Source organism: Dermacentor variabilis, unplaced genomic scaffold (genome assembly GCF_050947875.1).
Source record: "Dermacentor variabilis isolate Ectoservices unplaced genomic scaffold, ASM5094787v1 scaffold_13, whole genome shotgun sequence".
NCBI classification, from domain to species: Eukaryota; Metazoa; Arthropoda; class Arachnida; order Ixodida; family Ixodidae; genus Dermacentor; species Dermacentor variabilis.
In genome coordinates, this window is record NW_027460291.1 from 40,857,634 (window position 1) to 41,001,812 (window position 144,179).

Below are 144,179 nucleotides of genomic sequence, written 5' to 3' on the forward strand. Positions count from 1 at the left end.
ATAGCGTTTGTCGCCTTAAGTACGTTAAACGTAATCACCTTTGCGGAAAGTTACGGAGCGTGTCCTTTCAAGACTGTTAGTTTACCGTATACTGGAACGCAAGCGCAAGGAACACAAGGAAGACGTTATAAAACAGGGCGCCGTCCATTGCCTTGTGCCTAACGTATCCAAGCCAAGACAATCCATTCGCAACCATCCTGCTGTTGCTATGGCGACGTGCCTCGTAGGCCTAGGGGTGCCGGAATCGCCGAACTATCTAAGAAATTGGACGCGCTATGCGCTCCTAACATTTCATGTTAGTTAATTTAGAGAAAGCAAAAGCTCATTTCAATGTTTTGCGCCGATAAACGCGAGTCAGAGTGCAGCCGCCACGAGAATTCACGCTGAAGCGGGAGCCATGGATGCCGCCCCATGTTCGACAACGCTATTTCTTAGCATTCGAACGTTAAACTCGCCAAATAACGTACGTTATCATGGCGGGCGTAAACCGCAGAAACCGATTTCCTAGGTATACTTTGTGGCGCAAAATACATTTCTTGAAAAGACACAGAAGAAAGGAAGACAGTGAAGCGCCAAACTACGAACTGTTTAATGACAGCCTTAACAAACGTATCGCAGAAAAGACAACTTCCGCTCACGCGCAGGGAGCCAAGGTGTGAAAGAACAACATGGTCATGATAACATACTTTGGATAGAGCCCATTTCTGCGGAATATAATACGATAGATGTATCGCTTACACAATCAGACCCTTTCTTTTTACTAGAAAACGCTTCCAACAACTCCCTTGCAGTTCGGTCCCTACTTTTGCCAAGAATCGAAACTTGTTCAAAGCATGGCGTACAACGACAGGCTTTACAGTGCGCAGGAAGATGCGCCTTGTCCCATTTACCGATACTATTAGCGTGCTCCCTCAGTCTGTCATTAATACAACGTCCCGTTTGTCCAACGTATGACTTGCCGCAATCAAGGGGTATCTCGTACACTGTAAAAAAAATTTGCCTTACTTTGCAGAAAATCTGCTGGTAATTTGTGACCGAACACTTTTCCGGAAATAAAGAACGGTCATTTCCGTAGAACGGACAACGGTAAAAGAGAGACGGTTATACAAGATATGAGTGCTTCTGTATCTAGAAAACGGAAAATTCTGTATTCTGAATTTGTACTATAACCGTTAAGGTACAGTGCTTCTCGTATTCAGAAAACGGAACACACTGGTATGCTGAATCTGTATTATAACCGTTAAAATACAGGTGCTTGCCGTATTCAGAAAACGAAAGACTCCGTATGATAAAACTGTACTATATCCGTTAAGTACAGGTGCTTCCCGTAGTTCGTCTTGCAGAGCACATCCATTGTTCGGAGAACGTACCATCGGGGACAAAATTGCCCAGGACGCGCGAGAGTCGACCGATTTTTATTGGTGCACTATTTGCTGGGATCAGCCGTGCTAACATCTGCGTTCGGAATGTGCATACGTGACCCGCTGTTTTCAACGGTCTTGAACAGAAATGCAATTTGGTCGATGCTCACACTTCCAGGGTACTTTTGTCCACGATAGTACATCTCCTTTAATGCAAATGTCATGAAGGCAGCTCACAGTCGAAGCAGCAGGTAACCATTGATGAAATTGTCTTGCCAACACACTGACATGGCTGCAGAGATAAAACACTTTGCACTTTGTGATACGAATGCATTGCATATCATTTATACAATAAGGTGCAAAATTTCAGTACTCAAGTTCTTAGATCACAGAAGCAACTTTATTTTCTTCAATCACTTGTCTTGCACTTTTTCCTGGTGAAAGTTGTTCTGGACCCCAAACGCCTTGCAAGGATAAACTTGCTGCTGTTAGGAGAAACAAATATTATTCATAAATTTCCATCTAAAGAAAGCGGCAAAAAAGTATAATCACAGAACACAACAAAGCAGTAACTTCTGCGTTAGAAAAACATGTAAGTAGACCAACATTGTTGGAACAAGGGATGTTGCTGTAGCCAACATTTCGACATAGGTGCTTGTCATCAGCGTAGCAAATGTTTTCCTTGGCTGTGTTGTTTTGGATTGTGCATAGCTCACTGGCCCCTAGCCTTATTGGGGGAGAAGAAGCTGGTGCATATAATAGGTCAAGAAAGCCCAAAGTGTTAAAATAAAGGCAGGAAGGGTGCGCTTAGCAGTGGTGATTGTGATGGAGCGGGTATGAGCACTGCTGTCTGTTCTTGCTAAGATTATGGGTGACCAAAACAGAAAACGATGTACACATGTAAGCAGTCATTCATCGAGTAGACCTAATCTTACCATAACTCAAAATAGGTATCAAGATAAACAGTTTGCAAATTTGGAAAAAGGAAACGAAGCATTAAGGACAATACATTTTCTATCAAGATGCATCTGTTTAAGATCAGTGTAAATTGTAAATGAAGGCATAATATGAATACACATTTTGTTGAAAGCCGATGAAGAAAAGATATATTGACCAAATATTAAAAAATAGGGACATTACCATTAAACTCGGTATGACCACAAAACAGTAAAGAACAGCCTGTGGAAAAAAATGGGATGGCCAATATAATAACGAGGTGCAAGATTGCAAAACTTCAAGCGCTGTTTATATTCATGCTGCTGTTGACGGCTTCAAGTTTCTGTCTTCCTGTGGAACCTTTGTCTTACTTCAACAAGGAAATGGGTCATTTTGAAAAAGTTTAAGTTCAAATGCTGTTCAAAGCTTCAGCGTTATTATAATGAAAGAAAATATCATGGGCAGTTATCATGGGTGGACTTTCATTCACCAGTAATTTCCATAGGTGTAAGCTCAAAATTTAGTGGTGTAAATGGACCTTAGCTCCTAGCAAACCATTAGCTGGTCTTTTTTTTCAACACAGATGCCTGCCCATTATATGTGTTGGCAGGAGCACTAGCGAACTACATTGTACTTGTTGCCACAACCAAAGTGAAACTTGGTAACAGTGAGTGAAAAAAAACCAGCATTCCACAATACTGATTAAAGTCATCTGGAAAAGTTGCTTAAGTTATTGTACACCCCCACCCCACCATAGACACAATTATACACCACACTGACTCTCATGGTGTCAACCATGCTATTATAACCCTAGGCATCAAGTGAGGAGAATTAGGGGATAAGAGGGCACAATTATTTTTGTTAGAACATCAAATATGCTTCACATTATTGCTACAGTCCAGCTAACAAAGGAGCAGCCGGTTTGTGAGATATTGACCAATGCATACGAAAGCTCATGACATTTTGTGCAGCAGAATGTTGCCGATGAGGTGTTATGCCCACAAGTGCGCTCTTTCACACAAAATGACATCCTGCAGTCAAACCTTGTGCCAACATTAGAGTTTGAAAAACACCACACTGGAAGGCAAAGAGTGCTAAATTTGTTGAAAATTACTAAAAGTTATTCGATCATTCATTATACATACTGTTCGTTAAAGATTCACAGACTGTTCTCTACGGGTGCTGTAAACAGGCACCCTGCTTTTACAGTAGTAGCAACAATGATCTGTGGCACAGAGAAGGAGAAACGCTTATTAAGTTTATGCAAGAGTACAAATTACACCCCATTTCACATTCCAATGTGGTATAAGAGGAAGACGAAAAACACTATTTTCTGGTCGAGGATGCATACCCCAGAGCAGAAGAGACAAGTGTACCCTAATCATTGCTGTTGCCGATGCCTGTGCACTAGCAGTTACATATAATATGGCAGTTACAATTGTTTTTCCACAAGCACTGCAAGCTGCTGCCAGTTTACCAGCACACAGCTGTAATACATTTAGGGCAAGTTGAAGCTCTCTAATACATTTATCTCATATGACACAATTGGATGTAATATTCTGCAAATAAGTGACGCGCGATGTGCCATCCCATACAATGAAACACCTTTGAAGAATCTGAATCACCACCTGGGCCGTGACGAGGTAAAGAGTGTGTTCTGTGTAAAGTAGTGCACCTGTATAGCCTAAAGCTGTGGATAATACATTTAGTATCAGCTGTGAAGGTTTCTAATTTTAATTGCACACAGTAAAAACCTCCATGCAGTTTTGCAAAACGCAAACCCCCTACCTTTTTGCTGTTTAAAGTTAATGACACGTAGGGCCATAACATGTACATTATGGGCTTCGTTCCCAAACAATCAAAGTGAATAGCACCACCCTAAGTCTTATGTGCCTTCTGTCTCACATTTGCTGTCAAAAATTGTTAGTGTCGGATGCTGCGATCGGCAGAGAAACTGATTTCTGGAGGAATATAATGTATTAAGTACTGTGATCTCAGTTCTTTCACTGCTGTTCAAGCATTATCGGGTCTTAAAGTAAAAAAAAATGAGGAATAAATACAACATGTATATTTCACGTCACAACCCTCATGAGGTATTTAGTAGTCTGGATTATAAAGGATTCCATATTTACAAAGGACATATTTTATTCCACTGAAAGAATGGCACCATGCCAATGATTCTTGCATTTGGTGCTATATTTATTTGTATTTAGTTCAGTTGGAATGTGTGTGCATTGTCAGCGATATCGCTTGACATGTTTATATTGACTGTTTTCCCAATTTAGGCAAATTCGTATTCACAAATAACCTTGTATGACACCAAGAACTTACTTAGCAGGAGTATTTCTAACATTTGCAAGATATGAGGCTCTTGAATGCATAACTAAGCCTGGGGTGCATGCTGCGCTCTAATCTCATCAGCAAGTTTCTGGAACTCATCTACAAAGTTTCTTATGATGAATCTAAAGTTGCTTGAACGGGAGAAACAGGGAATTTAAACAGGTGAAATATGCAGCATAAGAATGATGTCAGCAAGAAGCAAGCATCAAGAAGCACTGTCACTCGATGTGCATAAACTATCAAACACAAGAATTATTTGGGATGATTTAAAATTCTGGCACTGGAACGAAATGTCTTTTAATCTATATATAAACTATGATTATTCACTCTGCTACCACTACCTTCACCAGAAACGTTCATAATCATTATCCTATCTATGCCACATCATCCTGGCCAATATTCAAGCCTTCATAAGCTGCTTTCTTTTGCTGCTAATTCTCTGCAGGAAAGAGGTGTCCGTATGGAGACCATATCATATACATACTACCCGTTTTTTTTATAACTGATAAGGGAAAAACTTCTCACCAAATATGCATTGAGCTTGAGCAAGTTCTATGTTTGAAGCTGTTAATTCTTTTTCCCTTTGCCATCTTTGACCCACCTGGTTAGCTAAGTATACAGAAAAGCTGCAGGAGAAAGGTGGGCGTGCCAAATTAGACTTGTGCCCCAGGGGACCTTTTCACGGTCACTGGAGGAAGTGCCTGTGGCCTCGGCATCTTCCATGAGGGCCATGGCCATTCTAATGAACCTTGTCTCACAGGCTGCAAAAGAAGGATTATTTTCTGAGCTAAGTCGTTTTTCTTAAAAGAACCCATTTAGTTTGTATTCGTGGCTTTGCACCACAAAATTGCCACTAGACTGGCTACTCAAGACACTTGTATTCGCAGGCTTATTCCTTGGAAAAACACTTTTATGTAGCACGCAATGAGTAACAGAAAAGTGTATCGGGAGGTTTTCATATTGCTCTACAACTTTTCATTGACACTTTTCATTTAATTGCTTGAGATATTTATTAACTAACTAAGAATTATTAAGTAATTAGGCAGAATGCAAAAAATAATCCGAGTATCTCCAAGCGATGGCAAACAACATTACCTTCGTTCTGTTTTGTTACATCGCATTTACATATTTCTAAATCTTGGTGCACGATAGTTAGGACACCCTGTAGATCAAAAAAACAATATTACAATTTTCATTATCATCTCCTGCGTGTTATTGGTGGCTATGTCTGCTTCACGTTATTCTTTCAGTAAGGTACAAGCAGTTTTGAAGAAAACTGTTTTGCATCAAGGGCGTGTAATCTAGAAAATCAAGCAAAATCAAGTTGTGTTCACTATTCATATGTTTAACTAAGAAGCTGCAGGAAAAGGAAACAGGACACAACACCTAATAAACAATGCAAATTTTAAAATCTCAACTGAATAAGAAACCAATTTTTGAAAATGCAGAAAAAAGCCACCAGCTTACGTCGAGTACACCCTTGCTATGTACTCCAAGTGAAGTTACCGCAATGCTTGGGCACCATATGAACGTAACAATCAACAACTTTGAGCAGAATATTAACACCACTAAATGAACTGGCCTTTGAAGATTCTTGAACTGAAATCCTCAACAACTTGTTCTGGCGTTTAATCTGTCGAGCTCAGTCTGCATTCTCAAAAACTGGCTCTCGGCCATAATTTCTCTAAACGCAACATCAGCTTCAGACTCAAGATAGGGTTGACCTGTAGATAAAGTGGATGATGCATGGCAAACATCATGAACACTCTTACATGTTAACCAGAGGGTTCACTTATGCAGCCATGAAATTATCTGATGCAGGCACATGATATATTGAAGCTGGTTTTGTGAAGTGTTTGATGCTTCCAAGGCTTCTTCTCCAGTTGTCAAAGCTGTCTCCACGAGCTAAATAAGCGATGAGAATAAAAAGAACTTCACCATGCTAACAATACGTTGGCCATTTTCATGTAACCAGCAGTCTTTTTGGGCTCCCAGGTTGCCTGGTGCAAATCTACTATGCCACAGTACTTGCGTTACCCAGTACCAGCCACTTTAAAATGCAATGTGTGCAGGGCCTTTTCCCTCTGTTTTTCTGCTTTGGAAACAGTTTGCCATGTGTTCAGTAGGCGTCGAGAAAGGGGACAGAAAACATTGTGCACCACTGATTTCTAATATGTTTTGCTGGATGCAGCACACCGTACCGGATGCAGGTGAAGCCAGTGGAAAAGCGATGTCATGCAGTCGCTTGTCCTGGAAGCAGGGCGTATGGTGGACTAACTAGTGCGTGCAATCAGATAATATTGCTGCCGTAAAAAATTTTCTTTGCGGTTTTTCACATTTTAGGAGGTGTCTCTACATGTCTGGTAAGCGTTTTTATGACAATCTGAACCCGTATACGATGGTGTTCTCCCACATCATTTTTTTTCTCATTTACCAGTGTTTCCATTGCATGCCACTTATGTTAGCGACACTGTGGACACTGCAATGGAAAAATTCTGAACACCTCGAAACACTGCTTGTCTAGTTTATGGCACATCAGGCATGCATGTTAGGGGAAGAAATGCCACACACCCGTGCAGACGAAGTGCTGCTGCAAAGTTGTGAAGCGCCAACTTCCGGGACAAGGTTGGCTTCAGTCGAGGGCGCTCGATGTGCTGTCCATCTCCTGTAGTAGAGATCAGTCGAGTGGACCCTTTTATACTGGCTTTCTTTTCTGGTCGGAACCTTGGCAACAGCTTCTACCATACTTTTTTGAACCTGCAACATGTGCAGAGAGTCACATCACTGTGCGTTGATTGTATGGCTTTATTTTTCTGCACATTCTATCAAATCATTAAAAATACAGTTCGTACATTTTACTACTCTATATAGACAGCCTAGTTGCTAGACATGCAAAACGTTACCATCTCTCTGACAGAATGCAACAATAGAAGCATACACTGGAAAGCTACACTAAAATTTAAATTTTTGTGACACCGTATGAGCATACAGTATGCTTACTGTATGCTCTAGCCCTGTGTCAAGTAAAAGTTAATTGTCAATCGTTTATGGTGTATTTACACTTATTCTGAGTCATCAAACTGTACAATCAATGTTGCAAGTTAACACATTGTTGGCTTTTGATTGCCTATGTTATCCGTTTCCTGCTTACACATGCAGTAATCCCACTGTAATAAGGAGATGAATTAGAAAAAGAAGTGCCGTGAGAATCTTCCACATTTACTGAGGGCAGGAGAAATGGCCAATAACATAAATATTCAGTTTTCGCACAGCTTAATTGTTCAGCAAGTAATAAAGGGGTACGCTGTGCGCCTCTGCATGACCAATAAATAATATCTGACTACTTGACACTGCACTAAGGCTGCTGCTTGGTACTGTTCGGCAGTTCGGCTTTGGTTTTCTGATATACAGAACTGTTTAGGTAGCAGTAGTTTACTTTGCGATAAATTGGAACTTGGAGCACTGGTCATTTGCACATAAATAATGCAACAGCAAATATAAGACAAGGATAGGAATACGGGTCTCTTACCAAAGTACATACACATTAGGATTATAATGTGATGTGATGCCACAATGAAACAGAAAGCAACGCATAGAAGTGGACGGCACTTCCATGCCACCAAGGTTATTGGACAGACAGTACTTCAGAAGTGCCCGCAACACAGTCAAACAAGGCAAAGCCGCATTTAGCGAAATGCGTTGGCGGGCTAGCTGGTGCGAATCCATAATTTGCTTAGCGCAAAACAACGGACCCAAGAAAGACGACCCCCCCCCAGCACAAGGCGCTACTCTCAACTGACATCACTTTATTGCTTCACTCCTTTATAGATAGCAAAATCTAGAAGAACATGCGCAGCGAGCACGATGTGCGGCAACCACCAACATCCGATCACAAGAGGGCACTCACGCGACGGAATCCAAAAAACCATGTCGAGCACTGCACAAGGTTAAAGAAGGCATACTATAATGTACTGTGACCCCAATGACTGTATGAAGAAAGCTTCCGATAACTGTCGGGCAGTGGTATCACATCACTTTTTCAAAATCGTAGTATCACGACACATGGCTTTGCACTTCCATATTTTACAATGTTCAGCCAAATGGGAACCTGTGCCTGTTGGTATGGATCGCTCATGCTCCCCATGTTTCGTGATGCTACGATTTTGAAAAGAGCCGTGATACCACCGCCCGAGAGTTATCGGAAGCTTTCGTCATACAGTCATTGGGGTCACAGTGCATTAGTGTGCCTTCTTTAACCTTGTACAGTGCTCAATATGGTTTTTTGGATTCTGTCGCATGAGTGCGCTCCTGTGATCGGATGTCGGTGGTTCCTGCACATGGTGCTCACAGCGCATGTTCTTCTAGATTCTGCTGTCTATAAAGGAGTGACGCAATAAAATGATGACAGTTGGGAGTAGTGCCTTGTCCTGTCGTCTGTTTTGTGTCCGTTGCTTTGCGCTAAAAAGTAATTATGTATTTCTTGTGTGTGTTTGAAGACAGCTCCACACGCTGTAGCGATTCCAGTATTGCTGCCCAGTGTTTTAGCTCGCCGCAGTTTGAAGTGCCACAAATATAAGGAGAGAAAACTGCATTACAATCTTGTTGCAAACAAGAATATAACGTGAAGTGCATTCTGAGGCCAGAAACTATCGAAAAAAAGTTTCATGACGCACCCACTGTGCAGGGTTTTATAGCAAAGTCAAATAAATTTAGTGCAAATATCACATTATGATGGTACACAATGATGGTAATCTGTAATAATATAAAAGGTGCCTTAATGTTAGAACATAAGTTGACATTAATTAATAATAGCCCTGTAAATATTATCATGCAGGGGCCCCACTTGGTTAAACAATAGTGATGTAATGTCTATGTGTACGAGTATTGCCCATGCATTTCTGCCATTGTCCAAATGGCAGAAATGAATGGGTAATACTTGTATACATAGATATTACATCACTATTGTTTAACCAAGTGGTTAAACTATGTCTGCCTCATACAAGATTAGAACTAAAGTATAAATTATATATAGTCACCCTAACAGTAACACCTCATTTGTGCTTCACAGTAAGTAGACGTCTGCTGATGCCAGCCTCCCCCAATGCTAAACCGTGCTGCATGCTTTACAGAGAAATTATAGTGGTATCACTTAACTCTCAAGCTATTCAGTACTGCAGCGTTGTAGAAGATATCTACAAATGTCCAATTTCATGTATAACAGCCTGAATTGCTTGCACATCTTACCAAGTGCTAATTAGGATTACTTCTCCTTGTTTAGCATTTTTGCCTGCTAGACCACAATCCAATGACATCAATATATTAACATATTAACTCAAAGAACCTAATTTGGCTAATAGATTAACACGTTCGTATACTGCCACAGCTGCACTCTGTCATATGCGTTGCAATAATAAAGGAGTGCTTGTCCACCAGCACTCCAGTGTCACTAAGAGTGATCACCTACACAGCTAAGTACATGGTCATGATTCAGGTAGCAAATAGCTAAGACAAACAAAAATCCACTCACTTTGAGAGCTACAATACTGCGATAACTTGAGAGAGATGGGCCCATTGCAGGCAGCAGACCTCTTCTCAGCTCCATCAGAACAACAGCAACTTGCCTTTCAGTCCTGTGTGAACGACTTTAACTGGAACGCCTTTTGTGCGTGTGTCTCCATGTGTGCGCGTGCGTTTTTTTTTCTTTTTTTTTGCGTTTTCCTCTCTGTCATCTTTCTAACCCCTATCCCCCATCCCCAGTGTAGGGTAGCAAACCGGAGACTCATATCTGGTTAACCTCCCTGCCTTTCCTCTTCATTCTCTCTCTCTCTCTCTCTGCCTTTCAGTAAAAGAAAAGGATTAATTAGTAATGATAAGTTACTTTGTTTTTTCTGAGTATCAATACAATCTGACTTTCATGCATATCCACTCTCCGCTTTAGTAAAACAACTGAATTATTCGTAAAATAGAGTCTATGATGGTACCATTCGCTTCTCGTATATGTCAAAATTCTTTCACACTGACACACCATTTACTGCTTGCTAACTGACACGAATGCCTTGACTGCCCAGACATCATTCGAAGCAACACGTCTTGCTGCACCGCAAAAAGTTGCACCAAGGAAACACAGCAGAGCAGCCGGAACGAAGAACTTTTTTTCTGGTCACGATTAAAACGTGCACCCAAGCAAGAAAGTAACGATCACAGGTAGTGAGCCACTGCTATTGCCTCGAACGTTTATTTCCGTATTCTAACAGAAGTTCTTGTATCGGATACAGTATCCTCTCAAGCCAATACAAGCGTCAATACATTAAGTGCGCAACTGAACGCAGTTTTATTCCACGCTTTTAACGCGAGTGAGCAAGAGGTTAGAAGTGCCACACGGAAATTGCGATCGATTCGATCGCGCTACTCTGGAATCGATCTGAAAAGATAGGGTGATCCTTTTCCCTATTCATGCGTCATTTTTGCCCTAAGACGTTGCATGGTCGTCTTTTGAAACAATATTTCTGTTCACGACACCGGCTTACCACGCAACATTTTAACACTAACGTTATGCAAACCAAATAAGATTAAAATGGGCTTACCTCATGAGCAAGTCACGAGCACGCGTAGACTGTGGAAAACCCATTGAGAGCACGCAGGCTATCGCGTGTCCAAGCGCATACGTGCACCCAAACACAGGACAACTTCTTCGATTACGCAACGTGCAGTTTTGTACACGAGGTGAAAGACGTTGAGCGCAAATATCCCCGCGCGATGACAGCAAATGACGAGCGCACAAGCATACACCACACGGCGACAAATTCGGAACTTTGCCAATTCGAACGTGCCGAGACCCAAGCAGCGTAACCATCCATCGTTTCTGTTCTTCGCTCCCGATGCGTCAACCTCTCTTCCTTGGGGTCTTGCTCCACTTTTGAGTACAAATCAAAATATATTTACGGCAAATTAACAGCTTTTACAACACGACACGATAAATGCCGGCTGACTACACATCTGCAGGTTCGTCCACCACTCCTAACGGAAGCGCAGCGCGTGCTGCTCCCTGGTGCCGCACTCTGTGACCGCGGAGAACAGAACATCAACGGTTTCGTTTTCGCATTTGTCCTTTAGTTACTGGAACTGCAAAATAATTGCTTGACAAATAATTGAATTCTAAAAGAGGAGAATGCTTTCTCTCTCACAAGTTAGTGCGTTTTATACAAAGGGAGAGAGAAGGAAAGAAGTAAGGCAGGGAGGTCAACCAAACCGTTCGCTACTGGGGATAGCAAACCCCTGTGCTATAATGAAGTGCAAAGCAGTGCACTGCGATGCGTCAATAAGCTCTAGCATAGCGATAATTTGGGCTGGTTGGTGCACGTAATGAACGGGTAAATAATGAGTTGTGTCATAACATTTACCCATGTATAAAGCACATGGAACTAACGGTGTTGCCTTCTGGGTCAAAAAGAAATAAAGCTTGGATCGTTACATCTCGGCACTGGGCATTCTTTCTTTCCGTCTTTCTTTTCCTCCTTCTTTTTGACAGTAAACACAGTACTAGCACGGTACTAGGTCCTTCATCTTCAGTCACCATCCAGTAGTTTGCACACATGTCGGCGCATGTTCGCGATTTTCATTATGCCGTACAAGAACGAGCGCACTTACCGGTCTTGTTTCAAGATGAAGCGCCAAATGTTTGCGATTACATCTTACCGCAAGAATTAACACATGAACAGTGAAGATTATGCGTAATCGCTTTTGTCTCAGTGAATGGGCAGTTATTGACAGAGACGAGATATTTTGTAAATGTTATGTTATGGGAATGAGTTAAACCAACTACATTGCAGTTCAGCAAAGCCCTTTCACACTTGGGTTAATTGCTTGCCGTATTCGAAAATTTCATCCGACCGTTGTACTTGGATCTATAGGCGGCCAGTCCCCTTCGAGACAATTTGCTGCTAAATGTAAACGCAGTTATGGTCATTATACCACTTCCTGCGTTTCGGTACTGATTTATAGTGCGCACAATTTTTGGCGTACAGCACCAATGTCATTCCCAGTGCACCAGCACCTGAGTGCCGCAAGTTTATTTACGTATGCACGTATGCCCATGGCTCTTTGTTCACTTAAACATATATGCTGTATAATTAACCACAAAGCGCTTAATTTGAGAACATTGCAGGAACACGCATATATTTGCGCATATGATCAACGTTACAAGACCCGTATGCGCGGCAAACTGCGACCGGAATAGAAGATGCGTATATATTGTTACGTGTAGCTGAAGCCCAATGCTATATACAATTTATTTACAGGGAAGATAACGGAAGGCCAAATGCCGATGCTATAAAAATGCCGATGCTATATGCCGATGCCAAAATGCCAAAATATATATGCCAAAATGCCGATGCTATATGCGATATAGCGATATATGCGATATGCCAAAATGCCGATGCTATATCAAGCCGGCCCACGTCTTCTTCTTCCTTCTCAGTGCTGCCACACTGTGGCGGAAGTTCCGTAGCAATATATACGATCTGTTATCGAAGCTTTTGGTAGAAGGCTAGCTCTCACATTTTGTACGTATCTTCATAATGCGTAAAGTTTGCATGTTCAATAAAATATTGTAAGCTGAAACTTTGTGAGTACGAGCGCTCATTCAGACAGCTTAAATTTTCTCACAATAATACGGCTGTTCGCACAACAAAAATACGGAATTCTGTCTGTTTCGTCCGAAACAGTGTATACCCGCTATATGATTACGGTGAAATGTTCGTAAAGCTTAAAACGGAGAGCCTTTCGTATATTAACGGCAGATCTTGGGGTATTTTTGAAATATGACATACTTTCCGCATTTTTACTTGCAATTCTCTGTATAATGATGGAAATCCTCCGTATAATGACGGAAATTTTGTACAGTGATATAGACCACCCCTTCAACACAGCCCCTGAAATGTTTGGAGTGCTCCTTTTGGCAGCCTCGCGGCCCCTCGCCTGTGAACCGGGGGCACAATTGAGCTAACTTGCTGGGAGCCGAAAAGACAACCGCAATGTCATATCTGGTAGCTACCTTCTTGACGTTATGGCTCACACGTGCACATAAGGTACTACTTCTGGTTTTACTCGCTCCCTTTCCTTCGAGTGCGTTTTCCCACTCGCAGCGGTAGTTTTTAGCTTCTGTAGGAGAGACTCGACCACGGCATTTAAGACAGACTGAGGGTAGCCTGCTTTTAGAAGACTCTCAAGTTGATGGCAGAAACTCGCCTGCATCACATGCACACATGACTTGTGCAGAGCCGATTCCAGGCAAAGTAAGGCGATTCCACGCTTCACAGTCTTAGAGTGCGCTGAGTCATATTGTAGCAATTCTTTTTTACCTCGAGGGAGGTATGCACAGCAAACGTGATCACTCTTAAGTGTTAGGTTAAGGTCTAAAAATAGCAACGTACTGTCCTTCGGAAGCTCGCTAGTGAAAGTAAGTCCTTTTGCGTTTGCTCTAAAAACATCTAAAAACTGCTCAACCATTTCATGGCATGCCAAGGGGCATCTATTGTCAATAACAACTAAATATCATCAACTTATCTAAAAACTTTAAAAACATTAGGATGAGATGAAGTGAAAACACATTGTTGAGCGTGGTCAAAGTAGTTTAAAAAGATGTCACGTAAAATTGGTGCTACACGTGAACCAATGCAGATGCCCTCTTTCTGCAAGAACATGCCATGCTCAAAAGTTGCAAAGGTGCGGTTGAGATAAGCTTCCATGAGGGAAACAAAATTCGAAGCCGACATCTCCATTTTAGACACAAAATTAGCTTCGCCACTTTCATCAATGCATTCTTTAATGGCTTTTAGAAGCTCAGGATGCGCAACCGAATAAACAAGGTCATTTATATCAACTGAGAACACATAGCCAATTTCTTGGCTGCCACGGAAATATCCAATAAGCTCATCCGAGTTTCTAGTCAAGAAAGGGTCATTGTGTTGGAGAAGCTGCAGGGATTTTAGTAAAAAACTACTGACTTGATATTACCACGTGTCCCATTCACTAATAATCGTTCGAAACGGGATATCAACCTTATGGGTCTTGGCACTGAAGAAAGCTGTAAGAGAATCTTTTTTACTCTTTTTGATCTGTTTAGCGAGTCTTTCACAGCCAATTTCTTCACAGAACGAAGTCATGGTTTTCTTAATTTTTGATACGCTGACTTTTACAGGCTTAAAATTCTTTTTGATTGCCTCTAATGCTTTTTCGTTAAAGGCTTGCCTAGGAAGAGCTACAACAGCGCCTTCCTTATCGGACTGCATTAGACAGAGTTCATTTTCTTTGAAAAAAGACACCACACGTTGCAACATTCGCAACTGGCGACCAGTTCCGGCCTTGGGAGCAGCTCTCTGTAGGATGTCTACACCATGCAGCAGGCAACGCTCGCGCTGTTCCTGGGGTGCTCTTCTTGCGACTTGCCGATTCCATGCCAGAAGCTCTTGTGCCGAACCTGGAGCTCAAGTCCGTGGCCTGATCCCGGTGACCAGAGCCGGTAACGCACTCCCTCACTAGAGCAGGATTGGCCACCCTGGTGCAGTACTTGGCCACAACCTCCTATATGAACACAAAAATCAAACCCCGGCCGTCAGTCCCCAGCAGCTGCGAAGCAACTGACCACGGCGGCGGTCATACCTGCGACGGAGCAGAGGGTGCTAAGAATCCCTGGCTCCGGACAGGCCGCCATTGGAATATGAACCTGGCAACGTTTAACCCTAGAACGTTATCTAGTGAGGCGAGTCTAGCAGTGCTATTGGAGGAAGTAGAGGGCATTAAATGTGATATAATAGGATTCAGTGAAGTTAGGAGGCCAAAATAAGCACATAGATTGCTAAAAAGCGGGCACGTCCTGTGCTAACGGGGCTTAGCACAGAGACAAGAACTAGGAGTCGGATTCCTGATTATTAAGAATATAGCTGGTAACATACAGGAATTCTATAGCATTAACGAGAGGGTGGCAGGTCTTGTTGTGAAACTTAATAAGAGGTACAAAATGAAGGTTGTACAGGTCTACGTCCCTACATCCAGTCATGATGACCAGGAAGTCGAAAGCTTCTATGAAGACGTGGAATCGCCGATGGCTAGAGTGAAAACAAAATACACTATACTAATGGGCGACTTTAATGCCAAGGTAGGCAAGAAGCAGGCTGGAGACAAGGCAGTGGGGGAATATGGCATAGGCACTAGGAATAGCAGGGGAGAGTTATTAGTAGAGTTTGCGGAACAGAATAATATGCGGATAATGAATACCTTCTTCCGCAAGCGGTATAGCCGAAAGTGGACGTGGAGGAGCCTGAACGGCGAGACTAGAAGTGAAACAGACTTCATACTCTGCGCTAACCCTGGCATCATACAAGATGTGGACGTGCTCAGCAAGGTGCGCTGCAGTGACCATAGGATGGTAAAAAGTCAAATTAACCTAGACCTGAGGAGGGAACGGAAGAAACTGGCACATAAGAAGCCGATCAATGAGTTAGCGGTAAGAGGGAAAATAGAGGAGTACCAGATCAAGCTGCAGAACAGGTATTCGCCTTTAACTCACGAAGAGGACCTTACTGTTGAAGCAATGAACGACAATCTTGTGGGCATCATTAAGGAGTGTGCAATGGAAGTCGGCGGTAACTCCGTTAGGCAGGATACCAGTAAAATATCGCAGGAGACGAAAGATCTGATCAAGAAACGCCAATGTATGAAAGCCTCTAAGCCTACAGCTAGAATAGAACTGGCCGAGCTTTCGAAGTTAATCAACAAGCGTAAGACAGCTGACATAAGGAAGTATCATATGACAAGAATTGAACTTGCTCTCAGGAACGGAGGAAGCCTAAAAGCAGTGAAGAAGAAACTAGGAATTGGCAAGAATCAGATGTATGCGTTAAGAGACAAAGCCGGCAATACCATTACTAGTATGGATGAGATAGTTCAAGTGGCTGAGGAGTTCGATAGAGATTTATACAGTACCAGTGGCACCCACGACGATAATGGAGGAGAAAATAGTCTAGAGGAATTCGAAATCCCACAGGTAACGCCGGAAGAAGTAAAGAAAGCCTTGGGAGATATGCAAAGGGGGAAGGCAGCTGGGGAGGATCAGGTAACAGCAGATTTGTTGAAGGATGGTGGGCAGATTGTTCTAGAGAAACTGGCCACCCTGTATATGCAATGCCTCATGACCTCGAGCGTACGGGAAGCTTGGAAGAACGCTAACATAATCCTAATACATAAGAAAGGCAACACCAAAGAATTGAAAAATTATAGACCGATCAGCTTACTGTAAGTTGCCTACAAAATATTTACTAAGGTAATCGAAAATAGAATCAGGAACGCCTTGGACTTCTGTCAAGCAAAGGACCAGGCAGGATTCTGTAAAGGCTACTCTACAATAGACCATATTCACACTATCAATCAGGTGTTAGAGAAATGTGCGGAATATAACAAACCCTTATATATAGCTTTCATTGATTACGAGAAAGCGTTTGATTCTGTCGAAACGTCAGCAGTCATGGAGGCATTACGGAATCAGGGTGTAGACGAGCCGTATGTAAAAATACTGAAAGATATATATAGCGGCTCCACAGCCACCGTAGTCCTCCATAAGGAAAGCAACAAAATCCCAATAAAGAAAGGCGTCAGGCAGGGAGATACGATCTCTCCAATGCTATTCACAGCGTGTTTACAGTAGGTATTCAGAGACCTGAATTGGGAAGAATTGGGGATAAAAGTTAATGGAGAATACCATAGTAACTTGCGATTCGCTGATGATATTGCCTTGCTTAGTAACTCAGGGGACCAATTGCAATGCATGCTCACTGACCTGGAGAGGCAAAGCGGAAGAGTGGGTCTAAAAATTAATCTGCCGAAAACTAAAGTAATGTTTAACAGTCTCGGAAGAGAACAGCAGTTTACGATAGGTAACGAGACACTGGAAGTGGTAAGGGAATACATCTACTTAGGGCAGGTAGTGAGGCGGATCGGGATCATGAGACGGAAATAATCAGAAGAATAAGAATGGGCTGGGGTGTGTTTGGCAGGCATTCTCAGATCGTGAATAGCAGGTTGCCATTATCCCTCAAGAGAAAAGTGTATAATAGCTGTGTCTTACCAGTACTCACCTACGGGGCAGAAACCTGGAGCCTTACGAAAAGGGTTCTACTCAAATTGACGAGAACGCGACGAACTATGGAAAGAAGAATGATGGGTGTAACGTTAAGGGATAAGAAAAGAGCAGATTGGATGAGGGAACAAACGCGAGTTAATGACATCTTCGTTGAACTCAATAAAAAGAAATGCGCATGGGCAGGACATGTAATGAGGAGGGAAGATAACCGATGGTCATTAAGGGTTACGGACTTGATTCCAAGGGAAGGGGAGCGTAGCAGGGTGCGGCAGAAAGTTAGGTGGGTGGATGAGATTAAGAAGTTTGCAGGGACGACATGGCCACAATTAGTACATGACCGGGGTTGTTGGAGAAGTATGGGAGAGGCCTTTTTCCCTGCAGTAGACGTAACAAGGCTGATGATGATGATGATATTCTTGCAGAAAGAGGGCATCTGTATTGGTTCACGTGTAGCACCCATTTTATGTGACATCTTTTTGTGCTACTTTGACCACGCACAACAATGTGTTTTCACTTCATCTCATCCTAATGTTTTTAAAATTTTTATATGAGTTGATGATTTTTAGTTGTTATTCGCAATAGATGCCCCTTGTCATGCCATGGAATGGTTGAGCAGTTTTTGATGTTTTTAGAGCAAACGCGAAAGGACTTACTTTTACTAACAAGCTTCCGAAGTTCGCTGCTGTTTTTAGACCTTAACCTAACACTTAAGAGTGATCACGTATGCTGTGCAGACCTCCCTCGAGGTAAGAAGTATTGCTACAATATGACTCAGCGCACTCTAAGACTGTGTAGTGTGGAATCGCCTTACTTTGCCTGGAATCGGCTCTGCGCAAGTCATGTGTGCATGTGATGCAGGCGAGTTTCTGCCATCAACTTGAGAGTCTTCTAAAAGCAGGCTACCCTCAGTCTGTCTTAAATGCCGTGGTCGAGTCTCTCCTACAGAAGCTAAAAACTACCGCTGCGAGTGGAAAAACGCACTCGAAGGAAAGGGAGCGAGTAAAACCAGAAGTAGTACCTTATGTGCACGTGTGAGCCATAACGTCAAGAAGGTAGCTACCAGATATGACATTCCGGTTGTCTTTTCGGCTCCCAGCAAGTTAGCTCAATTGTGCCCCCGGATCACAGGCGTGGGGCCGCGGGGCTGCCAGAAGCAGCGCGCCAAACATTTCAGGGGCTGTGTTGAAGGGGTGGTCTACGAGATACCCCTAGATTGCGGCAAGTCATACATCGGACAAACGGGACGTTGTAATAATGACAGACTGAGGGAGCACGCTAATAGTATCGGTAAGTGTGAGAAGGTGCATCATGCTGCGCACTGTAAAGCCTGTCGTTGTACGGTATGCTCTAACAAGTTTTGATTCTTGGCAAAAGTAGGGACCAAACTGCAAGGGAGTTGTTGGAAGCGTTTTATATTAAAAAGAGAGAGTCTGATTGTGTAAGCGATACATCTATCGTATTATATTCCACAGAAATGTGCTTTATCCAAAGTATGTTATCATTACCATGGTGTTCTGTCACACCTTGGCTCCCTGCGCATGAGTGGAAGTTGTCTTTTGTTCGATACGTTTGTTTAGGCTGTCATCAAACAGTTGGTAGTTTGGTGCTTCACTGTCTTCCTTTCTTTTGTGCCTTTTCATGAAATGTATTTTGCGCCACAAAGTATACCTAGGAAATCTAAGCACCAACTTGCCCAAGAAGTCCTTTTGGAATATATTTCTCGCAGAAACCGAATAACGTTCAGAGCATGCACAGTGATGACAACGCTGTTTCTTTATGTACGTAATGCGTTTACGTTTCATTGCAAACGCTAAACTAAACATGTCTGATAATTCTCGAAGAGCAGTCCAGTGTTGGCGGCCGAATAGCTGTCAAGTCTCGAGATTGATTTCGCGGCGCTTTAGGAATATGGTTGAGGAGTGGTGGCGTGGGCGTGGGGAGGGGGGCTATGCCGCCTAATTTTGGGGGGCGGGGCTGGGTACCCCCGCCCCCCCTGAGTACGTGCCTGGTGTACAGTGTAAGCTTAAAGTAAACGCCAAGTGAATAAACCTAGTTCTTTCAAATGATGCCTCTCGTCGTCTTCGTACCTGCGGATCTGCACTTGCCCCTGCCGGAGCTCATCCCCCTTCATCGTCGTCTCCCTGGTGAGCTGATGCGCCAGAACACTAACAGTTGCGTGACTTCGCTACAAAGTGGTGGGGGTTGCTGGGTGGCAAAGTCCATGTTCTAATATCATGGGCCGTGGCAACAAACGTCAGGAACCTAGCTCTAACAGCTCGACTATGACCGAACCCCCTACTGTTCTCGCTACCATGTCCACCCCTCAAGCTAAACTTTTCGTCGGACCGCCAGTATTTAGAGGCACGTCAGAAGAATCAATCTCCGAGAGGTTGCTTTGCTACGCACACGTAGCCTCCCTCAACAACTGGGATGAAGGGACGAAAGTAAATTCTTTTTATTTCGCATTGGATGGGAACGCAAAAAAGTGTCACACAACTAAAATCTTAGACGTGCTTAGGCAGCATGAAGTTGATGTTGGTGCAGTGCAAGAGACAAAGATATCGTCTGCTGGTGATGTCAACCTTGCGCTGCAAACTTTTCAACCGGATTACGAGGTGTGTATTAGCCAAGCATGTGGTGCTTCCGCTGGATGCTTTTTGTTAGTCAGAAAGCAGTTAAATCATTCTTCATTGTCGCTGCGTGTTGATGGGGAAGGCCGCCTTATATGCTGTGACCTCTCTTTTCATTCCCGTAATTGGCGATTTATTTGCGTTTATGCTGCCTCAAAAGTGAGTGACAGGAAGGCTTTCTTCCTCTCACTTGCTCCGCTCCTAGATACTGACAGAGATTTGGTACTGTTGGGAGACTTCAACTGTGTTTGTCATTCCAGAGACCACTCATACCTAACTAATCGTTATGATGCAAGTGCTGCTTTCCTGCATCAGTTAACGGAAGATCACAATCTAATAGACGTGGGCGCCTACACACCACCTTGGGTGCGGTTCACGCACTTTCAAGGCGTCTCCCATGCTCGACTCGATCGTGTGTATGTTTCGACGAGTCTCTGGTCTAACATTCACAACTACGCCGTGAAGCCTGTATTTTTCACAGACCCCTGTTTAGTAGCTGTTTCATGGGGTCCCCGAAAATTCCGCAGGTTTGCTCCAAACTGGGAACTGTGGAAACTTAATACACAACTTTTGCGAGAGGAAAGTTTTGTAAACAAAGTGAAAGAATTATGGCTAGAAATATCACAATGTCAACAGCTTCCTTTGTTTGCTCGATGGGAAATGTTCAAAAATAGAATAAAAAATGCGGCGATTGCCATCTCATGTGAGCTGTCTCAAAGAAAAAAAGCTGAAAAGCATTACCTTCATGATCTACTTCACAAGCTGCACGCTTTCGAAAGCCAGGAACCAGGGTTGTATAGCGATGAAATAAACACAGTTCGCGCACAAATACAGAAATATGAGACGGAAGTGTACAAAGGAGCGATGGTTCGTTCACGCACAACTCGCTTCACAGAGGAACAGCCCACAAAAAGGGCTCTCGGTGATGAGAAGCGATACGCGCTTTCCAAGCAAATATTAGAAATTGAGTCTGGTGGATCTATATACGCAGACACGTCCCAAATAATAGGCCTATTTGAAGCTCACTATAAAGATCTTTTCGCTGCAGTTAAGCCTCAGAATGGTTACGAAGAAAACGCTGATCAGTTTATTTCGATTATGCCACACTTAGAAGAAGATGATCGACTCAGCGTTGATGGGCCAATAACCCGAGAAGAAATTAATTTTGCCGTCGAAACGCTGCAGAAGAACAAGACGCCTGGTCCTGATGGCCTTAGTGCTGAATTTTATATAAAATTTCAGGAATTCCTGTGTCCTTTTCTGCAGCAGCTTTTCGAGGCCGCCTATCAATATGGTGAGCTTCCTCCATCTTTCTATCAGGGCCACACAACCTTAATACCAAAAAGCACTGATGATGAAACAATAAAGAGAGTAAACGGATATAGGCCGATATCATTATGTAACGTGGATTACAAAATATTTGCAAAAATACTGACAAATAGATTGCAGACAGTCATTACTAAATTAGTAGGTGATCATCAAACATGCGGAATTCGAGGCCGCTCTATACAGACAAATGTTCATATCGCACGTTCAGTCCTTGAGTGCATAGAGGGTAGTACGGATCAAGTAGCTCTTCTCCAGATTGACCTCGCCAAAGCCTTTGATAAGGTTCAACACGAATTTTTATTCCAACTACTGCGACATCTTCGGTTAGGGGATGTATTATACAATGGTATAACACTTTGTTATAAACACTGCACTACAAAGTTAATTGTGAACCGTACCCTCTCAGATATAATACAAGTACAGTCATCCGTTCGTCAAGGTTGTCCGCTCTCGCCTTTACTCTTCACCATATACTTAGAACCGCTTTGCTTAAGCGTGCTTTGCGACTCGAGCATTAAAGGATATATGTATGCCGATGAGGAAATTAAAGTGCTAGCTTATGCAGATGACATTGCCTTCTTTTGCGTCGATAAGCCAAGCATTACCAAGGCAATTAACGCTACCCTGCGTTTCTGTGAGACTGCAGGAGCTACTGTAGATTTTGATAAAAGTAGAGGCTTCTGGCTAGGCATGTGGGCGCTCACTCCCTCTGCATTCGCGAATATTCATTGGAATCAGTCTCCGTTGCGATATCTTGGAGTACCTCTCGATAACTTCCGTAATAGTGGACCCCATTGGGCGTCCACGATAACCACTATCCGTCGAAAGGTGACAACCTGGCAAGGACGTGATCTCTCCATTTTTGCGAGAGCTAAGGCATGCAATACATTTCTCGCTTCTAAGCTTCTTTATGTTCTGCAGGTCTTGCACTGCTCACGTGTCCATGTCCAGGCATTTCATAGAATATTTGCATGTTTTATTTGGCATTCATCATGGGAAGCCATGAGAAGCGACAACCTTTTTCTCCCGCTTGAAAAGGGAGGCCTGGGTCTTGTGCATTTGTTTGTGCGACAATTGGTCATGCGCTTATTTTACCTTAAAAATGTCCGTCATCCATTCATTCTCGCAGTTAATCGAGCACGTCTTGCGTCACACGTCCCTTTTCTTTTTGTCACGACAAACTTTGCTCAAGAACTACCGTTATGGGGCTTCTTAAAGGAACTTGTCGACACTATTTCATTCTTAAAAGCCAGATTCAACCTTGAATATTTGTTTACCGTTAATCGCACGTCGCTAAATGCAGCACTTATAGATAACCTTTTCCCTAAACCTCTGTACCGAAAGCCGTATCTGTCTCTATTTGGTCAAGATGTTCTTTGCCGTGTCCGTAGAATGTGCATTGCGCCAGCAGCGAAAACGTTTTTCTTTAAGCTGCACACCTCCACACTGCCAGTTAAAACGTGGCTTCAGGAAAAAGGACTGTATGTACCCTGGAATATAAATTGTAGGCTTTGCAATCAACCCGAGACAATAGAACATTGCTTTATACTTTGTCGTGACGCATTTCTTTTTTAGGACATTTTACAAAGAACTATCAAAAAAGACTTTCCTCTCACATGTTATGGTATCCGGTTCCTTCCTTTCAAAAAGACAGCCAGTAATACACCATATGATTTGTTTATGTTATTAGGACTTTATTCATTATGGAGAAGTCGAATGATCGACAGACATGCCGAGCCACCTCGCTCGACAAGGTCGACAATGGATTTCGCGTCTGGACGCTTGTGTTTGTTTACCAGAATTTTGAACTGTCATTGGACTGTATACTTTCTGTGAATTTGTTTCTCTTGTATGATCATATGTAATGTAACTGCATCGGTTTGACAGTAACGATAATTCCATGCAATAAAGAAAAAAAAAGAGCCCCCGTAGCCCAATGGACAAGACATCGGTATTCTAAACCGAGGATTGCGGGTTCGAGTCCCGCCGAGGTTGCACTTATTTTGCGTTCGGGCTTCTCGTTTTTTTTTTAACTTTAATCGTCATCTTCGCCACTTAAAATTTTCAGTGAAGCAAAGCACGAGTGGAGCACATGCCGTCTCTTAGTTTTGCTACAGTCGAAATGTTGATGAAGCCTTGTACATGGCTTCTTCGATTCTTATCTGTTCTTTGTTCAGGAAGTCACAGATTCTAAAGCTTATTTTTGTACACAATTTTATCATCTGCGTCGCCATGTATATTGTTGAGAGGGGTAAAGTAAGCAGCATTCGCATTTTTATGAGACAACACAGTCAATGATTGAACTGTCTCGTAAAGAAACTTCTATGTAGTTCGCCTTCGGGGAGCCAGTTTTGACCTCAAACATAGATGACGATTCCCGCTTCTTAAAATCTCAGAACCACTCCTCCTGTTCGCCGATTCTTGTTGTTGTCGTCGTTGACCTGAGTTTTTGTAGCCCATATCCAAAGCTGACGATTGGCGATGAGAGAGAGAGAGAAGTTTAATGATACGAAATGCTGAGAGGTCGGCCTGAGGTATATTCCTCTAGCCAGCTACTCGGCATTGGGGGAAGGGGAAGAGGGAAAGAAAGAGCGAAGAAAGAGGTGCATGGGTGACGATGACGATAGAAGGAAGATGTAGAACATATGGCAAGCAATTTGGCATGCTCAAAGTCTGCAATCCAGGCGCGTAATTTTTAAAAAGTTCAGTAATGCCTGGATGGCTGTATTTCGGTGTATAAACACTACGGAAATAATGATTTGAACATCGCAACTTTAGAAATTACATTTCTATGAAAGCAAAAAGAGAGCTGCGAAACACAACGCAGGCATAGCTTTTTTCATTTTCTTTTTTTCTGAATACATGTTCGATGTGCACCCCGAAAAGAATCGATATGAGGCCTGTCGAAAACGCGCTGTGGAAGTTATTTGCAAAGAAAAAGCCCTGAAATTCACCTCACTATATACTTAGGCTGCAGAAGAATGCGCTGTTCGTAAATACATCTTTGTTAGCCTTTTGTAGTTTTTTGACATTCTTTTTCCCCGGCATTTCGGCGTGTTTAAGCAACTCTTCAAACAATATATTCACCGGCGGTGGACTAGTCGCAATACTAGACGGTGATTACCCACACTGGCTGCTCAACACCAATAGTCCTCTGAATGGCTGCTCAGTATCAATGTAAATCTTGATGCATTTTCATTGTTACGTACATCAACTATGACGCTCAAATCAACAGTCCTGATTGATCGCTTCCCGTAAAACATTCCCTATAATGGAAGCGAGAAAGAGAGCGCGTTATCAAATAATGTAAACGACAAATCTACGCTATGGTCGAGTCACCTACACTACATGCAGCCGGTTCACTCTACGAAACGCGCTCACCTAATCATGAGCTATTGACGGAAAACATCCTTGCTGAAACTTAACGTTGAGTGTAGTTGTCGTGTAGTTGACGTGTGACAGACACCAAGGTACGGGGAGACACCGCACACCGCAGAAACAAGCGTTACGTGCCTGGCGCTGCCGTTGAGAATTGAAAATGACGTGGAAACATGGCGCGCCGCCGTTGCGTGGCACTAAAATCTCGCAAGCTGCCACCCAGGGTGACGAGGGTGCGAGTGCCATTTTCCGAAAAGTCCGAGTGCCCTTTTCCTTTTCATTACAGGGGCTCTCTCTCTCTCTCTGCGCGCCATGAGCGCGAAATGGGTTGCTTTTCTTTTCCATTTTTTCTGTTTATTTTTCATGGATAAAGGAAAGGCATTGCTGCGTTGTATTACAAACGCTGTGGGCTATCGTATGGAAATGAAACGCACACTTTGATGAGTTCAGTGTTTCCCAAAGCCGTTACAAGGCCCGTCAGTGGCTTGCGTCATTGCCAACGACGATGAGTAATACAATGCATTTCTGGCATATCTTCCAGCGTACTGCCAAGTGGGATACCTGCACACATGTTGGTGCAAGTTTTCTGTTCCAATCATAGCTCAAATAAACCTATACAGTAATTGCGTACGCTTATGCTCGGCCCACAGGAATACCTCCTGCGAAGCACTGGGTGGGTTCAGATGATTTGGCACTTAATTAAATGAGTGAGAAACTGATGACATTATTTAGCCGGATATCAGTCTACGAAAAACCACCCGATATTGCTGACGCAGCAGAGATATGAGGGCAACGTGAAAAGTATCTGAGTATCGGAAGACACACAAGGCGCACAGGACATGTGCGACATCGGTTCATCGCACACTCACAAAGTCTGTGTTGTCAGCTACAAACATTACGAGTCTCTGTGCTGTTAGCTTGATGCCTGTTTGCAATTCGCTTGTAGCTAGAATTGGTGTTCATAACATGCGTTACAAGGATTGGATCGGCGTTTTGTTTTCTTTATTCTACTGCCGCAAAGGTCATGCTTTGACAACTGTGAAGACTGTCTTGGGATTGCCGAGAGCGACTACGTGGCTCATGTCATATGATCAATAAATGCGGAGATATGCACAATGTGTATGCTAAAATCTACGCATAGGCTCAAAAGCAATCTCACCAGTATACAACTCCAGTGGCTAATATCTACCGTATCTCCGTATTATCCACCGGTATGTGCGCTTGTCTACAGCGTACACGGGTTGTGCCGCCGATGAACGACTTTTGTCTGTAGTGAATCTATAGACGGCATGTAAACCTAAAGCAATAGGACTTTTAAACTATCGGCTATCTTCTTGTTCATCTCACGCCTTACCACCGTTGGTATATGGGATGTTCGCTCATGTTGAGTAAAACCTTTGGTGACGTGCCGCTCTATGGCCTTCATCGGTGGTGATATAGGAAACCGTGGAGAATAATTCGGATTGCAAAGAAGTATGCAGGGTGCTTCACCTAAATTGAGCCGAACATTAAAATATACAGACGCTACGTAGCTGGAGAGAACAAAGGTAATGTTTGCCGTCGGTTTCAAGCACTCAGTTTATTTCTTGCTTTCCCCTAATTAGGTCATTTGTCTTAATTGAAAAGTCAGAAGGAGAAAATTATAGAGCAATGCGAGAGACTCCCGCTCTTTGTGGCTCAAAATGTGCTACATAAAAGTGTTTTTCTGGGCGTAAAACAAGCTCGCGAATAGGCGCAATGTGCGTGCTCGAGCGGCAGTCCCGTGGCAATATATATACATGCAGTGTGTTTCATGGAATACTTTGAAATTCTTTTTATTTTGTAAAGGTCTGTTCTTGTTGAGGAGCTGGTCTACTCGCAGGGGCGGATACCACTTGCACTAAAATCTGAAACACAAAATCGACTAATTATCAAGAATCCGGTACTAAACTTTTTAGCTAACTATCTTATGGCCCATATTGCAATTTACAAATTCAAGCAGTGGATTTCGCAAGGCGGATCCACTTGGAACGCATTCTCAGGATGACACCAGTTTCGAAATGTAAAATCCCGAACTTTGCGAAAAAATGCATTGGCGTTCCAGTTACCCCTGTGCTTGAGTGCATGTAATGACGTTTTGTTAACAATTAAATGGTAGTCCTACGTAAAGTGCGGGAGTTTATATATCGAAACTTGTGTCAGCTTGAAAATTCGTTCCAAGTGGTTCCGCCTTGCGAAATCTACTGTTTGCATTTGTAAATTGCAATATGGGCAATCAGATATTTAGCCTAGCCTTAGGAGCTCCACGGCTGGAATTTGCAAATTGCAATATGTGCCATAATGTAAATACATAAAAACTTAATACGTAATTTCTTATTCGTTATTCGATCTTGAATCTCAATTTTTGGCGCAAGTATTGTCCGCCGCTTCGAGTAGACCAGCTCATGAACTAGGATTGTGATATCTGCAACAGGCAGCTTTTAAACATATTCGAAAGTCTTCGCTGACACACCATGTATGTGGTGTGTGGCGGCGGCGGCGAACAAAGCACGTTGGCTGCGTTGGTGCAGCACAAGAGAATAAACAGCACCTAAGTGAAAACATGTTCTTTCTTAGTGTCAAACTGCTCGGCTGATGTACCGTGTTTTCCCGTACGTCGAGTTCATTTCTCTGTGCTATATTGATATATATATATATATATATATATATATATATATATATATATATATATATATATATATATATATATGTATATATGTATATATATATATATATGTCTATGTGCGTGTGTGTGTGTGTGTGTGTGTGCACGCGAACAAGGTATAGACTCGGGATGGACAAAAAATATACACCTTATCGACTCTTGTCCATAGACACTCTATAGACTAAGAAACAATAAGGAAAAACCGAAACTGCATCGAATTTTTTCTTCAGGTAATCAGTGGGGCGGAGGCATACAAAAGGAAAAAGGATGACAACAATTTTTTCGCTAGGCTGGCTTTAGACTGGGAGTAGACAGAAATGGAAAGCTTATGAACGTTCGTCTATAGACAATTTATAAGCTTGGAGAAGTGAAAAATATTCCAGACAGTCTGTAGACAAATAATGGAAACAATAAAGACGGTGTCAACATTTGTACATAGGGAGTCTATAGAGCAGTACCGGACAAATAGAACAAACAGCTTATCAACGTTCGTCTATAGACAATTTATAAGCTTGGAGGAGTGAAAAATATTCGAGACAGTCTACATAGAAACATTGGAAAGAATAACTAAATACTGCTTCAACATTTGCCCTAAGGGAGTCTATAGAGCATCATCATCATCATCATCATCATCCTAGTTATGCCCACTGCAGGGCAAAGGCCTCTCCCATACTTCTCCAACTACCCCGGTCATGTACTAATTGTGGCCATGTTGTCCCTGCAAACTTCATTTTATCCGCCCACCTAACTTTCTGCCCCTCTCTGCTACGATTCCCTTCCCTTGGGATCCATTCCGTAACTCTTCATGACCATCGGTTATCTTCCCTCCTCATTACGTGTCCTGCCCATGCCCCCATTTCTTTTTCTTGATTTCAACTAAGATATCATTAACTCGCGTTTGTTCCCTCACCCTATCTGCTCTTTTCTTATCCCTTAACGTTAAACCTATCATTCTTCTTTCCAAAGCTCGTTGCGTCGCCCTCAATTTAAGTAGAACCCTTTTCGTAAGCATCCAGGTTGCTGCCCCGTACGTGAGTACTGGTAAGACACAGCTCTTATAAACTTTTCTCTTGAGGGATAATGGCAACCTGGTGTTCAAGATCTGAGAATGCCTGCCAAACGCACCCCAGCCCATTCTTATTCTTCTGATTATTTCAGTCTCATGACCCGGATCCGCAGTCACTACCTGTCCTACGTAGATGTATTCCCTTACCACTTCCTGTGCCTGACTACCTATTGTAAACTGCAATAAGTAGTCTATAGAGCAGAAGCGGACAAATAGAACAAACTGCTTATGAACTTTGGCTATATGCGATCCATAAAGCGGGAGTAGGTAAAAAGAAAAAGAAAGCTTATCGACTTAAGCCTACAGTCTACGAACACAGAATTGCCAAAAATATAGACTGTATCGACATTCGTCCATGGGATATCTATAGAGCCGAAGTAGACAAAAAGAAACAAACACCTAAGCGACTGTTTCTACAGACCCTCTACAGTGGAGGGGGCAATGCAGCAGCAGCAGCTTGAACATATTACCTAAACGCTTCTTCTTGTTTGCACAGCTTCTGGATTTCTCGGCTGGCCATGCCGTTCGTCACAGGCGCATGGCGTGCCCTGCACCGCTCGAACATGTGGTGATTACCGTCAATTCTTCATGGTTCAGCCCTATGGTCCAGGCGTATGGTGGGCGTGAATTTCCTGCGCACGTTCTTCCTTCTCTGATGATTCTGCGCACTCCCGTGGATGCTCCTAGCCCGGCAACTATTAAAGCAACTCCTAGCGCGGCAACAGTATTAAAGCTCCGTCGTTCCAGCGCCGCGGCAGTGGGCAATGCAGCAGCAGCAGCAGCTTCAGCATGTTGCTCGAACGCTTCTTCTTGCTTGCACAGGTACATTACGTGAACGACTAGTTCTGTATCCGATCCGATAATCGATTCCTGCTGATGCTTTGTTGCCAAGAGAGTTATTTGCGTAGTAGACTATAGACTGTAAGCAGTGGTGTGACAGCTTTGTAACCTTTCAAAACGAATCTTCTGGCATGTGCCGTTATTGAGTAGGGGTTGTCGCAGCTTTTATCTGTCCAAAGTAACATAAGTGCCTGTATCAATTATGTACTGTCTAAACGGAGTACATTTGAAACAGATATCGCTTATTTAAAAGAGCGCATGCTCATCTTCGAAACTCAACCGAGTACTTTAATGTTATTGCAAAGTGATGTAACTAATCTCAAGAAAGCAGCAACCGATTTGGAATATACGTCTCCGTTTTGGTATGTAAGGCAGATGAAATAGTAAACAGAGGTAGAAGAAACGATGAGATCGTGTACGGCCCAAATGAAGAAGGCGGGGGAATAAACGACAGTCTCTTGAATGTGATCAAGAAAAGGTGTTTTCAAGGAAACACATGGACTTACTATCAATAATATGGAAAGATGTCAACGGCTAGGAAAGAAAAATAAAAGCACGCCCCGTGGTCTTAAGGTTCTCGGACTATCGCGACAAAAGTTCAATGCTGAAAGAGCACAAGAAAGCTGGGAGAACACTTTACATAACAGAGGACATTTCTTTCAAAGTTCGTGAGATAAGAAAAAAATTATGGCAATGCTCACAAGAAGGATGTGATGAAGGCTCCAAAGTTAAAATAGTTTTCTATAAATGCAGCATAGATGGTGAAATGTTTGTCAGTGTTATCTGGAAAACGCAAATGCTGTAAGCTGAAACGATGGAGCAAAGAATGTGATAACCGTTGCCAATCGCCATTCACCATCTTAATCCTTAACTGCTGCAGCGTTGTCAACAAAGTCGAACAGCTTGAAGTTATCCTTCGCTCGCTGGACCCCGATATTTCAGTGTTGACTGAAACCTGGTTATATTATGATATGTATGATAGCCAATTTGTCCCGATAAACTACAGAATATTGGGCAAAGACTAAATATTGCGCAAAGGAGGAGGCGTAGCCATTCTTTTTAAACATGCCCTTCAAATGTTAAGAATGCCCGACACTTCGGGAGTAAAACGCTTTTTCTGCAACTTTTGTATTAACAATGTCAAATACATTCTTGGTGCCGTATACAGGCCCCTAACTCGTCGGTTAGGTACATGTACCCTCACTAAAAAAAGCAGATGGATAAAGCAATGTTAACCCGTGATAGTAACCTGCCGAATGTCGACTGGAGCACATTCCTGTAACGCTCCACCACAAATATTCTTCGTGAAATCATTGATATTGCTATAGTTTTTGGTGGATTACAGGTAGGTAAGCATTTCACTAGAAGCGACAAAGATTCCTATGCAGTTATCTGTCCATTTATTGTAGGTGCAAATATACAAGATGACGTCTCATGTATGGTCACAGACGGCATTTAAGTTCAACAAGCAGTAGTATTGTCGTTGGAATGTTCCCCTCGCAGTAAAAATGATAAGATTCAGTGTTACCCGAATTTTTCGCCTGCAGATGACGCGTCTGTAATTGATACGCGAGCATTTCATCTGGATAACTTTAAATAAAACACTGCCAGCATGTACGATGTGTTGCTTTTATTTAAAGGCATTATATTCAACTGTCTGCCACAGTTTGTTCTAAAGGTTGTGAAGATTGTGGCAGGTCGGAATCCCTGGAACTCTCGCGAGGCGTTGCTCAAGCAACCCAAGCTTAAGCGGATTCAAACTTGCGCAAACCTGAAAACTTGAACAAATAATGAAAGGGTCATTGAGGAAGCGTCAAATAATTTAAAAGAAGTGATAATAAATGACAAACGGAATTGCTTTATTGGACATCTTCCTAGTTTTATGAAAACGTCTCCATGGAGTTTCTGGAGGACGATGACTCATGCTTCTTCCCTTTCCGATATGTCCATAATAGGCGGTAATAAGGTCCACGATGAGCAGGTTGTATGTGCTGCATTTAACAATCATTTTAGTTTTCTATTCACAAAGGATGAAGGTTGTCTGCCTTGTTTTTACATGGATGGGCCTTCAATTCCTGATTGTTATTTCTGAGCATGGTATATGTCACTTGCTGTTAAAAATTGCCAAAAAGAAAACCCCTGTTCAGGTGGTATGCCAAATGCGTTCTTAAAACGCTTGGCCAAGCGATATCCTTGAAAATATTGTTTAGTAAATTGCTTCAGGATGGCACGCTTCCGGATGACTCGAAAACAGCACTAATAAAACTCTTACATAAATAAGGAAACAAGAATTGCATAAAAAATATCGACCAATTTCTCTGACTTGGACAACATACAATATTTTTGAACACCTAATCTATAAGCATGTAATCGTTTTTTTTTTTGATGAGCATTGCGTCTTGACGAACGCTCAACATGAATTTCTGCAGGGCTTTACCACAGACACTCAATTACTAGAATATATTCAAGATTTTGCAAAACAATAAATAGTACAAAAGAAAGCGACGCTATGTTCATGGATTTAAGTAAAGTATTCGACAATGTAACCCACTGCTAATTACCTTACAAATTAAGTTTTTTACTCACAAAAATAAGCTACTAAAATGAATACAAGCATGCCCAACCAACAGCTCTCCATAAGTTAGGATAAACGACACTTCCTCCAACTTATTACCTGTCGCTTGTGGCGTTCCCCAGGGATCCGTGCTGGGTCCTCTGTTATTCTTGCTTTATATAAATGATATTGGCAGTAATGTATCTGGCAAAATTAAAGTTTACATGGGTGACTGCACACTATACGATGAAATTGCCTTACCGGAAGATCAAGTCATGCTAAATAGCGACTTTGGCAAAATAATTCGAAGGTGCCATCAATGGTAAATGTCTGTTAACTATGAAAAGACCGTCTGTGTGATAATAACACGAACGGAAAAGCCCCTTCTCTTTTACTATTTTCCCCGGAACACTTATATTTCTGAGGTATCTCACTATACATATCTCGGCCATACACATATCTCACAATCTCCCCTGCTGAAAGCATATCATACAATAGTTCGTCCTACTTTAAAATATGCAATGATCATTCGGGACACCTACACAAAAATAAATATAGGAAAATTAGAAAGAATTCAAATGAAAGCTTTCCGATTTATCTACAATTCTTACGGTCCAATTTGTATAACAGTTCTCCTTAAACGTTGTGCCTTCTCTTCGATTAGAGAACGAATCGTGCTTCCCGATTAAAATTCTTTCTTCAGCTAATGAGTGGCCACTATTATACTGATACCTCGCACATCTTAACACCCTTAACTGGTTAAGCTACTCGTCATAAACAGTCTCGAACAGGAAACCCATTAACACTGCATAGCAATTGCTTCAAATGTTCTTATCTTACAAGAACAATAGTTGATTGAAATAAACGTCCTGATGAAGTCATTACACTAAATTCTTTATCCAGTTTTCAGGCGCACAAACATTCTTGGCTCAATCGCACATCTTTTTTTTGTTCCTTTTTTCATGCAATCTGTCCTTTTTGCATGTTGAATTGAAGCATCGGCATCATTGCTTGAATAGTATGTTTGTATGAATGTACTTGCATTTTCCCACCCTGCTAAGATCTTGTAAAAGATCCCAGTATCTATGAATAAATTGTCTGAAGAAATAAATAAGATGGGAGGAGGCAAAAAGAAATAGAAACCTATCGACTCGCGTCTATAGACAGACTCTAGACTATGTATCAACAGAAGAACAAATCTATAGAAAGGCAGAGTCGTCTATAGAGAGACTCTAGACTTTGTGTTAATAGAAGAACAAATCTATAGAAAGGCAGAGTCGTCTATAAGAAGTGTGTTGATTTCTATAGAGAGAACTCTTTTTTTTAAGGGATGGTAGTAACGGGAGTAAGGATTTTTTTACGGCACGCCGGCCCCTTCTGTAGTGCTGCAACAACATTGAAATCAGTTGATAGGCTGCTTCTTTTATGCGAAAGGCTGGGGACGTCCCTTCACGCGTCGAAAGCTGCCGTCTGCGTGGCAGCTTGCGAAACAGTAATCTTTACCGGGAAACGTATGCGGGGGGCTCTACGTGCTTGGTATTGTTGTCAGGAGTGCCTTATACTCAATTAAGTGGTTCGGATGATGTTTGTATACTTGTTCTTTATTGAAACGTTCGCTGTTTGATTTGTTGTGTGCTTGATTTCAAATTATGCATTTACGGTTCGTTTTACTTAGCTGACTAATTAAAGATTCTGCCTTAAGGGGGCACGAAGCATTGCTCCCGGCCCTACACCGCCGCCGCGATCGGCCAACATTTTTGCTGCCGGATGCGGACACAGAAAATGCAGACGAATTAGAGTTTACCAGATTCGCTGTAATTATGTACGACGATTACGATATTCTCTAATGCGAAATTTGAGCTCAGCAGTATACGAGTTTTCGATTCGCGATATGCTGAGACAAAGAACTTGAGACCGAAATCACCTCACCAAGTGACAGTGGGCCAGCGCCGTCAGCGCCTTCGCAGAGGGAGGGGCAGTATGGGAACGGTGCCATGACGAGCCGCATCGGAATCAGCTGCGGAAGAAGACGACGAAGGAGGCAGCAGTGGCACGAGCACGTTCACGCGGTTGCGCCGAGGGGCGGCGACGCTCTGGCCAGGATTGGCCAACTAAGTGCTGCAGGCTCAGCGTGAGAGCCGCCGTAGCCCAATGGACAAGGCATCGGTATTCTAAACCGAGGATTGCGGGTTCGAGTCCCGCCGGCGTTGCACTTCTTTTGCGTTCGGGCTTCTCGTTTTTTTTCATCTTTAATCGTCATCTGCGCCACTTAAAATTTTTAGTGAAGCAAAGCACAAATAAGAGCAGATGCCGTCTCTTACTTTTGCTACAGCCGAAATGTTGATGAAGCCTTCTACATGGCTCCTTCGGTTCTTATGTGTCCTTTGTACTGGAAGTCTCACATTTTAAAGCTTATTTTTGTACTGAATTTTTGTCATCTGCGTCGCCATGCATATTGTTGAGAGGGATAAAGTAAGCAGCATTCGCATTTTTATGAGACAACAGAGTCAATGATTGAACTGTCTCGTAAAGAAACTTCTATGTAGTTCGCCTTCGGGGAGCTAGCTTTGTTCACCTCAAACATACATGACGATTCCCGCTTCTTGCAATCTCAGAACCACTCATCTTGTTCGCCGATTCTTGTTGTCGTCGTCGTAGACCTGTGTTTTTGTAGCCCATATCCAAAGCTGAAGATTGGCGATGAATTGCGTGTTTAATTTGGGTGTATAAAAACTAGGGAAATAATAATTTGAACATCGCTACTTTTCTGAAACATTTCTCTGAAAGCGAAAAGAGAGTTGCGAAACACAACGCAGGCATAGCTTTTTTTCATTCTCATTTTTTTCTGAATACATGTTCGATGTGCACCCCGAAAAGAAACGAGATGAGGCCTGTCGGAAATGCGCTGTGGAAGTTATTTGCAAAGAAAAAGCCCTGAAATTCACCTCACTATATAATTAGGCTGCAGACGAATGCGCTGTTCGTAAATGCTTTTTTGTTAGCCTTTTGTAGTTTTGTGACATTCTTTTTCCCCGGCATTTCGGCGTGTTTAAGGAACTCTTCAAACAAAATATTCACCGGCGGTGGACTAGTTGCAATACTAGACGGTGATTACCCACACTGGCTGCTCAACACCAATAGTCCTCTTTATGGCTGCTCAGTATCAACGTAAATCATGGTGCATTTTCATTGTTACCTACATCAACTATGACGCTAAAATCAACAGTCCTGATTGATCGCTTCCCGTAAAACATTCCCTATAGTGGAAGCGATAAAGAGAGCGCGTTATCAAATCATGTAAACGACAAATCTAGACTATGCCCGAGTCGCCTACACTACATGCAGCCGGTTCGCTCTACGAAACGCGCTCACCTAATCATGAGCTATTGACGGAAAACATCCTTGCTAAAACTTAACGTTCAGTGTAGTTGTCGTGTAGTTGACGTGTGACAGACACCAAGGTAGGGGGAGACACCGCACACCGCAGAAACAAGCGTTACCCACCTGGCGCTGCCGTTGAGAATTGAAAATGACGTGGAAACATGGCGCGCCGCCGTTGCTTGCCACTAAAATCCCGCAAGCTGCCACCCAGGGCGACGAGGGTGCGAGTGCCATTTTCCGAAAAGTCCGAGTAGCCCTTTCCCCTTTCATTACTGGGTCTCTCTCTCTCTCTCTCTCTCTCTGCGCGCCATGAGCGCGAAACGGGTTGCTTTTCTTTTCCATTTTTCTGTTTATTTTTCATGGATAAAGGAAAGGCATTGCTGCGTTGTATTACAAACAATGTGGGCTATCGTATGGAAATGAAACGCACACTTTGATGAGTTCAGTGTTTCCCAAAGCCGTTACAAGGCCCGTCAGGCGCTTGCGTCATTGCCAACGACGATGAGTAATACAATGCATTTCTGGCATATCTTCCAGCGTACTGCCAAGTGGGATACCTGCACACATGTTGGTGCAAGTTTTCTGTTCCAATCATAGGTCAAATAAACCTATACAGTAATTGCGTACGCATATGCCCGGCCCACAGGAATACCTCCTGCGAAGCACTGGGTGGGTTCAGATGATTTGGCACTTAATTAAGTGAGTGAGAAACTTTGGTGAAAATCCTTAACCTTAATCCTTAACCTTAACTGCTGCAGCGTTGTCAACAAAGTCGAACAGCTTGAAGGTATCCTTCGCTCGCTGGACCCCGATATTTCAGTGTTGACTGAAACCTGGTTATATGATGATATGTATGATAGCCAATTTGTCCTGATGAACTACAGAATATTGCGCAAAGACTGTGACAGAAAAGGAGTAGGTGTAGCCATTCTTTTCAAACATTCCCTTCAAATGTTAAGAATGCCGGCACCTCGGGAGTACAAAGCTTTTTCTGCAACTTTTTTATTAACAATGTCAAATACATTCTAGGTGCCGCATACAGGCCCCTAACTCGTCGGTTGCAGACTTGGTATACTTAAGAAAAAACATGTACACTCACTAAAAAAAGCAGATGGATAAAGAAATCTTAATCCGTGATTATAACCTGCCGAATGTCGACTGGAGCACATTCCTGTCCCGCTCCACCACAAATATTCGTAGTGAAATCGTTGATATTGCTTTTATTTTATGCGCATTACTGGTAGGTAAGCATTTCACTAGAAGCGAGAAAGATTCGAATGGAGTTATCTATCCATTTTTTGTAGGTGCAAATATACAAGATGACGTCTCCTGTATGGTTACAGACGGCATTTCAGATCACCAAGCAGTAGTATTGTCGCTGTGATGTTCCCCTCGCAGTAAAAATGATAAATTTCAGCGTTAGCCGGATTTTTCTCCTAGAGATGACGCGTCTGTAATTGGTACGTGAGCATTTCATCTGGATAACCTTAAAAATAATACTGCTAGCATGTACGATGTGTTGCTTTTGTTTAAAGGCATTATATTCAACTGTCTACCACCGTTTGTTCTAAAGGTTGTGAAGAATGCTGCCAGTCGGAATCCCTGGATCTCTCGCGACTCGTTGCTCAAGCAACGCAAGCTTAAATGGCTTAAAAGTTGCGCAAACCTGAAAATTTGAAGAAATAATGAAAGGGTCATTGAGGAAGAGTCAAATAATTTAAAAGAAGTGATAATAAATGAGAAACGGAATTACTTTAATGTACATACTTCTAGTTTTATGAAAACATTTCCACGAAGATTCTCGAGGACGATGACTCATTCTTCTTCCCTTTCCGATATGTCCATAATAGGCGGTAGTAAGATCCCTAATGAGCAGGTTGCATGTTGTGCATTTACCAATTTAACAAACGCGTTCACCACGCACAGTTTTCACGAACACCCGGTCCCCCACCACGAAGCTGCGCTCCTGCTCACGAAACAAATCGCGCTGCTCTGTTAGTTTTTCCTCTTTGTCTCGCATGGATTTTGCAAAATCAGGTTTGAGCAGTGAAAGCTTTATGCGTGGCTGGCGCCGCAAAAATAATTCTCCTGGTGACTTGCTTGTCACACTGCTCGGTGTGTTCCGGAAGGCCATGAGAAAACTATCAATATTTTCCTGTACTGTCGGCTGCTTACCCGAGGGCTCACGCTCGAGCCCCTGTTTCAGTAAGGCTTTTTTCACGGTTTGTACTGTTCCTTCTGCAGCACCATTGGACGCTACGTGATAAGGAGGAATACGAACGCGCTTTACACCGTTGGTGCTCATAAATTCTGTAAACTCCTCTGAGGTGAACTGTGGCCCGTTGTCACTCACCAATATTTCGTGCAAGCCATAAGCGGCAAAAGCACCCCAAAGTTTTTCCAATGTTTTTTGTGCAGAGGTTGACGACATCGGCCATACTTCTATCGATTTCGAGAATGAGTCGACCAATACCAGAAACACGTTCGTACCCTTCTCTGCAAAATCTACATGGACGCGTGACCAACACTGGACGGGGTATTGCCAAGGGTGAAGAGGAACCGGCCGAGAAGCTGGCTGAAGTGCTTGGCAAATTTTGCACCTCTAAACGTACTGTTCAATGGCCAAATCGATTCCTGGCCACCATACAAAACTCCTCGCTAGCATTTTCATATGGCGGGTGCCAGGGTGCTCCTCGTGCAGCATGTTTTGCACGCGGTCCCTCAGCAGCTCCGCAATTACGACTCTTACGCCCCACGTCACGCAGCCCTGCTCTAGTGACAGCTGATCGCGGCGAACATAGATTTCAATTCATCTGCCTGCTGTCTAGGCCACCCGTTTAGCGTATATTGTGCCACGTGGCATAGAGTTAAGCTTCGCTTCGAGACCCTTGCAATCTCCTCAGCTGTCAGCGGGAGACACTGAAAGACTGAAATGCAATTTGATGTCTCGTCGTTCACCGGTCCTGGTTCGGGCAGCCTAGAAAACGCGTCTGCGACTTCAACATTTTCTCCTTTCCTAAATTTCAGCCGGTACCTGTAAGCTGCGAGGCTTAAAGCCCAGCGTTGCATACACGCGGCAGCGGTAGTCGGGATACGCTTATCGATCCCTAGTATAACGAGCAGTGGCTGGTTGTCTGCATATATAGTGAATTCTCGGCCGTACAGGCACCGCTGAAATTTCTTTAGGCCAAAGATTTACGCCAGGGCCTCGCGTTCGCACTGCGCGCATTTTTTTTCTGCTTCCGACAGTGCACGCGAAGCAAGAGCAATTGGCTTTTCTTCACCTTCAGCAGTTTTGTGAAAGATAACGGCTCCTAAGCCATATGACGATGCATCGCAAGGCATTGCGAGCGGTTTCTTGACGTCATAGATTGCGAGCACCTTGCTGCTTGTTAGCAAGTGCTTCGTATTTTTAAACGCGGTGCTGCACTCTTTTGTCCAGGACCATTTTTGTTCTTTTCTAAGTAGCCGCTAAAGCGGCTATGCTACTGTCGAAGCGTTCTTGAGAAGCTGACTAAAAATTCCACATTCCCAAGTACGCCTTAAGCTCTGTAACTGTAGTGGGCTCGGGAGCTTGTAAGATTGCGCTCTTCTTTGTGTCGGTAGGGTAAATGCCTTGCTCAGTCACTGTGTGACCCCAAATATGTAACCGCTTTTCTGAAAAAGCGGCATTTATCCAGGTTAAGCATGATGTTCTATTCACTGAGGCGTTGCAAGACACGTTCTAGTGTCTCCTGGCAGTCACCGATATCTGTCTCTGTGACGATAACGTCGTCAATATAACACCCTACGTGTGGGATGCCATGAACTACCTCGTCCATCATTGTCTGAAAGACAGCGGGTGCAGTTGCCACCCCGTAAGCAAGGCGCCGAAATTCGAACAACCCAAGACTAGTGTTTACTGTCAAAAATGGTCGTGACTCCGGAGTGATTGGCAGCTACTTGTACGCCGAAGAAAGGTCTAGTACACTGAAGAACTTTCCTCCTGCTAAGGCAGTGTACAAGTACTCTGGTCTGGGTAGGGGGTAATGATCTGTTTTGAGAGAGGGGTTTACTGTAGTCTTGTAATCCCCGCATAACCGGACACTGCCGTTTTCCTTCACAACTGTGACAAGTGGCGTAGCCCAGTCACTTCGCATTACAGGACGCAGCACGCCCGTTTCCACATGTTCTCGCAGCTGCCGCTCAACTTTTTCCTCCAACGTAAAAGGAACTGGTCTAGCGCGGCAAAATACAGGAACTGTACCCGGTTTCATAACAATCTTTGCTTCAAAGTTTTGAATTGTACCAAGCTTTTTATAAAACACGGATGGGTACTTCTGTTTTAGCACCGATGCTGTTTTCAACTGCAATCTGGCATATTTCTACCCAGTCAAGCTTCAAACGTTGTCGCCCGTTGTCTTTTACAACAATCACTGGTAGAGTCATGCACTGATTGTTGTACTTAACCACCACGTCACACTGGCCTTTTAGCGGTATTTGCTCCCCAGTATACGTGCGAAGCGACATTTTGCATGGTTCACATTTGACGTGCGGAAATTCACACAGGTACACTTGCTCCGGGACAATTGTGACAGCCGCTCCCATGTCACTTTGCATATTCAGTGTACGCCCTTCTATTTCCACACTTACTCCATAAGATGATTGGTTGGTGTTCATGACATGGTACAGTTCCTGCTCCGAGTCCTCGTCAGAACACTCGAGCGCATGCATGTTTTTCGGCTTCGCTCTAGCAACTGGGCACATGCTTTTCAAATGACCTACAGCCGAACACTTGCGACAAATAAAGTTTTTGTGCCAACATTCTTCCGACGAGTGTCCCCTGCCGCATCTTGAGTATTTTTCCTTTTTGAGGGCTTCAATATGCTTAGGATTAGGTGGTATCTGATACTGATGTCGTCGGCTTTTCACGACCAGCACGGGTGCCTCTCGTTCTCTTGACCGCAGTTGTTCAGTGTCTCGCGCCGCTAGTTCTTTATCCAGGGCGATTTTGCAAGCGCCAACAAATGTCAGCTCTCCTTCAGCAAACAGAGCACGCTGGGTCTCTTCGTTCCGTATGCCAGCAACCAGCCTATCTCGGAGGGCGCCTTGCAAAAAGTCACCGTAGTCACACTTCCTGACTAAATGTTTAAGGTCCACGATGAACCCCTCCGCGCTTTCGCCCTGCTGTTGTACGCGCCGGTCGAACTTGCATCGTTCTGCTATTACGGAACTCCTGGGGCTGTAGTGCTCCTTCAGGAGGCGTTTAACTTCTGCGTACGATTCTTCTCCCGGGGCTGCCGACACAACCAGACTTCTCAGTACTTCGTAAGCCTCTGGTCCTGTGACTGTCAAAAAGACGAGAAGGCGCTTTGCGTACGTCGACGATATCATTAGCCGTTAAGAAATGTTCAAAACGCTCTAAGTACGACTCGAAGTTTTGCGTTTTCGGGTCGAACTCGGACATCTTTCCCAGTGGCGGCATTTCGACAGAAGTAGATATATCCGTTACTCATCAGTTTGGCGTTCACTTGCTTGGACGTGCTGCCAGCTCCAAGCCCCGTTGTCGTTCCTTGTGGCCCAGTACTTCCTCAGCAGGGGTGTTCGGTGGGCGGTGCCGTACTTCGGGAGCACGTGCAGCGCCTTGAAGCTGGACGAAAACTCTGCTCGCTTGCTTCCGTTCGTGTCTGTCCACCCGTGTAGGCCCAAGGCCGTCGCTTACGTGGGTATTGCAAGATCCTTGTTGTCAGTTGTTTTAACGTCATCACGCAGCCAAACGGGGGATGCAATCAAATTATTCAGTGCCGGCGTACACATGCATATATAAATATATTGTCACAGTCGGTAATGTGGAAAGAAGACAACGCTGATGGTGGTCTTAGAGACGACGAAGAAGCGTTTAGCAGTATCGATGCTCTACGTTTGTTGGCTCAGCCATTAAAAGCCACTTGCAAACAGACGAACGCTTCTTCCTTCCCGTAACATCATTGGTGGATGTGCGGGGTAATCACTTGACCAAGACGGAGCTCCGCAGCGGACGTAACCTGGCCGCCATGTCATCCGAAGGAGAGAGTTCAACCGCGGCCCCGGCGTCGCCACCGACGGTCATCCTGGCCCAGCCTCGCGACCCTGGCATGTTTTCCGGGATTGACAACGTTGACGTCAACGACTGGTTACAGAATTATGAACGGGTCAGCGCACACAACAGGTGGGATAACACACTTATGCTGGCTAATATAATATTCTACCTCAAGAAAACAGCACGGGTCTGGTTCGAAACACATGAAGAAGAGATTACGAGTTGGGACCAGTGTAAACAGAAGCTTAGAGATTGGTTAGGCAAACCCGTTGGCCGCCAACGTGCTGCGAAGAAGGACCTTGGGACCCGTGTACAGACGTCCACTGAATCTTATGTGGCGTATATCCAGGACTGTGGTTTACACTGTGGTCTACAAGTTGGGTCGCCTACATCAGGACGCCTACAGCCTGTCTCGTCATCCCGTCGATGTACCGGACGGTTTAGTGGATGTCGCACCGATCTGCGTTCTTTCGCTCTCAGCCTTGCAAGACATTGGCGCTGAACAACGACGAGATGAGTCGTTACGCCCCATTATCGAACGCCTGTTCTCTGCTCCGTCTGACCCATCCCTTCACATGTTCGTACTACAATATGGCATCCTGTATCGCCGCAACATATACCCCGACGGGCCCGAGCTCCTAACCGTCATTCCGTCTCATCTGCAACAGATTATACTGCAGTAACTGCACGACGTTCTCACCGCTGGACACCGTAGCGTCACGCGGACCTATGACCGAATTCAGCGACGGTTTTTCTGGCCCCGTCTCAACCGCTCCGTCCGGCGCTATGTTGCCGCGTGTGAGTCATGTCAATACCGAAAAAGACCAGCTGTGCCTCCTGCCGGACTGCTGGATCCCTTGGGTATACCGGCCGACCCTCTTTTCGCGTTGGCCTTGATCTCCTCGGACCATTCCCTATATCCAAGGACGGAAATAGATGGATTGCCGTCGCTACGGACTATACAACTCGCTATGCCATTACTAGAGCCCTACCGACCAGCTGCGCTACAGACGTCGCTGATTTCTTGCTTCACAACGTTATCTTGCACCACGGTGGACCTCGTCAACTTCTCACCAATCGTGGCAGATACTTTCTTGCCAAAGTCATAGATGGCCTACTTCGATCTTGTGCTACTAAACACAAACTTACTACCGCTTACCATCCTCAAACTAACGGTCTTACCGAACGCCTGAACCGCACAATAACTGAGATGCTAGCTATGTATGTTTGCTCCGATCATCGCGACTGGGACATTGCTCTACCATTTGTCACGTTCGCCTACAATTCCTCGCGCCACGACACAGCTGGCTATTCCCCCTTCTATCTTCTCTTCGGCCGTGAGCCAACTTTGCCTTTCGAGACACTCCTCTCGACCACGCTCGATTCGCCGACAGAGTACACTCGGCATGTCATAACCACAGCGACACAAGCACGCCAGATTGCCCGCATTCGTCTTTCTGCTTCACAGACACGCCAGAAGTGCCGTTACGACCAGCGCCATCACGACGTGCATTATGAACCAGGTGCTCTTGTGCTAGTCTGGTATCCAACTCGGCGTGTTGGTCTTTCGGAGAAATTCCTCTCGCGATACTATGGCCCTTTCCGCATCCTTCGCCAGGTGACCCCTGTCACATATGAAGTGTCTCCGCTGGATGCCACGGTGCCTTCACCTCTCTCTGACATCATCCACGTCAGCCGTCTCAAACCTTACCTTTCTCGGACAGATGAGCCGCACCAATCAGGTGCTTTTTCCGACGGGGGTGATGTCACAGTCGGTAATGTGGAAAGAAGACGACGCTGATGGAGGTCTTAGAGACGACGAAGAAGTGTTAAGCAGTATCGATGCTCTACGCTTGCTGGCTCAGCCATTAAAAGCCACTTGTAAATAGACGAACGCTTCTTCTTTCCCGTAACAATACATATATGTATATATCGCTATGTGACGTCACATGGATCATGGCAGTTAGCCCGCCCAGTGCACATGCGGCATGACGTGCTGCGCAATCACACTGAGGCAAAGACCTTCAGACAGAAATCACCTCACCAACTGACAGTGGGCCAGCGCCGTCAGCGCATTCACAGACGGACGGGCAGTATGGGATCGCTGGCATGACGAGCCGCATTGGAACCAGCTGTGGACGAAGACGACGACGAAGGCAGCGGTGGCACGAGTGCGTTCACGCGGTTGCGCCGAGGGTCGGCGACACTCCGGCCAGGATTTCCCAATTAAGAGCTGCGGTCTGAGCGTGAGAGCCCCCTTAGACTAATACGCGTATATATAACATACTTTCAATGAAATATTCATGTGCTGGGGCCTGAACAATGCTCTCATGTCTAATATCCATACGCGTTCGCCACACACTGTGCATGCACAGAAGCATTAACAGATCGACAGGCACTCCCTCAGGTTCCGCGCATGGCAGGAAGCGTATTCCAAAAGCACATAACGGCAATTCCTTTTTAAGGCTACGTTTTAGAATATACCACAAAAACACTGCGTCATGACAGTCCAAAAAGATATGCTCAATCGTCTCCGGTTTTTTGCATATAAAGCAATTCACAGACCATGGTACAAAAATGCCTTTGCTTTGCAGCCACGGTTTCACTGGGAGAGTGCCTGTATGTAGTTGAAAAATGAAAAATTTTTCTGTGCACAGAGTGATCCTCCTGATTGGCTAAGGGCTTTGGACAAAGTGACCAGCCTACATCGTTCTTATCACACCACACTCATCCGGCATTGACTAGTTGTTTTTATGGTCATGTAATACTCACATTGTATTTTCTTTTGCCAAGCCGGTAATAAAAAAAGAAGGCCCCGTAGCCTCATGGACAAGGCATCGGTATTCTAAACCGAGGATTGCGGGTTCGAGTCCCGCAGGGGTTGCACAAATTTTGTGCTTCTTGTTATTTTTTCTTTAATCATCATCTACGCCAGTTAAAATTTTCAGTTAAGCAAAGCACGAATAGAGCACATGCCGTCTCTTACTTTTGCTACAGCTGATATGTTGATGAAGCCTTGTACATGGCTTCTTCGGTTCTTATCTGTTCTTTGTGCAGGAGGTCTCAGATTCTAAAGCTTATTGTTGTACACAACTTTTTTTCATCTGCGTCGCCATTCATATTGTTGAGAGAGTTAAAGTCTACAGCATTCGTATTTTAATGAGACAACGCAGTCAATGATTGAACTGTCTCGTAAAGAAAGTTTAATGTAGCTCGCATTCGGGGAGCTAGCTTTGTTCACCTTAAATATAAATGACAATTCCCGCTTCTTCGAAGCTCAGAACCAGTCATCTTTTTCGCTGATTCTTGTCCTTGTTGTCATTGACCTGAGTTTTTGTAGCTAATAACCAAAGTTGACGATTGGCGATGAATCTCGTGTTTAATTTGGGTGTATAGACTAGGGAAATAATAATTTGAACACTGACGCTTTAGAAATTACATTTCTCTGAAAGCGAAAACGATATTGCGTAACATAACGCAGGCATAGCTTTTCGTTTGCTTTTTGTCTGGGAAAATGTTCCATGGTGCACCCCGAAAATAAACGAGATCAGACCAGTCGGCCACGCGCTGTGGAAGTTATTTACACAGAAAAACCCCTCAAATTCACCTGAGTGTATACTTAGGCTGCGGACGAATGCGCTGTTCGGAAATACTTTTTTGTTAGTCTTTTGTAGTTTTTTTACATTACACAGCTTTAGTATAGCGTAACGCAGCAAACGCAAAGAGTTCACGCTAGCGTTAGCGTTGCGTGAACCACACTGCGCATGCGCTGTACGTAAACGCTGCTGGAGCTCTTAGGTACGTACGCTATTTTCAGGATTTAGCGGTGAACGCTAACGCACGCAAAGGGAGCCTTACGTACGGCAACGTGGCGGTGCCAGTCGAAGTGAGAGCGGCCCGCTTCGGATCTATCGAGTCGTCGGCCTGCACTGTTCGGCTCATTCATTCCCAACTAATTCTCGTGTTCGCTTTAGATTTGTGCGAAGATGATTCGACAGCGGCGTACAGGTGACAAATGGACGCTGTTTACGATAAACGCTCTCGTTTACCGACGCAGTAGGCTAAAGGGTAGGTTTGCTCATGTTGCTTATGTTTGCTGTATCCGCCTCGAGATGGCGCCCAATTATATTGCGTTCGTTCGCTAGTTGTAAAGCCGCATGTAAGGCCGATGCATGTCACATTTTCCGCGGCAAAACAAAGTAGTGTGGTCGGTGCAGTGGTCACAATGCGTGCGCGCTTTACTAACGACGACGACATGAACCTCCAGAACGAGGTTTTCGCCTTGAACCCATTCGGACAGACGTCAAGATGGGCGTCTGTTGCAAAAAAAGTGCAAAGACGTGGGAAATCCACTATCCGGAAGCGAAATTGCGGGCGAAACGTCCCCACCGGCAGACACCTCGATATTGAGCAGGCCGCCTCTTGAGAACACGTACAACCTGCGCGGTCGTTCTCGTTCCCGAAGCATGAGGGCGTCTATGTCATCCCAACTTAGAAAGTACAGGCAATATGGGTCCCACAGAACACTCGATCGCGGCATGCTAACAATAATCGGTGTGTTTCGCGACTCTCTACAAAACAACACTGAAACCAAACACCTACATGCGTAATTAACGCAGCGACTGTGGCTTTGGACAAGCTTGACTTAGGGACACACTTGCGGATTCGGCATTGGATAAGCTCGACATTTCTTGTGGATTCGACTTGCCAGTATTTCGTGTTTTCACATCTAGATGCCGTATATGTTTGCGTTAACGTTAACGCTTTTCTCTGTTCCGCTATTCTAAAACACTACCTTGTGCCGCGCAGTGCAGCCTTTCTTTGCGTTTGCGTTGCCTCGCACGCTAACGCTAACGCAAGCGTTTTACGCTGTACTAAAACTGTCTATTCTTTTTCCCCGGCATGTCGGCATGTTTAGGTGGCTCTTCAAACAATATATTCAACTGAAGCCTTCGAAACGCATTAAGGTACGCTATAGTATCAAAAGCAGGTTTCTGATTGTGACATTATGGATGTCGACTAATTTGCCAGCTGTTCTTGTCGTTGACACGAGTGTGTCTTCCTGGTGCATTCGAAGAAAAAGCATGTTTTTTGCGACGTCATGGCGATCGCGTTTTCTTAGCCTGTGTTATAGTTCCGTGCACTTAACAACGGTAGCGCCCGAAAACGAAATCGATGAAGTGATTGGTAACAATTTGACTGCTCGAGATACTTCAGAGCGTTGACGATCTTGAAATACAATTGCTATAGAAGTGTCTTTCTGCATATTTCTGTTAGCAGAATTTGTCACAAAAATAAGAACATTCCTGCACAGTGAGAAACATTTATTTCCGTTAGCTCGAGGCATCTTACTCCTAGGGTGAAGTGCCTAGTTCAGCGCCCCATTGGGTCACCCTGCTCCTGCTGGATAACTCGTCGCTGCTTCTGCGCCTCTGACGTGGCCAACGCAGCCTAAAAGGAGGAATGTGAAATTAGAGGGGGGGAGGGGAGTTATGCGGATGGTGTGGGCATTCACAGGATAAAAGATACACTGCGGGTTTGCAGCACCAAAGCGACTATATGAAAAAATAAATTGTCTAGTCTAGAAGATTGGAAGGGCAAACGGGTAGCGTAATCAGTTAGTTTGTACCCGTCGCTGAGCGTATGTGCTTAGAGCATATGCGCTTTGAGCTCATCGGCCCTTGCAGTGCTTCGGGAAACATTGACGACGCCTGGAGGATTGTTACTCTAGCCACTGCCATACTCCGTCACATTGTAAAAGTTCCAATTTTCTTTTCTATCAGGCGCACAGACTATCTAGCTCGTTTGTAGGAGGTGTTACGTTTCGCCTACGACGCGCGGTAAAGCCGGCGCGGATGCAACGGACGCCGGGGCTTCGTTCAAAGCGGCAGACATTTTGGCCCGTTCGGCGCCGCCGATACGCCTCCCCGCCAAGCGCGTCCAGGCATGTTCCAATGCCACATGTCTTCCTGTGCGTGTGTGTGTGTATGTGCATGTTGGTGCCCACGCTTGTCGAAGCGCGGCAGCCTGGGAGAGGAACTCCCAACAACTGTGAAGCCAGGGGGTCTGACAGGCGCCGACACGACGTATGCGCCAGCTTCTCTTCCCATTGTGCCCGAACGGCGCCGGCACGATGGCTGCGCCACCTTATCCCATTGTGGCCGAGCGGCACAGTCACGTGCTCGTCTATAGAGGGGTTCCTTCTTGCCCTCAACTGCGAGAGTATAAAAGCAGCTGCCCCCGGACGCCAAGGAGAGGCTCCGATTTCTTCTGTTGAGTAACGTGCACTCCCGTCTCTCTACTTCGGTCGACCTGACCGCCAACTCTTTGCGATGTTAGAATAAACAAGTTGTTTTGTTGTTACCAGTCGACTCATGCTTTGCCGGGACCTTCGGATGCTTCCAGTTGTGCCCCAGGCCGCCAGGCCAACGCTACCCTTGGGGCTTGCGACCCAGGTGCAACAACGGGCGTCAGCGCCGAGTTCCCAACAACTCGTGCCAGCGGTGCGATTACAACAACTGGTGGCAGCGGTGGGATCGCGACAACGGAGGCCAGCAGCGAAGATATGCAGTCGACTGTATGCTGAGCAGCTCAACGACGATCCGGGAGCAGTGCAACGAGCCCTGTGTGATGACTGGTTGCCTGCAGCGGAACGACTGCGCGGAATTCTTGGCTGCGAGGTTTGGTGAGTGCGGGACGTTCTTCTTCTGAGCTTTGCCAGGCTTTTGTTAGTGTCAGAAACTGAGCTGGTAATTGTGGTTGTCGTTGCTGCCGGGTTAGTTTGCGGCAAGACAATAGTAGGCAGTAGAGAAAGCAGCATTCAGAGCAGCCATGGATTTGAAGTCGTTGCGCAAACCGAAATTGTTGGAGCTTGCAAGAGAGTTGGGTCTGGATGTCTCGGACAAACTCAGAAAACCAGAACTGCTAAAGGCTATTCTTGAGTTAGAGGCTGAGGATGACGAGCTGTCGGAATGCCTTGAGACTATTGAGGAGAGGTCAAAAAGACAGGAGCGCGAACTTAAAGAGCAAAAAGAGAAACAGGAGCGCGAACTTAAAGAACAGAAAGAGAAAGAAGAGCGTGAACGTAAAGAAGAGAAAGAAAAAGAAGAGCGTCAACACGCTTTGGAAATGAAGCGTCTCGAGGTAGAGATGGAACGCGCTCGTAATGGAAGTCAGGCACACGGTGCAGGAGAACGCGTATTGTTCAAAATGACTGACCTGATGCGGCCGTTTAAGCTTGGAGAGGACATTGGTTTGTTCCTGGTTAACTTTGAGCGAAAGTGCGAGAAGCAGGGGTTATCTCGGGAAACGTGGCCACAGCGCTTGCTCACTTTGTTACCCGGCGAGGCGGCCGACGTAGTCGCTCGCTTGGATAGAGAGGAGGCAGAGGATTTCGACAAAGTGAAATCGAGTCTGCTAAAAAAGTACAGGCTGTCAGCGGAGGCGTTCCGTCGGAAGTTTCGGGAAGATGAGAAAGGCAGAAGTGAGTCATACACAGAGTTTGCGTACAGGCTTATGTCAAACATGCAGGAGTGGCTCAAAGAAGAGAAAGCGTTTGGTGACCACGAGAAAGTTCTGCAGTTTTTCGGGCTAGAACAGTTTTATAGTCGGTTACCTGAGAACGCGTGGTACTGGGTCTTGGATAGGCCAGACGTTTGTACGGTGGCTAAAGCCGCTGAGCTAGCCGAAGAGTTTGTGACGCGTCGGGCTCGCGGAGCTAAGGACGGTCAGAAGGGTGAATTTGGCTCGAAGTTTGAGAGGCCGAAGTTCACGCCCATGAGATTAAAGGGGGACACACGTAGTGCGGATGCGAGTGAAAGCAGTCCGACAAAACGTAAGGAGACGGCGGCAGCCGAAGCCAAACGCAGAAAGCGGTTCGAGATGAGGCAAGCGCGCTTGTGTTATACGTGCCAGAAGCCGGGTCACTTTTCGGCGCAGTGTCCGGAAACAAAACCAAAAGTTGTGTTTTTGTCAATATGCAGCACTGACGAGAACATGAAGCTTCTCGAGCCTTACATGCGAGACCTCTTCGTGAACGGGAAAGAGTGCCGAGTGCTTCGCGATTCCGCAGCTACGATGGATGTAGTTCACCCCTCCTACGTAGAACCCGATATGTTCACAGGCGAGTGCGCACGGATCAAGCAAGCCGTGGAAGCTCATAGCGTGTGTCTGCCCGTAGCGAAAGTGCTTATTGAAGGACCATTCGGAGCGCTTGAGACGGAGGCCGCAGTGTCATCTATGCTGCCCCCCCAGTACCCGTACCTATTTTCGAACAGGTCCGATCACCTCCTGCGCGAGAAGGGGCTTTTGTTTGGTGAGGCTAGCGTTCAGGCCTTAACCAGATCGAAGGTTCGGGAGCTCGCTGCAAAGGCGGTAGTTGCGGCGCCGACGTTGTCAAACAATGAAAAAGGGTCAGAGGCGCAGCAAGCTGATATTCAGAGCACGCCTGAACTGAATAAAATTGAGTCTGTAACGTTAAAGGCACCAGATACTGGAGAGGAAAATCCCGATACGGGAAAGTTAGAAGAGCTATCTGCAGATTTGCTCATCGCGCCTACGTCAGACGGACTTAATAGGTTGCTAAAAGTCAGCCGGTCGGCTTTGATAGCCGAGCAAAAGAAGGATGGCAGCCTAGAAAACGTGCGCTGCATTGTCAAGGAAGGTATCGCCAAGAAAAATGCACGTTTTGTGGAAAGAGGTGGAGTCCTGTACCGGAAGTATCTAGACCGCAGGGGAGTGGAGTTCGATCAGCTGATCGTGCCTCAGTGCTACCGTCAGGACCTATTGCGCTGGTCGCACGGGGGTTCGTGGTCCGGACACCTAGGAGTTAAGAAAACTAAGGACCGTCTCTTGCAAGAGTACTATTGGCCAGGGTGTTTTCGGGACGCAGACCATTTCGTGAGGACATGTGACACCTGTCAGCGGGTGGGCAAACCAGGGGACAAATCGAGGGCGCCGTTGAAGTTGGTACCTATCATTACGGAGCCTTTTAGACGGCTCGTTATTGATACAGTGGGACCTCTGCCGGTAACAGCCACGAGGTACAGACACATTTTGACTGTGATCTGCCCAGCGACAAAGTTCCCTGAAGCAGTGCCGCTTAAAGAACTCAGCTCAGTTGAGATAGTCAATGCACTACTGTCCATATTTGCGCGAGTTGGTTTTCCTGCGGAAATCCAATCAGATCAGGGCACAGTGTTTACTAGCGCTTTGACGACAACTTTTCTCGAAAGGTGTGGGGTAAAGCTGTTACACAGCTCAGTGTACCACCCACAATCGAATTCCGTTGAGAAGCTCCACTCCGTCATGAAGCGCGTGTTGAGAGCATTATGTTTTGAACATCAAACTGACTGGGAGCTGTGTCTGCCTGGGGTGATGTTTGCATTACGGACCGCGCCGCATGCGGCTACGGGGTTTTCGCCAGCTGAGCTGGTGTTCTGGTGTTCAGCTGGTGTTCGCCAGCTGATACTGGGATTCCAGTCGTTAGTCGACTGGAATCCCAGTATCTATAAATAAAATTGTCTGAAAAAATAAATAAGACTCAGATCAAAAAGAAATAGAAACCTTATCGACTCTCGTCTATAGACAGACTCTAGACTTTGTATCAACAAAAGAACAAATCTATAGAAAGGCAAAGTCGTCTATAAGAAGTCTGTAGATTTCTATAGATAGTATCAACTTTCTTAAGGTATGGTAGTAACGGGCGTAATCCTATTTTACAGCACGCCGGCGCCTTTAATAGTACTGCAACAACATTGAAATCAGTTGGTAGGCTGCTTCTCTTATACGAAAGGCTGGGGACATCCCTCCACACGTCGAAAGCTGCCGTCTGCGTGGCAGCTTGCGAAACAGTAATCTTTACGCGGAAACGTATGTGGGGAGCTCTACGTGCTTGGTATTGTTGTCAGGAGTGCCTTATAGTCAATTAAGTGGTTCGGATGATGTTTGTATACTTGTTCTTTATTGAAACGTGCGCTGTTCGGTATGTCGTGTGCTTGATTCCAAAGAATGCATGTACGGTTCCTTTTACTTAGCTGACTAATTAAATATTCTACCTTAAGGGGGCACGAAGCACTGCTCCTGGCCCTACACCGCCGCCGCGATCGGCCAACATTTTTGCTGCCGGATGCGGGCGCAGAAAATGCAGTCGAAATAGAGGCGACCAGATTCGCTGTAATTATGTACGACGATTACGATATTCTCGAATGCGAAATTTGAGTTCAGCTGTAAACGAGTTTTCGATTCGCGATATGCTCAGACAAAGAACTTGCAACCGAAATCACCTCACCAAGTGACAGTGGGTCCGCGCCGTCAGCGCCTTCGCAGACGGAGGGGCAGTATGGGAACGCTGCCATGACGAGCCGCATCGGAATGAGCTGCGGAAGAAGACGACGACGACGACGAAGGAGGCAGCAGTGGCACAAGCGCGTTCACGCGGTTGGGCCGACGGTCGCCGACTCCCTGGCCAGGATTGGCCAACTAAGAGCTGCAGTCTCAGCCTGAGAAGAAGAAGAAGCCGTGTGGAACGGCTGTGCTCTAAAATGTTCTCTGCTGGAAACAGCGTATCGGCCCCAGGCCGAGGATCGTCGACCCCGTTTTTGAACGAAGATGCAAGCTACAATGTTGTCCTCCCGCGTCTACCAACCGGTAACGATGTTTTGAATTCTTTTTTCCTTCATGCGGACTTGAGTGGCAGACCATACCGTGCTCCCGACTTCCGAGACGCTCTTCTTGAGGTAGTGAATACTTCAGATATTGTAGGCGTCGGACAGTATCAAATGAGCCATGTATGGATGGTTACTTGCGCTAGTAGTGCGGCAAAACAGACTCTCGTCGCCTGTGGTGAGCTCCGTGTCAAAGGGCTGAAGTGCATGGTGATAGATCCGGAGACTAAAAACATCAAGCTTAAATTCCTATGGCTTCCACCTCACCTTGAACCACGACGCGTTGAAGAGGCGTTCCAGGCCTATGGTCAGGTGAAGTCGGTGGAGAGAGAAGCATGGAGATGCACTGGCATGGAAAAGTGGGTGACAACAAACCGGGAGGTTTCCTTGGTGCTCAAGGACACTATCACCGTAACTTCAATACCGCACATTATGTCCATTTATGGACACCAGTGCCTCGTACTTATCCCCGGTAGGCCTCCTCTGTGCCTTCGGTGCAAGCGCGTGGGACACGTTCGACGACAATGCAGAACACCGAGATGGTTACAGTGCCATCGATTTGGTCACTCAGCGGACGCCTGCGTGTCCACCTACGCCCATAAGCTTCGTTCTGGGCAATATAGCGCAGACGAGCCACAACTGGACCACCTCATGGATTCTACAGAGGTAGTAGATGCCACTGGAGAAACTACAGGTGGCATTAGGGACGAGGACCAAGAGTCCTTGAAGCCAATGCCAACCAGTCATAACAGCTCAAGTAATACTAGCGAAGCTTCCGGCGAGGATGACTCAGTTTGCCTACCTGGCCTAGCAAGCCTTAAAGAAAAGCCCCCTGATGACAACGAAGAAGAGGAAGAGGCGATGGACATCAGTAAGGCCAGGAAACGTCCGGCACCATGCAACGACGAAGCAACAGAATGTGCACTACAGGCGCCTGAGAAAGTATCTCCTAGTGCTCAGTAAACTCCCTCTCCTGGTGATAATGTGCCCCACCGGTTATATCAGCGTAGTCAGGAGAGTGGCACAAAGAAGTCCAAAGGGAGCAAGACCACAGATTTACCTGTGGCCAAGGGCAATGAAATACAAAAGCTTTAGGTGAGCAAAATGGCTACCGCCTTCACCCTCCCCTTATGTGTAGCGACACTCAACGTACGTGGGCTGAGGAATATAAGTCGTCAGCAGCAGTTACTACACGTGCTTAGGCAGCATGAAGTTGATGTTGGTGCAGTGCAAGAGACAAAGATATCGTCTGCTGGTGATGTCAACCTTGCGCTGCAAACTTTTCAACCTGATTACGAGGTGTGTATTAGCAAAGCATGTGGTGCTTCCGCTGATGCTTTTTGTTAGTCAGAAAGCAGTTAAATCATTCTTCATTGTCGCTGCGTGTTGATGGGGAAGGCCGCCTTATATGCTGTGACCTCTCTTTTCATTCCCGTAATTGGCGATTTATTTGCGTTTATGCTCCCTCAAAAGTGAGTGACAGGAAGGCTTTCTTCCTCTCACTTGCTCCGCTCCTAGATACTGACAGAGATTTGGTACTGTTGGGAGATTTCAACTGTGTTTGTCATTCCAGAGACCACTCATACCTAACTAATCGTTATGATGCAAGTGCTGCTTTCCTGCATCAGTTAACGGAAGATCACAATCTAATAGACGTGGGCGCCTACACACCACCTTGGGTGCGGTTCACGCACTTTCAAGGCGTCTCCCATGCTCGACTCGATCGTGTGTATGTTTCGACGAGTCTCTGGTCTAACATTCACAACTACGCCGTGAAGCCTGTATTTTTCACAGACCACTGTTTAGTAGCTGTTTCATGGGGTCCCCGAAAATTCCGCAGGTTTGCTCCAAACTGGGAACTGTGGAAACTTAATACACAACTTTTGCGAGAGGAAAGTTTTGTAAACAAAGTGAAAGAATTATGGCTAGAAATATCACAATGTCAACAGCTTCCTTTGTTTGCTCGATGGGAAATGTTCAAAAATAGAATAAAAAATGCGGCGATTGCCATCTCATGTGAGCTGTCTCAAAGAAAAAAAGCTGAAAAGCATTACCTTCATGATCTACTTCACAAGCTGCACGCTTTCGAAAGCCAGGAACCAGGGTTGTATAGCGATGAAATAAACACAGTTCGCGCACAAATACAGAAATACGAGACGGAAGTGTACAAAGGAGCGATGGTTCGTTCACGCACAACTCGCTTCACAGAGGAACAGCCCACAAAAAGGGCTCTCGGTGATGAGAAGCGATACGCGCTTTCCAAGCAAATATTAGAAATTGAGTCTGGTGGGTCTATATACGCAGACACGTCCCAAATAATAAGCCTATTTGAAGCTCACTATAAAGATCTTTTCGCTGCAGTTAAGCCTCAGAATGGTTACGAAGAAAACGCTGATCAGTTTATTTCGCTTATGCCACACTTAGAAGAAGATGATCGACTCAGCGTTGATGGGCCAATAACCCGAGAAGAAATTAATTTTGCCGTCGAAACGCTTCAGAAGAACAAGACGCCTGGTCCTGATGGCCTTAGTGCTGAATTTTATATAAAATTTCAGGAATTCCTGTGTCCGTTTCTGCAGCAGCTTTTCGAGGCCGCCTATCAATATGGTGAGCTTCCTCCATCTTTCTATCAGGGCCACACAACCTTAATACCAAAAAGCACTGATGATGAAACAATAAAGAGAGTAAACGGAGATAGGCCGATATCATTATGTAACGTGGATTACAAAATATTTGCAAAAATACTGACAAATAGATTGCAGACAGTCATTACTAAATTAGTAGGTGATCATCAAACATGCGGAATTCGAGGCCGCTCTATACAGACAAATGTTCATATCGCACGTTCAGTCCTTGAGTGCATAGAGGGTAGTACGGATCAAGTAGCTCTTCTCCAGATTGACCTCGCCAAAGCCTTTGATAAGGTTCAACACAAATTTTTATTCCAACTACTGCGACATCTTCGGTTAGGGGATGTATTATACAATGGTATAACACTTTGTTATAAACACTGCACTACAAAGTTAATTGTGGACCGTACCCTCTCAGATATAATACAAGTACAGTCATCCGTTCGTCAAGGTTGTCCGCTCTCGCCTTTACTCTTCACCATATACTTAGAACCGCTTTGCTTAAGCGTGCTTTGCGACTCGAGCATTAAAGGATATATGTATGCCGATGAGGAAATTAAAGTGCTAGCTTATGCAGATGACATTGCCTTCTTTTGCGTCGATAAGCCAAGCATTACCAAGGCAATTAACGCTACCCTGCGTTTCTGTGAGACTGCAGGAGCTACTGTAGATTTTGATAAAGGTAGAGGCTTCTGGCTAGGCATGTGGGCGCTCACTCGCTCTGCATTCGCGAATATTCATTGGAATCAGTCTCCGTTGCGATATCTTGGAGTACCTCTCGATAACTTCCGTAATAGTGGACCCCATTGGGCGTCCACGATAACCACTATCCGTCGAAAGGTGACAACCTGGCAAGGACGTGATCTCTCCATTTTTGCGAGAGCTAAGGCATGCAATACATTTCTCGCTTCTAAGCTTCTTTATGTTCTGCAGGTCTTGCACTGCTCACGCGTCCATGTCCAGGCATTTCATAGAATATTTGCATGTTTTATTTGGCATTCATCATGGGAAGCCATGAGAAGCGACAACCTTTTTCTCCCGCTTGAAAAGGGAGGCCTGGGTCTTGTGCATTTGTTTGTGCGACAATTGGTCATGCGCTTATTTTACCTTAAAAATGTCCGTCATCCATTCCTTCTCGCAGTTAATCGAGCACGTCTTGCGTCACACGTCCCTTTTCTTTTTGTCACGACAAACTTTGCTCAAGAACTACCGTTATGGGGCTTCTTAAAGGAACTTGTCGACACTATTTTATTCTTAAAAGCCAGATTCAACCTTGAATATTTGTTTACCGTTAATCGCACGTCGCTAAATGTAGCACTTATAGATAACCTTTTCCCTGAACCTCTGTACCGAAAGCCGTATCTGTCTCTATTTGGTCAAGATGTTCTTTGCCGTGTCCATAGAATGTGCATTGCGCCAGCAGCGAAAACGTTTTTCTTTAGGCTGCACACCTCCACACTGCCAGTTAAAACGTGGCTTCAGGAAAAAGGACTGTATGTACCCTGGAATACAAATTGTAGGCTTTGCAATCAACCCGAGACAATAGAACATTGCTTTATACTTTGTCGTGACGCATTTCTTTTTTAGGACATTTTACGAAGAACTATCAAAAAAGACTTTCCTCTCACATGTTATGGTATCCGGTTCCTTCCTTTCAAAAAGACAGCCAGTAATACACCATATGATTTGTTTATGTGATTAGGACTTTATTCATTATGGAGAAGTCGAATGATCGACAGACATGCCGAGCCACCTCGCTCGACAAGGTCGACAATGGATTTCGCGTCTGGACGCTTGTGTTTGTTTACCAGAATTTTGAACTGTCATTGGACTGTATACTTTCTGTGAATTTGTTTCTCTTGTATGATCATATGTAATGTAACTGCATCGGTTTGACAGTAACGATAATTCCATGTAATAAAGAAAAAAAAGAGCCCCCGTAGCCCAATGGACAAGACATCGGTATTCTAAACCGAGGATTGCGGGTTCGAGTCCCGCCGAGGTTGCACTTATTTTGCGTTCGGGCTTCTCGTTTTTTTTATCTTTAATCGTCATCTGCGCCACTTAAAATTTTCAGTGAAGCAAAGCACGAGTGGAGCACATGCCGTCTCTTAGTTTTGCTACAGTCGAAATGTTGATGAAGCCTTGTACATGGCTTCTTCGATTCTTATCTGTTCTTTGTTCAGGAAGTCACAGATTCTAAAGCTTATTTTTGTACACAATTTTATCATCTGCGTCGCCATGTATATTGTTGAGAGGGGTAAAGTAAGCAGCATTCGCATTTTTATGAGACAACACAGTCAATGATTGAACTGTCTCGTAAAGAAACTTCTATGTAGTTCGCCTTCGGGGAGCCAGTTTTGACCTCAAACATAGATGACGATTCCCGCTTCTTGCAATCTCAGAACCACTCCTCCTGTTCGCCGATTCTTGTTGTTGTCGTCGTTGACCTGAGTTTTTGTAGCCCATATCCAAAGCTGACGATTGGCGATGTGAGAGAGAGAGAAGTTTAATGATACGAAATGCTGAGAGGTCGGCCTGAGGTATATTCCTCTAGCCAGCTACTCGGCATTGGGGGAAGGGGAAGAGGGAAAGAAAGAGCGAAGAAAGAGGTGCATGGGTGACGATGACGATAGAAGGAAGATGTAGAACATATGGCAAGCAATTTGGCATGCTCAAAGTCTGCAATCCAGGCGCGTAATTTTTAAAAAGTTCAGTAATGCCTGGATGGCTGTATTTGGGTGTATAAACACTACGGAAATAATGATTTGAACATCGCAACTTTAGAAATTACATTTCTATGAAAGCAAAAAGAGAGCTGCGAAACACAACGCAGGCATAGCTTTTTTCATTTTCTTTTTTTCTGAATACATGTTCGATGTGCACCCCGAAAAGAATCGATATGAGGCCTGTCGAAAACGCGCTGTGGAAGTTATTTGCAAAGAAAAAGCCCTGAAATTCACCTCACTATATACTTAGGCTGCAGAAGAATGCGCTGTTCGTAAATACATCTTTGTTAGCCTTTTGTAGTTTTTTGACATTCTTTTTCCCCGGCATTTCGGCGTGTTTAAGCAACTCTTCAAACAATATATTCACCGGCGGTGGACTAGTCGCAATACTAGACGGTGATTACCCACACTGGCTGCTCAACACCAATAGTCCTCTGAATGGCTGCTCAGTATCAATGTAAATCTTGATGCATTTTCATTGTTACGTACATCAACTATGACGCTCAAATCAACAGTCCTGATTGATCGCTTCCCGTAAAACATTCCCGATAGTGGAAGCGAGAAAGAGAGCGCGTTATCAAATAATGTAAACGACAAATCTACGCTATGGTCGAGTCACCTACACTACATGCAGCCGGTTCACTCTACGAAACGCGCTCACCTAATCATGAGCTATTGACGGAAAACATCCTTGCTGAAACTTAACGTTGAGTGTAGTTGTCGTGTAGTTGACGTGTGACAGACACCAAGGTACGGGGAGACACCGCACACCGCAGAAACAAGCGTTACGTGCCTGGCGCTGCCGTTGAGAATTGAAAATGACGTGGAAACATGGCGCGCCGCCGTTGCGTGGCACTAAAATCTCGCAAGCTGCCACCCAGGGTGACGAGGGTGCGAGTGCCATTTTCCGAAATGTCCGAGTGCCCTTTTCCTTTTCATTACAGGGGCTCTCTCTCTCTCTGCGCGCCATGAGCGCGAAATGGGTTGCTTTTCTTTTCCATTTTTTCTGTTTATTTTTCATGGATAAAGGAAAGGCATTGCTGCGTTGTATTACAAACGCTGTGGGCTATCGTATGGAAATGAAACGCACACTTTGATGAGTTCAGTGTTTCCCAAAGCCGTTACAAGGCCCGTCAGTGGCTTGCGTCATTGCCAACGACGATGAGTAATACAATGCATTTCTGGCATATCTTCCAGCGTACTGCCAAGTGGGATACCTGCAAACATGTTGGTGCAAGTTTTCTGTTCCAATCATAGCTCAAATAAACCTATACAGTAATTGCGTACGCTTATGCTCGGCCCACAGGAATACCTCCTGCGAAGCACTGGGTGGGTTCAGATGATTTGGCACTTAATTAAATGAGTGAGAAACTGATGATATTATTTAGCCGGATATCAGTCTTCGAAAAACCACCCGATATTGCTGACGCAGCAGAGATATGAGGGCAACGTGAAAAGTATCTGAGTATCGGAAGACACACAAGGCGCACAGGACATGTGCGACATCGGTTCATCGCACACTCACAAAGTCTGTGTTGTCAGCTACAAACATTACGAGTCTCTGTGCTGTTAGCTTGATGCCTGTTTCCAATTCGCTTGTAGCTAGAATTGGTGTTCATAACATGTGTTAGCAGGATTGGATCGGCGTTTTGTTGTCATCGGCGTTTTGTTTTCTTTATTCTACTGCCGCAAAGGTCATGCTTTGACAACTGTGAAGACTGTCTTGGGATTGCCGAGAGCGACAACGTAGCTCATGTCATATGATCAATAAATGCGGAGATATGCACAATGTGTATGCTAATATCTACGCATAGGCTCAAGAGCAATCTCACCAGTATACAACTCCAGTGGCTAATATCTACCGTATCTTCGTATTATCCACCGGTATGTGCGCTTGTCTACAGCGTACACGGGTTGTGCCGCCGATGAACGACTTTTGTCTGTAGTGAATCTATAGACGGCATGTAAACCTAAAGCAATAGGACTTTTAAACTATCGGCTATCTTCTTGTTCATCTCACGCCTTACCACCGTTGGCATATGGGATGTTCGCTCATGTTGAGTAAAACCTTTGGTGACGTGCCGCTCTATGGCCTTCATCGGTGGTGATATAGGAAACCGTGGAGAATAATTCGAATTGCAAAGCAGTATGCAGGGTGCTTCACCTAAATTGAGCCGAACATTAAAATATACAGACGCTACGTAGCTGGAGAGAATAAAGGTAATGTTTGCCGTCGGTTTCAAGCACTCAGTTTATTTCTTGCTTTCCCCTAATTAGGTCGTTTGTCTTAATTGAAAAGTCACAAGGAGAAAATTATAGAGCAATGCGAGAGACTCCCGCTCTTTGTGGCTCAAAATGTGCTACATAAAAGTGTTTTTCTGGGCGTAAAACAAGCTCGCGAATAGGCGCAATGTACGTGCTCGAGCGGCAGTCCCGTGGCAATATATATACATGCAGTGTGTTTCATGGAATACTTTGAAATTCTTTTTATTTTGTAAAGGTCTGTTCTTGTTGACGAGCTGGTCTACTCGCAGGGGCGGATACCACTTGCACTAAAATGTGAAACACAAAATCGACTAATTAACAAGAATCCGGTACTAAACTTTTTAGCTAACTATCTTATGGCCCATATTGCAATTTACAAATTCAAGCAGTGGATTTCGCAAGGCGGATCCACTTGGAACGCATTCTCAGGATGACACCAGTTTCGAAATGTAAATTCCCGAACTTTGCGAAAAAATGCATTGGCGTTCCAGTTACCCCTGTGCTTGAGTGCATGTAATGACGTTTTGTTAACAATTAAATGGTAGTCCTACGTAAAGTGCGGGAGTTTATATATCGAAACTTGTGTCAGCTTGAAAATTCGTTCCAAGTGGTTCCGCCTTGCGAAATCTACTGTTTGCATTTGTAAATTGCAATATGGGCAATCAGATATTTAGCCTAGCCTTAGGAGCTCCACGGCTGGAATTTGCAAATTGCAATATGTGCCATAATGTAAATACATAAAAACCTAATACGTAATTTCTTATTCGTTAGTCGATCTTGAATCTCAATTTTTTGCGCAAGTATTGTCCGCCGCTTCGAGTAGACCAGCTCATGAACTAGGATTGTGATATCTGCAACAGGCAGCTTTTAAACATATTCGAAAGTCTTCGCTGACACACCATGTATGTGGTGTGTGGCGGCGGCGGCGAACAAAGCACGTTGGCTGCATTGGTGCAGCACAAGAGAATAAACAGCACCTAAGTGAAAACATGTTCTTTCTTAGTGTCAAACTGCTCGGCTGATGTACCGTGTTTTCACGTACGTCGAGTTCATTTCTCTGTGCTATATTGATATATATATATATATATATATATATATATATATATATATATATATATATATATATATATATATATATATATATATATATGTCTGTGTGCGTGTGTGTGTGTGCACGCGAACAAGGTATAGACTCGGGATGGACAAAAAATATACACCTTATCGACTCTTGTCCATAGACACTCTATAGACTAAGAAACAATAAGGAAAAACCGAAACTGCATCGAATTTTTTCTTCAGGTAATCAGTGGGGCGGAGGCATACAAAAGGAAAAAGGATGACAACAATTTTTTCGCTAGGCTGGCTTTAGAATGGGAGTAGACAGAAATGGAAAGCTTATGAACGTTCGTCTATAGACAATTTATAAGCTTGGAGAAGTGAAAAATATTCCAGACAGTCTGTAGACAAATAATGGAAACAATAAAGACGGTGTCAACATTTGTACATAGGGAGTCTGTAGAGCAGTACCGGACAAATAGAACAAACAGCTTATCAACGTTCGTCTATAGACAATTTATAAGCTTGGAGGAGTGAAAAATATTCGAGACAGTCTACATAGAAACATTGGAAACAATAACTAAATACTGCTTCAACATTTGCCCTAAGGGAGTCTATAGAGCATCATCATCATCATCATCCTAGTTATGCCCACTGCAGGGTAAAGGCCTCTCCCATACTTCTCCAACTACCCCGGTCATGTACTAATTGTGGCCATGTTGTCCCTGCAAACTTCATTTTATCCGCCCACCTAACTTTCTGCCCCTCTCTGCTACGATTCCCTTCCCTTGGGATCCATTCCGTAACTCTTCATGACCATCGGTTATCTTCCCTCCTCATTACGTGTCCTGCCCATGCCCCCATTTCTTTTTCTTGATTTCAACTAAGATATCATTAACTCGCGTTTGTTCGCTCACCCTATCTGCTCTTTTCTTATCCCTTAACGTTAAACCTATCATTCTTCTTTCCATAGCTCGTTGCGTCGCCCTCAATTTAAGTAGAACCCTTTTCGTAAGCATCCAGGTTGCTGCCCCGTACGTGAGTACTGGTAAGACACAGCTCTTATAAACTTTTCTCTTGAGGGATAATGGCAACCTGGTGTTCAAGATCTGAGAATGCCTGCCAAACGCACCCCAGCCCATTCTTATTCTTCTGATTATTTCAGTCTCATGATCCGGATCCGCAGTCACTACCTGTCCTACGTATATGTATTCCCTTACCACTTCCTGTGCCTGACTACCTATTGTAAACTGCAATAAGTAGTCTATAGAGCAGAAGCGGACAAATAGAACAAACTGCGTATGAACTTTGGCTATATGCGATCCATAAAGCGGGAGTAGGTAAAAAGAAAAAGAAAGCTTATCGACTTAAGCCTACAGTCTACGAACACAGAATTGCCAAAAATATAGACTGTATCGACATTCGTCCATGGGATATCTATAGAGCCGAAGTAGACAAAAAGAAACAAACACCTAAGCGACTGTTTCTACAGACCCTCTACAGTGGAGGGGGCAATGCAGCAGCAGCAGCTTGAGCGTATTACCTAAACGCTTCTTCTTGTTTGCACAGCTTCTGGATTTCTCGGCTGGCTATGCCGTTCGTCACAGGCGCATGGCGTGCCCTGCACCGCTCGAACATGTGGTGATTACCGTCAATTCTTCATGGTTCAGCCCTATGGTCCAGGCGTATGGTGGGCGTGAATTTCCTGCGCACGTTCTTCCTTCTCCGATGATTCTGCGCACTCCCGTGGATGCTCCTAGCCCGGCAACTATTAAAGCAACTCCTAGCGCGGCAACAGTATTAAAGCTCCGTCGTTCCAGCGCCGCGGCAGTGGGCAATGCAGCAGCAGCAGCAGCTTCAGCATGTTGCTCGAACGCTTCTTCTTGCTTGCACAGGTACATTACGTGAACGACTAGTTCTGTATCCGATCCGATAATCGATTCCTGCTGATGCTTTGTTGCCAAGAGAGTTATTTGCGTAGTAGACTATAGACTGTAAGCAGTGGTGTGACGGCTTTGTAATCTTTCAAAACGAATCTTCTGGCATGTGCCGTTATTGAGTAGGGGTTGTCGCAGCTTTTATCTGTCCAAAGTAACATAAGTGCCTGTATCAATTATGTACTGTCTAAACGGAGTACATTTGAAACAGATATCGCTTATTTAAAAGAGCGCATGCTCATCTTCGAAACTCAACCGAGTACTTTAATGTTATTGCAAAGTGATGTAACTAATCTCAAGAAAGCAGCAACCGATTTGGAATATACGTCTCCGTTTTGGTATGTAAGGCAGATGAAATAGTAAACAGAGGTAGAAGAAACGATGAGATCGTGTACGGCCCAAATTGAGAAGGCGGGGGAATAAACGACAGTCTCTTGAATGTGATCAAGAAAAGGTGTTTTCAAGGAAACACATGGACTTACTATCAATAATATGGAAAGATGTCAACGGCTAGGAAAGAAAAATAAAAGCACGCCCCGTGCTCTTAAGGTTCTCGGACTATCGCGACAAAAGTTCAATGCTGAAAGAGCACAAGAAAGCTGGGTGAACACTTTACATAACAGAGGACATTTCTTTCAAAGTTCGTGAGATAAGAAAAAAATTATGGCAATGCTCACAAGAAGGATGTGATGAAGGCTCCAAAGTTAAAATAGTTTTCTATAAATGCAGCATAGATGGTGAAATGTTTGTCAGTGTTATCTGGAAAACGCAAATGCTGTAAGCTGAAACGATGGAGCAAAGAATGTGATAACCGTTGCCAATCGCCATTCACCATCTTAATCCTTAACTGCTGCAGCGTTGTCAACAAAGTCGAACAGCTTGAAGTTATCCTTCGCTCGCTGGACCCCGATATTTCAGTGTTGACTGAAACCTGGTTATATTATGATATGTATGATAGCCAATTTGTCCCGATAAACTACAGAATATTGGGCAAAGACTAAATATTGCGCAAAGGAGGAGGCGTAGCCATTCTTTTTAAACATGCCCTTCAAATGTTAAGAATGCCCGACACTTCGGGAGTAAAACGCTTTTTCTGCAACTTTTGTATTAACAATGTCAAATACATTCTTGGTGCCGTATACAGGCCCCTAACTCGTCGGTTAGGTACATGTACCCTCACTAAAAAAAGCAGATGGATAAAGCAATGTTAACCCGTGATAGTAACCTGCCGAATGTCGACTGGAGCACATTCCTGTAACGCTCCACCACAAATATTCGTCGTGAAATCATTGATATTGCTATAGTTTTTGGTGGATTACAGGTAGGTAAGCATTTCACTAGAAGCGACAAAGATTCCTATGCAGTTATCTGTCCATTTATTGTAGGTGCAAATATACAAGATGACGTCTCATGTATGGTCACAGACGGCATTTAAGTTCAACAAGCAGTAGTATTGTCGTTGGAATGTTCCCCTCGCAGTAAAAATGATAAGATTCAGTGTTACCCGAATTTTTCGCCTGCAGATGACGCGTCTGTAATTGATACGCGAGCATTTCATCTGGATAACTTTAAATAAAACACTGCCAGCATGTACGATGTGTTGCTTTTATTTAAAGGCATTATATTCAACTGTCTGACACAGTTTGTTCTAAAGGTTGTGAAGATTGTGGCAGGTCGGAATCCCTGGAACTCTCGCGAGGCGTTGCTCAAGCAACCCAAGCTTAAGCGGATTCAAACTTGCGCAAACCTGAAAACTTGAACAAATAATGAAAGGGTCATTGAGGAAGCGTCAAATAATTTAAAAGAAGTGATAATAAATGACAAACGGAATTGCTTTAATGGACATCTTCCTAGTTTTATGAAAACGTCTCCATGGAGTTTCTGGAGGACGATGACTCATTCTTCTTCCCTTTCCGATATGTCCATAATAGGCGGTAATAAGGTCCACGATGAGCAGGTTGTATGTGCTGCATTTAACAATCATTTTAGTTTTCTATTCACAAAGGATGAAGGTTGTCTGCCTTGTTTTTACATGGATGGGCCTTCAATTCCTGATTGTTATTTCTGAGCATGGTATATGTCACTTGCTGTTAAAAATTGCCAAAAAGAAAACCCCTGTTCAGGTGGTATGCCAAATGCGTTCTTAAAACGCTTGGCCAAGCGATATCCTTGAAAATATTGTTTAGTAAATCGCTTCAGGATGGCACGCTTCCGGATGACTCGAAAACAGCACTAATAAAACTCTTACATAAATAAGGAAACAAGAATTGCATAAAAAATATCGACCAATTTCTCTGACTTGGACAACATACAATATTTTCGAACACCTAATCTATAAGCATGTAATCGTTTTTTTTTTGATGAGCATTGCGTCTTGACGAACGCTCAACATGAATTTCTGCAGGGCTTTACCACAGACACTCAATTACTAGAATATATTCAAGATTTTGCAAAACAATAAATAGTACAAAAGAAAGCGACGCTATGTTCATGGATTTAAGTAAAGCATTCGACAATGTAACCCACTGCTAATTACCTTACAAATTAAGTTTTTTACTCACAAAAATAAGCTACTAAAATGAATACAAGCATGCCCAACCAACAGCTCTCCATAAGTTAGGATAAACGACACTTCCTCCAACTTATTACCTGTCGCTTGTGGCGTTCCCCAGGGATCCGTGCTGGGTCCTCTGTTATTCTTGCTTTATATAAATGATATTGGCAGTAATGTATCTGGCAAAATTAAAGTTTACATGGGTGACTGCACACTATACGATTGCCTTACCGGAAGATCAAGTCATGCTAAATAGGGACTTTGGCAAAATAATTCGAAGGTGCCATCAATGGTAAATGTCTGTTAACTATGAAAAGACCGTCTGTGTGATAATAACACGAACGGAAAAGCCCCTTCTCTTTTACTATTTTCCCCGGAACACTTATATTTCTGAGGTATCTCACTATACATATCTCGGCCATACACATATCTCACAATCTCCCCTGCTGAAAGCATATCATACAATAGTTCGTCCTACTTTAAAATATGCAATGATCATTCGGGACCCCTACACAAAAATAAATATAGAAAAATTAGAAAGAATTCAAATGAAAGCTTTCCGATTTATCTACAATTCTTACGGTCCAATTTGTATAACAGTTCTCCTTAAACGTTGTGCCTTCTCTTCGATTAGAGAACGAATCGTGCTTCCCGATTAAAATTCTTTCTTCAGCTAATGAGTGGCCACTATTATACTGATACCTCGCACATCTTAACACCCTTAACTGGTTAAGCTACTCGTCATAAACAGTCTCGAACAGGATACCCATTAACACTGCATAGCAATTGCTTTAAATGTTCTTATCTTACAAGAACAATAGTTGATTGAAATAAACGTCCTGATGAAGTCATTACACTAAATTCTTTATCCAGTTTTCAGGCGCACAAACATTCTTGGCTCAATCGCACATCTTTTCTTTGTTCCTTTTTTCATGCAATCTGTCCTTTTTGCATGTTGAATTGAAGCATCGGCATCATTGCTTGAATAGTATGTTTGTATGAATGTACTTGCATTTTCCCACCCTGCTAAGATCTTGTAAAAGATCCCAGTTTCTGTGAATAAATTGTCTGAAGAAATAAATAAGATGGGAGGAGGCAAAAAGAAATAGAAACCTATCGACTCGCGTCTATAGACAGACTCTAGACTATGTATCAACAGAAGAACAAATCTATAGAAAGGCAGAGTCGTCTATAGAGAGACTCTAGACTTTGTGTTAATAGAAGAACAAATCTATAGAAAGGCAGAGTCGTCTATAAGAAGTGTGTTGATTTCTATAGAGAGAACTCTTTTTTTTTAAGGGATGGTAGTAACGGGAGTAAGGATTTTTTTACGGCACGCCGGCCCCTTCTGTAGTGCTGCAACAACATTGAAATCAGTTGATAGGCTGCTTCTTTTATGCGAAAGGCTGGGGACGTCCCTTCACGCGTCGAAAGCTGCCGTCTGCGTGGCAGCTTGCGAAACAGTAATCTTTACCGGGAAACGTATGCGGGGGGCTCTACGTGCTTGGTATTGTTGTCAGGAGTGCCTTATACTCAATTAAGTGGTTCGGATGATGTTTGTATACTTGTTCTTTATTGAAACGTTCGCTGTTTGATTTGTTGTGTGCTTGATTTCAAATTATGCATGTACGGTTCGTTTTACTTAGCTGACTAATTAAAGATTCTGCCTTAAGGGGGCACGAAGCATTGCTCCCGGCCCTACACCGCCGCCGCGATCGGCCAACATTTTTGCTGCCGGATGCGGACACAGAAAATGCAGACGAATTAGAGTTTACCAGATTCGCTGTAATTATGTACGACGATTACGATATTCTCTAATGCGAAATTTGAGCTCAGCAGTATACGAGTTTTCGATTCGCGATATGCTGAGACAAAGAACTTGAGACCGAAATCACCTCACCAAGTGACAGTGGGCCAGCGCCGTCAGCGCCTTCGCAGAGGGAGGGGCAGTATGGGAACGGTGCCATGACGAGCCGCATCGGAATCAGCTGCGGAAGAAGACGACGAAGGAGGCAGCAGTGGCACGAGCACGTTCACGCGGTCGCGCCGAGGGGCGGCGACGCTCTGGCCAGGATTGGCCAACTAAGTGCTGCAGTCTCAGCGTGAGAGCCGCCGTAGCCCAATGGACAAGGCATCGGTATTCTAAACCGAGGATTGCGGGTTCGAGTCCCGCCGGCGTTGCACTTATTTTGCGTTCGGGCTTCTCGTTTTTTTTCATCTTTAATCGTCATCTGCGCCACTTAAAATTTTTAGTGAAGGAAAGCACAAATAAGAGCAGATGCCGTCTCTTACTTTTGCTACAGCCGAAATGTTGATGAAGCCTTCTACATGGCTCCTTCGGTTCTTATGTGTCCTTTGTACTGGAAGTCTCACATTTTAAAGCTTATTTTTGTACTGAATTTTTGTCATCTGCGTCGCCATGCATATTGTTGAGAGGGATAAAGTAAGCAGCATTCGCATTTTTATGAGACAACAGAGTCAATGATTGAACTGTCTCGTAAAGAAACTTCTATGTAGTTCGCCTTCGGGGAGCTAGCTTTGTTCACCTCAAACATACATGACGATTCCCGCTTCTTGCAATCTCAGAACCACTCATCTTGTTCGCCGATTCTTGTTGTCGTCGTCGTAGACCTGAGTTTTTGTAGCCCATATCCAAAGCTGAAGATTGGCGATGAATTGCGTGTTTAATTTGGGTGTATAAAAACTAGGGAAATAATAATTTGAACATCGCTACTTTTCTGAAACATTTCTCTGAAAGCGAAAAGAGAGTTGCGAAACACAGCGCAGGCATAGCTTTTTTTCATTCTCATTTTTTTCTGAATACATGTTCGATGTGCACCCCGAAAAGAAACGAGATGAGGCCTGTCGGAAATGCGCTGTGGAAGTTATTTGCAAAGAAAAAGCCCTGAAATTCACCTCACTATATAATTAGGCTGCAGACGAATGCGCTGTTCGTAAATGCTTTTTTGTTAGCCTTTTGTAGTTTTGTGACATTTTTTTCCCCGGCATTTTGGCGTGTTTAAGCAACTCTTCAAACAAAATATTCACCGGCGGTGGACTAGTTGCAATACTAGACGGTGATTACCCACACTGGCTGCTCAACACCAATAGTCCTCTTTATGGCTGCTCAGTATCAACGTAAATCATGGTGCATTTTCATTGTTACCTACATCAACTATGACGCTAAAATCAACAGTCCTGATTGATCGCTTCCCGTAAAACATTCCCTATAGTGGAAGCGATAAAGAGAGCGCGTTATCAAATCATGTAAACGACAAATCTAGACTATGCCCGAGTCGCCTACACTACATGCAGCCGGTTCGCTCTACGAAACGCGCTCACCTAATCATGAGCTATTGACGGAAAACATCCTTGCTAAAACTTAACGTTCAGTGTAGTTGTCGTGTAGTTGACGTGTGACAGACACCAAGGTAGGGGGAGACACCGCACACCGCAGAAACAAGCGTTACGTGCCTGACGCTGCCGTTGAGAATTGAAAATGACGTGGAAACATGGCGCGCCGCCGTTGCGTGGTACTAAAATCTCGCAAGCTGCCACCCAGGGTGACGAGGGTGCGAGTGCCATTTTCCGAAAAGTCCGAGTGCCCTTTTCCTTTTCATTACAGGGGCTCTCTCTCTCTCTGCGCGCCATGAGCGCGATATGGGTTGCTTTTCTTTTCCATTTTTTTCTGTTTATTTTTCATGGATAAAGGAAAGGCATTGCTGCGTTGTATTACAAACGCTGTGGGCTATCGTATGGAAATGAAACGCACACTTTGATGAGTTCAGTGTTTCCCAAAGCCGTTACAAGGCCCGTCAGTGGCTTGCGTCATTGCCAACGACGATGAGTAATACAATGCATTTCTGGCATATCTTCCAGCGTACTGCCAAGTGGGATACCTGCACACATGTTGGTGCAAGTTTTCTGTTCCAATCATAGCTCAAATAAACCTATACAGTAATTGCGTACGCTTATGCTCGGCCCACAGGAATACCTCCTGCGAAGCACTGGGTGGGTTCAGATGATTTGGCACTTAATTAAATGAGTGAGAAACTGATGACATTATTTAGCCGGATATCAGTCTACGAAAAACCACCCGATATTGCTGACGCAGCAGAGATATGAGGGCAACGTAAAAAGTATCTGAGTATCGGAAGACACACAAGGCGCACAGGACATGTGCGACATCGGTTCATCGCACACTCACAAAGTCTGTGTTGTCAGCTACAAATATTACGAGTCTCTGTGCTGTTAGCTTGATGCCTGTTTCCAATTCGCTTGTAGCTAGAATTGGTGTTCATAACATGCGTTAGAAGGATTGGATCGGCGTTTTGTTTTCTTTATTCTACTGCCGCAAAGGTCATGCTTTGACAACTGTGAAGACTGTCTTGGGATTGCCGAGAGCGACTACGTGGCTCATGTCATATGATCAATAAATGCGGAGATATGCACAATGTGTATGCTAAAATCTACGCATAGGCTCAAAAGCAATCTCACCAGTATACAACTCCAGTGGCTAATATCTACCGTATCTCCGTATTATCCACCGGTATGTGCGCTTGTCTACAGCGTACACGGGTTGTGCCGCCGATGAACGACTTTTGTCTGTAGTGAATCTATAGACGGCATGTAAACCTAAAGCAATAGGACTTTTACACTATCGGCTATCTTCTTGTTCATCTCACGCCTTACCACCGTTGGTATATGGGATGTTCGCTCATGTTGAGTAAAACCTTTGGTGACGTGCCGCTCTATGGCCTTCATCGGTGGTGATATAGGAAACCGTGGAGAATAATTCGAATTGCAAAGCAGTATGCAGGGTGCTTCACCTAAATTGAGCCGAACATTAAAATATACAGACGCTACGTAGCTGGAGAGAACAAAGGTAATGTTTGCCGTCGGTTTCAAGCACTCAGTTTATTTCTTGCTTTCCCCTAATTAGGTCATTTGTCTTAATTGAAAAGTCACAAGGAGAAAATTATAGAGCAATGCGAGAGACTCCCGCTCTTTGTGGCTCAAAATGTGCTACATAAAAGTGTTTTTCTGGGCGTAAAACAAGCTCGCGAATAGGCGCAATGTACGTGCTCGAGCGGCAGTCCCGTGGCAATATATATACATGCAGTGTGTTTCATGGAATACTTTGAAATTCTTTTTATTTTGTAAAGGTCTGTTCTTGTTGACGAGCTGGTCTACTCGCAGGGGCGGATACCACTTGCACTAAAATCTGAAACACAAAATCGACTAATTAACAAGAATCCGGTACTAAACTTTTTAGCTAACTATCTTATGGCCCATATTGCAATTTACAAATTCAAGCAGTGGATTTCGCAAGGCGGATCCACTTGGAACGCATTATCAGGATGACACCAGTTTCGAAATGTAAATTCCCGAACTTTGCGAAAAAATGCATTGGCGTTCCAGTTACCCCTGTGCTTGAGTGCATGTAATGACGTTTTGTTAACAATTAAATGGTAGTCCTACGTAAAGTGCGGGAGTTTATATATCGAAACTTGTGTCAGCTAGAAAATTCGTTCCAAGTGGTTCCCCCTTGCGAAATCTACTGTTTGCATTTGTAAATTGCAATATGGGCAATCAGATATTTAGCCTAGCCTTAGGAGCTCCACGGCTGGAATTTGCAAATTGCAATATGTGCCATAATGTAAATACATAAAAACTTAATACGTAATTTCTTATTCGTTAGTCGATCTTGAATCTCAATTTTTTGCGCAAGTATTGTCCGCCGCTTCGAGTAGACCAGCTCATGAACTAGGATTGTGATATCTGCAACAGGCAGCTTTTAAACATATTCGAAAGTCTTCGCTGACACACCATGTATGTGGTGTGTGGCGGCGGCGGCGAACAAAGCACGTTGGCTGCGTTGGTGCAGCACAAGAGAATAAACAGCACCTAAGTGAAAACATGTTCTTTCTTAGTGTCAAACTGCTCGGCTGATGTACCGTGTTTTCACGTACGTCGAGTTCATTTCTCTGTGCTATATTGATATATATATATATATATATATATATATATATATATATATATATATATATATATATATATATATATATATATATATATATATATATATATATATATATATATATATATATATGTCTGTGTGCGTGTGTGTGTGTGTGCACGCGAACAAGGTATAGACTCGGGATGGACAAAAAATATACACCTTATCGACTCTTGTCCATAGACACTCTATAGACTAAGAAACAATAAGGAAAAACCGAAACTGCATCGAATTTTTTCTTCAGGTAATCAGTGGGGCGGAGGCATACAAAAGGAAAAAGGATGACAACAATTTTTTCGCTAGGCTGGCTTTAGAATGGGAGTAGACAGAAATGGAAAGCTTATGAACGTTCGTCTATAGACAATTTATAAGCTTGGAGAAGTGAAAAATATTCCAGACAGTCTGTAGACAAATAATGGAAACAATAAAGACGGTGTCAACATTTGTACATAGGGAGTCTATAGAGCAGTACCGGACAAATAGAACAAACAGCTTATCAACGTTCGTCTATAGACAATTTATAAGCTTGGAGGAGTGAAAAATATTCGAGACAGTCTACATAGAAACATTGGAAACAATAACTAAATACTGCTTCAACATTTGCCCTAAGGGAGTCTATAGAGCATCATCATCATCATCATCATCATCCTAGTTATGCCCACTGCAGGGCAAAGGCCTCTCCCATATTTCTCCAACTACCCCGGTCATGTACTAATTGTGGCCATGTTGTCCCTGCAAACTTCATTTTATCCGCCCACCTAACTTTCTGCCCCTCTCTGCTACGATTCCCTTCCCTTGGGATCCATTCCGTAACTCTTCATGACCATCGGTTATCTTCCCTCCTCATTACGTGTCCTGCCCATGCCCCCATTTCTTTTTCTTGATTTCAACTAAGATATCATTAACTCGCGTTTGTTCCCTCACCCTATCTGCTCTTTTCTTATCCCTTAACGTTAAACCTATCATTCTTCTTTCCATAGCTCGTTGTGTCGCCCTCAATTTAAGTAGAACCCTTTTCGTAAGCATCCAGGTTGCTGCCCCGTACGTGAGTACTGGTAAGACACAGCTCTTATAAACTTTTCTCTTGAGGGATAATGGCAACCTGGTGTTCAAGATCTGAGAATGCCTGCCAAACGCACCCCAGCCCATTCTTATTCTTCTGATTATTTCAGTCTCATGATCCGGATCCGCAGTCACTACCTGTCCTACGTAGATGTATTCCCTTACCACTTCCTGTGCCTGACTACCTATTGTAAACTGCAATAGGTAGTCTATAGAGCAGAAGCGGACAAATAGAACAAACTGCTTATGAACTTTGGCTATATGCGATCCATAAAGCGGGAGTAGGTAAAAAGAAAAAGAAAGCTTATCGACTTAAGCCTACAGTCTACGAACACAGAATTGCCAAAAATATAGACTGTATCGACATTCGTCCATGGGATATCTATAGAGCCGAAGTAGACAAAAAGAAACAAACACCTAAGCGACTGTTTCTACAGACCCTCTACAGTGGAGGGGGCAATGCAGCAGCAGCAGCTTGAACATATTACCTAAACGCTTCTTCTTGTTTGCACAGCTTCTGGATTTCTCGGCTGGCCATGCCGTTCGTCACAGGCGCATGGCGTGCCCTGGACCGCTCGAACATGTGGTGATTACCGTCAATTCTTCATGGTTCAGCCCTATGGTCCAGGCGTATGGTGGGCGTGAATTTCCTGCGCACGTTCTTCCTTCTCTGATGATTCTGCGCACTCCCGTGGATGCTCCTAGCCCGGCAACTATTAAAGCAACTCCTAGCGCGGCAACAGTATTAAAGCTCCGTCGTTCCAGCGCCGCGGCAGTGGGCAATGCAGCAGCAGCAGCAGCTTCAGCATGTTGCTCGAACGCTTCTTCTTGCTTGCACAGGTACATTACGTGAACGACTAGTTCTGTATCCGATCCGATAATCGGTTCCTGCTGATGCTTTGTTGCCAAGAGAGTTATTTGCGTAGTAGACTATAGACTGTAAGCAGTGGTGTGACGGCTTTGTAATCTTTCAAAACGAATCTTCTGGCATGTGCCGTTATTGAGTAGGGGTTGTCGCAGCTTTTATCTGTCCAAAGTAACATAAGTGCCTGTATCAATTATGTACTGTCTAAACGGAGTACATTTGAAACAGATATCGCTTATTTAAAAGAGCGCATGCTCATCTTCGAAACTCAACCGAGTACTTTAATGTTATTGCAAAGTGATGTAACTAATCTCAAGAAAGCAGCAACCGATTTGGAATATACGTCTCCGTTTTGGTATGTAAGGCAGATGAAATAGTAAACAGAGGTAGAAGAAACGATGAGATCGTGTACGGCCCAAATTGAGAAGGCGGGGGAATAAACGACAGTCTCTTGAATGTGATCAAGAAAAGGTGTTTTCAAGGAAACACATGGACTTACTATCAATAATATGGAAAGATGTCAACGGCTAGGAAAGAAAAATAAAAGCACGCCCCGTGCTCTTAAGGTTCTCGGACTATCGCGACAAAAGTTCAATGCTGAAAGAGCACAAGAAAGCTGGGAGAACACTTTACATAACAGAGGACATTTCTTTCAAAGTTCGTGAGATAAGAAAAAAATTATGGCAATGCTCACAAGAAGGATGTGATGAAGGCTCCAAAGTTAAAATAGTTTTCTATAAATGCAGCATAGATGGTGAAATGTTTGTCAGTGTTATCTGGAAAACGCAAATGCTGTAAGCTGAAACGATGGAGCAAAGAATGTGATAACCGTTGCCAATCGCCATTCACCATCTTAATCCTTAACTGCTGCAGCGTTGTCAACAAAGTCGAACAGCTTGAAGTTATCCTTCGCTCGCTGGACCCCGATATTTCAGTGTTGACTGAAACCTGGTTATATTATGATATGTATGATAGCCAATTTGTCCCGATAAACTACAGAATATTGGGCAAAGACTAAATATTGCGCAAAGGAGGAGGCGTAGCCATTCTTTTTAAACATGCCCTTCAAATGTTAAGAATGCCCGACACTTCGGGAGTAAAACGCTTTTTCTGCAACTTTTGTATTAACAATGTCAAATACATTCTTGGTGCCGTATACAGGCCCCTAACTCGTCGGTTAGGTACATGTACCCTCACTAAAAAAAGCAGATGGATAAAGCAATGTTAACCCGTGATAGTAACCTGCCGAATGTCGACTGGAGCACATTCCTGTAACGCTCCACCACAAATATTCGTCGTGAAATCATTGATATTGCTATAGTTTTTGGTGGATTACAGGTAGGTAAGCATTTCACTAGAAGCGACAAAGATTCCTATGCAGTTATCTCTCCATTTATTGTAGGTGCAAATATACAAGATGACGTCTCATGTATGGTCACAGACGGCATTTAAGTTCAACAAGCAGTAGTATTGTCGTTGGAATGTTCCCCTCGCAGTAAAAATGATAAGATTCAGTGTTACCCGAATTTTTCGCCTGCAGATGACGCGTCTGTAATTGATACGCGAGCATTTCATCTGGATAACATTAAATAAAACACTGCCAGCATGTACGATGTGTTGCTTTTATTTAAAGGCATTATATTCAACTGTCTGCCACAGTTTGTTCTAAAGGTTGTGAAGATTGTGGCAGGTCGGAATCCCTGGAACTCTCGCGAGGCCTTGCTCAAGCAACCCAAGCTTAAGCGGATTCAAACTTGCGCAAACCTGAAAACTTGAACAAATAATGAAAGGGTCATTGAGGAAGCGTCAAATAATTTAAAAGAAGTGATAATAAATGACAAACGGAATTGCTTTAATGGACATCTTCCTAGTTTTATGAAAACGTCTCCATGGAGTTTCTGGAGGACGATGACTCATTCTTCTTCCCTTTCCGATATGTCCATAATAGGCGGTAATAAGGTCCACGATGAGCAGGTTGTATGTGCTGCATTTAACAATCATTTTAGTTTTCTATTCACAAAGGATGAAGGTTGTCTGCCTTGTTTTTACATGGATGGGCCTTCAATTCCTGATTGTTATTTCTGAGCATGGTATATGTCACTTGCTGTTAAAAATTGCCAAAAAGAAAACCCCTGTTCAGGTGGTATGCCAAATGCCTTCTTAAAACGCTTGGCCAAGCGATATCCTTGAAAATATTGTTTAGTAAATCGCTTCAGGATGGCACGCTTCCGGATGACTCGAAAACAGCACTAATAAAACTCTTACATAAATAAGGAAACAAGAATTGCATAAAAAATATCGACCAATTTCTCTGACTTGGACAACATACAATATTTTCGAACACCTAATCTATAAGCATGTAATCGTTTTTTTTTTGATGAGCATTGCGTCTTGACGAACGCTCAACATGAATTTCTGCAGGGCTTTACCACAGACACTCAATTACTAGAATATATTCAAGATTTTGCAAAACAATAAATAGTACAAAAGAAAGCGACGCTATGTTCATGGATTTAAGTAAAGCATTCGACAATGTAACCCACTGCTAATTACCTTACAAATTAAGTTTTTTACTCACAAAAATAAGCTACTAAAATGAATACAAGCATGCCCAACCAACAGCTCCCCATAAGTTAGGATAAACGACACTTCCTCCAACTTATTACCTGTCGCTTGTGGCGTTCCCCAGGGATCCGTGCTGGGTCCTCTGTTATTCTTGCTTTATATAAATGATATTGGCAGTAATGTATCTGGCAAAATTAAAGTTTACATGGGTGACTGCACACTATACGATGAAATTGCCTTACCGGAAGATCAAGTCATGCTAAATAGCGACTTTGGCAAAATAATTCGAAGATGCCATCAATGGTAAATGTCTGTTAACTATGAAAAGACCGTCTGTGTGATAATAACACGAAGGGAAAAGCCCCTTCTCTTTTACTATTTTCCCCGGAACACTTATATTTCTGAGGTATCTCAGTATACATATCTCGGCCATACACATATCTCACAATCTCCCCTGCTGAAAGCATATCATACAATAGTTCGTCCTACTTTAAAATATGCAATGATCATTCGGGACCCCTACACAAAAATAAATATAGAAAAATTAGAAAGAATTCAAATGAAAGCTTTCCGATTTATCTACAATTCTTATGGTCCAATTTGTATAACAGTTCTCCTTAAACGTTGTGCCTTCTCTTCGATTAGAGAACGAATCGTGCTTCCCGATTAAAATTCTTTCTTCAGCTAATGAGTGGCCACTATTATACTGATACCTCGCACATCTTAACACCCTTAACTGGTTAAGCTACTCGTCATAAACAGTCTCGAACAGGAAACCCATTAACACTGCGTAGCAATTGCTTCAAATGTTCTTATCTTACAAGAACAATAGTTGATTGAAATAAACGTCCTGATGAAGTCATTACACTAAATTCTTTATTTAGTTTTCAGGCGCACAAACATTCTTGGCTCAATCGCACATCTTTTCTTTGTTCCTTTTTTCATGCAATCTGTCCTTTTTGCATGTTGAATTGAAGCATCGGCATCATTGCTTGAATAGTATGTTTGTATGAATGTACTTGCATTTTCCCACCCTGCTAAGATCTTGTAAAAGATCCCAGTATCTGTGAATAAATTGTCTGAAGAAATAAATAAGATGGGAGGAGGCAAAAAGAAATAGAAACCTATCGACTCGCGTCTATAGACAGACTCTAGACTGTGTATCAACAGAAGAACAAATCTATAGAAAGGCAGAGTCGTCTATAGAGAGACTCTAGACTTTGTGTTAATAGAAGAACAAATCTATAGAAAGGCAGAGTCGTCTATAAGAAGTGTGTTGATTTCTATAGAGAGAACTCTTTCTTTTAAGGGATGGTAGTAACGGGAGTAAGGATTTTTTTACGGCACGCCGGCCCCTTCTATAGTGCTGCAACAACATTGAAATCAGTTGATAGGCTGCTTCTTTTATGCGAAAGGCTGGGGACGTCCCTCCACACGTCGAAAGCTGCCGTCTGCGTGGCAGCTTGCGAAACAGTAATCTTTACCGGGAAACGTATGCGGGGGGCTCTACGTGCTTGGTATTGTTGTCAGGAGTGCCTTATACTCAATTAAGTGGTTCGGATGATGTTTGTATACTTGTTCTTTATTGAAACGTTCGCTGTTTGATTTGTTGTGTGCTTGATTTCAAATTATGCATGTACGGTTCGTTTTACTTAGCTGACTAATTAAAGATTCTGCCTTAAGGGGGCACGAAGCATTGCTCCCGGCCCTACAACGCCGCCGCGATCGGCCAACATTTTTGCTGCCGGATGCGGACACAGAAAATGCAGACGAATTAGAGTTTACCAGATTCGCTGTAATTATGTACGACGATTACGATATTCTCTAATGCGAAATTTGAGCTCAGCAGTATACGAGTTTTCGATTCGCGATATGCTGAGACAAAGAACTTGAGACCGAAATCACCTCACCAAGTGACAGTGGGCCAGCGCCGTCAGCGCCTTCGCAGAGGGAGGGGCAGTATGGGAACGGTGCCATGACGAGCCGCATCGGAATCAGCTGCGGAAGAAGACGACGAAGGAGGCAGCAGTGGCACGAGCACGTTCACGCGGTTGCGCCGAGGGGCGGCGACGCTCTGGCCAGGATTGGCCAACTAAGTGCTGCAGTCAAAGCGTGAGAGCCGCCGTAGCCCAATGGACAAGGCATCGGTATTCTAAACCGAGGATTGCGGGTTCGAGTCCCGCCGGCGTTGCACTTATTTTGCGTTCGGGCTTCTCGTTTTTTTTCATCTTTAATCGTCATCTGCGCCACTTAAAATTTTTAGTGAAGCAAGGCACAAATAAGAGCAGATGCCGTCTCTTACTTTTGCTACAGCCGAAATGTTGATGAAGCCTTCTACATGGCTCCTTCGGTTCTTATGTGTCCTTTGTACTGGAAGTCTCACATTTTAAAGCTTATTTTTGTACTGAATTTTTGTCATCTGCGTCGCCATGCATATTGTTGAGAGGGATAAAGTAAGCAGCATTCGCATTTTTATGAGACAACAGAGTCAATGATTGAACTGTCTCGTAAAGAAACTTCTATGTAGTTCGCCTTCGGGGAGCTAGCTTTGTTCACCTCAAACATACATGACGATTCCCGCTTCTTGCAATCTCAGAACCACTCATCTTGTTCGCCGATTCTTGTTGTCGTCGTCGTAGCCCTGAGTTTTTGTAGCCCATATCCAAAGCTGAAGATTGGCGATGAATTGCGTGTTTAATTTGGGTGTATAAAAACTAGGGAAATAATAATTTGAACATCGCTACTTTTCTGAAACATTTCTCTGAAAGCGTAAAGAGAGTTGCGAAACACAGCGCAGGCATAGCTTTTTTTCATTCTCATTTTTTTCTGAATACATGTTCGATGTGCACCCCGAAAAGAAACGAGATGAGGCCTGTCGGAAATGCGCTGTGGAAGTTATTTGCAAAGAAAAAGCCCTGAAATTCACCTCACTATATAATTAGGCTGCAGACGAATGCGCTGTTCGTAAATGCTTTTTTGTTAGCCTTTTGTAGTTTTGTGACATTTTTTTCCCCGGCATTTTGGCGTGTTTAAGCAACTCTTCAAACAAAATATTCACCGGCGGTGGACTAGTTGCAATACTAGACGGTGATTACCCACACTGGCTGCTCAACACCAATAGTCCTCTTTATGGCTGCTCAGTATCAACGTAAATCATGGTGCATTTTCATTGTTACCTACATCAACTATGACGCTAAAATCAACAGTCCTGATTGATCGCTTCCCGTAAAACATTCCCTATAGTGGAAGCGATAAAGAGAGCGCGTTATCAAATCATGTAAACGACAAATCTAGACTATGCCCGAGTCGCCTACACTACATGCAGCCGGTTCGCTCTACGAAACGCGCTCACCTAATCATGAGCTATTGACGGAAAACATCCTTGCTAAAACTTAACGTTCAGTGTAGTTGTCGTGTAGTTGACGTGTGACAGACACCAAGGTAGGGGGAGACACCGCACACCGCAGAAACAAGCGTTACGTGCCTGGCGCTGCCGTTGAAAATTGAAAATGACGTGGAAACATGGCGCGCCGCCGTTGCGTGGCACTAAAATCTCGCAAGCTGCCACCCAGGGTGACGAGGGTGCGAGTGCCATTTTCCGAAAAGTCCGAGTGCCCTTTTCCTTTTCATTACAGGGGCTCTCTCTCTCTCTGCGCGCCATGAGCGCGAAATGGGTTGCTTTTCTTTTCCATTTTTTCTGTTTATTTTTCATGGATAAAGGAAAGGCATTGCTGCGTTGTATTACAAACGCTGTGGGCTATCGTATGGAAATGAAACGCACACTTTGATGAGTTCAGTGTTTCCCAAAGCCGTTACAAGGCCCGTCAGTGGCTTGCGTCATTGCCAACGACGATGAGTAATACAATGCATTTCTGGCATATCTTCCAGCGTACTGCCAAGTGGGATACCTGCACACATGTTGGTGCAAGTTTTCTGTTCCAATCATAGCTCAAATAAACCTATACAGTAATTGCGTACGCTTATGCTCGGCCCACAGGAATACCTCCTGCGAAGCACTGGGTGGGTTCAGATGATTTGGCACTTAATTAAATGAGTGAGAAACTGATGACATTATTTAGCCGGATATCAGTCTACGAAAAACCACCCGATATTGCTGACGCAGCAGAGATATGAGGGCAACGTGAAAAGTATCTGAGTATCGGAAGACACACAAGGCGCACAGGACATGTGCGACATCGGTTCATCGCACACTCACAAAGTCTGTGTTGTCAGCTACAAACATTACGAGTCTCTGTGCTGTTAGCTTGATGCCTGTTTCCAATTCGCTTGTAGCTAGAATTGGTGTTCATAACATGCGTTACAAGGATTGGATCGGCGTTTTGTTTTCTTTATTCTACTGCCGCAAAGGTCATGCTTTGACAACTGTGAAGACTGTCTTGGGATTGCCGAGAGCGACTACGTGGCTCATGTCATATGATCAATAAATGCGGAGATATGCACAATGTGTATGCTAAAATCTACGCATAGGCTCAAAAGCAATCTCACCAGTATACAACTCCAGTGGCTAATATCTACCGTATCTCCGTATTATCCACCGGTATGTGCGCTTGTCTACAGCGTACACGGGTTGTGCCGCCGATGAACGACTTTTGTCTGTAGTGAATCTATAGACGGCATGTAAACCTAAAGCAATAGGACTTTTACACTATCGGCTATCTTCTTGTTCATCTCACGCCTTACCACCGTTGGTATATGGGATGTTCGCTCATGTTGAGTAAAACCTTTGGTGACGTGCCGCTCTATGGCCTTCATCGGTGGTGATATAGGAAACCGTGGAGAATAATTCGAATTGCAAAGCAGTATGCAGGGTGCTTCACCTAAATTGAGCCGAACATTAAAATATACAGACGCTACGTAGCTGGAGAGAACAAAGGTAATGTTTGCCGTCGGTTTCAAGCACTCAGTTTATTTCTTGCTTTCCCCTAATTAGGTCATTTGTCTTAATTGAAAAGTCACAAGGAGAAAATTATAGAGCAATGCGAGAGACTCCCGCTCTTTGTGGCTCAAAATGTGCTACATAAAAGTGTTTTTCTGGGCGTAAAACAAGCTCGCGAATAGGCGCAATGTACGTGCTCGAGCGGCAGTCCCGTGGCAATATATATACATGCAGTGTGTTTCATGGAATACTTTGAAATTCTTTTTATTTTGTAAAGGTCTGTTCTTGTTGACGAGCTGGTCTACTCGCAGGGGCGGATACCACTTGCACTAAAATCTGAAACACAAAATCGACTAATTAACATGGATCCGGTACTAAACTTTTTAGCTAACTATCTTATGGCCCATATTGCAATTTACAAATTCAAGCAGTGGATTTCGCAAGGCGGATCCACTTGGAACGCATTCTCAGGATGACACCAGTTTCGAAATGTAAATTCCCGAACTTTGCGAAAAAATGCATTGGCGTTCCAGTTACCCCTGTGCTTGAGTGCATGTAATGACGTTTTGTTAACAATTAAATGGTAGTCCTACGTAAAGTGCGGGAGTTTATATATCGAAACTTGTGTCAGCTTGAAAATTCGTTCCAAGTGGTTCCGCCTTGCGAAATCTACTGTTTGCATTTGTAAATTGCAATATGGGCAATCAGATATTTAGCCTAGCCTTAGGAGCTCCACGGCTGGAATTTGCAAATTGCAATATGTGCCATAATGTAAATACATAAAAACTTAATACGTAATTTCTTATTCGTTAGTCGATCTTGAATCTCAATTTTTTGCGCAAGTATTGTCCGCCGCTTCGAGTAGACCAGCTCATGAACTAGGATTGTGATATCTGCAACAGGCAGCTTTTAAACATATTCGAAAGTCTTCGCTGACACACCATGTATGTGGTGTGTGGCGGCGGCGGCGAACAAAGCACGTTGGCTGCGTTGGTGCAGCACAAGAGAATAAACAGCACCTAAGTGAAAACATGTTCTTTCTTAGTGTCAAACTGCTCGGCTGATGTACCGTGTTTTCACGTACGTCGAGTTCATTTCTCTGTGCTATATTGATATATATATATATATATATATATGTCTGTGTGCGTGTGTGTGTGTGTGCACGCGAACAAGGTATAGACTCGGGATGGACAAAAAATATACACCTTATCGACTCTTGTCCATAGACACCCTATAGACTAAGAAACAATAAGGAAAAACCGAAACTGCATCGAATTTTTTCTTCAGGTAATCAGTGGGGCGGAGGCATACAAAAGGAAAAAGGATGACAACAATTTTTTCGCTAGGCTGGCTTTAGAATGGGAGTAGACAGAAATGGAAAGCTTATGAACGTTCGTCTATAGACAATTTATAAGCTTGGAGAAGTGAAAAATATTCCAGACAGTCTGTAGACAAATAATGGAAACAATAAAGACGGTGTCAACATTTGTACATAGGGAGTCTATACAGCAGTACCGGACAAATAGAACAAACAGCTTATCAACGTTCGTCTATAGACAATTTATAAGCTTGGAGGAGTGAAAAATATTCGAGACAGTCTACATAGAAACATTGGAAACAATAACTAAATACTGCTTCAACATTTGCCCTAAGGGAGTCTATAGAGCATCATCATCATCATCATCCTAGTTATGCCCACTGCAGGGCAAAGGCCTCTCCCATACTTCTCCAACTACCCCGGTCATGTACTAATTGTGGCCATGTTGTACCTGCAAACTTCATTTTATCCGCCCACCTAACTTTCTGCCCCTCTCTGCTACGATTCCCTTCCCTTGGGATCCATTCCGTAACTCTTCATGACCATCGGTTATCTTCCCTCCTCATTACGTGTCCTGCCCATGCCCCCATTTCTTTTTCTTGATTTCAACTAAGATATCATTAACTCGCGTTTGTTCCCTCACCCTATCTGCTCTTTTCTTATCCCTTAACGTTAAACCTATCATTCTTCTTTCCAAAGCTCGTTGCGTCGCCCTCAATTTAAGTAGAACCCTTTTCGTAAGCATCCAGGTTGCTGCCCCGTACGTGAGTACTGATAAGACACAGCTCTTATAAACTTTTCTCTTGATGGATAACGGCAACCTGGTGTTCAAGATCTGAGAATGCCTGCCAAACGCACCCCAGCCCATTCTTATTCTTCTGATTATTTCAGTCTCATGATCCGGATCCGCAGTCACTACCTGTCCTACGTAGATGTATTCCCTTACCACTTCCTGTGCCTGACTACCTATTGTAAACTGCAATAAGTAGTCTATAGAGCAGAAGCGGACAAATAGAACAAACTGCTTATGAACTTTGGCTATATGCGATCCATAAAGCGGGAGTAGGTAAAAAGAAAAAGAAAGCTTATCGACTTAAGCCTACAGTCTACGAACACAGAATTGCCAAAAATATAGACTGTATCGACATTCGTCCATGGGATATCTATAGAGCCGAAGTAGACAAAAAGAAACAAACACCTACGCGACTGTTTCTACAGACCCTCTACAGTGGAGGGGGCGATGCAGCAGCAGGAGCTTGAACATATTACCTAAACGCTTCTTCTTGTTTGCCCAGCTTCTGGATTTCTTAGCTGGCCATGCCGTTCGTCACAGGCGCATGGCGTGCCCTGCACCGCTCGAACATGTGGTGATTACCGTCAATTCTTCATGGTTCAGCCCTATGGTCCAGGCGTATGGTGGGCGTGAATTTCCTGCGCACGTTCTTCCTTCTCTGATGATTCTGCGCACTCCCGTGGATGCTCCTAGCCCGGCAACTATTAAAGCAACTCCTAGCGCGGCAACAGTATTAAAGCTCCGTCGTTCCAGCGCCGCGGCAGTGGGCAATGCAGCAGCAGCAGCAGCTTCAGCATGTTGCTCGAACGCTTCTTCTTGCTTGCACAGGTACATTACGTGAACGACTAGTTCTGTATCCGATTCGATAATCGATTCCTGCTGATGCTTTGTTGCCAAGAGAGTTATTTGCGTAGTAGACTATAGACTGTAAGCAGTGGTGTGACAGCTTTGTAACCTTTCAAAACGAATCTTCTGGCATGTGCCGTTATTGAGTAGGGGTTGTCGCAGCTTTTATCTGTCCAAAGTAACATAAGTGCCTGTATCAATTATGTACTGTCTAAACGGAGTACATTTGAAACAGATATCGCTTATTTAAAAGAGCGCATGCTCATCTTCGAAACTCAACCGAGTACTTTAATGTTTTTGCAAAGTGATGTAACTAATCTCAAGAAAGCAGCAACCGATTTGGAATATACGTCTCCGTTTTGGTATGTAAGGCAGATGAAATAGTAAACAGAGGTAGAAGAAACGATGAGATCGTGTACGGCCCAAATTGAGAAGGCGGGGGAATAAACGACAGTCTCTTGAATGTGATCAAGAAAAGGTGTTTTCAAGGAAACACATGGACTTACTATCAATAATATGGAAAGATGTCAACGGCTAGGAAAGAAAAATAAAAGCACGCCCCGTGCTCTTAAGGTTCTCGGACTATCGCGACAAAAGTTCAATGCTGAAAGAGCACAAGAAAGCTGGGAGAACACTTTACATAACAGAGGACATTTCTTTCAAAGTTCGTGAGATAAGAAAAAAATTATGGTAATGCTCACAAGAAGGATGTGATGAAGGCTCCAAAGTTAAAATAGTTTTCTATAAATGCAGCATAGATGGTGAAATGTTTGTCAGTGTTATCTGGAAAACGCAAATGCTGTAAGCTGAAACGATGGAGCAAAGAATGTGATAACCGTTGCCAATCGCCATTCACCATCTTAATCCTTAACTGCTGCAGCGTTGTCAACAAAGTCGAACAGCTTGAAGTTATCCTTCGCTCGCTGGACCCCGATATTTGAGTGTTGACTGAAACCTGGTTATATTATGATATGTATGATAGCCAATTTGTCCCGATAAACTACAGAATATTGGGCAAAGACTAAATATTGCGCAAAGGAGGAGGCGTAGCCATTCTTTTTAAACATGCCCTTCAAATGCTAAGAATGCCCGACACTTCGGGAGTAAAACGCTTTTTCTGCAACTTTTGTATTAACAATGTCAAATACATTCTTGGTGCCGTATACAGGCCCCTAACTCGTCGGTTAGGTACATGTACCCTCACTAAAAAAAGCAGATGGATAAAGCAATGTTAACCCGTGATAGTAACCTGCCGAATGTCGACTGGAGCACATTCCTGTAACGCTCCACCACAAATATTCTTCGTGAAATCATTGATATTGCTATAGTTTTTGGTGGATTACAGGTAGGTAAGCATTTCACTAGAAGCGACAAAGATTCCTATGCAGTTATCTGTCCATTTATTGTAGGTGCAAATATACAAGATGACGTCTCATGTATGGTCACAGACGGCATTTAAGTTCAACAAGCAGTAGTATTGTCGTTGGAATGTTCCCCTCGCAGTAAAAATGATAAGATTCAGTGTTACCCGAATTTTTCGCCTGCAGATGACGCGTCTGTAATTGATACGCGAGCATTTCATCTGGATAACTTTAAATAAAACACTGCCAGCATGTACGATGTGTTGCTTTTATTTAAAGGCATTATATTCAACTGTCTGCCACAGTTTGTTCTAAAGGTTGTGAAGATTGTGGCAGGTCGGAATCCCTGGAACTCTCGCGAGGCGTTGCTCAAGCAACCCAAGCTTAAGCGGATTCAAACTTGCGCAAACCTGAAAACTTGAACAAATAATGAAAGGGTCATTGAGGAAGCGTCAAATAATTTAAAAGAAGTGATAATAAATGACAAACGGAATTGCTTTATTGGACATCTTCCTAGTTTTATGAAAACGTCTCCATGGAGTTTCTGGAGGACGATGACTCATTCTTCTTCCCTTTCCGATATGTCCATAATAGGCGGTAATAAGGTCCACGATGAGCAGGTTGTATGTGCTGCATTTAACAATCATTTTAGTTTTCTATTCACAAAGGATGAAGGTTGTCTGCCTTGTTTTTACATGGATGGGCCTTCAATTCCTGATTGTTATTTCTGAGCATGGTATATGTCACTTGCTGTTAAAAATTGCCAAAAAGAAAACCCCTGTTCAGGTGGTATGCCAAATGCCTTCTTAAAACGCTTGGCCAAGCGATATCCTTGAAAATATTGTTTAGTAAATCGCTTCAGGATGGCACGCTTCCGGATGACTCGAAAACAGCACTAATAAAACTCTTACATAAATAAGGAAACAAGAATTGCATAAAAAATATCGACCAATTTCTCTGACTTGGACAACATACAATATTTTCGAACACCTAATCTATAAGCATGTAATCGTTTTTTTTTTGATGAGCATTGCGTCTTGACGAACGCTCAACATGAATTTCTGCAGGGCTTTACCACAGACACTCAATTACTAGAATATATTCAAGATTTTGCAAAACAATAAATAGTACAAAAGAAAGCGACGCTATGTTCATGGATTTAAGTAAAGCATTCGACAATGTAACCCACTGTTAATTACCTTACAAATTAAGTTTTTTACTCACAAAAATAAGCTACTAAAATGAATACAAGCATGCCCAACCAACAGCTCCCCATAAGTTAGGATAAACGACACTTCCTCCAACTTATTACCTGTCGCTTGTGGCGTTCCCCAGGGATCCGTGCTGGGTCCTCTGTTATTCTTGCTTTATATAAATGATATTGGCAGTAATGTATCTGGCAAAATTAAAGTTTACATGGGTGACTGCACACTATACGATGAAATTGCCTTACCGGAAGATCAAGTCATGCTAAATAGCGACTTTGGCAAAATAATTCGAAGGTGCCATCAATGGTAAATGTCTGTTAACTATGAAAAGACCGTCTGTGTGATAATAACACGAACGGAAAAGCCCCTTCTCTTTTACTATTTTCCCCGGAACACTTATATTTCTGAGGTATCTCACTATACATATCTCGGCCATACACATATCTCACAATCTCCCCTGCTGAAAGCATATCATACAATAGTTCGTCCTACTTTAAAATATGCTATGATCATTCGGGACCCCTACACAAAAATAAATATAGAAAAATTAGAAAGAATTCAAATGAAAGCTTTCCGATTTATCTACAATTCTTACGGTCCAATTTGTATAACAGTTCTCCTTAAACGTTGTGCCTTCTCTTCGATTAGAGAACGAATCGTGCTTCCCGATTAAAATTCTTTCTTCAGCTAATGAGTGGCCACTATTATACTGATACCTCGCACATCTTAACACCCTTAACTGGTTAAGCTACTCGTCATAAACAGTCTCGAACAGGAAACCCATTAACACTGCATAGCAATTGCTTCAAATGTTCTTATCTTACAAGAACAATAGTTGATTGAAATAAACGTCCTGATGAAGTCATTACACTAAATTCTTTATCCAGTTTTCAGGCGCACAAACATTCTTGGCTCAATCGCACATCTTTTCTTTGTTCCTTTTTTCATGCAATCTGTCCTTTTTGCATGTTGAATTGAAGCATCGGCATCATTGGTTGAATAGTATGTTTGTATGAATGTACTTGCATTTTCCCACCCTGCTAAGATCTTGTAAAAGATCCCAGTATCTATGAATAAATTGTCTGAAGAAATAAATAAGATGGGAGGAGGCAAAAAGAAATAGAAACCTATCGACTCGCGTCTATAGACAGACTCTAGACTATGTATCAACAGAAGAACAAATCTATAGAAAGGCAGAGTCGTCTATAGAGAGACTCTAGACTTTGTGTTAATAGAAGAACAAATCTATAGAAAGGCAGAGTCGTCTATAAGAAGTGTGTTGATTTCTATAGAGAGAACTCTTTTTTTTAAGGGATGGTAGTAACGGGAGTAAGGATTTTTTTACGGCACGCCGGCCCCTTCTGTAGTGCTGCAACAACATTGAAATCAGTTGATAGGCTGCTTCTTTTATGCGAAAGGCTGGGGACGTCCCTTCACGTGTCGAAAGCTGCCGTCTGCGTGGCAGCTTGCGAAACAGTAATCTTTACCGGGAAACGTATGCGGGGGGCTCTACGTGCTTGGTATTGTTGTCAGGAGTGCCTTATACTCAATTAAGTGGTTCGGATGATGTTTGTATACTTGTTCTTTATTGAAACGTTCGCTGTTTGATTTGTTGTGTGCTTGATTTCAAATTTTGCATGTACGGTTCGTTTTACTTAGCTGACTAATTAAAGATTCTGTCTTAAGGGGGCACGAAGCATTGCTCCTGGCCCTACACCGCCGCCGCGATCGGCCAACATTTTTGCTGCCGGATGCGGACACAGAAAATGCAGACGAATTAGAGTTTACCAGATTCGCTGTAATTATGTACGACGATTACGATATTCTCTAATGCGAAATTTGAGCTCAGCAGTATACGAGTTTTCGATTCGCGATATGCTGAGACAAAGAACTTGAGACCGAAATCACCTCACCAAGTGACAGTGGGCCAGCGCCGTCAGCGCCTTCGCAGAGGGAGGGGCAGTATGGGAACGGTGCCATGACGAGCCGCATCGGAATCAGCTGCGGAAGAAGACGACGAAGGAGGCAGCAGTGGCACGAGCACGTTCACGCGGTTGCGCCGAGGGGCGGCGACGCTCTGGCCAGGATTGGCCAACTTAGTGCTGCAGTCTCAGCGTGAGAGCCGCCGTAGCCCAATGGACAAGGCATCGGTATTCTAAACCGAGGATTGCGGGTTCGAGTCCCGCCGGCGTTGCACTTATTTTGCGTTCGGGCTTCTCGTTTTTTTTCATCTTTAATCGTCATCTGCGCCACTTAAAATTTTTAGTGAAGCAAGGCACAAATAAGAGCAGATGCCGTCTCTTACTTTTGCTACAGCCGAAATGTTGATGAAGCCTTCTACATGGCTCCTTCGGTTCTTATGTGTCCTTTGTACTGGAAGTCTCACATTTTAAAGCTTATTTTTGTACTGAATTTTTGTCATCTGCGTCGCCATGCATATTGTTGAGAGGGATAAAGTAAGCAGCATTCGCATTTTTATGAGACAACAGAGTCAATGATTGAACTGTCTCGTAAAGAAACTTCTATGTAGTTCGCCTTCGGGGAGCTAGCTTTGTTCACCTCAAACATACATGACGATTCCCGCTTCTTGCAATCTCAGAACCACTCATCTTGTTCGCCGATTCTTGTTGTCGTCGTCGTAGCCCTGAGTTTTTGTAGCCCATATCCAAAGCTGAAGATTGGCGATGAATTGCGTGTTTAATTTGCGTGTATAAAAACTAGGGAAATAATAATTTGAACATCGCTACTTTTCTGAAACATTTCTCTGAAAGCGTAAAGAGAGTTGCGAAACACAGCGCAGGCATAGCTTTTTTTCATTCTCATTTTTTTCTGAATACATGTCCGATGTGCACCCCGAAAAGAAACGAGATGAGGCCTGTCGGAAATGCGCTGTGGAAGTTATTTGCAAAGAAAAAGCCCTGAAATTCACCTCACTATATAATTAGGCTGCAGACGAATGCGCTGTTCGTAAATGCTTTTTTGTTAGCCTTTTGTAGTTTTGTGACATTTTTTTCCCCGGCATTTTGGCGTGTTTAAGCAACTCTTCAAACAAAATATTCACCGGCGGTGGACTAGTTGCAATACTAGACGGTGATTACCCACACTGGCTGCTCAACACCAATAGTCCTCTTTATGGCTGCTCAGTATCAACGTAAATCATGGTGCATTTTCATTGTTACCTACATCAACTATGACGCTAAAATCAACAGTCCTGATTGATCGCTTCCCGTAAAACATTCCCTATAGTGGAAGCGATAAAGAGAGCGCGTTATCAAATCATGTAAACGACAAATCTAGACTATGCCCGAGTCGCCTACACTACATGCAGCCGGTTCGCTCTACGAAACGCGCTCACCTAATCATGAGCTATTGACGGAAAACATCCTTGCTAAAACTTAACGTTCAGTGTAGTTGTCGTGTAGTTGACGTGTGACAGACACCAAGGTAGGGGGAGACACCGCACACCGCAGAAACAAGCGTTACGCACCTGGCGCTGCCGTTGAGAATTGAAAATGACGTGGAAACATGGCGCGCCGCCGTTGCTTGCCACTAAAATCCCGCAAGCTGCCACCCAGGGCGACGAGGGTGCGAGTGCCATTTTCCGAAAAGTCCGAGTAGCCCTTTCCCCTTTCATTACTGGGTCTCTCTCTCTCTCTCTCTCTGCGCGCCATGAGCGCGAAACGGGTTGCTTTTCTTTTCCATTTTTCTGTTTATTTTTCATGGATAAAGGAAAGGCATTGCTGCGTTGTATTACAAACAATGTGGGCTATCGTATGGAAATGAAACGCACACTTTGATGAGTTCAGTGTTTCCCAAAGCCGTTACAAGGCCCGTCAGGCGCTTGCGTCATTGCCAACGACGATGAGTAATACAATGCATTTCTGGCATATCTTCCAGCGTACTGCCAAGTGGGATACCTGCACACATGTTGGTGCAAGTTTTCTGTTCCAATCATAGGTCAAATAAACCTATACAGTAATTGCGTACGAATATGCCCGGCCCACAGGAATACCTCCTGGGAAGCACTGGGTGGGTTCAGATGATTTGGCACTTAATTAAGTGAGTGAGAAACTTTGGTGAAAATCCTTAACCTTAATCCTTAACCTTAACTGCTGCAGCGTTGTCAACAAAGTCGAACAGCTTGAAGGTATCCTTCGCTCGCTGGACCCCGATATTTCAGTGTTGACTGAAACCTGGTTATATGATGATATGTATGATAGCCAATTTGTCCTGATGAACTACAGAATATTGCGCAAAGACTGTGACAGAAAAGGAGTAGGTGTAGCCATTCTTTTCAAACATTCCCTTCAAATGTTAAGAATGCCGGCACCTCGGGAGTACAAAGCTTTTTCTGCAACTTTTTTATTAACAATGTCAAATACATTCTAGGTGCCGCATACAGGCCCCTAACTCGTCGGTTGCAGACTTGGAATGCTTAAGAAAAAACATGTACACTCACTAAAAAAAGCAGACGGATAAAGAAATCTTAACCCGTGATTATAACCTGCCGAATGTCGACTGGAGCACATTCCTGTCCCGCTCCACCACAAATATTCGTAGTGAAATCGTTGATATTGCTTTTATTTTATGCGCATTACTGGTAGGTAAGCATTTCACTAGAAGCGAGAAAGATTCGAATGGAGTTATCTATCCATTTTTTGTAGGTGCAAATATACAAGATGACGTCTCATGTATGGTCACAGACGGCATTTCAGATCACCAAGCAGTAGTATTGTCGCTGTGATGTTCCCCTCGCAGTAAAAATGATAAATTTCAGCGTTAGCCGGATTTTTCTCCTAGAGATGACGCGTCTGTAATTGGTACGTGAGCATTTCATCTGGATAACCTCAAAAATAATACTGCTAGCATGTACGATGTGTTGCTTTTGTTTAAAGGCATTATATTCAACTGTCTACCACAGTTTGTTCTAAAGGTTGTGAAGAATGCTGCCAGTCGGAATCCCTGGATCTCTCGCGACTCGTTGCTCAAGCAACGCAAGCTTAAATGGCTTAAAAGTTGCGCAAACCTGAAAATTTGAAGAAATAATGAAAGGGTCATTGAGGAAGAGTCAAATAATTTAAAAGAAGTGATAATAAATGAGAAACGGAATTACTTTAATGTACATACTTCTAGTTTTATGAAAACATTTCCACGAAGATTCTCGAGGACGATGACTCATTCTTCTTCCCTTTCCGATATGTCCATAATAGGCGGTAGTAAGATCCCTAATGAGCAGGTTGTATGTTGTGCATTTAACAATTTAACAAACGCGTTCACCACGCACAGTTTTCACCAACACCCGGTACCCCACCCCGAAGCTGCGCTCCTGCTCACGAAACAAATCGCGCTGCTCTGTTAGTTTTTCCTCTTTGTCTCGCATGGATTTTGCAAAATCAGGTTTGAGCAGTGAAAGCTTTATGCGTGGCTGGCGCCGCAAAAATAATTCTCCTGGTGACTTGCTTGTCACACTGCTCGGTGTGTTCCGGAAGGCCATGAGAAAACTATCAATATTTTCCTGTACTGTCGGCTGCTTACCCGAGGGCTCACGCTCGAGCCCCTGTTTCAGTAAGGCTTTTTTCACGGTTTGTACTGTTCCTTCTGCAGCACCATTGGACGCTACGTGATAAGGAGGAATACGAACGCGCTTTACACCGTTGGTGCTCATAAATTCTGTAAACTCCTCTGAGGTGAACTGTGGCCCGTTGTCACTCACCAATATTTCGTGCAAGCCATAAGCGGCAAAAGCACCCCAAAGTTTTTCCAATGTTTTTTGTGCAGAGGTTGACGACATCGGCCATACTTCTATCGATTTCGAGAATGAGTCGACCAATACCAGAAACACGTTCGTACCCTTCTCTGCAAAATCTACATGGACGCGTGACCAACGCTGGACGGGGTATTGCCAAGGGTGAAGAGGAACCGGCCGAGAAGCTGGCTGAAGTGCTTGGCAAATTTTGCACCTCTAAACGTACTGTTCAATGGCCAAATCGATTCCTGGCCACCATACAAAACTCCTCGCTAGCATTTTCATATGGCGGGTGCCAGGGTGCTCCTCGTGCAGCATGTTTTGCACGCGGTCCCTCAGCAGCTCCGCAATTACGACTCTTACGCCCCACGTCACGCAGCCCTGCTCTAGTGACAGCTGATCGCGGCGAACATAGATTTCAATTCATCTGCCTGCTGTCTAGGCCACCCGTTTAGCGTATATTGTGCCACGTGGCATAGAGTTAAGCTTCGCTTCGAGACCCTTGCAATCTCCTCAGCTGTCAGCGGGAGACACTGAAAGACTGAAATGCAATTTGATGTCTCGTCGTTCACCGGTCCTGGTTCGGGCAGCCTAGAAAACGCGTCTGCGACTTCAACATTTTCTCCTTTCCTAAATTTCAGCCGGTACCTGTAAGCTGCGAGGCTTAAAGCCCAGCGTTGCATACACGCGGCAGCGGTAGTCGGGATACGCTTATCGATCCCTAGTATAACGAGCAGTGGCTGGTTGTCTGCATATATAGTGAATTCTCGGCCGTACAGGCACCGCTGAAATTTCTTTAGGCCAAAGATTTACGCCAGGGCCTCGCGTTCGCACTGCGCGCATTTTTTTTCTGCTTCCGACAGTGCACGCGAAGCAAGAGCAATTGGCTTTTCTTCACCTTCAGCAGTTTTGTGAAAGATAACGGCTCCTAAGCCATATGACGATGCATCGCAAGGCATTGCGAGCGGTTTCTTGACGTCATAGATTGCGAGCACCTTGCTGCTTGTTAGCAAGTGCTTCGTATTTTTAAACGCGGTGCTGCACTCTTTTGTCCAGGACCATTTTTGTTCTTTTCTAAGTAGCCGCTGTTTGGATCTGACTGCTGGTACGATCTGTTGGGAACTCGGCGCTGACGCCCGTGGTTGTACCTGGGTCGCAAGCCCCAAGGGTAGCGTTGGCCTGGCGGCCTGGGGTACAACTGGAAGCATCCGAAGGTCCCGGCAAAGCATGAGTCGACTGGTAACAACGAAACAACTTGTTTATTTTAACATCGCAAAGAGTTGGCGGTCAGGTTTGACCGAAGTAGAGAGACGGGAGAGCACTTCACTCAACTGAAGAAATCGGAGCCCTCCTTTTGGCGTCCGGGGGCAGCTGTTTTTATACTCTCGCAGTTGAGGGCAAGAAGGAACCCCTCAAAAGACGAGCACGTGAATGTACAATGGGCTAATGGTGACGCACACTGTCGTGGCGCTGCGCACGATCTCGTAGCACCCTGTCGTGGCGCTGCGCACGATCTCGTAGCACCCTGTCGTGGCGCTGCGCACGATCTCGCAGCACTCTGTCGTGGCGCTGCGCACGATCTCGTAGCACTCTGTCGTGGCGCTGCGCACGATCTCGTAGCACCCTGTCGTGGCGCTGCCGGTCGGACACAATGACTGTAATGAGAGGCTGGTCCCTGCTTTGGCATCGCCTGTTTCGGGCACAATGACTGGAACGAGATCCCTGCTTTGGCATCGCCTGTTTCGGGCCCAATAACTGGAATGAGATCCCTGCTTTGGCATCGCCTGTTTCGGGCACAATGACTGGAACGAGATCCCTGCTTTGGCATCGCCTGTTTCGGGCCCAATAACTGGAATGCGAGGAGGATCCCTAGGCGGTCGCATCGCCGCAGACGCGCCTGGAAACACCTGGCGATGAGTGTTGCGGCGACGACGATCGGGCCAAAATGTCTGCCGCCCGCCGCAGTCGCGCCGGCAAAACCACGTGTCGCAGGCGAAACGCAACAGACCGCCCCGCCGGGGGAAGGAGATCCCGATGGACAGGGGACTGCATCCGCTGTCCGGAGGGATGTCGCTCGATGATGCTCATAACCGAAGTCGGGCGTCCCTTGACGTTTCTTGAGCGCAGCGCACAGAGAAGGCCTCGTTCTCTCGTTCAGGTTCGCACGGGTCACTGCAAAGTGACTTCGGGAGAGTTCACATTTTTGTTCTCGTTCCCGGCAAGCGTTAGAACTACGCTGAAACTCAACCGCTCAGTCAGCAAGCACGGCACAACCCTCACTAAGCCCTGCCAGGCTCTTTCCCCTTTTTATACCACTGCCTAGTTCCTTACAGTAGTCTAGCATCACTCAGAACGCGTCCACAAATTGAAAAATTGCACTAGAAAGCATATCATCACTTTGAAACACTAAACAAAAGCAATATGTTAAAAAAAATCCTGCCTCAGGAAGAAAAACATCAGTAACAAACAATTTTGAGGCTGATTCCTACGTTAGGGGCTTCGACTTAAGCCATCGGCGTTACCGTTGAGACTCCCCTTTTTGTAACGCACCTCAAAGGAATATTGTTGTAAAGCGAGGCTCCAGCGCAGGAGGCGGCCATTTTTGGGAGAGATGGTCTGCAGCCATTGGAGAGGGCAGTGATCCGTCTCAATGATAAACCTCGAGCCGGCTAGATAGCATGACAATTTCTGAATGGCCCACACGAGACACGCACACTCTTTCTCGGTGGCGCTATACGCCTGCTCACGACTGGACAGCTTACGACTAGCATACAGGACGGGGTGTTCTACTTCTCCATTTTCCCGTTGGCACAGTACAACGCCCATGCCTCGCTCACTAGCATCGCACTGAACAATGAACCCTTTTGTATAGTCTGGCGATCGTAGCACAGGCTGGCTTGTTAGGGCACTCTTTAGGGCGCTAAAAGCTCTTTCCTTGGTCTCGTCCCAGACGACTGTTTGAGGCTCTGTCTTTCTTAGAGCATCCGTCAGGGGAGCCGCGATATCAGAGTACCTAGGGATGTACCTCTGATAGTAGCCGGCGACACCTAAGAACGACCGAATATCGGTCTTTGTGCGCGGTTGCGGAAAGTCTCGCACAGCGGCCACTTTTATTTCAGAGGGGCGGCGACGACCCTGACCAATCACGTGACCGAGGTAGACAACCTCGGCCTGTGCTATCTGGCACTTAGGAGCCTTGACTGTCAAGCCCGCTTCGCGCAGGCGGGTTAGCACTGCCCGCAAGTGTGTCATATGCTCCGACCAGGATGCGGAGAATATCGCTACGTCGTCTAGATACGGTAAAGCGAATTCTTGCTGTCCCCGCAACACTTTATCCATGAGGCTTGAAAAACAGTATGGCGCGTTCTTCAAACCAAAACTCAACACTTTAGGACGGAATGTTCCCATTGGTGAAATGAACGCCGCATACCTACTAGCCTCTTCTGTAAGTGGAACCTGCCAATAACCCCTGACAAGATCTAGGGTGGAAATAAACTGAGCGCTACTAACTTTCTCAAGGCGCTCCTCGATGTTAGGGATCGGATAAATTTGATCCTTAGTGATGGAATTAAGCCTGCGGTAGTCGACGCAAGGACGAGGTTCCTTGCCCGGTACCTCAACTAAAATCAAAGGGGAGGTATAATCACTCTCACCTGCCTCAATAACACCGAGCTGTAGCATTTTCTTTACCTCAGCCTCCATAATATCGCTCTGGCGGGGTGACACCCGATACGCCTTCGATCGTACTGGCTCTGGGGAGGTAAGTTCTATATCATGAGTAAGTACCGAAGTCCTACCAGGCCTCTCAGAGAACAGACCTTGAAACTCTTGTAATAGCTGGTGTAGTTCGGTTTTCTGCTCAGGCGACAGCGGTGCTTTACTGATAAGGTCACTAATGACTTGACCGGTGTCTTCCTTGTTCGTCACTGAGCCTAGTCCCGGAAGCTCGACCGGAAGCTCTTCAGGAACGTTTACCATCATGCACACCACTGCTTCCCATTGTCTATAAGGTTTGAGCAGATTACAGTGGTAAACTTGCTGTGCTTTCCGCTTTCCTGGCAGACTTACCACGTAGTTAACGTCCGACAGTTTCTGAACAATTCGTGCTGGGCCCTCCCACTGCACGTCTAGTTTGTTGTTTAGCGATGTGCGCAATATCATGACCTCATCGCCAACCTCAAAACGACGGGCCCTGGCTGTCCGATCATAATAAACCTTGGCCCTCTGCTGGGCCTTTGTCATTGCTTCACCTGACAACTCCTGTGCCCTTCTTAAGCGTTCGAGGAGCTTAAGTACGTACTCCACCACGACTGGGTCGTCGCCCCTACCTTCCCATGATTCTCGAAGCATGCGAAGCGGAGATCGAAGCGAGCGACCGTACACCAGTTCAGCTGGCGAAAACCCCGTAGCCGCATGCGGCGCGGTCCTTAAAGCAAACATCACCCCAGGCAGACACAGCTCCCAGTCAGTTCGATGTTCAAAACACAAGGCTCTCAACACGCGCTTCATGACGGAGTGGAGCTTCTCAACGGAATTCGACTGTGGGTGGTACACTGAGCTGTGTAACAGCTTTACCCCACACCTTTCGAGAAAAGTTGTCGTCAAAGCGCTAGTAAACACTGTGCCCTGATCTGATTGAATTTCTGCAGGAAAACCAACTCGCGCAAATATGGACAGTAGTGCATTAACTATCTCAACTGAGCTGAGTTCTTTAAGCGGCACTGCTTCAGGGAACTTTGTCGCTGGGCAGATCACAGTCAAAATGTGTCTGTACCCCGTGGCTGTTACCGGCAGAGGTCCCACAGTATCAATAACGAGCCGTCTAAAAGGCTCCGTAATGATAGGTACCAATTTCAACGGCGCCCTTGATTTGTCCCCTGGTTTGCCCACCCGCTGACAAGTGTCACATGTCCTCACGAAATGGTCTGCGTCCCGAAAACACCCTGGCCAATAGTACTCTCGCAAGAGACGGTCCTTAGTTTTCTTAACTCCTAGGTGTCCGGACCACGAACCCCCGTGTGACAAGCGCAACAGATCCTGACGATAGCATTGAGGCACGACCAGCTGATCGAACTCCACTCCTCTTCGGTCTAGATACTTCCGGTACAGGACTCCACCTCTTTCCACAAAACGCGCAGTTTTCCTGGCGATACCTTCTTTGACATTGCAGCGCACGTTTTCCAGGCTGCCATCCTTTTTTTGCTCGGCTATCAAAGCCGTCCGGCTGACTTTTAGCAACCTATCAAGTCCGTCTGACGTAGGCGCGATGAGCAAATCAGTAGATAGCTCTTCTAACTTTCCCGCGTCGGGCGTTTCCTCTCCAGTATCTGGCGCCTTTAACGTTACAGACTCAAGTTTATTCAGTTCGGGCGTGCTCTGAATATCAGCTTGCTGCGCCTCTGACCCTTTTTCGTTGTTTGATAACGTCGGCCCCGCAACTACCGCCTTTGCAGCGAGCTCCCGAACCTTCGATCTGGTTAAGGCCTGAACACTAGCTTCACCAAACAAAAGCCCCTTCTCGCGCAGGAGGTGATCGGACCTGTTTGAAAATAGGTACGGGTACTGGGGTGGCAGCATAGATGACACTGCCGCCTCTGTCTCAAGCGCTCCGAAAGGTCCTTCAATAAGCACTTTTGCTACCGGCAGACACACGCTATGAGCTTCCACGGCTTGCTTGATCCATGCGCACTCGCCCGTGAACATATGGGGTTCTACGTAAGACGGGTGAACTACATCCATCGTTGCTGCGGAATCGCGAAGCACTCGGCACTCTTTCCCGTTCACGAGGAGGTCTCGCATGTAAGGCTCGTGAAGCTTCATGTTCTCGTCAGTGCTGCCTATTGAAAAAAACACAACTTTTGGTGTTGTTTCCGGACACTGCGCCGAAAAGTGACCCGGCTTCTGGCACGTATAACACAAGCGCGCTCGCCTCATCTCGAACCGCTTTCTGCGTTTGGCTGCCGCCGTCTCTTTACGTTTGGTCGGACTGCTTTCACTCGCATCCTCACTACGCGTGTCCCCCTTTAATCTCATGGGTGTGAACTTCGGCCTCTCAAACTTCGAGCCAAATTCACCCTTTTGACCGTCCTTAGCTCCGCGAGCCCGACGCGTCACAAACTCTTCGGCTAGCTCAGCGGCTTTAGCCACCGTACAAACGTCTGGCCTATCCAAGACCCAGTATCGCACGTTCTCAGGTAACCGACTATAAAACTGTTCTAGCCCGAAACACTGCAGAACTTTATCGTGGTCACCAAACGCTTTCTCTTCTTTGAGCCACTCCTGCATGTTCGACATAAGCCTATACGCAAACTCTGTATATGACTCACTTCTGCCTTTCTCATTTTCCCGAAACTTCCGACGGAACGCCTCCGCAGACAGCCGGTACTTTTTTAGAAGACTCGATTTCACTGTGTCGAAATCCTCTGCCTCCTCTCTATCCAAGCGAGCGACTACGTCGGCCGCCTCGCCGGGTAACAAAGTGAGCAAGCGCTGTGGCCACGTTTCCCGAGAGAACCCCTGCTTCTCGCACGTTCGCTCAAAGTTAACCAGGAACAAACCAATGTCCTCTCCAAGCTTAAACGGCCGCATCAGGTCCGTCATTTTGAACAATACGCGTTCTCCTGCACCGTGTGCCTGACTTCCATTACGAGCACGTTCCATCTCTACCTCAAGACGCTTCATTTCCAAAGCGTGTTGACGGTCACGCTCTTGTTGCTCTCGCTCTTTCTGTTCTTTACGTTCACGCTCTTCTTTTTCTTTTGCAGTCTCCCTCTCTTCAATAGTCTCAAGGCATTCCGACAGCTCGTCATCCTCAGCCTCTAACTCAAGAATAGCCTTTAGCAGTTCTGGTTTTCTGAGTTTGTCTGAGACATCCAGACCCAACTCTCTTGCAAGCTCCAACAATTTCGGTTTGCGCAACGACTTCAAATCCATGGCTGCTCTGAATGCTGCTTTCTCTACTGCTTACTATTGTCTTGCCGCAAACTAACCCGGCAGCAACGACAACCACAATTACCAGCTCTGTTTCTGACACTAACAAAAAGCCTGGCAAAGCTCAGAAGAAGAAAGTCCCGCACTCACCAAACCTCGCAGGCAGGAATTCCGCGCAGTCGTTCCGCTGCAGGCAACCAGTCGTCACACAGGGCTCGTTGCACTGCTCCCGGATCGTCGTTGAGCTGCTCAGCATACAGTCAACTGCATCTCTTCGCTGCTGGCCTCCGTTGTCGCGATCTCACCGCTGGCAGACAGTTGTCTGAAGTCGGAGGCGATCTCACCGCTGCCAACCAGATGTTTGGATCCGCAGCGATGGCGCGATCTGATGGGAACTCGGCGCTGACGCCCGTGGTTGTACCTGGGTCGCAAGCCCCAAGGGTAGCGTTGGCCTGGCGGCCTGGGGTACAACTGGAAGCATCCGAAGGTCCCGGCAAAGCATGAGTCGACTGGTAACAACGAAACAACTTGTTTATTTTAACATCGCAAAGAGTTGGCGGTCAGGTTTGACCGAAGTAGAGAGACGGGAGAGCACTTCACTCAACTGAAGAAATCGGAGCCCTCCTTTTGGCGTCCGGGGGCAGCTGTTTTTATACTCTCGCAGTTGAGGGCAAGAAGGAACCCCTCAAAAGACGAGCACGTGAATGTACAATGGGCTAATGGTGACGCACACTGTCGTGGCGCTGCGCACGATCTCGTAGCACCCTGTCGTGGCGCTGCGCACGATCTCGTAGCACCCTGTCGTGGCGCTGCGCACGATCTCGCAGCACTCTGTCGTGGCGCTGCGCACGATCTCGTAGCACTCTGTCGTGGCGCTGCGCACGATCTCGTAGCACCCTGTCGTGGCGCTGCCGGTCGGACACAATGACTGTAATGAGAGGCTGGTCCCTGCTTTGGCATCGCCTGTTTCGGGCACAATGACTGGAACGAGATCCCTGCTTTGGCATCGCCTGTTTCGGGCCCAATAACTGGAATGAGATCCCTGCTTTGGCATCGCCTGTTTCGGGCACAATGACTGGAACGAGATCCCTGCTTTGGCATCGCCTGTTTCGGGCCCAATAACTGGAATGCGAGGAGGATCCCTAGGCGGTCGCATCGCCGCAGACGCGCCTGGAAACACCTGGCGATGAGTGTTGCGGCGACGACGATCGGGCCAAAATGTCTGCCGCCCGCCGCAGTCGCGCCGGCAAAACCACGTGTCGCAGGCGAAACGCAACACCGCTAAAGCGGCTATGCTACTGTCGAAGCGTTCTTGAGAAGCTGACTAAAAATTCCACATTCCCAAGTACGCCTTAAGCTCTGAAACTGTAGTGGGCTCGGGAGCTTGTAAGATTGCGCTCTTCTTTGTGTCGGTAGGGTAAATGCCTTGCTCAGTCACTGTGTGACCCCAAATATGTAACCGATTTTCGGAAAAAGCGGCATTTATCCAGGTTAAGCGTGATGTTCTATTCACTGAGGCGTTGCAAGACACGTTCTAGTGTCTCCTGGCAGTCACCGATATCTGTCTCTGTGACGATAATGTCGTCAATATAACACCCTCCGTGTGGGATGCCATGAACTACCTCGTCCATCATTGTCTGAAAGACAGCGGGTGCAGTTGCCACCCCGTAAGCAAGGCGCCGAAATTCGAACAACCCAAGACTAGTGTTTACTGTCAAAAATGGTCGTGACTCCGGAGTGATTGGCAGCTACTTGTACGCCGAAGAAAGGTCTAGTACACTGAAGAACTTTCCTCCTGCTAAGGCAGTGTACAAGTACTCTGGTCTGGGTAGGGGGTAATGATCTGTTTTGAGAGAGGGGTTTACTGTAGTCTTGTAATCCCCGCATAACCGGACACTGCCGTTTTCCTTCACAACTGTGACAAGTGGCGTAGCCCAGTCACTTCGCATTACAGGACGCAGCACGCCCGTTTCCACATGTTCTCGCAGCTGCCGCTCAACTTTTTCCTCCAACGTAAAAGGAACTGGTCTAGCGCGGCAAAATACAGGAACTGTACCCGGTTTCATAACAATCTTTGCTTCAAAGTTTTGAATTGTACCAAGCTTTTTATAAAACACGGATGGGTACTTCTGTTTTAGCACCGATGCTGTTTTCAACTGCAATCTGGCATATTTCTACCCAGTCAAGCTTCAAACGTTGTCGCCCGTTGTCTTTTACAACAATCACTGGTAGAGTCATGCACTGATTGTTGTACTTAACCACCACGTCACACTGGCCTTTTAGCGGTATTTGCTCCCCAGTATACGTGCGAAGCGACATTTTGCATGGTTCACATTTGACGTGCGGAAATTCACACAGGTACACTTGCTCCGGGACACTTGTGACAGCCGCTCCCATGTCACTTTGCATATTCAGTGTACGCCCTTCTATTTCCACACTTACTCCATAAGATGATTGGTTGGTGTTCATGACATGGTACAGTTCCTGCTCCGAGTCCTCGTCAGAACACTCGAGCGCATGCATGTTTTTCGGCTTCGCTCTAGCAACTGGGCACATGCTTTTCAAATGACCTACAGCCGAACACTTGCGACAAATAAAGTTTTTGTGCCAACATTCTTCCGACGAGTGTCCCCTGCCGCATCTTGAGTATTTTTCCTTTTTGAGGGCTTCAATATGCTTAGGATTAGGTGGTATCTGATACTGATGTCGTCGGCTTTTCACGACCAGCACGGGTGCCTCTCGTTCTCTTGACCGCAGTTGTTCAGTGTCTCGCGCCGCTAGTTCTCTATCCAGGGCGATTTTGCAAGCGCCAACAAATGTCAGCTCTCCTTCAGCAAACAGAGCACGCTGGGTCTCTTCGTTCCGTATGCCAGCAACCAGCCTATCTCGGAGGGCGCCTTGCAAAAAGTCACCGTAGTCACACTTCCTGACTAAATGTTTAAGGTCCACGATGAACCCCTCCGCGCTTTCGCCCTGCTGTTGTACGCGCCGGTCGAACTTGCATCGTTCTGCTATTACGGAACTCCTGGGGCTGTAGTGCTCCTTCAGGAGGCGTTTAACTTCTGCGTACGATTCTTCTCCCGGGGCTGCCGACACAACCAGACTTCTCAGTACTTCGTAAGCCTCTGGTCCTTTGACTGTCAAAAAGACGAGAAGGCGCTTTGCGTACGTCGACGATATCATTAGCCGTTAAGAAATGTTCAAAACGCTCTAAGTACGACTCGAAGTTTTGCGTTTTCGGGTCGAACTCGGACATCTTTCCCAGTGGCGGCATTTCGACAGAAGTAGATATATCCGTTACTCATCAGTTTGGCGTTCACTTGCTTGGACGTGCTGCCAGCTCCAAGCCCCGTTGTCGTTCCTTGTGGCCCAGTACTTCCTCAGCAGGGGTGTTCGGTGGGCGGTGCCGTACTTCGGGAGCACGTGCAGCGCCTTGAAGCTGGACGAAAACTCTGCTCGCTTGCTTCCGTTCGTGTCTGTCCACCCGTGTAGGCCCAAGGCCGTCGCTTACGTGGGTATTGCAAGATCCTTGTTGTCAGTTGTTTTAACGTCATCACGCAGCCAAACGGGGTATGCAATCAAATTATTCAGTGCCGGCGTACACATGCATATATAAATATATTGTCACAGTCGGTAATGTGGAAAGAAGACAACGCTGATGGTGGTCTTAGAGACGACGAAGAAGCGTTTAGCAGTATCGATGCTCTACGTTTGTTGGCTCAGCCATTAAAAGCCACTTGCAAACAGACGAACGCTTCTTCCTTCCCGTAACATCATTGGTGGATGTGCGGGGTAATCACTTGACCAAGACGGAGCTCCGCAGCGGACGTAACCTGGCCGCCATGTCATCCGAAGGAGAGAGTTCAACCGCGGCCCCGGCGTCGCCACCGACGGTCATCCTGGCCCAGCCTCGCGACCCTGGCATGTTTTCCGGGATTGACAACGTTGACGTCAACGACTGGTTACAGAATTATGAACGGGTCAGCGCACACAACAGGTGGGATAACACACTTATGCTGGCTAATATAATATTCTACCTCAAGAAAACAGCACGGGTCTGGTTCGAAACACATGAAGAAGAGATTACGAGTTGGGACCAGTGTAAACAGAAGCTTAGAGATTGGTTAGGCAAACCCGTTGGCCGCCAACGTGCTGCGAAGAAGGACCTTGGGACCCGTGTACAGACGTCCACTGAATCTTATGTGGCGTATATCCAGGACTGTGGTTTACACTGTGGTCTACAAGTTGGGTCGCCTACATCAGGACGCCTACAGCCTGTCTCGTCATCCCGTCGATGTACCGGATGGTTTAGTGGATGTCGCACCGATCTGCGTTCTTTCGCTCTCAGCCTTGCAAGACATTGGCGCTGAACAACGACGAGATGAGTCGTTACGCCCCATTATCGAACGCCTGTTCTCTGCTCCGTCTGACCCATCCCTTCACATGTTCGTACTACAATATGGCATCCTGTATCGCCGCAACATACACCCCGACGGGCCCGAGCTCCTAACCGTCATTCCGTCTCATCTGCAACAGATTGTACTGCAGTAACTGCACGACGTTCTCACCGCTGGACACCGTAGCGTCACGCGGACCTATGACCGAATTCAGCGACGGTTTTTCTGGCCCCGTCTCAACCGCTCCGTCCGGCGCTATGTTGCCGCGTGTGAGTCATGTCAATACCGAAAAAGACCAGCTGTGCCTCCTGCCGGACTGCTGGATCCCTTGGGTACACCGGCCGACCCTCTTTTCGCGTTGGCCTTGATCTCCTCGGACCAGTCCCTATATCCAAGGACGGAAATAGATGGATTGCCGTCGCTACGGACTATACAACTCGCTATGCCATTACTAGAGCCCTACCGACCAGCTGCGCTACAGACGTCGCTGATTTCTTGCTTCACAACGTTATCTTGCACCACGGTGGACCTCGTCAACTTCTCACCAATCGTGGCAGATACTTTCTTGCCAAAGTCATAGATGGCCTACTTCGATCTTGTGCTACTAAACACAAACTTACTACCGCTTACCATCCTCAAACTAACGGTCTTACCGAACGCCTGAACCGCACAATAACTGAGATGCTAGCTATGTATGTTTGCTCCGATCATCGCGACTGGGACATTGCTCTACCATTTGTCACGTTCGCCTAGAATTCCTCGCGCCACGACACAGCTGGCTATTCCCCCTTCTATCTTCTCTTCGGCCGTGAGCCAACTTTGCCTTTCGAGACACTCCTCTCGACCACGCTCGATTCGCCGACAGAGTACACTCGGCATGTCATAACCACAGCGACACAAGCACGCCAGATTGCCCGCATTCGTCTTTCTGCTTCACAGACACGCCAGAAGTGCCGTTACGACCAGCGCCATCACGACGTGCATTATGAACCAGGTGCTCTTGTGCTAGTCTGGTATCCAACTCGGCGTGTTGGTCTTTCGGAGAAATTCCTCTCGCGATACTATGGCCCTTACCGCATCCTTCGCCAGGTGACCCCTGTCACATATGAAGTGTCTCCGCTGGATGCCACGGTGCCTTCACCTCTCTCTGACATCATCCACGTCAGCCGTCTCAAACCTTACCTTTCTCGGACAGATGAGCCGCACCAATCAGGTGCTTTTTCCGACGGGGGTGATGTCACAGTCGGTAATGTGGAAAGAAGACGACGCTGATGGAGGTCTTAGAGACGACGAAGAAGTGTTAAGCAGTATCGATGCTCTACGCTTGCTGGCTCAGCCATTAAAAGCCACTTGTAAATAGACGAACGCTTCTTCTTTCCCGTAACAATACATATATGTATATATCGCTATGTGACGTCACATGAATCATGGCAGTTAGCCCGCCCAGTGCACATGCGGCATGACGTGCTGCGCTATCACACTGAGGCAAAGACCTTCACACAGAAATCACCTCACCAACTGACAGTGGGCCAGCGCCGTCAGCGCATTCACAGACGGACGGGCAGTATGGGATCGCTGGCATGACGAGCCGCATTGGAACCAGCTGTGGACGAAGACGATGACGAAGGCAGCGGTGGCACGAGTGCGTTCACGCGGTTGCGCCGAGGGTCGGCGACACTCCGGCCAGGATTTGCCAATTAAGACCTGCGGTCTGAGCGTGAGAGCCCCCGTAGCCTAATACGCGTATATATAACACACTTTCAATGAAATATTCATGTGCTGGGGCCTGAACAATGCTCTCATGTCTAATATCCATACGCGTTCGCCACACACTGTGCATGCACAGAAGCATTAACAGATCGACAGGCACTCCCTCAGGTTCCGCGCATGTCAGGAAGCGTATTCCAAAAGCACATAACGGCAATTCCTTTTTAAGGCTACGTTTTAGAATATACCACAAAAACACTGCGTCATGACAGTCCAAAAAGATATGCTCAATCGTCTCCGGTTTTTTGCATATAAAGCAATTCACAGACCATGGTACAAAAATGCCTTTGCTTTGCAGCCACGGTTTGCCTGTATATAGTTGAAAAATGAAAAATTTTTCTGTGCACAGAGTGATCCTCCTGATTGGCTAAGGGCTTTGGACAAAGTGACCAGCCTACATCGTTCTTATCACACCACACTCATCCGGCATTGACTAGTTGTTTTTATGGTCATGTAATACTCACATTGTATTTTCTTTTGCCAAGCCGGTAATAAAAAAAGAAGGCCCCGTAGCCTCATGGACAAGGCATCGGTATTCTAAACCGAGGATTGCGGGTTCGAGTCCCGCAGGGGTTGCACAAATTTTGTGCTTCTTGTTATTTTTTCTTTAATCATCATCTACGCCAGTTAAAATTTTCAGTTAAGCAAAGCACGAATAGAGCACATGCCGTCTCTTACTTTTGCTACAGCTGATATGTTGATGAAGCCTTGTACATGGCTTCTTCGGTTCTTATCTGTTCTTTGTGCAGGAGGTCTCAGATTCTAAAGCTTATTGTTGTACACAACTTTTTTTCATCTGCGTCGCCATTCATATTGTTGAGAGAGTTAAAGTCTACAGCATTCGTATTTTAATGAGACAACGCAGTCAATGATTGAACTGTCTCGTAAAGAAAGTTTAATGTAGCTCGCATTCGGGGAGCTAGCTTTGTTCACCTTAAATATAAATGACAATTCCCGCTTCTTCGAAGCTCAGAACCAGTCATCTTTTTCGCTGATTCTTGTCCTTGTTGTCATTGACCTGAGTTTTTGTAGCTAATAACCAAAGTTGACGATTGGCGATGAATCTCGTGTTTAATTTGGGTGTATAGACTAGGGAAATAATAATTTGAACACTGACGCTTTAGAAATTACATTTCTCTGAAAGCGAAAACGATATTGCGTAACATAACGCAGGCATAGCTTTTCGTTTGCTTTTTGTCTGGGAAAATGTTCCATGGTGCACCCCGAAAATAAACGAGATCAGACCAGTCGGCCACGCGCTGTGGAAGTTATTTACACAGAAAAACCCCTCAAATTCACCTGAGTGTATACTTAGGCTGCGGACGAATGCGCTGTTCGGAAATACTTTTTTGTTAGTCTTTTGTAGTTTTTTTACATTACACAGCTTTAGTATAGCGTAACGCAGCAAACGCAAAGAGTTCACGCTAGCGTTAGCGTTGCGTGAACCACACTGCGCATGCGCTGTACGTAAACGCTGCTGGAGCTCTTAGGTACGTACGCTATTTTCAGGATTTAGCGGTGAACGCTAACGCACGCAAAGGGAGCCTTACGTACGGCAACGTGGCGGTGCCAGTCGAAGTGAGAGCGGCCCGCTTCGGATCTATCGAGTCGTCGGCCTGCACTGTTCGGCTCATTCATTCCCAACTAATTCTCGTGTTCGCTTTAGATTTGTGCGAAGATGATTCGACAGCGGCGTACAGGTGACAAATGGACGCTGTTTACGATAAACGCTCTCGTTTACCGACGCAGTAGGCTAAAGGGTAGGTTTGCTCATGTTGCTTATGTTTGCTGTATCCGCCTCGAGATGGCGCCCAATTATATTGCGTTCGTTCGCTAGTTGTAAAGCCGCATGTAAGGCCGATGCATGTCACATTTTCCGCGGCAAAACAAAGTAGTGTGGTCGGTGCAGTGGTCACAATGCGTGCGCGCTTTACTAACGACGACGACATGAACCTCCAGAACGAGGTTTTCGCCTTGAACCCATTCGGACAGACGTCAAGATGGGCGTCTGTTGCAAAAAAAGTGCAAAACCGTGGGAAATCCGCTATCCGGAAGCGAAATTGCGGGCGAAACGTCCCCACCGGCAGACACCTCGATATTGAGCAGGCCGCCTCTTGAGAACACGTACAACCTGCGCGGTCGTTCTCGTTCCCGAAGCATGAGGGCGTCTATGTCATCCCAACTTAGAAAGTACAGGCAATATGGGTCCCACAGAACACTCGATCGCGGCATGCTAACAATAATCGGTGTGTTTCGCGACTCTCTACAAAACAACACTGAAACCAAACACCTACATGCGTAATTAACGCAGCGACTGTGGCTTTGGACAAGCTTGACTTAGGGACACACTTGCGGATTCGGCATTGGATAAGCTCGACATTTCTTGTGGATTCGACTTGCCAGTATTTCGTGTTTTCACATCTAGATGCCGTATATGTTTGCGTTAACGTTAACGCTTTTCTCTGTTCCGCTATTCTAAAACACTACCTTGTGCCGCGCAGTGCAGCCTTTCTTTGCGTTTGCGTTGCCTCGCACGCTAACGCTAACGCAAGCGTTTTACGCTGTACTAAAACTGTCTATTCTTTTTCCCCGGCATGTCGGCATGTTTAGGTGGCTCTTCAAACAATATATTCAACTGAAGCCTTCGAAACGCATTAAGGTACGCTATAGTATCAAAAGCAGGTTTCTGATTGTGACATTATGGATGTCGACTAATTTGCCAGCTGTTCTTGTCGTTGACACGAGTGTGTCTTCCTGGTGCATTCGAAGAAAAAGCATGTTTTTTGCGACGTCATGGCGATCGCGTTTTCTTAGCCTGTGTTATAGTTCCGTGCACTTAACAACGGTAGCGCCCGAAAACGAAATCGATGAAGTGATTGGTAACAATTTGACTGCTCGAGATACTTCAGAGCGTTGACGATCTTGAAATACAATTGCTATAGAGGTGTCTTTCTGCATATTTCTGTTAGCAGAATTTGTCACAAAAATAAGAACATTCCTGCACAGTGAGAAACATTTATTTCCGTTAGCTCGAGGCATCTTACTCCTAGGGTGAAGTGCCTAGTTCAGCGCCCCATTGGGTCACCCTGCTCCTGCTGGATAACTCGTCGCTGCTTCTGCGCCTCTGACGTGGCCAACGCAGCCTAAAAGGAGGAATGTGAAATTAGAGGGGGGGAGGGGAGTTATGCGGATGGTGTGGGCATTCACAGGATAAAAGATACACTGCGGGTTTGCAGCACCAAAGCGACTATATGAAAAAATAAATTGTCTAGTCTAGAAGATTGGAAGGGCAAACGGGTAGCGTAATCAGTTAGTTTGTACCCGTCGCTGAGCGTATGTGCTTAGAGCATATGCGCTTTGAGCTCATCGGCCCTTGCAGTGCTTCGGGAAACATTGACGACGCCTGGAGGATTGTTACTCTAGCCACTGCCATACTCCGTCACATTGTAAAAGTTCCAATTTTCTTTTCTATCAGGCGCACAGACTATCTAGCTCGTTTGTAGGAGGTGTTACGTTTCGCCTACGACGCGCGGTAAAGCCGGCGCGGATGCAACGGACGCCGGGGCTTCGTTCAAAGCGGCAGACATTTTGGCCCGTTCGGCGCCGCCGATACGCCTCCCCGCCAAGCGCGTCCAGGCATGTTCCAATGCCACGTGTCTTCCTGTGCGTGTGTGTGTGTATGTGCATGTTGGTGCCCACGCTTGTCGAAGCGCGGCAGCCTGGGAGAGGAACTCCCAACAACTGTGAAGCGAGGGGGTCTGACAGGCGCCGACACGACGTATGCGCCACCTTCTCTTCCCATTGTGCCCGAACGGCGCCGGCACGACGGCTGCGCCACCTTATCCCATTGTGCCCGAGCGGCACAGTCACGTGCTCGTCTATAGAGGGGTTCCTTCTTGCCCTCAACTGCGAGAGTATAAAAGCAGCTGCCCCCGGACGCCAAGGAGAGGCTCCGATTTCTTCTGTTGAGTAACGTGCACTCCCGTCTCTCTACTTCGGTCGACCTGACCGCCAACTCTTTGCGATGTTACAATAAACAAGTTGTTTTGTTGTTACCAGTCGACTCATGCTTTGCCGGGACCTTCGGATGCTTCCAGTTGTGCCCCAGGTCGCCAGGCCAACGCTACCCTTGGGGCTTGCGACCCAGGTGCAACAACGGGCGTCAGCGCCGAGTTCCCAACAACTCGTGCCAGCGGTGCGATTACAACAACTGGTGGCAGCGGTGGGATCGCGACAACGGAGGCCAGCAGCGAAGATATGCAGTCGACTGTATGCTGAGCAGCTCAACGACGATCCGGGAGCAGTGCAACGAGCCCTGTGTGATGACTGGTTGCCTGCAGCGGAACGACTGCGCGGAATTCTTGGCTGCGAGGTTTGGTGAGTGCGGGACTTTCTTCTTCTGAGCTTTGCCAGGCTTTTGTTAGTGTCAGAAACAGAGCTGGTAATTGTGGTTGTCGTTGCTGCCGGGTTAGTTTGCGGCAAGACAATAGTAGGCAGTAGAGAAAGCAGCATTCAGAGCAGCCATGGATTTGAAGTCGTTGCGCAAACCGAAATTGTTGGAGCTTGCAAGATAGTTGGGTCTGGATGTCTCGGACAAACTCAGAAAACCAGAACTGCTAAAGGCTATTCTTGAGTTAGAGGCTGAGGATGACGAGCTGTCGGAATGCCTTGAGACTATTGAGGAGAGGTCAAAAAGACAGGAGCGCGAACTTAAAGAGCAAAAAGAGTAACAGGAGCGCGAACTTAAAGAACAGAAAGAGAAAGAAGAGCGTGAACGTAAAGAAGAGAAAGAAAAAGAAGAGCGTCAACACGCTTTGGAAATGAAGCGTCTCGAGGTAGAGATGGAACGCGCTCGTAATGGAAGTCAGGCACACGGTGCAGGAGAACGCGTATTGTTCAAAATGACTGACCTGATGCGGCCGTTTAAGCTTGGAGAGGACATTGGTTTGTTCCTGGTTAACTTTGAGCGAAAGTGCGAGAAGCAGGGGTTCTCTCGGGAAACGTGGCCACAGCGCTTGCTCACTTTGTTGCCCGGCGAGGCGGCCGACGTAGTCGCTCGCTTGGATAGAGAGGAGGCAGAGGATTTCGACAAAGTGAAATCGAGTCTGCTAAAAAAGTACAGGCTGTCAGCGGAGGCGTTCCGTCGGAAGTTTCGGGAAGATGAGAAAGGCAGAAGTGAGTCATACACAGAGTTTGCGTACAGGCTTATGTCAAACATGCAGGAGTGGCTCAAAGAAGAGAAAGCGTTTGGTGACCACGAGAAAGTTCTGCAGTGTTTCGGGCTAGAACAGTTTTATAGTCGGTTACCTGAGAACGCGTGGTACTGGGTCTTGGATAGGCCAGACGTTTGTACGGTGGCTAAAGCCGCTGAGCTAGCCGAAGAGTTTGTGACGCGTCGGGCTCGCGGAGCTAAGGACGGTCAGAAGGGTGAATTTGGCTCGAAGTTTGAGAGGCCGAAGTTCACGCCCATGAGATTAAAGGGGGACACACGTAGTGCGGATGCGAGTGAAAGCAGTCCGACAAAACGTAAGGAGACGGCGGCAGCCGAAGCCAAACGCAGAAAGCGGTTCGAGATGAGGCAAGCGCGCTTGTGTTATACGTGCCAGAAGCCGGGTCACTTTTCGGCGCAGTGTCCGGAAACAAAACCAAAAGTTGTGTTTTTGTCAATATGCAGCACTGACGAGAACATGAAGCTTCTCGAGCCTTACATGCGATACCTCTTCGTGAACGGGAAAGAGTGCCGAGTGCTTCGCGATTCCGCAGCTACGATGGATGTAGTTCACCCCTCCTACGTAGAACCCGATATGATCACAGGCGAGTGCGCACGGATCAAGCAAGCCGTGGAAGCTCATAGCGTGTGTCTGCCCGTAGCAAAAGTGCTTATTGAAGGACCATTCGGAGCGCTTGAGACGGAGGCCGCAGTGTCATCTATGCTGCCCCCCCAGTACCCGTACCTATTTTCGAACAGGTCCGATCACCTCCTGCGCGAGAAGGGGCTTTTGTTTGGTGAGGCTAGCGTTCAGGCCTTAACCAGATCGAAGGTTCGGGAGCTCGCTGCAGAGGCGGTAGTTGCGGCGCCGACGTTGTCAAACAATGAAAAAGGGTCAGAGGCGCAGCAAGCTGATATTCAGAGCACGCCTGAACTGAATAAAATTGAGTCTGTAACGTTAAAGGCACCAGATACTGGAGAGGAAAATCCCGATACGGGAAAGTTAGAAGAGCTATCTGCAGATTTGCTCATCGCGCCTACGTCAGACGGACTTAAGAGGTTGCTAAAAGTCAGCCGGTCGGCTTTGATAGCCGAGCAAAAGAAGGATGGCAGCCTAGAAAACGTGCGCTGCATTGTCAAGGAAGGTATCGCCAAGAAAAATGCACGTTTTGTGGAAAGAGGTGGAGTCCTGTACCGGAAGTATCTAGACCGCAGGGGAGTGGAGTTCGATCAGCTGATCGTGCCTCAGTGCTACCGTCAGGATCTATTGCGCTTGTCGCACGGGGGTTCGTGGTCCGGACACCTAGGAGTTAAGAAAACTAAGGACCGTCTCTTGCAAGAGTACTATTGGCCAGGGTGTTTTCGGGACGCAGACCATTTCGTGAGGACATGTGACACCTGTCAGCGGGTGGGCAAACCAGGGGACAAATCGAGGGCGCCGTTGAAGTTGGTACCTATCATTACGGAGCCTTTTAGACGGCTCGTTATTGATACAGTGGGACCTCTGCCGGTAACAGCCACGGGGTACAGACACATTTTGACTGTGATCTGCCCAGCGACAAAGTTCCCTGAAGCAGTGCCGCTTAAAGAACTCAGCTCAGTTGAGATAGTCAATGCCCTACTGTCCATATTTGCGCGAGTTGGTTTTCCTGCGGAAATCCAATCAGATCAGGGCACAGTGTTTACTAGCGCTTTGACGACAACTTTTCTCGAAAGGTGTGGGGTAAAGCTGTTACACAGCTCAGTGTACCACCCACAATCGAATTCCGTTGAGAAGCTCCACTCCGCCATGAAGCGCGTGTTGAGAGCATTATGTTTTGAACATCAAACTGACTGGGAGCTGTGTCTGCCTGGGGTGATGTTTGCATTACGGACCGCGCCGCATGCGGCTACGGGGTTTTCGCCAGCTGAGCTGGTGTACGGTCGCTCGCTGCGATCTCCGCTTCGCATGCTTCGAGAATCGTGGGAAGGCAGGGGCGACGACCCAGTCGTGGTGGAGTACGTGCTTAAGCTCCTCGAACGCTTAAGAAGGGCACAGGAGTTGTCAGGTGAAGCAATGGCAAAGGCCCAGCAGAGGGCCAAGGTTTATTATGATCGGACAGCCAGGGCCCGTCGTTTTGAGGTGGGCGATGAGGTCATGATATTGCGCACATCGCTAAACAACAAACTAGACGCGCAGTGGGAGGGCCCAGCACGAATTGTTCAGAAACTGTCGGACGTTAACTACGTGGTGAGTCTGCCAGGAAAGCGGAAAGCACAGCAAGTTTACCACTGTAATCTGCTCAAACCTTATAGACAAAGGGAAGCAGTGGTGTGCATGATGGTAAACGTTCCTGCAGAGCTTCCGGTCGAGCTTCCGGGACTAGGCTCAGTGACGAACAGGGAAGACACCAGTCAAGTCATTAGTGACCTTATCAGTAAAGCACCGCTGTCGCCTGAGCAGAAAACTGAACTACACCAGCTCTTAGAAGAGTTTCAAGGTCTGTTCTCTGAGAGGCCTGGTAGGACTTCTGTCCTTACTCATGACATAGAACTTACCTCCCCAGAGCCAGTACGATCCAAGGCGTACCGGGTGTCACCCCGCCAGAGCGATATTATGGAGGCTGAGGTAAAGAAAATGCTATAGCTCGGTGTTATTGAGGCAGGTGAGAGTGATTATACCTCCCCTTTGATTTTAGTTGAGGTACCGGGCAAGGAACCTCGTCCTTGCGTCGACTACCGCAGGCTTAATTCCATCACTAAGGATCAAATTTATCCGATCCCTAACATCGAGGAGCGCCTTGAGAAAGTTAGTAGCGCTCAGTTTATTTCCACCCTAGATCTTGTCAGGGGTTATTGGCAGGTTCCACTTACAGAAGAGGCTAGTAGGTATGCGGCGTTCATTTCACCAATGGGAACATTCCGTCCTAAAGTGTTGAGTGTTGGTTTGAAGAACGCGCCATACTGTTTTTCAAGCCTCATGGATAAAGTGTTGCGGGGACAGCAAGAATTCGCTTTACCGTATCTAGACGACGTAGCGATATTCTCCGCATCCTGGTCTGAGCATATGGCACACTTGCGGGCAGTGCTAACCCGCCTGCGCGAAGCGGGCTTGACAGTCAAGGCTCCTAAGTGCCAGTTAGCACAGGCCGAGGTTGTCTACCTCGGTCACGTGATTGGTCAGGGTCGTCGCCGCCCCTCTGAAATAAAGGTGGCCGCTGTGCGAGACTTCCCGCAACCGCGCACGAAGACCGATATTCGGTCGTTCTTAGGTGTCGCCGGCTACTATCAGAGGTACATCCCCAGGTACTCTGATATCGCGGCTCCCCTGACGGATGCTCTAAGAAAAACAGAGCCCCAAACAGTCGTATGGGACGAGACAAAGGAAAGAGCTTTTAGCGCCCTAAAGAGTGCCCTAACAAGCCAGCCGGTGCTACGATCGCCAGACTATACAAAAGGGTTCGTTGTTCAGTGCGATGCTAGTGAGCGAGGCATGGGCGTTGTACTGTGCCAACGGGAAAATGGAGAAGTAGAACACCCCGTCCTGTATGCTAGTCGTAAGCTGACCAGTCGTGAGCAGGCGTATAGCGCCACCGAGAAATAGTGTGCGTGTCTCGTGTGGGCCGTTCAGAAATTGTCATGCTATCTAGCCGGCTCGAGGTTTATCATTGAGACGGATCACTGCCCTCTCCAATGGCTGCAGACCATCTCTCCCAAAAATGGCCGCCTCCTGCGCTGGAGCCTCGCTTTGCAACAATATTCCTTTGAGGTGCGTTACAAAAAGGGGAGTCTCAACGGTAACGCCGATGGCTTAAGTCGAAGCCCCTAACGTAGGAATCAGCCTCAAAATTCTTTGTTACTGATGTTTTTCTTCCTGAGGCAGGATTTTTAACATATTGTTTTTGTGTAGGTTTTTCAAAGTGATGACATGCTTTCTAGTGCAATTTTCCAATTTGTGGACGCGTTCTGAGTGCTGCTAGACTACTGTAAGGAACTAGGCAGTGGTATAAAAGGGGAAAGAGCCTGGCAGGGCTTAGTGAGGGTTGTGCCGTGCTTGCTGACTGAGCGGTTGAGTTTCAGCGTAGTTCTAACGCTTGCCGGGAACGAGAACAAAAATGTGAACTCTCCCGAAGTCACTTTGCAGTGTCCCGTGCGAACCTGAACGAGAGAACGAGGCCTTCTCTGTGCGCTGCGCTCAAGAAACGTCGAGGGACGCCCGACTTCGGTTATGAGCATCATCGAGCGACATCCCTCCGGACAGCGGATGCAGTCCCCTGACCATCGGGATCTCCTTACCCCGGCGGGGCGGTCTGTTACGTTTCGCCTACGACGCGCGGTAAAGCCGGCGCGGATGCAACGGACGCCGGGGCTTCGTTCAAAGCGGCAGACATTTTGGCCCGTTCGGCGCCGCCGCTACGCCTCCCCGCCAAGCGCGTCCAGGCATGTTCCAATGCCACGTGTCTTCATGTGCGTGTGTGTGTGTATGTGCATGTTGGTGCCCACGCTTGTCGAAGCGCGGCAGCCTGGGAGAGGAACTCCCAACAACTGTGAAGCGAGGGGTCTGACAGGCGCCGACACGACGTATGCGCCACCTTCTCTTCCCATTGTGCCCGAACGGCGCCGGCACGACGGCTGCGCCACCTTATCCCATTGTGCCCGAGCGGCACAGTCACGTGCTCGTCTATAGAGGGGTTCCTTCTTGCCCTCAACTGCGAGAGTATAAAAGCAGCTGCCCCCAGACGCCAAGGAGAGGCTCCGATTTCTTCTGTTGAGTAACGTGCACTTCCGTCTCTCTACTTCGGTCGACCTGACCGCCAACTCTTTGCGATGTTAGAATAAACAAGTTGTTTTGTTGTTACCAGTCGACTCATGCTTTGCCGGGACCTTCGGATGCTTCCAGTTGTGCCCCAGGCCGCCAGGCCAACGCTACTCTTGGGGCTTGCGACCCAGGTGCAACAACGGGCGTCAGCGCCGAGTTCCCAACAACTCGTGCCAGCGGTGCGATTACAACAGAGGCTATAAACGGGAAAATTCAATTATGCAAGCTTCATCGAAGTCCGCTGTCAAATACAGGAAGCTTGCACTGCTTTTTAATAGACTGTGCTTGTCCTTGTATGTTTTTCTTGTTTAGTATAAGCGTCATCCTCTCGTGCGACTTTTGCATGCCTTCACCTACCCGTCCGAGAAAGCGACACGTGCGCTATTGCTTGAACATCTGCGCCAGCGTGTGTCTCTCTTTTTTCGTGTGTAGCAGTGTTAGTTATGTACGTCATCTCAGAATAAATGTCCAAGAAATTCCGTTCCATGAATAGAAACAGTGCGTTTCGATGACGTATATTCTTCGCGGAGCGTTGCGGGAAACGTCACTGGCTCCGCAGACTCCAGCGCACACTGTATGGAAGGCTTGGTCGCACACCGGAAGAAATGAGTAGGTAATCTTTGATTACCGATGACTCGACTCGCATGCTGCGTATTCGTGAAATGGAAATCCAGGCTACATGTGTCAGCTACAATGCACTTTACTAGATAAGGTGTGGCAGGGCCCCTTGTGATTCTAGCTTTGAGCATGAATTAAGGAACAATAATTACGGCACTCTTATTTCCAACGACAAGAAGGGGGCTGACAGATGGAGTATCACACAGCGGTATAAAAGTTTAAACATGGATAAGGTACGCCAGAAAGGCTCTCATTCGTTGGAACAGTAGGACTTATCTTGTCCAAAGGCCTTTCACTGTAACAGGTCGTCCTACTAAAAAGTTATTCTGCCTTTCTTAAGCACCTTATCCCTGTTTGTGACTTTTATACCATCTTTACATACAACCGTGTTTCGTGAAACTAATAATGGAAACACGCCCAAGAACAACATTTACATTGCTTGAGACATCGGAAAGAGCAGCAGCTGATCACATTACCAGCCTCACTGCTCCCCTCTCAAAATTCTGAGCAGAGAAACATTGCTAAGTGAAATCAGACGCTTACGAAGATATGCAACAAGAGACTTCGGTTGTTGCGGCAGGGCGCAGCTACACGAACAGGCCGGCGAGTAGATGCGCTCATGGCCGGTGTTCCGTCATTGCGGGGAGCATATGCAGGCATACTAGGGATTCGTATCTCGTAGCTGCACCACGACGAAGGCTGTATCGGAGGGAAAAACAAGCACCAAGAAAAAAAAAACAGAAGCACTCTGAACTTAAAGCATGCTTGGTTTCGTAGAGAACTGCTGCTATGAGTTATATTCGGAACTGCCAAGTACCATACTTAGATGTTTACGTATATATATATATATATATATATATATATAAGAAGACGCCCCAGATCATGCGCGATGAAGTGGAAGCACAGGGAACATGATCATGGCTAAGCACAAATGCAAACGAAGAAGCACGTGAACAGTGCTTAAAATAACTTCCCTCGTCCGGGAAGCGGGCAGCCTCCGCAGATTAGACATTCTCTAAACGGGTATTGAAGGGCTTCATCCGCGAGACGTGAACAATTTCGGCAATCCGGCGGCGCCGGTCAGTGACGGAGGGTACTGGGCGGACGAGATAGTTCATTGCAGTTGTTTGCTGCACAACGGTGTATGGGCCAATGTGGCGTTGAAGGAACTTCTCACAGAGGAGTGCAATGCGGACTGGAGTCCAAAGCGGGGCTTGGTCTCCAGGGTGAAAACGGATGTCGAGGCGTTTGTTGGCGCAGCGACGTTTGCGCTCAGCTTGGGAAGCTTCGGTACTTTGCCGGGCGATTTGACGGCAATGTCCAACTAGGGAAGAAAAATCTTCTGGAAGGGACGCGATAGGCGAGGAAGGTGCTAAAAAGAATCCTCTGTCAAATATAGTGGAAGGAGATCTTCCATACACAAGGAAGGAAGGGCTGTAGCCGGTAGTCCTTTGAATAGCAGTATTATATGCCAATGTCAGAAAAGGAAGAATTTTATCCCAGTCAATGTGGTCAGGGCGGAAGTACATGGAAATCATGTCAGAAAGCGTACGGTGGAAGCGCTCAGTAAGGCCATTGGTTTGCAAATGATGGGTAGAAGTAGATTTGTGGACGGAATCAGCGGTGCGAAGAACTTGCTCGAGAACTTGGGAAATAAACGCCTTGCCACGGTCACTCAGAAAAACGCGAGGAGCCCCGTTGCGCAGGACGATGGAGCGCAAGAAACAGTCAGCGACCTCAGAAGCGGTACCGGACCACAGAGGGGCAGTCCCGGCATAGCTTGACGTAAGATGACGTAAGAGCAAGATGAACTCTTATGTATGGTCACAGACGACATTTTAGATCACCAAGAAGTAGTATTGTCGATGACGCGTCTGTAATTGTGACGCGAGCATTTCATCTGGATAACTTTAAATAAAACACTGCTAGCATGTAAGATCTGTGGCTTTTCTTGAAAGGCATTATATTGAACTGTCTGCCACAGTTTGTTCTAAAGGTTGTGAAGATTGTGGCGGGTCGGAATCCCTGGATCTCTCGCGAAGCGTTGATCAAGCAAATCAACCTCAAGCGGATTAAAACTTGCGCAAACCTGAAAACTTGAACAAATAATGAAAGGGTCATTGAGGAAGCGTCAAATAATTTAAAAGAAGTGATTATAAATGACAAACGGAATTACATTAATGCACATCTTCCTAGTTTTATGAAAACGTCTCCATGGAGTTTCTGGAGGACGATGACTCATTCTTCTTCCCCTTTCGATATGTCCATAATAGGCGGTAATAATGTCCACGATGAGCAGGTTGCATGTTCTGTATTTAACAATCATTTCAGTCTTCTATTTACATAGGATGACGGTTATCAGCCTTCTATTTTTATAGATTCGCCTTCCTTTCCTGATATTGTTATTTCTGAGCATGGTATATGTTACTTACTGTGAGAAATTGCCAATAAGAAAGCCCCGGTCCAGGTGGTATACCAAATGCCTTCTTAAAAAACTATGCCTATTCGTGTGCGATGTACTAGAAAATTTTGTTCAGTAAATCGCTTTAGGATGGTAAGCTTCCGGATGACTCGAAAACAGCACTAATAAAGCGCTTACATAAATAGGGAAACAAGAATTGCATAAAAACCACGACCAATTTCTCTGACTTCGACAACATGCAAAATTTTCGAACACCGAATCTATAAGCCTGTAATTGGTTTTTTTTTATGAGTGTTGTGTACTGACGAACGCTCAACATGGATTTCGGCAGGGCTTCACCACAAACACTTAGTTACAAGAATATATTCAAGATTTTGCAAAACAATAAATAGTACAAAACAAAGCGACCCTATGTTCGTGGATTTAAGTAAAGCATTCGACAATATAACCCACAGCTAATTACTTAACAAATTAAGTTGTTTACTCACAAAAATAAGCTACTAAAATGAATACAAGCATACCTAACCAACCGCTCCCCATAATTTAGGATAAACGAGAATTCCTCCGACACATTACCTGTTGCGTGTAGCGTTCCCCAGGGATCCGTGCTGGGTCCTCTATTATTCTTGCTTTATATAAATGACATTGGCAGTAATGTATCGGTCAAAATTAAACTTTACATGGATGACTGTATACTATGCGATGGAATTGTCTCACCCGAAGGTCTAGTCATGCTAAATAGCGATTTTGGCAAAATAATTGGAAGGTGCCATCAATGACAAATGTCTGTTAACTATGAAAAGACCGTCTGTATGATAATAACACGAACGGAAAAGCCCCTTCTCTGCCACTATTTTGCACGGAACACTTATATTTCTCAGGTATCGCACTACACATATCTCGGCCATACACATACCTGACAATCTTCCCTGCTGAAAACATACTGACACTGTAACGACTAATTGTCTTCGCTAATTGTTCACCCTCAGAAGGTGTTTAAAATACTCGACACGAGCTGTGCGCCTCCTGGCATATCATACAATAGTTCGTCCTACTTTAATATAACCATGGATCATTTGGGACCCCTACACAAAGATAAATATAGAAAAATTAGAAAGAATTCAAAAGAAAGCTCTCTGATTTATCTACAATTCTTATGGTCCAATTTGTATAACAGATCTCCTTAAACGTTGTGGCTTCTCTTCGATTAGAGAACAAATCGCGCTTCCCGATTAAAATTCTTTCTTCAACTAATGAGCGGCCACTATTATATTGATACCTCGCACATCTGAACACCCTTAACTGGTTAAGCTACTCGTCATATACAGTCTCGAACAGGGAACCCGTTAACACCGCATAGCAATTGCTTAAAATCGTCTTACAATAACAATAGTTGATTGGAATAAACTTCCTGATGAAGTCATTACACTAAATTCTTTATTCTGTTTTCGGGTACACAATCATTCTTGGCTCAATCGCACATAGTTTCTTTGCTCCTTTTTTCGTGCAATCTGCCCTTTTTGCATTTTGAATTCAAGCATCGCCATCATTGCTTAACCTGTATGTTTGTATGAATCTACTTCTACGTTCCCACCCTATTAAGATCTTGCAAAAGATCCCAGTATCTATAAATAAAATTGTCTGAAAAAATAAATAAGATGGAAGCCGGCAAAAAGAAATAGAAACCTTATCGACTCTCGTCTATAGACAGACTCTAGACTTTGTATCAACAAAAGAACAAATCTATAGAAAGGCAAAGTCGTCTATAAGAAGCCTGTAGATTTCTATAGATAGTATAAACTTTTTTAAGGGATGGTAGTAAGGGGAGTAAACATTTTTTTACAGCAGGCCGGCGCCTTCAATAGTGCTCCAACATTAAAATCAGTTGGTAGGCTGCTTCTTTTATACGAAAGCCTGGGGACGTCCCTCCACACGTCGAAAGCTGAAGTCTGCGTGGCAGCTTGCGAAACAGTAATCTTTACGGGGAAACGTATGTGGGGAGCTCTACGTACTTGGTATTGTTGTCAGGAGTGCCTTATAGTCCATTAAGTGGTTCGGATGATGTTTTTACACTTGTTCTTTATTGAAACGTGTGCTGTTCAGTATGTTGTGTGCTTGATTCCAAAGAATGCATGTACGGTTCGTTTTACTTAGCTGACTAATTAAATATTCTACCTTAAGGGGGCAAGAAGCCCTGCTCCTGGCTCTACACCGCCGCCGCGATCGGCCAACATCTTTGCTGACGGATGCGGACAAAGAAAATGCAGACGAATTAGAGGCTACCAGATTCGCTGTAATTATGTACGACGATTACGATATTCTCTAATGCGAAATTTGAGCTCAGCTGTATACGACTTTTCGATTCGCGATATGCTGACGTTTATAACGTCATTACGCAGCCAAACCGGGAATATATATATATATATATATATATATATATATATATATATATATATATATATATATATATATATATATATATATATATATATATATATATATATATATCGCTACGTGGCGTCATATGGATCATGGCAGTTAGCCCGCCCAGTACATATGCGGCATGACGTGCTGCGCTATCACAACTCCTTCCCGCTCAATTAAATACATGGGTTAGCTAACTGGAATTATGAAGATTACGCGCTTTGTAATTAACAATTTAACATTACGACCTGACTACTTAAGACGAAATTACTTAAACTCCTCACATCTAAACCAGTCCGGTTGCCAGCGCACACGAGCACCCCGACATAGTGGTGGCTGTTCCTCCGCGTTGGTGCAGCTGGCGCCGCTGGCACGGGCGACTCCGCCAAGCCTTCCGGTACAGGCTGCTGTGTAGGTGGGGCTACTGATTCGTCGTGCTCTAGTGTTTTTCTGCAATTAGGGTCTGCCGGCGTCCCAGGGGAACTGGGACCATCCTGGTCTGCCTGCGGATGTCTTGGTGTCGGAGTGCGGTTGTCTGCCGGTAGCCCTTCTGGTGGCGTTTGTTTCACACCCACCTCCGCGTGCGGGGGCGTCTCGCCGGGGTCAGCATGTCCAGGACGCAGGTGATCGACGTGTGTGAACCGGAGTTGATCGCGCACTTTTAACATATATGTCACAGCACTGATAATTTGGGTCACAACACCTTCTTCCCACGCAACAGTTTTCACCAACACCCGGTCCCCCACCACGAAGCTGTGCTCCTGCCCACGAAACAAATCGCGCTGCTCTTTTAGTTTTTCCTCTTTGTCTCGCATGGATTTTGCAAAATCAGGTTTCAGCAGTGAAGGCTTTATGCGTGGCTGGAGCCTCAAGAATAATTCAGCTGGTGACTTGCTTGTCACACTGCTCGGTGTGTTCCGGTAGGCCATGAGAAAACTATCAATATTTTCCTGTACAGTCGGCTGCTTACCCGAGGCCTCACGCTCGAGCACCTGTTTCAGTAAGGCCCTTTTCACGGTTTGTACTGTTCGTTCTGCAGCACCATGGGACGCTACATGATAAGGAGGAATACGAACGTGTTTTACACCGTCGGTGCTCATATATTCTTTAAACTCCTCTGAGGTGAACTGTGGCCCGTTGTCACTCACCAATATTTCGGGCAAGCTATAAGCGGCAACAGCACCCCGATGTTTTTCCAATGTTTTTTGTGCAGAGGTTGACGACATCGGTCATACTTCTATCCATTTGGAAAATGAGTCGACCAATACCAGAAACACGTTCGTACCCTTCTGTGCAAAATCTACATGGACGCGTGATCAACACTGGACGGGGTATTGCCAAGGGCGAAGAGGAACCGGCCGAGAAGCTGGCTGAAGTGCTTGGCATATTTTGCACCTCTGAACGTACTGTTCAATGGCCAAATCGATTCCTGGCCACCATGCAAAACTCCTCGCTAGCATTTTCATGCGGTTGGTGCCAGGGTGCTCCTCGTGCAGCATGTTTTGCACGCGGTCCCTCAGCAGCTCCGGAATTACGACTCTTACGCCCCACGTCACGCAGCCCTGCTCTAGTGACAGCTGATCGCGGCGAACATAGATTTCAATTCATCTGCCTGCTGTCTAGGCCACCCGTTTAGCGTATATTGTGCCACGCGGCACAGAGTTAAGCTTCGCTTCGAGACCCTTGCAATCTCCTCTGCTGTCAGCGGGAGACACTGAAAGATTGACATGCAATCTGATGGCTCGTCGTTCAATGGTCCTGGTTTGGGGCAGCCTAGACGAGGTGTCTGCCACTTCAACATTTTTTCCTTTCCTAAATTTCAGCCGGTACCTGTAAGCTGCGAGGGTTAAAGCCCAGCGTTGCATACGCGCGGCAGCGGTAGTCGGGATACGCTTATCGTGCCCTAGTATCCCGAGCAGTGGCTGGTTGTCTCCATATATCGTGAATTCTCGGCCGTACAGGTACCGGTGAAATTTCTTTAGGCCAAAGATTAACGGCAGGGCCTCGCGTTCGCACTGCGCGCATTTTTTTTCTGCTTCCGACAGTGCACGCGAAGCAAAAGCAATTGGCTTTTCTTCACCTTCAGCCATCTCGTGAAAGATAACGGCTCCTAAGCCATATGACGATGCATCGCAAAGCATTGCGAGCGGTTTCTTGACGTCATAGATTGCGAGCACCTTGCTGCTTGTTAGCAAGTGCTGCGTATTTTTAAACGCGGTGCTGCACTCTTTTGTCCTCGACCATTTTTCTTCTTTTCTATGTAGCAGGTAAAGCGGCTATGCTACTGTCGAAGCGTTCTTGAGAAACTTTGACTAAAAATTCCACATTCCTAAGTACGCCTTAAGCTCTGTAACTGTAGTGGGCTCGGGGGCTTGTAAGATTGCGCTCTTCTTTGTGTCGGTAGGGTAAATGCCTTGCTCAGTCACTGTGTGACCCCAAATATGTAACCGCTTTTCTGAAAAAGCGGCATTTATCCAGGTTAAGAGTGATGTTTTATTCACTGAGGCGTTGCAAGACACGTTCTAGTGTCTCCTGGCAGTTGCCGATATCTGTCTCTGTGACGATAACGTCGTCAATATAACACCCTACATGTGGGATGCCATGAACTACCTCGTCCATCATTGCCTGAAAGACAGCGGGTGCACTTGCCACCCCGTAAGCAAGGCGCCGAAATTCGAACAACCCAAGACTAGCGTTTACTGTCAAAAAGGGTCGTGACTCCGGAGTGAGTGGCAGCTGCTGGTACGCCGAAGAAAGGTCTAGTACACTGAACACCTTTCCTCCTGCTAAGGCAGTGTAGAAGTACTCTGGTCTGGGTAGGGGGCAATGATCTCTTTTGAGAGAGGGGTTTACTGTAGTCTTGTAATCCCCGCATAACCGGACACTTCCGTTTTCCTTCACAACTGTGAGAAGTGGCGTAGCGCAGTCACTTCGCATTACAGCAGCATGCCCGTTTCCACATGTTCTGGCAGCTGCCGCTCAACTCTTTCCTGCAACGTAAAAGGAACTGGTCTAGCGCGGCAAAATACAGGAACTGTACCCGGTTTCATAACAATCTTTGCTTCAAAGTTTTGTATTGTACCAAGCTTTTTAGAAAACATGCATGGGTACTTCTGTTTTAGCACCGATACTCTGTCTTCTACTGCAATCTGGCCAATTTCTAGCCAGTCAAGCTTCAAACGTTCTAACCGATTTCGCCCCATTAGTACAGGCGACTTGCTCTCGTTGTCTTTTAAAACAATCACTGGTAGAGTCATGCACTGATTGTTGTACTTAACCACCACGTTACACGGTCCTTTTAGCTGTATTTGCTCCCCAGTATACGTGCGAGGCGAGATTTTGCATGGTTCACATTTGACGGGTGGAAATTCAGAGAGGTACACTTGCTACGGTACAATTGTGACAGCCACTCCCGTGTCAATTTTCATATTCAGTGTACGCCCTTCTATTTCCACACTTACTCCATAAGATGATTGGTTGGTGTTAATGACATGGTAGAGTTCCTGCTCCGAGTCCTCGCCAGAACACTCGAGCGCATGCATGTTTTCGGCTTCGCTCTAGCAACTGGGCACATGCTTTTCAAATGACCTACAGCCGAACACTTGCGACAAATAAAGTTTTTGTGCCAACATTCTTCCGACGAGTATCCCTTGCCACATCTTGCGTATTTTTCCTTCTTGCGGGCTTCAATATGCTTAGGATTAGCTGGTCTCTGACACTGGTGTGGTCGGCTTTTCACGACCAGCACGGGTGCCTCTCGTTCTCTTGACCGCAGTTGTTCAGTGTCTCGCGCCGCTAGTTCTCTATCCAGGGCGATTTTGCAAGCGCCAACAAATGTCAGCTCTCCTTCAGCAAACAGAGCACGCTGGGTCTCTTCGTTCCGTATGCCAGCAACCAGCCTATCTCGGAGGGCGCCTTGCAAAAAGTCACCGTAGTCACACTTCCTGACTAAATGTTTAAGGTCCACGATGAACCCCTCCACTCTTTCGCCCTCCTGTTGTACGCGCCGGTTCAACTTGCATCGTTCTGCTATTACGGAACTCCTGGGGCTGTAGTGCTACTTCAGGAGGCGTTTAACTTCTGCGTACGATTTTTCTCTCGCCGGCACAACCTCCTGCCGGCACAATCAGTCTTCTCAGTACTTCGTAAGCCTCTGGTCCTTTGACTGTCAAAAAGACGGGAAGGCGCTTTGCGTACGTCGACGATATCATTAGCCGTTAAGAAATGTTCAAAACGCTCTAAGTACGACTCGAATTTTTGCGTTTTCGGGTCGAACCGGACATCTTTCCCAGTGGCGGCATTTCGACAGAAGTAGATATATCCGTTACTCATCAGTTTGGCGTTTCCTTGCTTGGACGTGCTGCCAGCTCCAAGCCCCGTTTGTCCTTTCATGTGGCCGAGTACTTCCTCAGCAGGGGTGTTCGGTGGGCGATGCCGAACTTCGGGAGCACGTGCAGCGCCTTGAAGCTGGACGAAAACTCCGCTCGCTTGCTTTCGTTCGTGCCTGTCCACCCGTGCAGGCCCAAAGCCGTCGCTTACGTGTGTATGCAAGACCCTTGTCGCCAGTTGTTATAACATCATCACGCACCCAAACGGGGATGCCATCAAATTATTCAGTGCCGGCGTACACACAAATATATAGATATATTGTCACAGTCGGTAATGTGGAAAGAAGACGACGCTGATGGTGGTCTTAGAGACGACGAAGAAGTGTTTAGCAGTATCGATGCTCTACGCTTGTTGGCTCAGCAATTAAAAGCCACTTGTAAATAGACGAACGCTTCTTCCTTCCCGTAACATCATTGGTGGACGAGCGGGGTAATCACTTGAGCAAGACGGAGCTCCGCAGCGGACGTAACCTGGCCGCCATGTCATCCGAAAGAGAGAGTTCAACCGCGGCCCTGGCGTCGCCACCGACGGTCATCCTGGCCCAGCCTCGCGACCCTGGCATGTTTTCCGGGATTGACAACGTTGAAGTCAACGACTGGTTACAGAATTATGAACGGGTCAGCGCACACAAAAGGTGGGATAACACGCTTATGCTGGGTAATATAATATTCTACCTCAAGAAAACAGCCTGGGTCTGGTTCGAAACACATGAAGAAGAGATTACGAGTTGGGACCAGTGTATACAGATGCTGACAGATTTGTTCGGCAAACCCGTCGGCTGCCAACGTGCTGCGATGAAGGACCTTGGGACCCGTGTATAGACGTCCACTGAATCTTACGTGGCGTATATCCAGGACGTCCTCGCTCTTTGCCGCAAAATAGATTACAATATGCCAGAGGCAGACAAGGTCAGCCACGTCTTAAAGGGCATCGCGGACGACGCGTTTAACCTGCTTGTTTATGAGAACATCACAACGGTCAATGAGATAATTCACGAATGTCGCCGCTTTGAAGACGCGAAGAGTAGCCGCATAGTTCGACAGTTTACTCGTCTACCTAAAACCGCAGCTTCGTCGACGTGCGAAAACATTTGTCCACCGCGTGAGTCCACCTTTTGCGAGAACGTCGTACGTATCGTACGGCGAGAAATCGAAGCAGCGTCTCCTTCCACGCCAGTGACGCAATGCTTTGACGATTCCCGGCCGCTTGTGTCCCTCATTCAGCCGGTCATTCGCCAAGAACTTGCCAATGTAGGTCTTCCATCCATCTGCTCCGCCAGCCGTCCTGACTTTGCTTCGTCTGCTGCCTCTGCCCCTGTTCACCGGAGCCAATACGGTCCATATCCGAGCTATCGCAACCGGGCCGAATGGCGCACCCATGACGATAGACCCATCTGCTTTTACCGTGGACGTGTGGGCCACATCTCTCGCCACTGTCGAAGTTCCTGGCCAGCCCACTCTCGACCAAGCTTTCCCGCCTACCGCAGCTCCCCACTGAATCCTCGCCAGCCATCACTCTCCACCGAGGTTGAAGACGCACCTGACAACGTTCGAGCCACCGCGACCAGCCGATCGCCATCACCACATAGACGCCGCTCCCGTTCGCCCCAGCTGCGTCGCTCTACATTCCCAGCTTACCGTCGCCGCTCTCCGACGGGAAACTAACTGGGGCAGCTCCTGGAGGTGACGCTGCTCTAAAAAACCGGCCTGAAATTTCTCTGCTGACCCTGCCCACTAATCGGAACCTTCTGGACGTGGACGTGGATGGTGTGCCCGTTACAGCACTCATCGACAGTGGAGCCCAAATTTCCATCATGAGTGCGGAGCTTCGAACGCGCTTGAAAAAAGTACTTACCCCTGCTCCGACTCCACTGCTCCAGGTCGCCGATGGTGGAACTCCGGCTGTGCTTGGAATGTGTACTGCTCGTGTCAGTGTCGCCGGTCGCCACACGTCCGTTTTGTTTAGTGTGCTTGAACGTTGCCCTCATAATGTGATCCTCGGACTCGACTTTTTATCCGCCCGTTCTGCTCTGATTGACTGTTCCGCCGGTGTTGTACAACTTGACCTACCCCTACTTGTTCCCATTGACCTTCATGCTCAAGCTCCAGCTAAACTTTGTTCCGCGGATTTTATACGCCTGCCATCTCGTGCAGCAACCTTCATCCCTGTTTTAGCCAGCCCACCTGTACCTGACGGAGACTATGTCCTTACTCCCGCGACGTCGGTCCTGCTTTCTCACAATGTCTCCTTCCCACACACCATCGTTTCTGTTGCGGACAATCAGACATGTCTTCCCATCCTAAATTTCGGACAGTGCCCGCAAGTAGTTCCTCGAGGCATGTCTCTTGCCACGGTGTCACCAACGCACGAGTGCCACATATCTGCTCTATCTATTGCGCCGCCTTCGACCACTGCTCATTCTGCGCCTTCTGCATCAGTCCCGACCGACGACTTTGCAAAGATGATTGCACCGGACCTCTCAACCCAAGAAGCCGCACAACTCCGTGGCCTCCTCGAGTCCTACTCCGACATTTTCGATCTGAACGATCGCCCTTTGCGTCAAACTACTGTTGTGACGCATCGGATAAATACCGGCGATGGAGCACCTGTTCGCAGACGCCCATACCGGGTGTCGCCCTCTGAGCGACAAGTTATCCAGAGCGAGGTTGACAAGATGCTTGCCAAAGGGATTATTGAACACTCTTCCAGACCGTGGGCGTCCCCTGTTGTTCTCGTCAAAAAGAAGGATAACAGCTGGCAATTCTGCGTTGACTATCGCCATCTAAACACGATCACCAAGAAAGATGTATATCCACTTTCCCGCATTGACGATGCTCAGGATTGTCTCCATGGTGCCACTTATTTTTCATCTATAGACCTTCGCTCTGGATATTGGCAAATTGCTGTGGACAAAATGGACCGTGAAAAAACCGCATTCGTCACACCAGACGGCCTATATCAGTTCCGAGTAATGCCATTTGGCTTATGCAATGTCCCGGCGACCTTTGAACGGATGATGGACATGCTCTTGCGTGGTTTGAAATGGTCCATCTGTTTGTGCTACACTGGATGACGTCGTCTTATTCTCTTCAACGTTTGCGACTCATCTTGAAAGACTTTCATTTGTTCTTTCTGTTTTTCGCACCGCTGGCTTGCACCTCAACTCATCCAAGTGCCACTTCGGTCACCGCCAAATAACCATGCTCGGACACCTCGTCGATTCGTCAGGCATTAGCCCCGACCCCGCTAAAGTTCATGCTTCGCAGAATTTCCCCGTACCAACTTGTGCTAAAGATGTTCGCAGCTTTATTGGCCTTTGCTCTTACTTCCGCAGGTTTGTAGAAAATTTCGCCCATGTTGCCCGTCCCCTTACCGACCTCCTGAAGAAAGACGTTCCTTTTTGTTGGGGCTCTGAACAAGCGTCTGCTTTCTCGCAACTCATCACGCTGCTTACCACACCTCCTGTTTTCGCCCATTTTGACCCCTCCGCTCCGACAGAAATCCGCACTGACGCCAGTGGCTACGGCATCGGCGCAGTTTTAGCTCAACGCCAATATGGGCACGAGCGCGTCATCGCCTACGCCAGTCGCCTCCTCTCTCCTGCCGAGCGCAATTACTCGATTACTGAGCGCGAGTGCCTCGCCCTAATTTGGGCGATGGGCAAGTTCCGACCCTACATATATGGTCGACCATTTACAGTTACAACCGACCACCACGCCCTTTGTTGGCTTTCCTCCTCAAGGATCCCACCGGACGCCTCGGTCGCTGGGCCCTACGGCTGCAAGAATACACATACACTGTGGTCTACAAGTCTGGTCGCATACATCAGGACGCCGACTGCCTGTCTCGTCATCCCGTCGATGTACCGGACGGTTTAGTGGATGTCGCACCGATCTGCGTTCTTTCGCTCTCAGCCTTGCAAGACATTGGCGCTGAACAACGACGAGATGAGTCGTTACACCCCATTATCGAACGCCTGTTCTCTGCTCCGTCTGACCCAACCCTTCACATGTTCGTACTACAAAATGGCATCCTGTATCGCCGCAAAATGCACCCCGACGGGCCCGAGCTCCTAACCGTCATTCCGTCTCATCTGCAACAGATTGAACTGCAGCAACTGCACGACGTTCTCACCGCTGGACACCTTGGCGTCACGCGGACCTATGACCGAATTCAGCGACGGTTTTTCTGGCCCCGTCTCAACCGCTCCGTCCGGCGCTATGTTGCCGCGTGTGAGTCATGTCAATGCCGAAAAAGACCAGCTGTGTCTCCTGCCGGACTGCTGAAGCCTTTGGATATACCGGCCGACCCTCTTTTCGCGTTGGCCTTGATCTCCTCGGACCATTCCCTATATCCAAGGACGGTAATAGATGAATTGCCGTCGCTACGGACTATACAACTCGCTATGTCATTACTAGAGCCCTACCGACCAGCTGCGCTACAGACGTCGCTGATTTCTTGCTTCACGACGTTATCTTGCACCACGGTGCACCTCGTCAACTTCTCACCAATCGCGGCAGATGCTTTCTTGCCAAATTCATAGACGACCTACTTCGATCTTGTGTTACTAAACACAAACTTACTACCGCTTACCATCTTCAAACTAACGGTCTTACCGAACGCCTGAACCGCACAATAACTGAGATGCTAGCAATGTATGTTTGCTCCGATCATCGCGACTGGGACATTGCTCTACCATTTGTCACGTTCGCCTACAATTCCTCGCGCCACGACACAGCTGGCTATTCCCCCTTCTATCTCCTCTTCGGCCGTGAGCCAACTTTCCCTTTCGAGACACTCCTCCCGACCATGCTCGATTCGCCGACAGAGTACACTCGGGATGTCATAACCACAGCGACACAAGCACGCCAGATTACCCGCATTCGTCTTTCTGCTTCACAGACACGCCAGAAGTGCCGTTACGACCAGCGCCATCACGACGTGCATTATGAACCAGGCGCTCTTGTGCTAGTCTGGTATCCAACTCGGCCTGTTGGTCTTTCGGATAAATTCCTCTCGCGATACTATGGCCCTTACCGCATCCTTCGCCAGGTGACCCCTGTCACATATGAAGTGTCTCCGCTGGATGCCACGGTGCCTTCACCTCTCTCTGACATCATCCACGTCAGCCGTCTCAAACCTTACCTTTCTCGGGCAGATGAGCCGCACCAATCAGGTGCTTTTTCCGACGGGGTTGATGTCACAGTCGGTAATGGGGAAAGAAGACGACGCTGATGGAGGTCTTATAGACGACGAAGAAGTGTTTAGCAGTATCGATGCTCTACGCTTGTTGGCTCAGCCATTAAAAGCCACTTGTAAATAGACGAACGCTTCTTCTTTCCCGTAACAATATATATATGTATATATCGCTGTGTGACGTCAAATGGATCATGGCAGTTAGCCCGCCCAGTGCACATGCGGCATGAAGTGCTGCGCTATGACACTGAGGCAAAGACCTTCAGACAGAAATCACCTCACCAACTGACAGTGGGCCAGCGCCGTCAGCGCATTCGCAGACGGACGGGCAGTATGGGATCGCTGGCATGACGAGCCGCATTGGAACCAGCTGTGGACGAAGACGACGACGAAGGCAGCGGTGGCACGAGCGCGTTCACGCGGTTGCGCCGAGGGTCGGCGACACTCCGGCCAGGATTTCCCAATTAAGAGCTGCGGTCTGAGCGTGAGAGCCCCCTTAGACTAATACGCGTATATATAACACACTTTCAATGAAATATTCATGTGCTGGGGCCTGAACAATGCTCTCATGTCTAATATCCATACGCGTTGGCCACACACTGTGCATGCACAGAAGCATTAACAGATCGACAGGCACTCCCTCTGGTTCCGCGCATGGCAGGAAGCGTATTCCGAAAGCACTTAACGGCAATTCCTTTTTAAGGCTACGTTTTAGAATATACCACAAAAACACTGCGTCATGGCAGTCCAGTAAGATATGCTCAATCCTCTCCGGTTTTTTGCATATAAAGGAATTCACAGACCAAGGTACAAAAATGCCTTTGCTTTGCAGCCACGGTTTCACTGGGAGAGTGCCTGTATGTAGTTGAAAAAAGAAAAATTTTTCTGTGCACGGAGTGATCCTCCTGATAAGCTAAGGGCTTTGGACAAAGTGACCAGCCTACATCGTTCTTATCACACCACACTCATCCGGCATTGACTAGTTATTTTCATGGCCATGTAATACTCACATTGTATTTTCTTTTGCCTAGCCGGTAATTAAAATAAAAGCCCCTGTAGCCTCATGGACAAGGCAGCGGTATTCTAAACCGAGGATTGCGGGTTCGAGTCCCGCAGGGGTTGCACAAATTTTGTGCTTCTTGTTTTTTTCTCTTTAATCATCATCTACGCCAGTTAAAATTTTCAGTTAAGCAAAGCACGAATAGAGCACATGCCGTCTCTTACTTTTGCTACAGCTGATATGTTGATGAAGCCTTGTACATGGCTTCTTCGGTTCTTATCTGTTCTTTGTGCAGGAGGTCTCAGATTCTAAAGCTTATTGTTGTACACAACTTTTTTTCATCTGCGTCGCCATTCATATTGTTGAGAGAGTTAAAGTCTACAGCATTCGTATTTTAATGAGACAACGCAGTCAATGATTGAACTGTCTCGTAAAGAAACTTTAATGTAGCTCGCATTCGGGGAGCCAGTTTTGTTCACCTTAAATATAAATGACGATTCCCGCTTCTTCGAAGCTCAGAACTAGTCATCTTTTTCGCTGATTTTTGTCCTTGTTGTCATTGACCTGAGTTTTTGTAGCTAATAACCAAAGTTGACGATTGGCGATGAATCTCGTGTTTAAATTGGGTGTATAGACTAGGGAAATAATAATTTGAACACTGACACTTTAGAAATTACATTTCTCTAATAGCGAAAAGGATATTGCGTAACATAACGCAGGCATAGCTTTTCGTTTGCTTTTTGTCTGAGAAAATGTTCCATGGTGCACCCCGAAAATAAACGAGATCAGACCAGTCGGCCACGCGCTGTGGAAGTTATTTGCCCAGAAAAACCCCTCAAATTCACCTGAGTATATACTTAGGCTGCGGACGAATGCGCTGTTTGGAAATACTTTTTTGTTAGTCTTTTGTAGTTTTTTGACATTGCACAGCTTTAGTATAGCGTAAAGCAGTAAACGCAAAGAGTTAACGCTAGCGTTAGCGTTGCGTGAACCACACTGCGCATGCGCTGTACGTAAACGCTGCTGGAGCTCTTACGTACGTAGGCTATTTTCAGGATTTAGCGGTGAACGCTAACGCACGCAAAGGGAGCCTTACGTACGGCAACGTGGCCGTGCCAGTCGAATTGAGAGCGGCCCGCTTCGGATCTATCGAGTCGTCGGCCTGCACTGTTCGGCTCATTCATTCCCAACTAATTCTCGTGTTCGCTTTAGATTTGTGCGAAGATGATTCGACAGCGGCGTACAGGTGACAAATGGACGCTGTTTACGATAAACGCTCTCGTTTAGCGACGCAGTAGGCTTAACGGGTAGGTTTGCTCATGTTGCTCATGTTTGCTGTATCCGCCTCGAGATGGCGCCCAATTATATTGCGTTCGTTCGCTAGTTGTAAAGCCGCATGTAAGGCCGATGCATGTCGCATTTTCCGCGGCAAAATAAAGTAGTGTGGTCGGTGCAGTGGTCACAATGCGTGCGCGCTTTACTAACGACGACGACATGAACCTCCTGAACGAGGTTTTCGCCTTGAACCCATTCGGACAGACGTCAAGATGGGCGTCTGTTGCAAAAAAAGTGCAAAGACGTGGGAAATCCGCTATCCGGAAGCGAAATTGCGGGCGAAACGTCCCCACCGGCACACACCTCGATATTGAGCAGGCCGCCTCTTGAGAACACGTACAACTTGCGTGGTCGCTCTCGTTCCCGAAGCATGAGGGCGTCTATGTCATCCCAACTTAGAAAGTACAGGTGATATGGGCCCCACAGAACACTCGATCGCGGCATGCTAACAATAATCGGTGTGTTTCGCGACTCTCTACAAAACAACACTGAAACCAAACACCTACATGCGTAATTAACGCAGCGACTGTGGCTCTGGACAAGCTTGACTTAGGGACACACTTGCGGCTTCGGCATTGGATTAGCTCGACATTTCTTGTGGATTCGACTTGCCAGTATTTCGTGTTTTTACATCTAGATGCCGTATATGTTTGCGTTAACGTTAACGCTTTTCTCCGTTCCGCTATTCTAAAACACTACCTTGTGCCGCGCAGTGCAGCCTTTCTTTGCGTTTGCGTTACGTCGCACGCTAACGCTAACGCAAGCGTTTTACGCTGTACTAAAGCTGTCTATTCTTCTTCCCCGGCACGACGGCGTGTTTAGGTGGCTCTTCAAACAATATATTCAACTAAAGCCTTCGAAGCATAATAAGGTACGTTATAGTATCAAAAGCTGGTTTGTCATTAAGACATTATGGATGTCGACGAATTCGCCAGTTGTTCTTGTCGTTGACACGAGTGTGTCTTCCTGGTGCATTCGAAAAAAAAGCATGTTTTTTGCGACGTCATGGCGACCGCGTTTTCTTGCCCTGGGTTATAGTTCCGTGCACTTAACAACGGTAGCGCCCGAAAACGAAATCGATGCAGTGATTGGTAACAATTTGACTGCTCGAGATACTTCAGAGCGTTGACGAGCTTGAAATACAATTGCTACAGAGGCGTCTTTCTGCATATTTCTGTTAGCAGAATTTGTCACAAAAATAACAACATTCCTGCACAATGAGAAACATTTATTTCCGTTAGGTCGAGGCACCTTGCTCCTAGGGTGAAGTGCCTAGTTCAGCGCCCCATTGGGTCACCCTGCTCCTGCTGGATAACTCGTCGCTGCTTCTGCGCCTCTGACGTGGCCAACGCAGCCTAAAAGGAGGAATGTGAAATTAGAGGGGGGGAGGGGAGTTATGCGGATGGTGTGGGCATTCACAGGATAAAAGATACACTGCGGGTTTGCAGCACCAAAGCGACTATATGAAAAAAAAATTGTCTAGTCTAGAAGATTGGAAGGGCAAACAGGTAGGGCAATGAGCTAGTTTGCAGCCGTCGCTAAGAGCGTATGTGCTTAGAGCATATGCGCTTTGAGCTCATCGGCCCTTGCAGTGCCTTGGGAAACATTGAATACGCCTGGAGGATTGTTACTCTAGCCACTGCCATACTCCGCCACATTGTAAAAGTCCCAATTTTCTTTTCTATCATGCGCACAGACTATCTAGCTCGTTTGTACGAGGCTATAAATGGGAAAATTCAATTATGCAAGCTTCATCGAAGTCCGCTGTCAAATGTAGGAAGCTTGCACTGCTTTTTAATAGACTGTGCTTGTCCTTGTACGTATTTCTTGTTTAGTATAAGCGTCATCCTCTCGTGCGACTTTTGCATGCCTTCACCTACCCGTCCGACAAAGCGACACGTCCGCTATTGCTTGAACATCTGCGCCAGCGTGTGTCTCGCTTTTTTCGTGTGTAGCACTGTTAGTTATGTACGTCATCTCAGAATAAATGTCCAAGAAATTCCGATCCATGAATAGAAACAGTGCGTTTCGATGACGTATATTCTTCGCGGAGCGTTGCGGGAAACGTCACTGGCTCCGCAGACTCCAGCGCACACTGTATGGAAGCCTTGGTCACACCCCGGAAGAAATGAGTAGGTAATCTTTAATTACCGATAACTCGACTCGCATGCTGCGTATTTGTGAAATGGCAATCCAGGCTACGTGTGTCTGCTACAATGCACTTTACTAGATAAGGTGTGGCAGGGCCCCTTGTGAGTGTAGCTTTGAGCATGAATTAAGGAAGAATAATTACGGCACTCTTATTTCCAACGACAAGAAGGGGGCTGACAGATGGAGTATCACACAGCGGTATAAAAGTTTAAACATGGATAAGGTACGCCAGAAAGGCTCTCACTCGTTGGAACAGTAGGACTTATCTTCTCCAAAGGCCTTTCACTATAACAGGTCGTCCTAATTAAAAGTTGTTCTGCCTTTCTTAAGCACCTTATCTCTGTTTGTGACTTTTATACCATCATTACATACAACACTGTTTCGTGAAACAAATAATGGAAACACGCCCAAGAACAACGTCTACATCGCTTGAGACATCGGAAACAGCAGCAGCTGAACACAATACCAGCCTCACCGCTCCCCTCTCAAACTGCTGAGCAGAGAAACATTGCTAAGTGAAATCAGACGCTTACGCAGATATGCAACAAGAGACTTCGTGTTGTTGCGGCACGGCGCAGCTACACGAACAGGCGCGCGAGTAGATGCGCTCATGGCCGGTGTTCCGTCATTGCGGGAAGCATATGCAGGGATACTAGGGATTCGCATCTCGTAGCTGCACCACGCCGAAGGCTATTTCGGAGGGAAAAACAAGCACAAAAACAAACAGAAGCACTCTGAACTGAAAGCATGCTGGGTTTCGTAGAGAACTGCTGCTATGAGTTACATTCGGAACTGCCAAATACCATACTTAGATGTTTACGTGCATGTATATATATACATACATGAATATATATATATATATATATATATATATATATATATATATAAGAAGACGCCCCAGATCATGCGCGATGAAGTGGACGAAAAGGAACATGATGATGGCTAAGCATAAATGAAAACGAAGAAGTACGTGAACAGTGCTTAAAATAACTTCCCTCGTCCGGGAAGCGGGCAGCCTGCGCAAATTATAGATTGTCTAAACGGGTAGTGAAGGGCTTCATCCGCGAGACGTGAACAATTTCGGCAATGCGGCGGCGCCGGTCAGTGACGGAGGGTACTGGGCGGACGAGATAGTTCATTGCAGTAGTTTGCTGCACAACGGTGTATGGGCCAATGTGGCGTTGAAGGAACTTCTCACAGAGGAGCGCAATGCGGACTGGAGTCCAAAGCAGGGCTTGGTCTCCAGGGTGAACACGGAGGTCGAGGCGTTTGTTGTCGCAGCGACGTTGGCGCTCAGCTTGGGAAGCTTCTGTACTTTGCCGGGCGATTTGACGGCAATGTCCAACTAGGGAAGAAAAATCTTCTGAAAGGGACGCGATAGGCGAGGAAGGTGCTAAAAAGAATCCTCTGCCAAATATAGTGGAAGGAGATCTTCCATACACAAGGAAGAAAGGCTGTAGCCGGTAGTCCGTTGAATAGCAGTATTATATGCCAATGTCAGAAAAGGAAGAATTTTATCCCAGTCAATGTGGTCAGGGCGGAAGTACATGGAAATCATGTCAGAAAGCGTACGGTGGAAGCGCTCAGTAAGGCCATTGGTTTGCAAACGATGGGTAGAAGTAGATTTGTGGACGGTATCAGCGGTGCGAAGAACTTGCTCGAGAACTTGGGAAATAAACGCCTTGCCACGGTCACTGAGAAGAACGCGAGGAGCCCCGTGGCGCAGGAAGATGGAGCGCAAGAAACAGTCAGCGACCTCAGAAGCGGTACCGGATCACAGAGGGGCAGTCCCGGCATAGCTTGACGTAAGATGACGTAAGAGCAAGATGGCGTCTTATGTATGGTCACAGACGACATTTCAGATCACCAAGAAGTAGTATTGTCGATGACGCGTTACGCGAGCATTTCATCTGGATAACTTTAAATAAAACACTGCTAGCATGTACGATGTGTTGCTTTTATTTAAAGGCATTATATTCAACTGTCTGCCACAGTTTGTTCTAAAGGTTGTGAAGATTGTGGCGGGTCGGAATCCCTGGATCTCTCGCGAGGCGTTGCTCAAGCAACGCAACCTTAAGCGGATTAAAATTTGCGCAAAGCTGAAAACTTGAACAAATAATGAAAGGGTCATTGAGGAAGCGTCAAATAATTTAAAAGAAGTGATAATAAATGACAAACGGAATTACTTTAATGTGCATCTTCCTAGTTTTATGAAAACATCTCCATGGAGTTTCTGGAGGACGATGACTCATTCTTCTTCCCCTTCCGATATGTCCATAATAGGCGGTAATAATGTCGACGATGAGCAGGTTGCATGTTCTGTTTTTAACAATCACTTCAGTCTTCTATTCACATAGGATGACGGTTATCAGCCTTCTATTTCTATAGATTCGCCTTCCTGTCCTGATATTGTTATTTCTGAGCATGGTATATGTTACTTACTGTCAAAAATTGCCAATAAGAAAGCCCCGGTCCAGGTGGTATGCCAAATGCCTTCTTAAAACGATATGCCGAGTGGTATGCGATATACTAGAAAATTTTGTTTACCAAATCGCTTTAGGATGGCACGCTTCCGGATGACTCGAAAACAGCACTAATAAAACTCTTACATAAATAAGGTAAACAAGAATTGCATAAAAACATCGACCAATTTCTCTGACTTCGACAACATGCAAAATTACCTAATCTATAAGCATGTAACTGTTTTTTTTTGATGAGCGTTGGGTACTGACCAACGCTCAACATGGATTTCGGCAGGGCTTCACCACAAACACTCAGTTACTAGAATATATTCAACATTTTGCAAAACAATAAATAGTACAAAAGAAAGCGACGCTATGTTCATGGATTTAAGTAAAGCATTCGACAATGTAACCCATTGCTAATTAGTTTACAAATTAAGTTTGTTACTAACAAAAATAAGCTATTAAAATGAATACAAGCATACCTAACAAACAGCTCCCCATAAGTTAGGATAAACGAGACTTCCTTCAAGAGATTACGTGTTGCTTGTGGCGTTCCCCAGGGATCCGTGCTGGGTCCTCTATTATTCTTGCTTTATATAAATGACATTGGAAGTAATGTATCGGTCAAAATTAAACTTTACATGGATGACTGTACGCTATGCGATGAAATTGTCACACCCGAAGATCTAGTCATGCAAAATGGCGATTTTGGCAAAATAATTGGAAGGTGCCATCAATGACAAATGTCTGTTAACTATGAAAAGACCGTCTGTATGATAATAACACGAACGGAAAAGCCCCATCTCTGCCGCTATTTTGCACGGAACACTTATATTTCTCAGGTATCGCACTACACATATCTCGGCCATACACATACCTGACAATCTTCCCTGCTGAAAACATACTGACAATGTAACGACTAATTGTCTTCGCTAATTGTTCACCCTCAGAAGGTGGTTAAAATACTCGACACAAGCTGTGCGCCTCCTGGCATATCATACAATAGTTCGTCCTACTTTAAAATAAACATGGATCATTTGGGACCCCTACACAAAGATAAATATAGAAAAATTAGAAAGAATTCAAAAGAAAGCCCTCCGATTTATCTACAATAGTTATGGTCCAATTTCTCTACGAGATCTCCTTAAACGTTGTGGCTTCGCGTCGATTAGAAAACAAACCGTGCTTCCCGATTAAAATTCTTTTTTCAGCTAATGAGTGACCACTATTAAACTGAAACCTCGCAGATCTGAACACCCTTAACTGGTTAAGCTACTCGTCATATACAGTCTCGAACAGGGAACCCGTGAACACCGCATAGAAATTGCTTCAAATCGTCTAACAATAACAATAGTTGATTGGAATATACTTCCTGATGAAGTCATTACACTAAATTCTTAATCTGTTTTTAGGCACACGATCATTCTTGGCTCAATCGCACATAGTTATTTTGCTCCTTTTTCGTGCAACCTGTCCTATTTGCATGTTGAATTCAAGCATCGGCATGGTTGCTTAACCTGTACGTTTGTATGAATGTACTTGTATGTTCCCAACCTATTAAGATCTTCCGAAAGATCCCAGTATCTATAAATAATATTGTCTGAAAAAATAAATAAGATGGGAGCAGGCAAAAAGAAATAGAAACCTTATCGACTCTCGTCTATAGACAGACTCTAGACTTTATATCAACAAAAGAACAAATCTATAGGAAGGCAAAGTCGTCTATAAGAAGTCTGTAGATTTCTATAGATAGTATAAACTTTTTTTGAGGGATGGTAGTAACGGGAGTAATCATATTTTTACAACACGCCGGTGCCTTCAATATTACTGCAACAACATTGAAATCAGTTGGTAGGCTGCTTCTTTTATACGAAAGGCTGGGGACGTCCCTCCACACGTCGAAAGCTGCCGTCTGCGTGACAGCTAGCGAAACAGTAATCTTTACGGGGAAACGTATGTGGGGAGCTCTACGTGCTTGGTATTGTTGTGAGGAGTGACTTATAGTCAATTAAGTGCTTCGGATGATGTTCTTATACTTGTTCTTTATTGAAACGTGCGCTGTTCGGTATGTTGTGTGCTTGATTCCAAAGAATGCATGTACGGTTAGTTTTACTTAGCTGACTAATTAAATATTCTACCTTAAGGGGGCACGAAGCACTGCTCCTGGCCCTACACCGCCGCCGCGATCGGCCAACATTTTTGCTGACGGATGCGGACAAAGAAAATGCAGACGAATTAGTGGCTACCACATTCGCTGTAATTATGTACGACGATTACGATATTCTCTAATGCGAAATTTGAGCTCAGCTGTATACGAGTTTTCGATTCGCGATATGCTGAGACAAAGAACTTGAGACCGAAATCACCTCAACAAGTGACAGTGGGCCAGCGCCGTCAGCGCCTTCGCAGACGGAGAGGCAGTATGGGAACGCTGCCATGACGAGCCGCATCGGAATCAGCTGCGGAAGACGACAACGACGACGAAGGAGGTAGCAGTGGGACGAGTACGTTCACGCGGTTGCGCCGAGGGTCGGCGACGCCCTGGCCAGGATTGGCCAACTAAGTGCTGCAGTCTCAGCGTGAGAGCCCCCGTAGACCAATGGACAAGGAATCGGTATTCTAAACCGAGGATTATGGGTTCGAGTGCCGCCGGGGTTGCACTTATTTTGCGTTCGGGCTTCTCGTTTTTTTTATCTTAAATCGTCATCTGCGCCACTCAAAATTTTCAGTGAAGCAAGACACGAATAGAGCACATGCCGTCTCTTAGTTTTGCTACAGTCGAAATGTTGATGTAGCCTTGTACATGGCTTCTTCGATTCTTATCTGTTCTTTGTTCAGGAAGTCTCAGATTTTAAGCTTATTTTTGTACACAATTTTATCGTCTGCGTCGCCATGCATATTCTTGAGAGGGGTAAAGTTAGTAGCATTCGCATTTTTATGAGACAACACAGTCAATGATTGAACTGCCTCGTAAAGAAACTTCTATGTAGTTCGCCTTCGGGGAGCTAGTTTTGACCTCAAACATAGATGACAATTCCCGCTTCTTCCAATCTCAGAACCACTCATCTTGTTCGCCGATTCTTGTTGTTGTCGTCGTTCACCTGAGTTTTTGTAGCCCATATCCAAAGCTGACGATTGGCAATGAGAGAGAGACAAGTTTAATGATACGAAATGCTGAGAGGTCGACCTGAGGTATATTCCTCTAGCCAGCTACTCGGCATTGGGGGAAGGGGAAGAGGGAAAGAAAGAGGGAAGAAAGAGGTGCATGGGTGGCGATGACGACAGAAGGAAGATGCAGAACATATGGCAAGCAATTTGGCATGCTCAAAGTCTGCAATCCAGGTGCGTAATTTTTAAAAAGTTCAGTAATGCCTGGATGGGTGTATTTGGGTGTATCAATACTACGGAAATAATAATTTGAACATCGCAACTTTAGAAATTACATTTCTCTGAAAGCGAAAAGAGAGTTGCGGAAACAGCGCAGGCATAGCTTTTTTTTTCATTTTCATTTTTTCTGAATACATGTTCGATGTGCACCACGAAAAGAAACGAGATGAGGCCTGTCGGAAACGCGCTGTGGAAGTTATTTGCAAAGAAAAAGCCCTGAAATTCACCTCACTATATACTTAGGCTGCAGACGAATGCGCTGTTCCTAAATGCTTTTTTGTTTGCCTTTTGTAGTTTTTTGACATTCTTTTTCCCCGGCATTTCGGCGTGTTTAAGCAACTCTTCAAACAATATATTCACCGGCGGTGGACTAGTTGCAATACTAGACGGTGATTACCCACACTGTCTGCTCTACACCAATAGTCCTCTTAATGGCTGCTCAGTATCAACGTAGATCATGGTGCATTTTCATTGTTACCTACATCAACTATGACGCTAAAATCAACAGTCCTGATTGATCGCTTCCCGTAAAACATTCCCTATAGTGGAAGCGAGAAAGAGAGCGCGTCATCAAATCATGTGAACGACAATTCTAGACTATGCCCGAGTCGCCTGCACTACATGCAGCAGGTTCGCTCTACGAAATGCGCTCGCCAAATCACGAGCTATTGACGGAAAACATCCTTGCTAAAACTTAACGTTCAGTGTAGTTGTCGTGTAGTTGACGTGTGACAGACACCAAGGTACGGGGAGACACCGCACACCGCTGAAACAAGCGTTACGCGCCTGGCGCTGCCGTTGAGAATTGAAAATGACGTGGAAACATGGCGCGCCGCCGTTGCGTGCCACTAAAATCCCTCAAGCTGCCACCCAGGGCGACGAGGGTGCGTGTGCCATTTTCCGAAAAGTCCGAGTGCCCTTTCCCCTTTCATTACTGGGTCTCTCTCTCTGTCTGCGCGCCATGAGCGCGAAACGGGCTGCTTTTCTTTTCCATTTTTTCTGTTTATTTTTCATGGATAAAGGAAAGAAGGCATTGCTGCGTTGTATTACAAACGCTGTGGGCTATCGTATGGAAATGAAACGCACACTTTGATGAGTTCAGTGTTTCCCAAAGCCGTTACAAGGCCCGTCAGGCGCTTGCGTCATTGCCAACGACGATGAGTAATACAATGCATTTCTGGCATATCTTCCAGCGTACTGCCAAGTGGGATACCTGCACACATGTTGGTGCAAGTTTTCTGTTCCAATCATAGGTCAAATAAACCTATACAGTAATTGCGTACGCATATGCTCGGCCCACAGGAATACCTCCTGCGAAGCACTGGGTGGGTTCAGATGATTTGGCACTTAATTAAGTGAGTGAGAAACTGATGACTTTATTTAGCCGGATATCAGTCTACGAAAAACCACCTGATATTACTGACGCAGCAGAGATATGAGGGCAACGTGAAAAGTATCTGAGTATCGGAAGACACACAGGGCGCAGACGACATGTGCGAGATCGGTTCATCGCACACTCACAAAATCTGCGTTGTCAGCTACAAACATTACGAGTCTCTGTGCTGTTAGCTTGATGCCTGTTTCCAATTCGCTTGTAGCTAAAATTCGTGTTCATAACATGTGTTAGCAGGATTGGATCGGCGTTTTGTTTTCTTTATTCTACTGCCGCAAAGGTCATGCTTTGACAACTGTGAAGACTGTCTTGGGATTGCCGAGAGCGACAACGTAGCTCATGTCATATGATCAATAAATGCGGAGATATGCACAATGTGTATGCTAAAATCTACGCATAGGGTCTAAAGAAATCTCAGCAGTATACAACTCCAGTGGCTAATATCTAACGTATCTCCGTATTATCCACCGGTATGTGCGCTTGCCTACAGCGTACACGGGTTGTGCCGCCGATGAACGACTTTTGTCTCTATAGTCAATCTATAGACGGCATGTAAACCTAAAGCAATAGGACTTTTACAGTATCGCCTATCTTCTTGTTCATCTCACGCCTTACCACCGTCGGTATATGGGATGTTCGCTCATGTTGACATAACCTTTGGTGACGTGCCGGTCTATGGCCTTCATCGGTGGTGATATAGGAAACCGGGGAGAATAATTCGAATTGCAAACAAGTATCCAGGGTGCTTCACCTAAATTGAGCCGAACATTAATATATACAGACGCTACGTAGCTGGAGAGAACAAAGGTAATGTTTGCCGTCGGTTTCAAGCACTCAGTCTATTTTTTGCGTTCCCCTAATTAGGTAATTCAAGTTCAAGTTCAAGTTTATTCATCAACGATGTGAGTTTTACAAAGAATTGTATACTGAATTAGCACTACACAGGGAGTCCCAAAGTAAGAAACGGTCAGGGGGACTCCCACAAATGACTACCATACAGTCTTAATTAAAAATTCACACGAAGGAAATTATAGAGCAATTGCCGACTCCCGCTCTGCGTTGCTCAAAATGTGCTACATAAAAGTGTTTTTCTAGGCGTAAAACAAGCTCACGAATAGGCGCAATGTACGTGTTCGAGCGGCAGTCCCGTGGCAATATATATACATGTAGTGTGTTTCATGGAATGCTTTGAAATTTGTTTTTATGTTGTAAAGGTCGGTTCTTAATTAGGAGTTGGTCTACTCGCAGCGGCGGATACTACTTGGACTAAAATCTGAAACACAAGATCGACTAATTAACAACAATCCGTTACTAAACTTTTTAGCTAATTATCTTATGGCCCATATTGCAATTTACAAATTCAAGCAGTGGATTTCGCTTCACGCAGTGGATTTCGATTTCACTTGGGACGCATTCTCAGGATGACAGCAGTTTCGAAATGTAAATTCCCGAACTTTGTGGAAAAATGCATTGGCGTTCCACTTGCTCCTGTGCTTGAGTGCATGTGATGACGTTTTGTTAACAATTAAATGGTAGTCCTACGTAAAGTGCGGGATTTTATATATCGAAACTTGTGTCAGCTTGAAAATTCGTTCCAAGTGGATCCGCCTTGCGAAATCTACGGTTTGAATTTGTAAATTGCAATATGGGCCATCAGATATTTAGCCTAGCATTAGGAGCTACACGGCTGGAATTTGCAAATAGCAATATGTGCCATAATGTAAATACATAAAAACTTAATACGTAATTTCTTATTCGTTAGTCGATTTTGAATCTCAATTTTTTGCTCAAGTATTGTCCGCCGCTTCGTGTAGACCAGCTCAAGAACTAGGATTGTGATATCTGCCACAGGCAGCTTTTAAAGATATTCGAAAGTCTTCGCTAACACACCATGAATGTGGTCTGTGGCGGCGGCGGCGAACAAAGCACGCTGGCTGCGTTGGTGCAGCACAAGAGAATAAACAGCACGGAAGTGAAAACACGTTCTTTCTTAGTGTCAAACTGCTCGGCTGATCGACTCTTGTCCATAAACAGTCTATAGACTAAGAATCAATAAGGAAAAATCGAAACTGCATCGAATTTTTTCTACAGG

At 45.6% G+C, this 144,179-nt stretch overlaps 4 non-coding genes and 1 pseudogene across 4 annotated transcripts; 4 read left to right on the top strand and 1 right to left on the bottom strand.

Moving 5' to 3' along the window:
- Nucleotides 1-34,389: 34,389 nt before the first annotated feature.
- Nucleotides 34,390-34,464, top strand: TRNAR-UCU (transfer RNA arginine (anticodon UCU)). Its single transcript has one exon. It is a non-coding gene; the product is annotated as a tRNA-Arg (tRNA).
- Nucleotides 34,465-47,064: 12,600 nt separating this feature from the next.
- Nucleotides 47,065-102,410, bottom strand: LOC142566651 (uncharacterized; annotated as a pseudogene).
- TRNAR-UCU (transfer RNA arginine (anticodon UCU)) lies at nucleotides 67,635-67,709 on the top strand. Its single transcript has one exon. It is a non-coding gene; the product is annotated as a tRNA-Arg (tRNA).
- TRNAR-UCU (transfer RNA arginine (anticodon UCU)) lies at nucleotides 78,156-78,230 on the top strand. The gene has a single exon. It is a non-coding gene; the product is annotated as a tRNA-Arg (tRNA).
- Nucleotides 88,582-88,656, top strand: TRNAR-UCU (transfer RNA arginine (anticodon UCU)). Its single transcript has one exon. It is a non-coding gene; the product is annotated as a tRNA-Arg (tRNA).
- Nucleotides 102,411-144,179: the final 41,769 nt, after the last annotated feature.